This window comes from Zootoca vivipara, chromosome 5 (genome assembly GCF_963506605.1).
Source record: "Zootoca vivipara chromosome 5, rZooViv1.1, whole genome shotgun sequence".
Taxonomy (NCBI): domain Eukaryota; kingdom Metazoa; phylum Chordata; class Lepidosauria; order Squamata; family Lacertidae; genus Zootoca; species Zootoca vivipara.
Window position 1 is genome coordinate 34,215,931 of NC_083280.1, and position 121,896 is coordinate 34,337,826.

Here is a 121,896-nt window from a genome sequence, read left to right on the forward strand (position 1 = left end):
CTTCCAATCGCCAAGCCCAAGCGGCTCAGTGGTTTAGCACTGCTCAGGGTGAAGCAATGAGGGGGGAACTATGTATGCCACCATGAGCTTCTTGGAGAAAAGGTGGGATATAAATGCAGTAATAAATAATCATGCAAATTCAAGAAGATCTATTTTGTTACCACTGGGCCTGACTTTTACCCCAGACTCCTTGAGAAAACTCTGTACATCCATGTGTGGTTGTTCTCTCTCTGTGGGGAGAGAGGCGATCTCTTAAAATCCCAGATGGGTCCATAGGCCCCCAAACATGGGTGTAACATACCAATAGCAGAACTAGTGCAGATGGATCCAAGTTGTGAAAAGTTGGTTTATTCTTTGGTTGCAAATGCCCTACCCGTTTGTTTGTTTGTTTGTTTGTTTGTTTGTTTACTTGCTTGCTTGCTTACCTGTTTACTTGCTTTCTCTTCCTATTTTTTTAAAACCCTGTTTAATAAAAAGCATGGAGTATCTGAAAACAAACAGAAAACTCCTAACTCATCATCTAAGGGAAATAAAAAAAATAAAGCATTGGCCTCTTTACTTCCTTTTATTTGTATTAAATGCAGCATGCATTTGTTTACTTATGTCAATGAGTTTTGTTGACTATGGGTTGTTAAACGGTTTCTCTGTTTCAAGCCAGCAGCGTTTTAGGTTCTGATTCATACAAATAAATGTCCGGTAAGAACTATAGAGGGCAGAGCAAGTTTTGTGGCAGGGCAAGATACCCTTGAATAGTAGAAACTGCCCTGTATTTAATGCTTGCTCAGACTGCATACCCTTCTCTCCCTTAAAAGAATAGTGCATTGCAGACTTTTTAAACAAAAACAACCCTGGAAAGCCTGGCACTAAGATTTAGCAGATCCTAGTCATTTCTAGACAGCCCCCCATCCCCCATCCCTTCAGTCTCTCTCCCCTTCCCCCAACCACCATCTGTCTGTCTCCCATTGTAAATGCTTCGCTTCCTGATAAGACTTTCCAGTTCCCACTCCCCGGCCCTTGCTGCCTCCCCACCCATCAGTTCCTTGCAGCAAATGCTCTTCAGGCAGACACTCAACAGTCTGCTTCTTCCTCCATCTACCCTTCCTGCAGCCTGCCTCCCCGCCCCTCCTACTTTTCTCTCACCAAGAGCCCCCCCCCCCCGCTTACAAAGAGGCTTGCAACTAGTATGGTCTTTTAGGTGTGCTTCACACTTCAGACACACACACACCCGACAAATCCTATTAGGTAAGCCGTGCGTTTTAGTCACGTTGAAGTCAATGGGACAAGCTACTCATGGCCAACTTAATTCCTACTGATTTCAATGGGGCTAATTTAGCTGGACCCAACCCCTTGTCTAACCAGAAAGCTCACCAAAAACGTCTTGCTTTGCTGTGATATTGCAGCCAACATTCGCTGTGACCCCAGCAGCTATGCACTCCCTGTTAAGGGAAGAGATGCCTGAAATCATTGTTCTTACCCCTTTTGCTGTTTAAAATGGGCATCTGCGGTGCAATTTGTGTGCCAGGCAATGATTTTGTTTTGGTTTCAGTCCTGCACAGACATGCCAAGGAAATATTTGTTGCATCTTCTCTCTCTTGGAAGACTTTGGAGCATTGCTACACAACCCATGCTACATCCTTTGCTCCTGTAAGCAGTAGGTTACTAAGCCGTAAGAAGCAATGATGAAAATGAAGCGCTGTCACTTAGACCTACTTTGTCTTGACAGCAGAGGGTGAGCGTCCTGTCTGTTCCCATTAGCTGATAACTAGAATCCGAGGCAAAGTGTGAAATCCAGACCATACCAAGTTTTACACAGTGAAGGGGAAACACAGATTTTTTCTGGGCATCTGCCAGAGTGCAAGAAGAGTGGCCAAAGTTTTCTTGCTCTGGCAAGCATATGAGGTGACAACAAGGCTTTCAAGTTTGCACAGAGGAAGTCAGAGAATAAGGAAGATAATCCAGCTGAGGCTGCTCATTTCTTTGACGGAGTTCTTATACTAGCAGTTTAAAAGACTAATACTGTATGTCTTCACAAAACTGCATACCTAGTGAAAAGCTCACGGTTGCATTCTAACTGGCTAAAGGTATTTTGTTAAATCTCGGAGCGCTACGCAGTATACAAGTTGAATCTATGCAGGGAATAAGCAGTGCTGGGTTCAACGGTGGTCATTCTCAGGAAGCTGGCAGTCATGCCAAGCCGAATAAACTGGGTATTAAACTCTCTGGTTGGGGTGTGTGCCTGTGTTGGTTCTTCTTTATCATTAAACCACACTTGAACCAGATGGAGGATTCCTTCCAACGGAGGCCTTCTGGCAGCCCTGCAAGTAGAGAACTGACCTGGGTAAAGTAGGAGACGTGGCCGTAGGTGTGCATAGGACTGTGTGCTATTAGGTAACTCTGGATTAGTGCAGTTCATGCATGCATGGCAGTGATGGGGAACCTCAAGCCCAGGGACTGAACGTGGCCCTTCAAGCCTCTCTATCTGGCCCTTGAATCCCTCCTCGGGCCACACACACACACCACCGAGCCTGCTTCACACCCAAGTCTTTTTGCTTCCTGGGATGTGTTCTTCCACCCCCTTCTGTCCCTCCTGCTGGAATGTGCTCTAATGACTATTGCTTGTCCACAGCAAGGAGACATGCCCTTTGGCACCTGAGGCAAATCACAGAACTCCTGCCAGATAAGAAAGGGTGAGTGAAGAACACCTTACCCAGTGGTTGAAGTGGGAATCAAAGGTGGTTGTTTGTGGGGGGAGGCTGCTCTGAAACACACCAGGTAGGTGCAGAGCCCATGAGATCCCAGAGGGCAGCCCTTGCCGTTTTCTTCCTATGGATGGGAGGAGACCACCCAGAGGCTGCGTTCGAAAGGGTTGCCGAGTAGGTGGCAGATATGGCCTTCAAGAAGTGCCCTGAGGCTGTTGCTGTTATCATGGCAGCAGGTCATGCATTCTTTGGAGATTGGATCCTGCCACCTGAGGCAGTTGCCTTGCTTTGCCTCATGGGTGGGCCAGCCCCGTAGCCAACTGCACCTAGATAAGTTACAAGTACCAAAGACAAACGTAGTTGGTCTCTAAGGTGCTATTGGAAGGAATTTTTTTATTTTGTTTGTACCAAGGTAAGATCACTATGTGTTGCTCCTCCCACTTTTGCCCCTGGCCCCGCCCACCTATGGCCCTTGGCCTTTATCAGACTGCCCAGAAGGTAACGCAACCCCCGCACTAAATGGATTCCCCACCACTCTTGTATAGCCAACCATCAGGAAGTATTGGATAATGTGCAAGAGAGAATCGCTACTGCCCACTCACCTGCTACACCCATTCTTTAGCAGTTCTATGGTAATAATAAATATGCTCTTGAGAAATCATAGGCGTGGATGGAACTGCACTGGCTTAATTTATTTTCATTTGTTCTGCTTTTATTTTTTATTTGTTTTCATCTTTAGGGTTTTGAATGTTATTTTACAAATACTGTCAATAAACAGAGAAATGTCCTTATCACACAGGTGCCAAAAACAGAGAAAGCGGCCAGGGTGCTCCTCACGCCCAAGGTGCTTATAGGAAAAGGAATATATTTTATTGATTCATTTATTCTACGTATGCCTCTTCATACTAGAAAACAGGCTTCTGAGCGGTCTGCAAAGCATAAAAACCAGTTGCATAAAGATTAAAACATAAACAGCCGTAATTAAAGCACACAAGAAAACTATCTCATGATTAATGCATTTTTTTTAAAAAAAAATCCATAATTAAAATAAAGAATAAAACAATCCCATCAAAGCAAAATTACAACGAAAGCAGGAGAGTTGGGTTGAGAGATCAAGGGAATGCCTATGTAAGCAGGTGCATCTTCAAAAGGCAACAGAATGCCAACGCAGAGGGGGCCTCTCATATTTCAGCAGAGAGTGCATTCCATCACACAGGTTCCACCAGTGAAAAAGCCCAATGATAATCATGCTCTGGCAAAACTTACTGAGTTTCAGTAGTTGATCCTAATGCCCTTACTGGGTAATGACAATGATAGCGCATGAAATTCAGCCTTGCCGCATGCTTCTCAAACTCTGGCCCAAACACCCAAGGTGCTCTATGGTGAATTTTCAGTGTCTCAATGAGACCACAACGAAAACGCTGGAGGGCCCCATATTTCTTGGAAGATTCTGTTATATCTGCTGACTCTGTGTAAAAGATGAGATGGGGCAGCTACACTTGGAAGCACTGGTTCTCTGATTATTGATTAGTTTACTGCCACTGTTGAGCTAGGAAGGCCTGCCAGAGCTGTTTATAAAGCAATCAAAACAAGACACCTGATTTGACTAAATTCTTGAGGAGTTGGTTTTGTAGCCTTGTGGACACCAGAAGCGTTGCCAAATCAGGCCAATGGCCCATCTAGTCCAGCATCCTGTTCTCTCACTGGCCAACCAGAAGACTGGGAAGCCTGGAGACAGGAAGTGAGTGCAAAGAGCACTCTGCCCACCTGAAACTGGTCTTCAGAGGCATACTGCCTCCAACGGTGGAGGTGGAACATAGCTGTTGTGGTTAGTAGCCAATGATAGCTTTATGAATCTATGTAATCTTTCAAAGTCATCCAAGTTGCTGGCCCTCACAGCGTCCTGCAGAAGTGAGTTCCATAGTTTAAATATGAACTGCACGAAGATACATTTTCTTTTATTTGCCCTGAATCTTTCAACATACAGCTTCACTGGATGCCCATGAGTTATGAGAGAGGGGGGGGGGAAACATTCTTTCTCCACTTTCTCCATGTCATGCAATGTTCTATCATATTCTACCTTGCCCTCATTAAATGCCTCCTAGCTTCTGGACCGTAATTTGAGGACTGGCTGATAATAAAAGAGTGTTTCATAATAACTCTTCTAGAATGAAACAGCATGGAGGAAGTTTTTCTAGAACTTCTTAGAAATGTTAACATTGTGGGTTAAACTGAAAGCCCATGCGGGAAAGAAACAACATGAATCAAGGGTCTGGAAACCAAGCCTTATGAGGACTGCTTGAAGGAGCTGGGTACGTTTAGCCTGGAAAAGAGGAGACTGAGGGGAGATATGATAGCCCTCTTCAAATATCTTAAGGGCTGTCACATGGAGGAGGGAACAAGCTTGTTTTCTCCTGCTCTGGAGGGTGGGACTCGAACCAATGGCTTCAAGTTACAAGAAAGGAGATTCCGACTAAACATTCGGCAGTAGAACAGGCTTCCTCTGGAGGTGGCAGGCTCTCCTCCCTTCTTTTTAAGCAGAGGTTGGGTGGCCATCTATCATGGATGCTTTAGCTGATATTACTGCATTGCAGAGGGTTGGACTAGATGACCCTTGGGGTCCCTTCCAACTCTAAGATTCTATGATTCTATGAATATCTCATATCCAATCAAGTCCAAGAAAAAATCTTTTTTAAAAAAAAGTTTATTTATAGTTTACATTTGTAGCAGATAAACAATTCAACAAAGAAATAAAAACAGTTTTCACATATTGAACTTCGACTTCCCTCCCCCTCTTCCAGCCGTTCCATGAATTTACCCCCATTTACCCCTTCTGCTTATCCCAGTTAACTCTCTTTATTCTTTTCCTCCTCTATTTCATACATGTTTTAGAAAGTGCAAGTTTTTACAGTAATCCTGCTAATGCCTTAAATTGTTTACAATTTGTTTGTAAATACTCAATAAACGATTTTCCTTTCCTTGATAAAAAAAAAATCTGTTGTCTTGATTCTTCCAGTAAGTTTCGCCATTTCTGCATAGTCCATTAATTTCTGTAACCATTCTTCTTTCGTCCGGACTTCTTCTTTCCATTTTTGGGTGGATATCATTCTTGTGGCAGTGGTTGCATACATAAATAAATTTCCGTATTGTTTAGGTAACTCTGATCCCATAATTCCCAAGAGAAAAGCTTCTGGGTTGTTGTTGTTGTTAACAAATGTTAACTTGAACATCTTTTTCAATTCAGTATATATCATTTCCCAGTAAACTTTAACCTTATTACAAGACCACCACATATGGAAAAAGGTACCTTCTTTCCTGTCCAAGAAAAATTCCATCCCCCTGCATCCCCCCAAAATACAATAATTTTTTGTAAAAATTTATAAATACTTTAAAAGCAACAACAGTGAGTCCATCACTAAGTAAGGTGTTTTGTTTGTATTTCACGAAGTGAAAATAACCACATTCTGCAGCTAAGTACTCATATTGCTAGCGCTACTTTTCCTTTCAGCGATGTAACTTGGAAAGAAAGCAGTAGCAGCCCTTTGGTCCTGCAGAAATTGTGTCATGACTCCCTCTCCTGGTCCCGAATAGTCAATGTTACTGCTGACGTTGAGGAAAAGCTCTGGGTCTTCTGAACTTCAGCTGCTTTCCAGTTGCTTGCTGGAGAGGCATCCCCATCCTTGCACACCCGCCAGCAATTGTCGGATGAAAACATTGGATGTGGGTGTTGTTTGGTGGAACAGTAGCTCCTTCTACTGTGATGCAGAGCAAGTGATATGATACCATGGGATTTGGTAGATGATGATTGCCCTCCCTTCAAAGATGCTTAGGATAATTTCTAATGCACTTAGGTACCACAAATTGACACAAATCTGGTTCTGTCAGAACATTTTAGCAATGTTGCTCCATCAGGTGTCAGAATATACACACAAAACGACGATCTTGGAGTAACTGAGGGATCTATTTAATGATTTGGAACCTAAATCAATGGCGCCAAGTTACAAGAAAGGAGATTCCGGCTAAACATCAGGAAGAACTTTCTGTCAGTACGCGCCGTTTGACAGTGGGACGGATTCCCTCGGGAAGTGGCGGACTCTCCTTGCTTGGAGGATTTTAAGAAGAGGTTGGATGGTCATCTAGTTGAGATTCCTGCATTGGGGGGGGGTCGGACTAGATGACCCTTGGGGTCCTTTCCAACTCTACAGTTCTATGATTTTGGTAAAACAGCAACAAGCACCCCACACAGTAAAAGCAAAAAAGGCACTATACTGTATCCTATATCCTTACCGGTAGTTTGTGATCAAATACTTCCTGGTCCTATGAACGTCAGGTACTGACATTAACGTGGCTATAATTGTGTTTTGCAAATAGCAACACAGTTGCCATGCCCAGCTGTGTATGGTATTTAGACAGGATGAGAAGGGCGGCAAGTATGACTACCTGTCGTCTACACCAATGAGATCTTATACAGCAAATCTGCATTCACATCACATGGGCTGCCTGCCACCTTCAGCATGTTTACTTGGATGTAAAATCAGTAGGTGGCCAGATGCAAAAGCATCTTGGCCTTCTGTACCTTTAATAGCCGAACTGCACCGAACTGCCGGATTTACGTATAAGCTAAACAAGCTATAGCTTAGGGCCCCACTCTCTTGGGGGCCCCAAAAAAATTTAAAGGGAAGAAAAACTGGGTGTACATTTCCAATTGCATTTCAGTTCAACAATTACTTTGATAAACTACATATGTTGTTATCTGCAAATGTCTTTAGATACCTTTTAGGTCCATAAATTAGCATATAGCATATATTCAACACCAAAAACAAACAGCGACAATTTGTTGTTGACAAAGAACAGCTGACATATAAAGAGCCCCATTACCTTCAGTAGCTTAGGGCCTCATCAAACCTAAATCTGGCCGTGCCTATAACACCTATAACAGTGTGACAAGATACATCTTTGGGGCAGCTATTACAGGTGCAGAGACCATGTCCTCTTTTACACCTAGCTATCCATGAAGCCTAGACAGCATCTTAAAAAGCAGAGACATCACCTTGCCGACAAAGGTCCGTATAGTTAAAGCTATGGTTTTCCCAGTAGTGATGTATGGAAGTGAGAGCTGGACCATAAAGAAGGCTGATCGCCGAAGAATTGATGCTTTTGAATTATGGTGCTGGAGGAGACTCTTGAGAGTCCCATGGACTGCTAGAAGATCAAACCTATCCATTCTTAAGGAAATCAGCCCTGAGTGCTCCCTGGAAGGACAGATCGTGAAGCTGAGGCTCCAATACTTTGGCCACCTCATGAGAAGAGAAGAATCCTTGGAAAAGACCCTGATGTTGGGAAAGATTGAGGGCACTAGGAGAAGGGGACGGCAGAGGACAAGATGGTTGGACAGTGTTCTCGAAGCTACGAACATGAGTTTGACCAAACTACGGGAGGCAGTGGAAGACAGGAGTGCCTGGCGTGCTATGGTCCATGGGGTCACGAAGAGTCGGACACGACTAAACGACTAAACAACAACAACAACATCCATGAAGCCATTGAGCAAGTACATTTGTAACGGGGATTCTGGGCTCCATCATCAGTCAGTAAATTCCGATGAAATATAGATTTCCTTCTACATAATTAACCTGCCCCACTGAAGCCACAGACAAGCATGCATCTGCAGACACATTCCCTGCTAAAGGGTGCCAGATCTCCCAAATGACAGCACCAAACCTATGTGTGTTTATCTGAGAATAAGACAGACTTGACATTTAAATAAACATGCATAGGATCACACTGTGGATTTCTGTGTCAGCATTCATCTCGCGTTATTGGCCAAGGGAGCCGGCGTACAGCTTCCTGGTCATGTGGCCAGCATGACAAAGCTGCTTCTGGCGAACCAGAGCAGCACACGGAAACGCCGTTTACCTTCCCGCTTTAGCGGTACCTATTTATCTACTTGCACTTTGACATGCTTTCGAACTGCTAGGCTGGCAGGAGCTGGGACCGAGCAACGGGAGCTCACCCCATCACAGAGATTCAAACTGCCGACCTTCTGATCGGCAAGCCCTAGGCTCTGTTGTTTAACCCACAGCGCCACCCGCGTCCCTATTCAGAGCTGTACTCACAGCTAAAAATGAACAGAGAACCATGTGCACACCAGCACACATTGAGAGGCGAGGGTCGATCTGGAAATAGTGGGGCTGAATTCAGGTGTCCAGTTGTTGGCATCCATCTGTCTTGAGAGACAATGGCATGCACATTCAGGAATGAAGTCAAACCACTGCATTAGCAGCACCAAAGGGACCTCCTTGGGGCGCAAGTCTGGGCAGTGTGTATGGAGGTCCTGGGCTGCCCAGATGACAAGACCACCATCTAGGGCTCACTGATGTGGTCCAAAGGAAAGCAGAGCAAGACGTCTGGCACCAGCTTGGCTGCAGGACAAGGTGTCAACCAACTCATATAAGAATTAGAGACCCAGGTGCAGGGGAAGTCCCTAACTCACTGAGGGTTTGAGACCCATCGACTACCTTTACCTGGTTTAGCCGGCCAGAGGAAGCCATTCCCAGCATGTCGCCATAGCTAGGATGACTGGATACCAAACAGGACAGGGCCCCTGCACTTTTAATAGTTGTGCAGAAGAGGGGATTTCAGCAGGTGTGCCTAGCTGGTGCAGGCCAGCTAGTAAAGGTACAAGAGCCCTCTCCTGTTTGGTGCCTGGTGACCTGAGCCACAGCATACAGGCAGCCTACTGCTGCTGTCACCTACGGTATTACAGGACAGAGGACAAGATTGTTAGAATCAAGGGGTTGGATGCAAAGCAAATATTCTGTCCATTGAATGAATTGTTGCATAAAGCTCCTACAGCAAAAGCCTGTTGAGACTTAAATAAAAAGCCCAGGTTCTGATATTTTCATATATCTGCAACCTAATTAAAAAGTAGAGAGTGATAATCTCTCCACAGTTCTAATTACAGGTAGGTAGCCGTGTTGGTCTGCCATAGTCGAAACAAAATTTAAAAAATCCTTCCAGTAGCGCCTTAGAGACCAACTAAGTTGTTACAAAATGAAAAACAATTCCTTCCAGTAGCGCCTTAGAGACCAACTAAGTTTGTCAAGGGAGCCGACGTACAGCTTCCAGGTCATGTGGCCAGCTTTCGTGTACATGCAGTGTGGATGCACACGAAAGCTCATACCAATGACTAACTTAGTTGGTCTCTAATGTGCTACTGGAGGGAATTTTTTTATTCAATTTCTCCACATTTATGAATACACATGTTTATACTGCACTAGAAGCGTATTTTCTGTTTAAAACAGTAGGCCTGATTTCTGAGGTTCTGCAGAAGTGACCCAGAGTTTTCAAAGGCTGGACCAATGCAAAAAAAGGACAGTCCTTTTACACCTGTGGGCACAGATGGTGCTGTGGGTTAAACCACTGAGCCTAGGGCTTGCCAATCAGAAGGTCGGCAGTTTGAATCCCTGTGACGGGGTGAGCTCCCGTTGCTCGGTCCCTGCTCCTGCCAACCTAGCAGTTCAAAAGGACATCAAAGGGCAAGTAGATAAATAGGTACCGCTCCAAGCGGGAAGGTAAACGGCGTTTCCGTGTGCTGCTCTGATTCGCCAGAAGCGGCTTTGTCATGCTGGCCACATGACCTGGAAGCTGTACGCCGGCTCCCTCGGCCAATAATGCGAGATGAGTGCCGCAACCCCAGAGTCGGTCATGACTGGACCTAATGGTCAGGGGTCCCTTTACCTTTAACTCTGTAAAAGATGGGATTCCATCCGGCACAACTTGCCCTTCAATTTCAATCAAATGATTGCTCAGTTTCAATTAAATGATTGCTCCTTCAACCAGTCCTTAAGCCCCACTGTAGCTTTGTTTTTATTTTATTTATGTTTTAGCAGAACATCTTGCAAAAACAAACTTCCATCAGCTTGCAGGGATTGTCCACTCTTATGAAGGTGTGACCTGGTTAATCAGTTTTATAACCCACTTCCCTCCTTGTTCTTCTTGCCTCCTTTCATCTTGTGTTTACTTGCATTTGTAAACTAGGGGGCTGTGTTTGTGTGTGTACGCACACAATTTAATTTAAGTACCAAATAAAACATGCATAAAATAATAATGACCTGGTTAGAGTTGTCACCCTTTTTTCTGGAAAAAACTCTTCTACTCAATGAATGAACACTAAACAAGCTAAAGTTTTTGCAGCATGGAAATGCAATGCTATTTTTTAAATAAAAACTTAACAACCTTAACAGAAAAATTCCCTTGCATTCTATGCAGTTATTCCACCTCAAGGTCTGATAATAACATAAAGAGTGCTTGTAATGATGGGAAAGGAAGAAATTCAAGCTGAAGAGGAGTTTTCCCCAACCGAACATTATTCTGGGGAACTGATGGATAAGGTAGTTTAAGTGCTGTTGTTAGAGCATTCTAGGAGACATCCTGGTTTCACCAAAGGCAGCTTTTAATACTGCCATCCTGGTGCTATCATTGCTAATGGCTTTTCAAGAGGAGAGGATAAAAAGAGAAGAGTTACACTAAGAGAGGTGCTAAAATACAAGGTGGTGACATTCACTCTTCCTAACTCTCATCAAACAAATCAGTGTGCATAATTAGCCTCCGGATTCTGACGGGTCATTAATTAGTATGCACAGTGTTTGTTTAAGCGGATCCCTTCCCCTTGCTCTCTACTTTTAAACTGAAAAGAACTTCTAATTGCTTTCAACTTGGAGCACCATAGCAACCAAATGTTGACTATCAAGTTTAGAGGGCTCTCCCACTGCTTGCAGGTAGGCTTCTCGATGAATCTTGCCTTGCGAGCTCTGGATTCGTGTCTCATCTTGGAAGTTCAACAGGGGAAATATCTAAGCAAATTGACACTATTATTTAGCAAAACAGTTCACTTTCTTAATGGTTTAGTGCAAAAGACAGCCTGTGTGGATTTTGTTTTCTTTGGGAAGCTATCTGGCTACCTTTGGGGTGGGAGGAAACAGACATACAGCAGACACCTAATAAAAGTGGAAATTGGTTGTTCCTATTAGATAATCAGCAATAATAAAAACCTTACTCCAAATAAGGGATGGAATTGGGCATAGAATGACATTATTATTATTATTATTATTATTATTATTATTATTATTATTATTATTATTATAATTTTTACTATTACTATTACTACTACAGTCGTACCTTGGAAGTCGAATGGAATCTGTTTGACTTCCAAAACATTCAAAAATCAAATCGCGACTTCTGATTGGCTGCAGGAAGCTCCTACAGCCAATCAGAAGCTGCGGAAGCCCTGTCGGATGTTCAGGTTCCAAAAGAACGTTCGCAAACCAAAACAATCATTTCCGGGTTTGCGGCGTTCGGGAGACAAAACGCCCAAGTCCCAGAGCGTTCGGGATCCAAGTGTATTACCAACATTACAGAATACCAGCTGTTTTCTACTCAGTTTTCACCAATATCTTATCAAGCCCTTATCAAGTCTCTGCCTAGGTCTTGAAGATGCAAGATCCTTCAATGAGAACCATATAGAATCATAGATCTGTAGAGTTGGAAGGGACCACAAGGATCATGTAGCCCAACTCCCTGGAGTGCAGGGATCTTTTGCCCAACGTGGGGTTTGATCCTGATATGAAGAGTCTCATGCGCTACCAACTGAGCTACGTATTCCAGGACTATGCGGGAAAGTTTTGCTAAACAGTACCATCTCAAACCCCAGGTGAGGAATAGCATGTTTGAATGCTCTCTCTTATAAAAAGCCTTCTGCACATATAGAACACTTGCAAGCTAAGGGATGCAACTGCTTCTTTTTTTCTCCTTCAGTTGCAGTGGAGCAATGGAGGCAAGTTTTCCCTACTTTCTGTGTAATCCTGGGAAATGGAAGTAGAAATCCCCCAGTTTTGGAACAGGCAATAGCTCAGTGGTAGACATAGCTGCCAAGTTTTCCCTTTTCTCGCGAGGAAGCCTATTCAGCATAAGGAAATTTCCCTTAAAAAAGGGGATAACTTGGCAGCTATGGTGGTAGAGTGTCTGCTTTGCATGACACTGAAGGTTCTGGGTTCAAACCCTGACACCTCCAGGTAGGACTTGCAGAAATCCTTGCCTGAAAAACTGGAGAGCTACTGCCAATCAGTGTAGAGACAATAAAGAGTCTGATGGATCAATGCTCTGGCTCAATATGCTCCTATTTAACGGTAGCTGCATAAGTAGCTGCATAAATGCAAGACCAGCATCTCGCTGTGATTTCTACTTTTATTAATAAGTTGTTAATTTTTTTTAATAGCATATGAAAAGGAACATAAGTCACATACACTAAACAGCCCAAGGGAAGATTCTATAAAATAATTTAGATGCATTAAATAAATACAATAAAATAGCAGCCTTCTACAATGCAGGCTACGCAGCGGTTTACTTCGGCTTGAAGTACCCTGGTCTTTAGTACACCTACAGGAGCAGACTTGCTCCAAAAAGTGTTTTAAAGAGGCATATCTATAAGATACATATAAAAGAGGGTCTAAGATTAGAAATAAGGTTTCTCCAAGACAGGTTTTACCACGGTCTCCACATGTCTAATGACCCCATGTTAATGCCATTGTGTGCAAAATGAGATTGCAGGATCTGACCGGGAGGAGACGACTCGCGCTGATTACAACGCGAGGGTGTTTGGGGCTGGAGTGGCTTTTTCAACCCGGGCTTGTCTTCGGCGGGGTGGAACTGATCCTGAGATTGGTTGGACCCTGTGCTATTCCCCTTGCTATTCCCAGGGGTGGTAGAACTCAAGTCTGCCTTGCAGGTTTCCTCACTAGATCTGGGCAAGGATTTCAGCAGGTGGTTCAGTAGCCGTGCCCCAAGGGTCTTGTCCATCCATTCGCAGGTCAGGAGGAGATTGTGGACTTCGTGCATACACTGGATATAGCCAGTGCTGTACCTCTGCTGAGCTTCCAACCCCATTTTGGAATCTGCCGAACAAGAACAGAAGACACTTCCTGTTATTAAAGAATCAAGACTCTTCAGCTTAAAACCAAAGCCTGCCCCTGCCCAATATAATGAAAACTCGCCTATTTTCATATAACACACATTCTCTTGCCACTGACAACAATCTAACCTGATAGCCTGCTTCAGTACACCTTACTATTATTTTCAAGTGCAGACATAATTGTTTCATGTGCTCAGTTCACCATGATATATTTGGTTGCTAAGAATGGTCTACAAACCCTCTATGGTTCACAGTATATCACTTTTGCTTACAGGTGTATAATGTGTTAAAAGCCAAGCCGCTAACCAAGAGTACAATCCTAGCCATGTCCACTCAGAAGTAAATCCAATTTAATTCAATATGACTTAATCTCAGGTAAGTGGAGTTAGGATCACTGTCTATGTTAACATCTGGGCAATATCTATTTAGCTACTGCTAAGCTACTTAGCTGAAAATGTGAGCAAAATACCTCCAGGCAAAGTTTTGCTCTGCAGGGACCACCTCTGAAACATGGAAACTCTATACAAGTACCATTACATTCTATGTACCTGATTTGGGTACCCTGGTTGTTTTATCTCCAATGTTTTGGACTTCACACCTGAAAAAATATATATCTGGGGCTGTTTTGTCAAGCCTACACCAAGTGGGAGTCAGAAAGGCTATTATTACCCAGGTGTATGTTCCCAGCCTGAAGAGGAAACTTTATAGGCCTTTCTCTTGAGGTGGTACCAAGAGTTAGTTTGGGTTAGAAGAGCCATCTCAGTAGCTGTGAAACCTTTACTTCCAAGGAGATGTTCCAACCTGTTGTCCCGGCACCAGACTACACAAGGTAACTGTACAAGAAGCCATGAATTCCTAGTTGTAGCCCCAACGTGCCTGTCACCGCAACTTCATAAATGAAACTGTTGTTGCTGCCATATTGAGTCTCTTGCACATGCATTATTCAAGGCAATGACTTCAACTGATACTTTATAGTATGGCTATGAACAGTGCTAACAGCCCTCCATCTTAAGTACTGATATCATGTAAGAAAATGGGCTCTTCCAGCCAGTAATTCGCACGCCCCCCCCCCCAGCTTTGCATTAACACACTAAACTAGAAATGGGATATTGAGAAGTACTTTGTGAAAGCACGTTCTTTAAGAGGCTTACACCATTATAGTGTGGACTTGCTGAGGCATTGGAGATACCAGAAGGTATGAATTGCAATTCAAGGACTGCAGTATGAATGTTTGGGAAATAGGACCCTTCTATGGTTTTGTTTGAAGATGCTGAGTGGTGACAGCCTTTAATAAACAACACAGTAAGCAGATTGTCTGAGAAGGCCCCTTCAGTGCTATAATATCTAGTCAGAAGTGAGTTTAATCGGACTTTTGCCCAGGTAAGTATACATAGGATTGCAGTCTTAGCATTTTCTATTGAGCATGGAGTTCAATAGTCACTGCTTAAACTGTTCCATGTCACTGTTTTACACAATTTACACAGTTTTACCAGTAACATCAGGCTGGAAAAGTACTGTCTTCTGACTTTTCTGTTGTACTTTTTGAACAATAAGATTGGACGGAGCGATGTTCAAAGCAGTGCAGAAGTTACAGAGGTTTGAATAAACATGAAGGGGTAGAAGAGTAAAGCATACAAGTACATAAATCCACTTACCCATAACTTTGCTATTTTGGATATTCTGGATATGCTTTACCGTCATTTCGAGGATATCTGCTTTTTCAAGTTTAGATTGCTGTTTAAAAGAGCAGCAACAAAGTGGGTTATTAGTGACAAAGAATTGTTTTTGAACAATGCTGAAAAAATAAAGCAAAAAGGAAGATGGAGCAGAGGCACGCTAAAAATCGACACTTACATCAAGCTGAAAGGCCCCAACAACAGTCTCCTTGAGCTGGTCCAAGCAGTTGTTGATCCTCTCCCTTCGTTTTCTTTCAATCAAAGGTTTTCTTAACTACAGTGATTAAAGGAAGAATGTTAAGAGTAACTTTTCTACATGGAAAGCTTGGATCCTGCTTTTGGCTACTGGTCTTGTCAGCTCAAATGCACATAGAGCTTCAATGTTTTTGTTCTTAAAAAATAGATGTCATTCCTATATAGCAGCAAATAATTCATGGGTACTACTGTGGCCAGTATTTCACCAGTTCGGTTGTCAAACACTCTCCTGACACACACCCATACACCAGATTTCCACCTAGTTCAATTTTGTATGAAGTCTGACAAGGAAAACTGACAACTCAATCCTATACGTGTTTACTCAGAAGTAAGCCCTACTCCTGGGTAAGAGTGCATAGGATTGCTGATTTTGTTTTGCCTAACAACCCAGTTACCAAGGAAGAAACAGGAAACTGATTTCAATTATGTCCAGAGCATGAGCTTTGTTATAAAACTCTCCATAAAAGCTTTTTACAAGTTTCCCATAATCTAATATATCGTGGTTTTTATTAGAATTTCATTCCACAACCCACCCAGTCAGACAATTCTTTTGACAACCACTTCCAGTTGTATTTTTTTCTGCTGATTGTGATGGAAATCAGGTGAGGTGGAACATCAAATCTCTGCAGTGGTGCCGGCTTTCATTTCTACAACAGCATATACTAAATTCTACACACAAATAATCTACTTTTTTAAAAAAAAATAGTTTGTGATTAAAATTAAGCATATAAAGCAAAATTAAAAGCAGTAAATATAGTTTATATAAACTAGATATATTTTTCTCCCTGGTCATATACAACTCCACATTAAATATGTGTGTGCAAATAACAGTCAGAGCTTGTACACACCCATGTGTTTTGTACTTTACCGTTGATGCCAAACTGCTCTGTGTTCCTTTAACTAGCTCTTAGCTTATCTCTGGATACTGTCTGTGGGTTAGTCCCTTGAGAGCTAAGTTAGGAGTTACCTCCTAGTAAAACACAGAAACAGCAACCACTAGGGTTGCACACAGCGTTAGTCCTACTCAGAGTAGAGCCATTGAAATGAATGGGCACGCCTAACCTCACATCCATTCATTTCGATGGCGAAGTATGTTAGTTGGATACAACCCATCGTGTGTCCTTAAACCCTCAAGACTTCTATCTCGGGGCACTTCTAGAATGCGACATACCTTCCTTTCCTCTTTGGTGTTGGAAAGCTTCTGCACGCAGCTGGCCAGGGTTGTGGCAGTCATTGTAATCCACCTCGCCTGCCCCAAGGCTTAGGGGAGAAAGGGGAGAAAGCCCTTTGGCAGCTGGCTGCTCCCCTTGCCTTTCTGGGGCTTTCTCTTACATGATTGCCCTGCTCTGCTTGCATTTATAGCCTGGTATTAGCATGTGAATGAAGGCATTGCTTGGCTAGCCCTCTTTTCCCACAGGAGGGGTTGAGACCAGAGGCTTGTGGCCATCAATCAAGGCTGACAGGTCACTACTTTTCAATGGGCAAATCGTACACACACACACACACACCCCGCTCCTAAAGAGCGACAGATGTCCAGCCTCTACAAAGCTATGCTTGGCAGGAATCTTTTGTTAGGAAGACGACAGAGAATGAGAGCACTCCATGAAGGCTGTGCGGCCCCCTGCTCAATTGGCACCGATTCCCATGGAAGGGATGGCTACAACAGGGTAGAACCAGTTACACCTGGGCAATTGGGGTGAGTGGTTTTGTTGTCTTTTGTGTACAGGTTCCACGTTATTTGGTCTGCGAATCCTATATCTCACACTCTTGATCTTCCCATCAAAATATTCTGCATTAAAAAGTGCCCAACTGGGGCAGGCTTTGGTAATATTTTGTAATATGGCGCCCTGTGTGAGACCAACATCTGGCTCCCGCAACGGATCTTCTCAATTATGGATCTTCTCAATTTTATGCCCCCTTGTGCTGGGGAACTGCCCGCACAGCCTTATTTCTGGCACCGATGCTAGTCTTCTAAATAGGAACTGTGGAATGTATTCTAATCTTTCAGGAGTTGCCTACATATCTTGCTTTATGCTATAACTGGTAGACTTTTGATCCCTGGGCAAAACTTAAGTTTAGTACCCAGGTTATTTCCTGGAGAGAGGCAGCTGTGTCAGTTCCATTTTATCCGATGACAACAGAGGTGCAAATAACATGAAACTGTCTGTTTCCAGAACTTGTGTGGAGGAAGCCACTGATTTTGCATTGACAAGAACAAAAGATACGAAACGGACCAATCTTATCATTGTTAAGGAATAATCCAAAAGGGCACCGCACCTGGATTTTGGAACTCCCTCCCCAGGGAGACCTGCCTAGTCCCCTCTTTGCTGGTTTTTCATTGGCAAAGCCCTTCTTGTTCAGACAGGCCTTTCAACTCCCAAGGGGAGTTGACTTTTGCTGCTGCTGTTTTTTGTCTTCTTTTCATTGGCTGCTGCTTCTAATCTGTTTACATTGTTTTTAATCTGCTCTGTTTTTTTAATATATAGATATAGATACATAGATATTTTAATTGTGCTCTTTTTTTTTGTTTTATAACGCACATGTATTTCCCCTCTATCCCAAAATGGTATTTCATGTTTTTCTTGCCCACCTTCAGCTCTCAGCTGTCATAGAAAACCCTGTGAGGAACAGAAAGCATGTTGTGCAGAAGAGCTGATCTTCTTAAGCATTTTTAAAAGTTTTAAAACCAGCTGTGTGAGGGAACAGCAGTACTGGGAAAGGAGCTAATTCTTTTCCCTGTATCAACTTCCTGATCTAAATTCTACCCACCAGTTGCTATCATTCCAAATGTGATGTGGTGGGGTGTGTCAGAAGATGGGTAACATTTATAGCTGTTTGTGGAAGTTTTCACTTGTTCTTAAAACTGCCCCACCCAATTTGATTGAAGAATTATGGTGGTGGTGTTTTTTCTTTAACTGCCAAATCTTTTCTACAGAATCTTTTCTAAATTCTTATTTCATTTTGATTTGATGCTGCTGCAAATTTCCCAAGGCGCGAGGTGGCCAGCTCACATGAGATGTCAATAATAAAGAAGTCTCAGTGCATGGCCATTTTATTTATTGAAGGGATTTTTACACTACCCTTCAATAAAAATTCACAGGGCAGTTTGCACAAAAAGAAAATACCAAAGCAATTAATTGCACAAATAAAATACGATAATAAAAACACAAGACCTAAAAGGCTGTAATATCTTCAAAGTTGTAGAAAAACAGATGGCTGCTCCTCCTAATATTAACTGCATGCACGACTCCTTGCATGCACTTTATCACGTAATGATACATTCTTCAAAGGAGAGTAATCGACTACTTACAGTGATGGAGAAGGAGGGGAAAGTTTGTGCAATGCACGAGGGAGGGGGATGACGAAACTTTGTATTCTTTGCTTATGTATGTGCAGAGATTCAAATTAAGAAAGTATTACTGCAGTTTAAACAGAAATACAGTATATCTCACCATAGTGGGGAAGACTGACAAATTGAACTGCTCAGCCTTCAGTCCAGGAGCAGCCTATTAATGGACAATGTCAGCCTTGTTAAGGCTGTTTATCTTTAACCTGTACAGTGGTACCTGGGTTTTTAAACTTAATCCGTTCCGGAAGTCCGTTCCAAAACCAAAGAGTTCCAAAACCAAGGCACGCTTTCCCATTGAAAGTAAGGCAAAATGGATTAATTAATCCATTCTAGACTTTTCAAAACAACCCCTAAAACAGCAATTGAACATGGATTCTACTACCTAACGAGACCATTGATCCATAAAATGAAAGCAATAAACAATGTGCTCCAGTCACACAATCAATCAATCAATCAATCTGTAGCTGAACTGGGTTCCACACAGTCACAAAAATGAAACAAAAAGCCATAAAAACGCAAAAGAAATAGCAAAAACAGACAGACCTCAGCGTAGCACTCAAAACAGAAGTGTGGCCCTTCAAATCGGAAGCATAACACTCAAAACGGAGCACATTAGGCTTCCAAAAAAAGGTCACAAACTGGAACACTTATTTCCAGGTTTGCAGTGTTTGGGTTCCAAGTTGTTCAAGTACCAAGGCGTTTGAGAACCAAGGTACCACTGTACTTTGAAAGGGCAGGCTTTCAAATAGGAGACTGTCCTCTGTAAACCAGGACACCCTAGCTTTGAAGGGAAGGCTTCAAATAAATGCCAGCCTTATGGTGCTCATCCTTCCTTGTCTCACCTTCTTGGTTCATGCTCAGTTCTATAGCAAGGTAGCAGCATTGTGGAGAGCAGCCGTTCCTACTCACTTGCTAGATGGCACGACGTCTACATACAACTCTTTTTTATATATATATGAAAAGCGCAACAAAACAGAACTAGGCAAAATAAAAAACCCAGAATGATAAAAACAATTCCAAAAAATAATCTGCCAACTAGAATGTCTGGACAAATAAGAAGGCCTTCGGTTGGTGCCAAAGAGATTGTCATGAGCGCTTTCTTGGAAAGGACATTCCAGAGTTAAGGTGCCACCACAGAAAATGTGCTTCCCTTTGTAGAAGCAAAGCATACGTCCAGTAGAGAATGTGGAAACAGAGCAGCTATTTCACCTTTCACAAATACCAGTGGCTCAGCAGCTCCAGGGGTTTCTGTGTGGACAGCCTTTTGTAGCTGTTCCCAAGACTGCTTCTCAGGAATTCTCCATTTCTGCTCTTGCATCTAAGCTCATTTCTTATTCTCCCCTCCCTCCTTTTCATATCACAAGGCTGACAAACCAAAGGGCAAGGCAGGGCAGAGGCCAAGAACTCTTGTGCACAATGGGTGGGGAATTCTCATAGATCCCCGCAGAATTGGCCGGGCTTGGCATCAGATCCATGGAAAGATGAAGGATTGCAGCTTGAGGTTTCCTCTCTGGAGAAGATGCCGCTTGGTTTAACGAGCTCCTTGACTCCACTGTAAAATCACCACAGTGATCTTCCATATCAGGCAGTGTGAAGGTATAAGAAGAGAAGAGGTACGCCTTCAGGAGAGCACTTACATGAAAGGAGAGGGCATAGCTGTCAACTTTTCCCTTTTCTCGCGAGGAAGCCTATTCAGCATAAGGGAATTTCCCTTTAAAAAATGGAGGACTTGACAGCTATGGGAGAGGGACATTATTCTTTAATTCTCTTCAGTTTTTCAATTCCCCTCCCTGAAACAAATAAAGCCTTTCAACAAGAATTTGGTCTTTCAAAGTTGCAAAATCCGGAAGTAAGAATTGCTGGAGGAAATGCGGAGTGATGGGAACGTACAGTCATATGTGGTGGGAGTGTCCCTTAGTTAATAAGTTTTGGGAACAGATTGGTATAGAAAAGATTGGTATAGAAATATCGAGAATTTTGGGTAGAAGGGTGGATATATCTAAATTAATGGTTCTTATTAGCCTTGGTAGCACTGGGTTAAAAACAAAAGAGGAATGTAAATGGGTAAAATTGATGGTAATTGCAGCTAGACAGGTTATAGCGAGTAATTGGAAGAATGCAGAAGAGCTAAAGGTGAACAAATGGAGGGAAAAATTGAATAATATTATAATATTATAATTTTAGAATACCTAACTGTGAAGATGCATAAAATGAAAGGGTGGAAGGTCAGTGAGAAAGAGGAGGATTGGTTTGAATTATTTGGGGAGGTTTGAACAATTTGGGGTAATTAAAATGTTAAAAGTTAAATAAACCTTGTGGAGTGTGGAGCTGAATATATATATAGAATTGTACACATGGTTGATTTGAATACCTGTATGTTTTCATTGTTTATGTACATCCAATGTATCGGGCGCCTGGGGGGGTTTCACTGTCTGTGTTTGGTGTTGGTGATTTAAATAAAAAATATTTTTTAAAAAAATATTTAAGTTGCTGTTTCCTTAGGCTTTCAGATGCCCACTCCTTCATTGAGTGGCACCTGAATCTGGACTTTCTGGTGCCCTGTGGCCCAAGCAGCTGGGAGGCAGCTTGACCTCCCACTCTAACTCAGAATAGGGTCCTTCTGCTGCAGGCGAGCTGGGGTCCCAGCCTAAGAGTCCTTCCAGGGAAACCTTTGCAGAAAGTCCTGGTGAGGTCTCTTCCTGGATCTTCCGAATCCGTGCTGGAATTGGGGACTTCTGTCTGTTCCCCAGGGTCTCTTGGCTCTGGGAGGTCTGGGTCTCCAACAGAAGGCAAGCCATTCAGGGTCAAACCAGGACGCAACATGACACTCCCATGCAGCCAGTGATGCTGCTTTAGCCGTTGCTACACTTATCGATATCCTAAACATTCCAATTCCCAGCTCTCCCACCTGTTAATCAGTCACTGACTACTTTGTTGTTTAGTCATTTAGTCGTGTCCGACTCTTCATGACCCCATGGACCAGAGCACGCCAGGCACTCCTGTCTTCCACTGCCTCCCGCAGTTTGGTCAGACTCATGTTGGTAGCTTCGAGAACACTGTCCAACCATCTCGTCCTCTGTCGCCCCCTTCTCCTTGTGCCCTCAATCTTTCCCAACATCAGGGTCTTTTCCAGGGAGTCTTATCTTCTCATGAGATGGCCAAAGTATTGGAGCCTCAGCTTCAGGATCTGTCCTTCCAGGGAGCACTCAGGGCTGATTTCCTTCAGAATGGATAGGTTTGATCTTCTTGCAGTCCATGGGAGTCTCCTCCAGCACCATAATTCAAAAGCACCAACCATAATTCCACTACAGAAAGCTTAATTGCAAGCACCTTCCTTTTAACTACCCTTAAGTAGAGTTTGTCAAAAACTCTAGAGCAACAGAAAAGATTGTTTATGTATACAACAACAGCTGTGCACATGTTATTAGCCCAAAAATGGAGGGATAAAACATTACCGAGTAAAGAAGAATGGCAAGCCAAAATGATGGACTGTGCCGAAATGGCAAAACTAACTGCGAGATTAAGGGACCAAGAAGAAAAGGACTTTAAGAAAGAATGGGAATTTTTTATAACATACCTAAGAGAGCATTGTGAGCAAATGAAAACGTTAGCTGGACTTTAAAAATAACTTTTAAAGCAAAAAAAGCAATGGACAAGTTAGATAAGCAGAAAAAATAAAGAATTTATTCATATGTAGATTGAAGAATATTGGGTATAAGGATCCATGAAAGGGGGGAGTTGCGAGATTCGGATAATCTTAGTAAGTATGTATGTAAATGTATGTAAATGATGCTGAGTTAAATTTGTATTTATAAAAATTAAAAAAAACCCTCTAGAGTAGAACAAAACACCACAGGCACCTATGGCATATAGTAAAATGTTGCCAACGTGAACTGCCCCTCGGTTTCCATTTACATACTAGAGAACTAAGAGAGACCCTCAGTATTTGATGCTGTTTCCTTGTTTATCGTTGACCTTTTCTGTAGACCACTTTGAATTTTTAGGGGTAGAAAAATAATAATAATAATAATAATAATTGTGTAAATAAATACATCATGCCCCTTCATTTTTATTGTCTCAGGATTTTATTGTTTTGAACTTCTTTGGGCAATTGTAGGTGGTTTATAAATGTTTCTATGAAGAGCCAATAATTTGGCTCTTGGCCAAAAAGGGAGCAATCCTAACTCCTGGCTGAGTGCAATCCTAACTCCCAGATGGGAGCAACTGGGCTGAGTGGAGCAGAAGAAGCCCCACTGCATTCAGAGCCCTGCAACTTGCACCATTTAGGGCAAAAGGGGAAGGGCAGTAAACCTGCCAGTTTTTGCTGCGCCACTTGCAGGCTGGCACAACAGAGAGGCCCAGATCAGGCCCATTTGTGGTATCTAGCCTGGCTTCACCCCCTCCCTGCCCCATTTTCAGAGTTTATGCTGGCCACCTCCAGTGGGGATACTGCTTCATTTTCAGTGGGTGCAGTAGGGACCCCCCACAAGCAGAGCCAGGCAAAGGGAAATCTCCACTGCTTCATAACACCCTCCAGCAAGAAAGATCAGGGGTTAGGATTTATTTGCCCCTATGCTACAGGAGCTTCTAGGTACCTGCCCATTTCCCTTTTTTTACTTTTATAATCCAATATGATATTGTCATCTATGAAACGTCTAAGGGTTTTCAGAGGTAGGGCCTATATTCTCCTGTGTGGTCATTCACAAAAGGCTTCATTCATCCGAGAGTGTCAAGAAAAGCATTGGACCAGCATTATCTGGAGACAATTCCTTTCCCCCCAGTTTTCCTTCATGGATACTGTAGAAACTCAGAAGAGTCCAAAATAACTTTTCATTCCGGCAAAGTATGACATCTGTGCTTGTTGACTGAATGGGGAAATATGCACACAAATGCAAATGTGTCATTTGCATAAGTGCATTACTTAAGGAGGCACTTTTGTGATGTGCTTTCTTATTTTTCTTACATTGCTGAGTGCCAGATTTCAGTGAAAAGGTACATTTCCCCGGACAGACAAAGCCATACTTTTCTTTCTGGGTTTCCCCAAAGCAACGGGGTCCATCTTTCTGCTTTTATTAGCCCCCTCCTCTTCTCTAGTATTTGTCTACATTTCACACTATTTAAAAAGAAAACAACTTGAAACATCTGTTCCTGTGCTTTTTTTTAAGAGGGAAAGAAAAGGAGACTTGAAAATAGAAGGGAAAGTACCGTAAGTATGGCAGATGTTAGTGAGTTCCCTCCAAGGCAGATGTCTGGCTCTGGAGGTGGGCAGGGGGCGGGCGAGAGCTCCTTTAAGAATTCATGGCTATGGCTCCTCTCTGACTTAGGACACGCGACTAACCAGCAAGTGAAAGGACGTGGGAAAACTCTATTGCACAAAGAACTTATTCAAACAAACCTAATAGCCGTGAAGAATCTAATAACCAGCAAGAAAATGGACAGCAAGCCCACAAGGGAGGCCTAAAATTTAACCCTTCATGCATTTCCTGTAACGGGTAAGGATAGCAGAGCGAGTTCCCATGTGGCATTATGTTGATGACTATCTTTGCAGACTGACATTATGCTATATTTTAGACCATATGAACAGATTCATTGAGCACTGCCCAGAGTTTAAGGTTTGTTGTTTTGCAGATGTTCCACTTCCTATGTTCCGACTGCCTCCACCCTCAATTGCACAAGGTTCAGGTTTGTATCAAACTGTTTTTGCAAAATAGTAATAATAACATGAGAAGTGTGCCAATCAGAGGCCACCAAGATCACGGAGAAGACTCCAGTCAACTAGGCCCTGATATGAGTTCCTGCAGAATTCTTCCATTCTATTGCTCAGTTGCTTAAGAAGATTATAAACATACATAGTCAAAGAGATATGACTCTGCACTTACAAACTTACCACTTAAGACACTGGTGATGCTGAGGTTCCAGATTCGGTTTCAGAAACCCTTTGGATGAGATCATGGAGTGACCAGGAAGGTGTTCAATGCCACATGAAGCTGGTGGATGACCAGGGTATAATGAAGATATGTGAACTGGGTCTGCACCTAGGAAAGATGGCTGACTGTTGGTTGGACCATGGATGGAAAAATGTTTTCTGTGGTAGAGCATATGTGACCTGAGAAGCACTGACTCCAGCTGAAAAAAAATACCACCTGTGGATGGCAAAGTTTAAAAAGTTAGTCTAAAGCAGGCATCCCCAAACTTTGGCCCTCCAGATGTTTTGGACTACAATTCCCATCTTCCCCGACCACTGGTCCTGTTAGCTAGGGATCATGGGAGTTGTAGGCCAAAACATCTGGAGGGCCGCAGTTTGGGGGTGCCTGGTCTAAAGCAATACATCCTAGCACTCATGAGAACAATGGCAGGTTGTTGCTAGTGTCTCGATCCTTGTATTATTGAAGATGGAAACTGCTAATTGAAAACTGCCATCTATGGCATTATGTTTGTTTGTTTTAAAAAAATTATTTATACATTTCTTTAATTTTACAATCATTTTAACATTTCAAGGTTTGACTTCCTTCCTCCTCTTTCTGTGGTTCCTTAAATTTATCTTTTGCATATCCAAATTCATTTAATTTGTTCATTTAATTACCTACTCTAAATATATACACTTATGAAACTGCAGATTATTACAACAATCTTGCCAATATTTTTATCTCTTTGAAATTTATCTGTAAATATTCAATAAACCATTTCCATTCTAGTTATAAAAAGTTTGTTATCTTCATTTCTTATTCTTCCGGTAAGTTTCGCCATTTCTGCATATTCCATAATTTTTTGTATCCATTCTTCCTTTGCTGAGACTTCTGCTTCTTTACAATTTGGGGCGAGCAACATTCTTGCTGCTATATTCGCATACATAAATATATTTCTATACACTTTAGGTAGTTCTGTCCCTATAATTCTCAAAAAAAAAAGCTTCTGGGTTGTTGTTTTTACAAAGGTTATTTTAAACATCTTTTTCAATTCATTATATATCATTTCCCAGTCAGCTTTAACTTTACTACAAGACCACCACATATGATAAAAAGAGCCATCTTTCTCTTTGCACATTTCCAACACTTGTTTGATTTAGATTTATACATTTTTGCCAGTTTACTTGGTGTTAGATACCAGTGATATATCATTTTCGTATAATTTTCTCTTAAACCACCCATGGCATTATGGATACCTTGATACAAGCAAACTACTTTTCAGAGATGCTTCATTTCTCTATCAAAATGAAATGCGGGAGGGGTCATAGTTTGGTGGTAGAGCATCTGTTCTGCATGCAGAATGTCCCAGGTGTCTGCCAATCAGAGTAGACCTTATTGAGCTAGGTGGACCAATGGCAGCTTTCTATGCTCCAATGCTTCTGAAATAAGAGAAATGTCTCTGGCGAACTAGGGATTCCAAATTACAGAGAGGTGGCTGTATTGGTCTATTGTTGCAAAACCAACAAAGAGTCTTGTCACATCCCCAAGACTAGGTTGTTTATTATGGCATAAACTAGCCTTCCTCCACTTGGGACTCTTGGAACCCAACAGCAGCTGAAGTCCAAAACATATACAGACAACAGGGACAATAGCCTTCTTCATCAGCTGCCCATAAACATAACATCCCTTTCCTCCTTGCACCCTATTTTTCAACAGGCTGTGTAAAATGTTGGAAAGTAAGGAGCCATATGGATGCAATTGTACAAAATAAGCACTTATTTATTATTTATTTTTAACAATAGCCCCAAGCCTAGCATTCTTGAGAGGGGAAGATTATTGTCAGTCGGTAGGATATTTACCGTATGCAATAAACCTGCACAAAATAACTTCAAGATATATGCAATATACATTATATTTTGGAAAAATGAGAAAGGGAGAAAAACCACTTTCTCCACACAATGAATAATTTTATAAAACCATTATAGCACCATCTTTGAATCTGGGGCTTCTTTTGTTCACAGCAGCAGTTTTCAAACTTTTGACCAGGCCCCCCCCCCCCTTGAAATGGCTGACTGTTACCGAGACCCATCAATCACAAAATAGGATGCCAAGGCAAAGCGAATTACAAAATGAAGTTAGATAAAGCCAGGGTTAGGCATGATCAGCTAGGAATTATTGACCTCCATGCCCTACTGATATCTAATCAATTTATGGAAATTTCTATATTCTTTGCCACAGCATTTTCCTTGTGGCAAGGAGTTCCATAGCTCAGCTTTCCTCAACTCATGGAGGCATTGTGACACAGCCTCCCCATTTTAGGCAGAATTTGCTAATACAAGTGGAAGGGTTTTTTTTTCGGTTTTCCCTTTCCTCCCCACATGTCCACCTCTTCTAACATCCACCTCTTCCTCTTGTGACAACTTTCCTCTTTCCCCTTTCCTTCTTATACCCATTTTGAGAAATATGAACCTTTTATCTGACTTTGCAATTTCCTTCAGCACTTTCTTTGGCTCTTTTCTCTCCAAAGAAGGGAACCTTCCTTCTCTCCTCCTGTCTCCTGCCCACCAATTTAGTTGATGGTGTTAGCATCTGTCAAACCAAAAGGCTATGGGCTGGACAGGGAGCAGAGCAGATGGATTGGCTGGCACCAATCCGGCTACGTAGCCCCAAGGCCCACTTAAAACTGACCCAAGGCCCACTGGTGGGTCCCAGCCCTCTGTCTGAGAAACACCAGGTTAGAGAAACGACAATTAGCAGGAGGTTTAAAATTATAAATAGTGTGCAGAAAGTGGTTAGGAAAAAAAGGTTGTCTCTCTCACACTCACGACACTGTGGTGTACTGTTAGTGTCAGACCAGGGTTCAAAAAACACTCAGCCAAGAAGCCCACTGGATGACCTTTGGCCCTCACTGCCTCTCACCCTAACCTACCTCACAGGCGAAACAAAATTAAAAAATTCCTTCCAGTAGCACGTTAGAGACTAACTAAGTTTGTCATTGGTATGCACACGAAAGCTCATACCAATGACAAACTTAGTTGGTCTCTGAGGTGCTACTGGAATGAATTTTTTTTAATTTCGTTTTGACTATGGCAGACCAACACGGCTACCTACCTGTAACTACCTCACAGGGTTGTTGTACAATTTTGTACAGTCGAAATTATACAAAAAGGGAAGAAAGTCATAATCGGAGATGAATGAAAGGGAGAAGTATACAAACTCAGAAAAAGAAAATGCAACAGAAAACTCTGAATAGACTTAGCACTACAGGTATACCATGAGGCTAGTACAACACTGTATTTGTAGTATCTTCATGCATGGCATGGATATACAATAGAGCCATTTATTCAGCCTCGTCAGGTAAATCAAGTTCGCCGCGAGTCTCTTTCTCCAGCTTCCTAGTGGTTCCAGAGTGAGCACCTCTACTAGTTCATACTGCCAGGCTTTTTGTGGCAGGCAACATAGGGTTAAATTACAGAGGCTGGCTAGCTGGCTGGCTGGCTGGCTGGCTGCTGGTCTGGAAGCAGGTGGTAAGCCTGCATCTGCACAGCACAAGGCTCATTCTGTCTGAAGGCATAAAATCTTTTGGAGCAGTAAATACACCCGTAAATCAGGGTTTTAAATAGAGCCAGGCACACAACCCGTCTCGGCGTATCTGCGCGGGTGTTTACACAAAAAGAAAAGGGCCTTCTGCATCGATGAAGAGGTTTAAGGGGAAACAAGGAAGCCTCGTTCTTGGAGGCAGGGAGGTTGCGGCAGAACAGGGCCCGGGATATCTGGCCAAAACCAGAAACAAAACGGAATGAAAAGGGTGCTTTCTAAGCGGGATGTGTTTGGATGGGGGAAAGGGGAGGGTGTTGTTGTTGATGATGAATCCGCGTTGGGCAGCTCTCCCTTGCTTTAGTTGTTTTATATGTACATATGGCACTTGTTGGTGCTGAGCTGCGGCAGTGTTGCAGTTTGCCCGAGGCTCTGTCCTCTGAAGGAGGTGGCTGCCTGGGGCCTCCTCCCCCACCACTTCTAGTGTGACCCCAAAAGAGGACTGCATCACCAAGAAATCTGCATGAACTTTGCCTCTGCCGCAACATACGTACAGATGCAAAATCTGCAAGACATCTCAGGAAACCGTGACCAGGGGATCTGCTCTGTCTGCCCTCCAGGTGCTGGCTGTAGCTGGGCAACTTCAACCCCCACACTCCCCCCCGCTATCCCTTCTTATGGTTATCTTTAAATTAGACTTGGACCGGACAGCCTTTCAAACAGTGGACTCCTTCAAATAGAGGACTGTCCTCTGCAAAGTAGGGTGGATGGCCACCTTACTGGTGGTCTTAGCAGTGGGATAGGCCAGGACTTGAACTCGGGACTTTCTATGCATATAGTGTGTGCTTTGCTAAGGAGCTCTTTCTTGGTGATGTATGGGGTGTTAGGGGAGGACCTCGGGGGGGGGGGACATCGTGCTCCTTCTGGGATAGTTTGTCCACCTTTGGTCCCCACCCTGCACTCAGCTCTCACCTAGAGGCTGCCAGCATGCCACTTTGGCCACATCCCAGGAACAGCTTTGTTTGGCCGGCTAAACCAGGTGAAGGTAGCTCAAAAAATAAAATAAAATTGCAGAACTTCCTTACAGGAGAGGTATTCCATGTTCCTTTTTATATTCTCAATTGCCTGAAAACTCCTTAAAATATCAGCAGCCAGTCATCACTGTGCAAAACAATCTCAGCAGAGAAGACAGTATGAGAGGGTACAAAATCACGCTTTCCCTAAGGCAGAGTTTTGGTCGCAAAGCATAGCTGCCAAGTTTTCCCTTTTCTCACGAGGAAGCCTATTCAGCATAAGGGAATTTCCCTTAAAAAAAGGGATAACTTGGCAGCTATGTCGCAAAGACTCCTTGTTCCAACCTGATCATTCATTCCTCCTTAAAAAGAAAATGTGCAGAGTTTGCCCCCTAGTGGGAAAAGTGGAACATATTTATAGAGAGGCCTCTTCCTTTCAGTGCTTTTTTACTATAGGGCATGGGTAGGCAAACTAAAGCCTCTAGCCCAATCGCCTTCTACCGTAAATCCGGCCCATGGACGGTCCGGGAATCAGCGTGTTTTTACATGAGTAGAATGTGTGCTTTTATTTAAAATGCATCTTTGGGTTATTTGTGGGGCATAGGAATTCGTTTATTTTTTTTATCCAAAATATAGTCCGGCCCCCCACAAGGTCTGAGGGGCAGTGAACTGGCCCCCTGCTGAAAAGGTTTCCAGGCACCGAGGTCGTCTGCAAGGATCAACATGGCAAGGTTGATGTTGCCAGCCTTCATGTCATGTTTTGTCATGAACTGGCAGGACAACGGGGAAGAGAAAGAGGATCCTGGCAAGGGGTGCAGCCGGGACCGCGACCCACCGGGGCAAACCGGAGATGTGAACGAAGAGGTTGGGGTTGCAGAAAATACACGAGGGGATGGAGTAGGCTTGGGACCATAGCTGCCAAGTTATCCCTTTTTTACAGGGATTTTCCCTTATGCTGAATAGGCTTCCTCGCGAGAAAAGCAAAAACTTGGCAGCTATGCTTGGGACAGGTGAGGGTCACATGACTCGTAAAAGGGCAGCAGAGCTGAGGTGCCGGGTCTGCTCAACTGCCCATGTTGCTAGACCTCAGCTTGGATGACCCAGGGCTTCTATAGGACTGTGTTTCAAGTTTGACTCCGGATTGTGTTTCCTGACTGCTGGACTTTGGACGTGGCTTGCTTTGATTGACCCTGGACTGTTTTTTCTTGGACTTTGCTTACATGGGATTGACCCCTGGACTTGGTTTCCTGGCAGCTGAACTTTGGACTTGACATAATGTATATGCCAGTGGGAACTGTCACCAGGTAATAATAATAATAATAATAATAATAATAATAATAATAATAATAATAATAAATTTCTTATTTATACCCCACCCATCTGGCTGGGTTTCCCCAGCCACTCAGGGCGGCTTCCAACAGAAACATTAAAATATACTAATTTCTTAGACATTAAAAGCCTCCCTAAACAGGGCTGCCTTCAGATGTCTTCTAAAAATCTGGTAGCTGTTTTCCTTTTTGACATCTGATGGGAGGGCGTTCCACAGGGCAGGCGCCACCACCGAGAAAGCCCTCTGCCTGGTTCCCTGCAACTTGGCTTCTCGCAATGAGGGAACTGCAAGAAGGCCCTCGGAGCTGGACCTCAGTGTCCGGGCAGAACGATGGGGGTGGAGACGCACCTTTAGGTATACTGGACCGAGGCCGTTTAGGGCTTTAAAGGTCAGCACCAACACTTTGAACTGTGCTCGGAAATGTACTGGGAGCCAATGTAGATCTTTCAAGACCGGTGTTATGTGGTCTCGGCGGCCGCTCCCAGTCACCACTCTAGCTGCCGCATTCTGGATTAGTTGTAGTTTCCGGGTCACCTTCAAAGGTAGCCCCACGTAGAGCGCATTGCAGTAGTCCAAGCGGGAGATAACTAGAGCATGCACCACTCTGGCGAGACAATCTGCAGGCAGGTAGGGTCTCAGCCTGTGTACCAGGTGGAGCTGATAGACAGCTGCCCTGGACACAGAATTGACCTGTGCCTCCATGGACAGCTGTGAGTCCAGAATGACTCCCAGGCTGCGCACCTGGTCATTCGGGGGCACAGTTACCCCATTCAGGACCAGGGAGTCCTCCACACCTGCCCGCCTCCTGTCCCCCACAAACAGTACTTCTGTCTTGTCAGGATTCAACCTCAGGTAGGCTGGGGATTCAGAACATGTTTGCAGACATTTTTGTAATGCAGAGTTGGGCCTGGTGCTGGAAGCCCTGTAGAGCAGGCACCCCCAAACTTGGCCCTCCAGATGTTTTGGGACTACAGCTCCCATCATCCCTGACCACTGGTCCTGTTAGCTAGGGATGATGGGAGTTGTAGTCCCAAAACATCTGGAGGGCCAAGTTTGGGGATGCCTGCTGTAGAGCATGCCCTTGGTAATCCTGTCCTCTTCCATTTTATTGATATGTTTGCTGCCCTAGGATCCTTGAATTGAAATAGTAGTAGTAGTACCGTGTTTCCCCTTTTTTAAGACACCGTCTTATAACTTTTTTTCCTCAAAAAACCACATGGTGTCTTATTTTCAGGGGATGCCTTATTTTTATTATGTTTTTATGGTACCTATGTTCCGGGCAGCGGGGCGGCAGGCCTCCTCGGCATGGCCAGGAAGAGGCCAGGCCGCTAGCTCGGTGCTCCGCCCAGTGATGCCTTTGTCTTGGTTTTTTAAATCTTTCTCCCATCCCCCCCCTGCCAACCACTCCAAGGTTCCTGCTGCTTTATTTGGGGGGGGGGGTGTTTCACGAAATAAACGCATGAGGATGAGCAGGGCTGAGGGATCCCGCCCGGCCTTAGACAGGCCACCCGCGCGCCTTCCACCCACCTGCCTCCGGGGAATGCAGGGCCCGGGCAAGGCAGCACCGAGAGCCCCCACGGCCGCCGGGAGACGTGACGCGGGCGCCACCCGCACAGCCATCACCCTCGTCACCACGTCCCTTTCATGCCTCTTGCTCAAAGCGAGGCGCGGCATTCACTGCGCTTGGAAGGAGCCGCGTGCCCATGGCTCATGCAGCAAGGGCCCTCCCGACTCCTTCCCAGGCGCCCTTTCTCCTCCTCCTTGCCGGTTCTGGGCGGTGGGGTGGCAGGCAGGCAGAGGCCAGGCCGCTGGCTCAGCGCTCCGCAAGGCGCTGCTAGGCGCTCCGAGCTCTCGGCGCGTCAGAGCGCTCTGCTCTGCAGCCGCCGGTTCCGGGCGCTGGGGAGGCAGGCCTCCTCGCCGGGCGCTCCGGCGGCGCAGAAGGGGCCAGCAGCGCTCCCGCCGCCGCCTGTTGCCCCGGTCGCGCGAAAGGGGCCAGCAGCGCTCCCGCCACCGCTCTGCCTTGGGCCATGCAGCCCATGACGCTCCGGCGGCGCGGAAGGGGCCAGCAGCGCTCCCGCCACCGCTCTGCCTTGGGCCATGCAGCCCACGACGCGCCAGCAGCGCTCCCGCCGCCGCCTGTTGTCCCGGCGGCGCGGAAGGGGCCAGCAGCGCTCCCGCTGCCGCCCGTCACTCCAGCCATGCAGAAGCGTCCGCGGGCCTTCCGCCGCTGCTCAGCCTTGGGCCATGCAGCCCCCAGGGGCGAGCAGCAGCAACAGCAGCAACAGGACAGCGCTGCTGCTGGGTCCCGCTGCCTCAAGGCGAGCGGCGCTGCTGCGTGGAGATATGGCTTATTTTCGGGGGGTGTTTAATATTGCACAAATGCTTTGAAAGCCTGCTATGGCTTACTTTCTGACTACGTATTAAAAAAGGGGAAACACGGTAGTAGTAGTAGTAGTAGTAGTAGTAGTAGTAGTAGCAATAGTTGGCAGGCAGCTGCAGCACTCTGAGCACCAGGTGTCTGGGCCTAGAAGCCTCTGCTATATCAACTTCCTGCAATGTGCCCATCATACTGTCATTCAAAAGCATTACTGGAGATTACAATGGCACTTGCAATTGCCATGCATCAGGGTACTAGACAATTTTTTGTGTTTGTTTAGGGGACCTGAGGCTGATGGCTAGCCTTACTTAGGGTTGCCAGACTCAATCGAGGAGCGGACTTCTGTGCCTTTAATTGCCCTGCTCTCTTTTGAGTCTGGAAACCTTAAAGAGAAACCAGCAGACCCTTGTGTTTAATTTCCAAGCCAAGGGTCTGCTGGTTTCTCTTTAAGGTTTCCAGACTCAAAAGAGAGCTGGGCAATTAAAGGCACAGAAGTCCTGTCCTCTATTGAGTCTGGCAACCCTAGCCTTACTAGATCACTGGGGCCCTGGCAGCTGCTTTATACTGTGTTCCAATCCAGTGCCATGGCAGGCCCTGAACCCAGGAAAAGTTGACAAGAGGATACTGCAAATAAGATGCAGAGTATCCTCAGAAGGCAAGCGAGGCCAGCACTCCCGCACCTTTAATATTAGTGTAGAAATGGGAAATTCAGCAGGTGTAACTTGCCATGCACATCTATTGAAGGTGAAAGAACCCTGTCCTCTTTTGCAGCTAAACTCCTAGCACAAGGCACCTAGAAAAGCAGCAGTGATTACTGTGTGGTTCTCCTTTGTTGGGTACAAGCAACCTTGCATGCCTCCAGTCAGTAGAGGGCAGGGTTGAGGCTAACAGATAGTCAGGGAAAATACACTTCGTGGTTTCTCACTAAACAACCTAAGCTTCTCCACTGCCTACTGTTCTCTCTCTCTCTCTCTCTCTCTCTCTCTCTCTCTCTCTCTCTCTCTCTCTCTCTCTCTCTCTCCTGCACCATGCAGCCATGAAAACCTCTTCACAATTTAGATTTAGAATCCAAAGCCATCCTCATGAACACGAAGTAACTATAAGTAAAGGACCATTTTTCTCTAGCAACGCAACTCCTGTGTATTTATTTAGCAATGCTAGTGATGTATGAATGAGACAGACAAGCTCCAGCTTCCAAGCGCTTTTTTACTCTGTTAAATATATATTAAGTTTAAGCCAACCAATTTTAATTCTAAAACCTATCACTCCTGTCCTAACCTGGAGCCAAACCCTGTGGTCAAGGACTCAAGGAGCATAATTCAGTTCTTTGTCACCTCCTTATCCATACAGCTGTTTGTGGCAGATGGGTTTCTAGCAAAGCATCTAATTCAGCGTAGTAGTACCGACAATTGTTTTATATTTCAGTGACTCTGCTGCCCTGTATAATGTCACCGATAAATAAACCCCAGAAAAACCGGTGGTGGGTTGGATACCCTATTAATCTACAACCATAATTGCGATATACTCGTCAATTTTATTCACCAATGGGAACAAACTCTAGGAATAATTCTGAATACTTGTTGCATTTGGAAAATTCCAGTGTTTACATAGATGCTTGTTGCAGGTGCTGTACCCTGGGCAGCATCTAATTTACGAGGTGCAGAGCTGGTCAGGAAATAGAAACCAGGGTGGTGTGGTGGTTTACCCATGCTAATTTCCTGCTTTATTTCTTCATTTTAATTGGTGTTAGGTCAATCAGTTTCTTTGCTGCACAAAGGCAGATTAAATTCAAAATGCTGGGTACTAAGTGTCTATCTATCTACACACAAACGCATTACTAAAAAGCTCAAAGGTTTCGTTGTGTGCGTTCTTTTAGTCTGTTTACTGGTATCATAACCTGTTTCAAGAAGACGACCAATATTTCTTCCTGTTTCGGCTTTCCATGCTGCAAATAAAATCCATCATCAGACCCTCCGAGTGTCTCCATTTTCTAGGGACGTCCCTGATTTAGAGAAGCCGTCCTGGTTTCTGATTTGATCCCACAATGTCCTACTTTTCCTTAGGATGTCCCTATTTTCATTGGAGAAATGTTGGAGGGTATGGAGTTATCTGACCCCTGAGCTATATGAAGGCAATCCTGTATAGGGAAGAAGAAGAAGAAGAAGAAGAAGAAGAAGAAGAAGAAGAAGAAGAAGAAGAAGAAGAAGAAGAAGAAGAAGAAGAAGATCATCTATATTCCACCTTTCCACCAAGGCACCCAAGGTGGTTCACAATTTTAAAGTACTAAGACTAATTATATAACGCACAAAATTGGGTGGGTGGGTGTGGACAGACTGATTGGAACAGACCCTGAGGTTGTCTGCTTCTGCCTCCCTCACACTTGAGGTTAGGAACGTCAGAAGGGAGAGATTTCTGTTCCAACTTTGTTTATCCCAATTCATGCTATTTCTGTTCCGCTGCAGTTCAGCCTCCACAAAATACTACATGATTCCTCTTGCTTTCCTCTATTTCTGTAGCTGACATCACATATACACTCATTTCGATGCAAAGGAAACGTCAAAACATGTTTTTAAAAGTCATCAATGAGGCATCATCTGTGGGACTTGGAAAACCCCAACAAAGGCAATGAGAACGGATACCCATGCTTAACTGATTTCCATTTCTGGTGGCAGATGAATCCACAGACTGCAGCAGTTTCCACTTCCTTTTCGGTTTTCATCAGAATTCTCCGACCTCCCAGTTCCTAAACAAAAGTGGGTGGGGCAACAAATGTAAACATTACCTTTGTACAGGAGGCTATCTTCCATCAAAGCAAACCAGAGGGTCTTTTCAGGGACCCACTCCAGCCAGGCAAACATATTGGTAGAAGATACTCCGTGTGGCTGCTGAGGGAAGTGAGACTGGGGAGAGTCCTTAGGGCCAGATAAAGAGGTGTGGAAGACTGCATTTGGCTCCCAGAGCCTGAGATTTCCTATCTCTGATGTAGGACATAAAAAGCTGCCTTATACTGAAACAAACTACTGTACTGGTCCACCTAGCTTAGTTTTGTCTATGTTATATTTTGAAATGCAGTTGAGAGAAAAAGGAGGAAGTCAACAAGTTTAGATTTAAAGTTAGAATAAGATTATTGTTTTTGTATTGTGTATTTCTTTTTAATGTATTTTTCTATTAGGTTTTTTTGTATCTTGTGTTTTGTATCTTGTATTTTGTCTTGTATTTGTTGTATGTTTGTTTAATGTTCATAAAACCAATAAATATATTGGGGGGGGAATAGTAATAATAATTTTATTATTTATACCCTGCCCATTTGACAGCCACTCTAGGCAGCTTCCCACACATACGGTACAAAATCACAATACAGTAAAACATTAAACATTTAAAAATGTCCCTACGCAGGGCTGCCTTCAGATGTCTTCTAAAGGCTGTGTGGTTGCTTATTTCCATGGCTCAGGGGTTGCATACTCCGTACCCTCCAACACTTCTCTGATTAAAATAGGGACGTCCTGTGCTTTTTTTTTCTTAAAAAATGTTAAGGGCTACTCTCATTTTCCTACTCATATTGAAATACTGCCCCTCAATGAGGCCAACCTTAGATTCACAAAATGTTTAGGGGTATGCGTCCCCCTGTATCCCCCCGGGGGGGGAGCACTGGGCACGTCCTAAGGAAAAGCAGGGCATTCTGGGATCAAATCAGAAACTGGGACAGCTTCTGTAAATCCGGGACGGTTCCTGGGAAAAAGGGAAATAGGTATTAAATAGTGGGTAGACGACACAGCGATTCTTCAAGAAGCTCTTTATTCGGAAGCCAGAACAGAACTGAACTGCATTGCCGAGCTGGCCTGCTTTTATAGAGGCTGGCTCAAACAATGTATCAAACATAATTCAAGGTTCCCTCCTAAAGTTCCCTCCTAAAACAACTGTCAAGGACCTGAGGGAAAATTATATACACTAATACATAACACCCCTCCCCACCGAGAAAAGGCATTAGTTACATTCGTAATGGTTTCAATTAGGTACAAGAGCATAACGTTTTCAAGGTACATAGCTTCTATTTACAATGGAACGTTTCAAATGCAATTACTAACATAGTCCTGTAAGTAGGATGGCCGCTTGGTGACCCTGGTGGAACGCCGAGGGCCAGTACCAGTGTCCAGGGGGTTGGCCGATTCCTGCTGAGCCTGTGGCGCCACCGATGGTGGCGGTGAGTCCAAGTTTCCTGTCTCCGTGACTGCCGAAGGAACTGCCACATGCGGACTCGGAGGATGGTCAGGCACAGCAGTGGCCCTAGCCTAGACTCTGGAGGGCCATGCTGAACCTCTGATGTGGCTTGGCTAGGATCCACGTCCGCAGCTTGTGAGGGAGGTGTAGATTGAGCCTCGCCTTCTGTTAGAGTTTGCTCTGGAGCTGGAGGTGCAGTTGGGGGCACTGTGGCAGTGTCCAAATTCCCAACCCTGCGCCTCAGCTGGTCAATGTGTCGGTGCCATAAGCATCCGTTTTCGAGTGCCACCTGGTATGAGGGAGGTCCAGTGACTCCCACTACCATGGCCGGCACCCAAGGAATGTCCGGCACCCAAGGAATGTCTCCCACAAAGTTCCGGGCAAAAACCCGATCCCCCGGAATGAAAGACCGTTGACACAGCCAGGGGGTTCGGCCACACCAAAGTCCAGGTGTAGTCGATCAAGTGGAGATCAAAGGCGGCGGCCCATCAGCAGTTCGGCCGGACTCCGCCCTGTGGCCGCATGAGGGGTGATGTGCTGCACGAGCAAGTACTCAGTGACCCGCTGGTGCCAATCCCCCTGGTTCCGGCACGCAAGCGCCTCTTTCGCCGATCGCACCATTCTTTCTGCCTGCCCATTGCTGGCGGGGTGAAATGGTGCTGTCAGCGTGTGTCGGATGCCCAGTCCCAGGAGGTACCGTTCAAACATACCTGAGGTGAACTGTGGTCCGTTGTCGGAGACGAGAACATCAGGACACCCATGGGAAGCCTCTATAAAAGCAGGCCAGCTCGGCAATGTAGTTCAGTTCTGTTCTGGCTTCTGAATAAAGAGCTTCTTGAAGAATCGCTGTGTCGTCTACCCACTATTTAATCCTGGCGACGAAGGTGGGATTGATGGACATCAGAGCACAGCCAGATTTGGACGTTCACCGAGCGAAATCACTGAACTGAACTGCATTGCCGAGCTGGCCTGCTTTTATAGAGGCTGGCTCAAACAATGTATCAAACATAATTCAAAGTTCCCTCCTAACGTTCCCTCCTAAAACAACTGTCAAGGACCTGAGGGAAAACTATATACACTAATACATAACAGGAAACTTGGAGGGTCTGCTATGCAGGCCACTCACATACACTCCCCGTGTAGAAATACACGTACCCACTCAGCAGAATGGGAGGGACAGGCAAACAGATCCAGACATTGGAAGCTGACTTAAGACTGAGTCAGACCATTGCCCCATCTAGTTAAGTATTGTCTATGGTGACTTCAGCACTCCAGGGTTTCAGAAGCGGGACATTCCCCTCCTTACCTGGAGATGCCAGGGATTGAACCTGGGACCTTCTGAATAATACAAGCAGATGCTCTGCCACTCAGCTCTGGCCCTTCCCCTATATATGTACTAACATGCAGGCAGGCAGGTATACCCTTATCAGGGAAATATACAGGCAGGGAGAGAGACAGACACACTCAGCAGAGGAGGGCATGCAGACAGACACGCACACACATTCAAGGAGCTTGTCTGATGTCAGCCGCTGCAAAATACTGCTAAATAAACAGCCAGTCACCACCACCACCACAGAATGGGAGCTTCCTTCACCTTCCTCCTTGCACAGTTCCCTCAACAAGATGCAGCTGGTTTGGGTCAGTAGAGGGTAGAGGCAGGTCGCCTTTGCAAAGCCTCACACCGGGAGTGGAGGAGATCTCTGCATCCATAAACCAAGAGAGAAAAATCAAGTGACTGATGCAGCCCCCTAACTCAATGCATTAGGTCAGGGGTCCCCAGACTTACCCGCCTTCGGGCCGGTGCCCGCCGTGCCGATCGCGCGGCGGACCGGAGGGCAGGGAAGTGCGCACGCGGTGGGCCGGAGGGTGGGGGAGTGCGCGCCAGTGCGCATACGCACACCCATTTACTGGCGCGGTGGCACGCTTCCAGGCCGGAAAAATCGCCGAAAATTGTTTGTGCGCATGCGTATGGGCCTCCCCCGACCTGGAAGTGTACCTCCCCCGACCCGGAAGTGCACCGGAAATGACCTCTTCTGGGTCGGGAGAGGCCCATACGCATGTGCAGAAACGATTCTCGGCAATTTTTTCAGATCTGGAAGTGCGCCGCCGCGCAGCGTGCCGCAAGAGCGGGCAGCGGGCGTCGCCGTGGGCCGGATTGGGAGGCCAATTGGGCCACATCCGGCCCGGGGGCCGTAGTCTGGGAACCCCTGCATTAGGTGGTATTCAGCTAAGTTTTACTTACAGCACACCTGTTGCAATGAAGGGATATAACTCAGTTAGGTTCATTAATTGCAGTAGGTCTGCAACGTAAGTGAATAGCACTCATAGATTGACTGTCTGCAGCTTTCCAGGGTTTCTTAGCCCTTCCTAGAGATGTTGAGGATTGAACCTGGAACCTTTTGCATACAAAAAAGGCATGTGCTCCCCACGGAGCCACAATCCTTCCCAAGCAACACATCAACTGAGCAGCCCTTCTATTCCATTCAAAGCCTGGCATAGGCTGTGTAATCTGCATGGTTGGCCTTCTGTTTTGGGCACTGGGGTATCCTGGAAGCAGGGTGGGGAGAGAAGATACCTGCATTTTTGTATAGATACTTCCCATCCTCCCCTCTGAGCACTGACCGAGGAGTGCAAGAAACAGTCCTGGAGACATTCTCATTTCATGTGTAACTGGAACTTCTAAAGGCTGATGCTTTCCTCCAGGTTTCTTAAGTTCCTGGAAAACCGGTTTTGATAACAAAGTATGAACTATCTATTGGCTGAGTAAGATGTTGTGTAAATGCTTCAGTGCCTGAGACAAAATACATCTCTGCTGTGGCCATGGCGCAACTTCCTCCACCTTCTTGGCTTGAGCTCAGTCCAGGAACGCATGTGCCAATACCACATCCTGATCTCTAAAGCTGAGCGACATGCATCACTTAGCATGTTCTCTTCCTTTGTCATGGCTTCTGGTTTTCTTGCTCTGCAAGGAAGGGTGGTACGTTTGCACGAATACCTTGAGCTCTCTCTGTGTTACTCAGCAGCAGCAGCAACAAAAGGATTAACAAAGCAATGTGCTTATGAATGAGCTTATTTTGCACTTGCCCTTTCTCTAGAATGGTTCTAACAATGGTAGATTGATGAAGGAAAATAAACATACTTAACGTTTCTAAGAATTCATCACATTGCTCCATTGATGTGTAACTCAAGTTCAGAGAACCTTTTTGGCCCCACAGGCCAAATCTTTATGTCCCCTGCCCCACAGGCCAACCCAGCTGTCAGTCATCAGGTGTCATGATGATGTCAGCTGATCCAAAGTTGATACATGGGGAAGGTGCCTGCTTCACCAGCACCTCCCCCACAGGGAACACCCTGGTGAAGCAGCACCCAGCAGGATTGAACTCTGCCCTCCTCCAGTACTGAATCAGATGGACCAATGGTCTGACTCAGCTTCCTATGTTCCTTCCCAGGCCACACCCCTCAGGAGCCCTGCTCTACATCCCCTCAGGTGCTTTTGCATGGAGGAAATGTGTCCTTGAACTCTGATAATGGGGCAGGGCAGTTTGAGCATATAACACCAATCCTGGACTGACCAGTCAGTTTCCAGGCCCACTTAAAGTGCTGCTTTTGAGCTATAAAGCCTTAAACGGCTCAGGACTGCAATCCCTCAAGGACCGTATGAACCAGCCCAGACCCTGCAATCATCTTCTGAGGCCCTTCTTTGTGTGCCCCCTGCACAAGAGGTCCGGGAGGTGGCAAGACAATAGCAGGTCTTTTCTGCTGTGGCTCCCCACTTGTGGAATGTTCTCCCCAGAGAGGCTCGCCTGGTGCCTTCATTGCATATCTTTAGGTACTAGGCAAAAACTTTCCTCTTCACCCAGGCCTTTGGTTTATTGCCAACTGATGGTCTTTTAAACTCTCTATGGGGTGGGAGTTATTGTTCTGTTTGTTGTTGTGTTATGCATTTTTGTGTTTTATGCTGTAAACCACCCTGGATGAAGGGCAGTATATTAACTCAACAAATAAATAAAATAATGCCTGTTGCTTGCCTGGATGCATTGTGTATGCGCAGAAACCTCTGGCTTGCACATGGCTGCAATGGAAGCTACCATACAGTGACTTCCCATTCCCCGATGGACTGCTCCGTTCCTTATAACATCTGGATGAAAAGGAAGCAGAGGCTGGAGAAAGATCTATAAGTGGCACCGTGTCCTTTCCCCATCCTTTGGACCCCCCTGTGAAACCAAACCTATTGTACCTGGAACTGGATTTGGAGAGTGCAGCTGACAGCTTAATGGGACACAGCTGTTGGCAGCCTGAGGCAACTCCATCCACCTTCCCATAAAAAAGCAAACATAGAGTAAGAGACTAGGGTGATGTCACCAGCAACAGTTCCTTTGTGAGCCGATTGCAGGTGACCTGCTGAGTTTGAGTCCTGGGTGAGAGCCAGGAAGCTGAGAGGGAGGGTGTGTCCAAAGGTGAAAGAATTGATAATTTGTTTATATTTATTAGTAATTTTGTCTTAATATAACATTTTTATTCTGTACTTTTATGTGGTGAACCACCCTGAGATCTTCAGATGAAGGGTGTTATACAAATATAATATTAGTAATAATAATTAGTAGTAGTACAGTGGTACCTCGGTTTTTGAACGTCTCCGTTGTCAGATGTTTCGGTTTTCAAACGCCATAAACCCGGAAGTAAGTGCCTCGGTTTTCGAACGCGCCTCGGAAGTTGAACCGGAAACGCGGCTTCTGTTTTGAATTTTCCATATTGGGGCTTCTGTTTTGAATTTTCGGTTTTTGGACCTCGAACAGGCTTCTCGAACAGATTACGTTCGAAAACTGAGCTACACTGTAGTAGTTAACTGTGCATTTTTAAAACATTTGTTGCAGACCCTCCAAGTGCCCCTCTTTTCCAGGGACAGTCCTGGATTTACAGAGCTGTTCTGGTTTCTGATTTGATCGTGGAATGTCCTGCTTTTCCTTAGGATGTCCCTATTTTCATCAGAGAAATATTGGAGGGTATGTTGTTGTTTAACTAGTCTGTTGTTGTTTTAGTTTTCTGTACAACACACACACACACACACACACACACACACACACACACACGTATCAGTATAGAAACGGTGTAAATAAATAAGATAAACAATAAATATATACATAACATAATCCTGCCCCATTAATTTTAAGTGTCAGCCGGAATACGGTGGGTGAAAATTCTTCCCTTGCGCGTGGGTGGGATGGGCGGAGGAGCTACTTGCAAGCTCAATCTTCCCCTTGGGATATATGGTGCATCTTGTGCTACCCACCCAGACATCACTCTATTAAAAACAATAGAGCAACATGAGAGATATGGGGAAGCCTGTGGATCCTGGTTACTCCCCCGCCCCCAAGCCCAGAGAAGCAAAAAATAAAAATAAAATAAAATGCAAATCGAGAGCGTGCACAGAGTTTTGATGAGCTGCAACCCTGCAGTCCTGGTTCCAGCCTTTCTCCGCAACAAGTCTTTTGATTTTGTTTCTGTTGCTGTTCGTCTATTTTTATCCCCCTGCCCCTTTAAAATATTGTATGTGCATGGTTGTAAGCTGAAATGAAATATGAGGGTTTGGTGCTATTCCCCCCCCCCCCAAGAAGCATAAAAACCCACTCGGCACAGTTCGACTTTGTGCAAGGTGTCTTCTCATCTTTGCTGTTACTCTTAAAATTTATTTCCCAAGGGCCCCCAACATTCCTGGCTAACTGATTTCTATAAAACCTATAAAAAGAAGAAATCTCACAAAGCCCCCCTTCCTTCCTTCCTTCCTTCCTCAAAACCGCCAAGGAATTAGCATACATTTGCATTGCATTATTTGTTGATGTGCCTTTTTGTGCCTCTCTTTCCCATCTAGAGTGGGGTTCCGATTGTCTTATTCCTCATTTCCCTGGAGTGGTGAGTACAATAGTTCTGCAGTACTTCAGCTGGTTGCTAAGCACAGCTGCAATAAACTCGCCCATAAACAACAGCCAGAACAATGAATCTGAGGTCTGCAGCAAATCATGTAGCTACATACATAGATGAGGTTTAAATGGCACACCAGAAGTGGATATTATCTTGGAACGTTAATGGACATTGCACAGTTTCCTCTTGAGACGGGATGCTTTGGGGGTGTCGCAGTTATCCCATAATATTCTCCACGACTGCAGCATAAACATGGTGGCTGTGTAGTGCAGCTTTATCATAGCTTTCTTAAGAAATACATATGGATCTATTCTACTTATAGCCAAGCACAGCGAGTTCTTCCATTTAACTCATCAGTTCGGCATTCCAGTTGCTGGCATCGGAAAAGCCCTGCTGGAGGAAACAAATTGGTCCATCCTGTTTCCCAAAGTAACCAATCAGATGCCTCTGGGAAGCCCACACAAGGGCAAGAGGACAATAGCCCTCTCCTGCCACTGCTCCCCAGCAGCTTAGTGGCGAATTGTCTCTGAACATAGTTGTTGCAAATATCCACTGGACTAGAGTGAAATTCCATTCGTGGAACTTCTTGGTTATGGGAGCAGGCAAACCATGTTCTTCTGTTACTCTTTCCCCTTTCAGCTTGCAGCAAATCTGCTCCAGGAGATTGGAAAGCCCCTGGAACAGCATAGGAAATGGGACAGGAGGCCAGAGTGGAAAGTGAGAATCAGTGAAAATAACCAGTGGCGAAGCTTCATGCTCCGGCACCGGAGGGGGGGGGCAGAGAGCAGGCGGGGGCATGAATGGCGCGCGTCCCAGGGGCGTGGCACACCGCCCACAGGGGCATGGCACGTGTCCTGCAGGGGCGTGGCACCCAGCGCGGGAGGGAGGGCAGCCACGATGGCACCCCACCGGGATCGTGCTGCCGGGAGCGGTGCACTCCCCCACATTCCTCTTCCTCCGCCACTGAAAATAACACCCTCTCTGCCCTTTTTGTGGGCAGAAGCCTTCACTGGGTCACCAGCCCATCCACAAATGCAAGAAGCCCTTCTGCAAGCAACCTTTCTCTGGATCCAAGCTGCAATGACTAATAACTAGCGATAAACATATCCTTTCAAGCCAACCAAGGCCAAGAAATGTCTCTGCCTGAAGTGAAGGGTAGGCGGGTGTTTCCGTTCCACATACAATGGAATCTTACTAGCAATGGGACAGGGCCCTCCACTGCATGTGAAGGCAACAGGCTAGCTTAGAAGAATCAGGAGAAATAGGGGGTTACTGCCACCCCACTCAATATCTGCTGCCTGAGCCAGTAACCTCACTCTGCTTAACACTTGGGCAGGCCCTTGTCCACTTGGACATCATATAAGTTAGCAACTATCGCTACGTCTTGCTGCGGTGAATTTTGTGAATAAATTACGAGTTGGGTGAAGGAATGTTTTCTTTCATCTGCCTTGAATCTCATGCCCATCAGTTTCCTTGTGTAATGATACTCCAACTGACTACTGCAGAAATTGGAGGTGTATCCTTGAGGTTGTGGGGGGGGGGGAGACATCAAATAGTCGCCCAAGGAATGAGTTACTCTTCTAAAGAACTCTTTCTTCTTTTCCTTTCTCGTAATGTGATCGCTCCTTGAGCATCAAAACATCAGAATGAAATTTGGTATACTCATGCAAGGCAGAATTCTAGATTGCAAATTCAAATGCCAACTTGATCCCTGCGCCTGCTCTCAAATGGAGGAGTGAAATGAATGTAATCTCTCCTTTGGAAAATGTGAGATTGTCAGATTGGGATCATGCAAGTTCAGGACAGCATTGTGCATTCAGAGAACAAGCCAGCACCCATTTCCCACAGGGACTAGAAGCACACAACACACAATGCAATGCAATCGCCTTTGAAGACTGAGACTTAACGATAAAAATTGGTGTGCATGTTCAGAATAATTCAGAATATGAGTCTATGGGGGCCAGACTCCCCAAAATTCCTGGATCCAGTAAAATGTTAGAATTTCATCAAGGACTGACATGATAAACTAGGTGCCAGGCCTTTATATTTTTTTAAAAAATATAAGCCAGGCTAGCTTCCTCATGAGGTAATCCACCAGAGAGGTCAGCCATTAAGAAAGGAAAGGTAATGGCCCATTAAGAAAGCTAAGGAGAGGTACCGGTAGTTGTGTTGCAAGATGGCAAATAACTGATAGAAGACAAAGCCAGAGTTCAAAGCAGAGTTTTAGAGTTGATTGTGGAAGGAAAAAAGGTTGCAGGCAGGTAAAAGCAGCAAGCTGGAGAAGGGCTCAAAGCATGATTGATTTTTGTTTGAATCCGAGGCTGTGGTTATGGGAGAAACAAGGCCCTCTTGGGGTTTTTAATGCTGGTCTCCATGGAGTGTCCTCACACTGGGGAATAAGGAGCACAGCCAATTTAAACCAAAATCTAGCCTTCTCTTTCTTTATAATGGACATTTCTTGGTTTGTAAGCAATTGGCTGTTTATTTTAAATATTTGCTTTGTCATAGTTTAATGAAATTCACTTTCAAATGAATGGAATCTCAGGGTTCTGTGAATGTTCTCTAAAGGTTTATGTACACACTGGTATGATGAATGCTTTTTTGCTTTGCTGCCATATGAGAGATCAGTCACATAGATAGTTCAAGGCAGCAAGTCTAACTTTCCTTCTGCTTTGTAGGGTATATTTACACTAAAAACTAGGAAGCGGAACAAGCTCAACCAGTCAGTCAAATAGCATTTCCAGTCAGAGTACCTATTTACTGAGCATTCAAATTCCATCTGAAAATGATAGCCGAGAAACAGAGTATGCCGTATGCACCACTGAATTTAGTACGGTAGGACTTCTGAGCAGACACAGTTAGGATTCTCAGGGTCACACGTTAATGAAGCTCTGTAGGAGTGCTTTCCTAAAGAGTCGTTTGATATGAACAAGGCAGTCATTTGCATCTTCTTCCCCACCAGTGCTGCACAAACTGGAGTTTTGCTTGCATGTGTTTTCAAATGAAAACAATCTGTTAACGCTTTTTCTCTGGTTATTTCTTTAATGTTTTTTGTGTAAGAAATATTTATGTGTGCATTATTTAAAATAACTGCCTCAGCTATTCTCCTTTTGCTTAAACAGGAAAAAAAAGCTATGCCAAATGGTCATTGCTGTGTGGTAAATCGAGGTGCACTGACATGTATTTTTCAGAGGACTTTTCACTTGCTCTTTCAAGGCAGGCTTCACCTGCTGCTAACCATATTTCAGTGTGACTTTGTTTAGGCTGCAAACCTGATTTTACATGGCACTTCATTCATACCATTTCACAAAGCAACTGCTTCGGCTGAACCAAAAAAAAAAATCACTGTAATTTACACATTGTATTGCTCTGGGGATATTATTTAATTAAAACCAGCATGTGACAGAGGGAGTGTCTCGAAGAACAATTCCCCGGCTGATGCTGTGGGATGGCAAAGCAGCAAAAATGTCATCTTGGCAAGAAAAAAGCACATGAAGGGTGGGGTGGGGTGGGGTGGGGGGAGCCTTCTGATTCAGTGTTTCCAGATATCAGTCATTTCATTCTGGTCCTAGCTGACACCATTTCAACCCCCAAAACCTAGTACGGAGAGCACATAATGATTCCACCCATGCATTAAAGCAGAAGCAGGGAAACATTTTGAGCCCATGGGCCACATTTCCTCATGGGCAACCTTCTGCAGGCAGCATGCCAGGTGTGTATGAAGCCAGATGCAGAAGTAGGTGGAACAACAGGTGTGACTCTTACATATTTGCACAGGCGGCTATATTCCACCTATGCAAACATCAGAGGGTTTTCCACATAGCCACACACCTCTCTCTATGCTGCATCCAGGTCTGGCCTGAGAAGAGTCCCAGAGGCCAGATTGGAAGACCTGGAGGTCCACAGTCACACCCACCACCTGTGCCAGAGGTTTAATGCCCTGGCATTAAAATTGCTTGATCTGTACCGGTAGCAGCAGCAGCAGCAGCAGCAGCAGCAGCAGCAGCAGCAGCAGCAGCAGCAGCAGCAGCAGCAGCAGCACTCCTCCCTTGTGATGTGCATCGGTCTCTCTCAACTTTTGGGATAAATTTAAAAACATCCCCATTTCCCCAGGCATTAAATTATTTATTTAGAGCCTTCATTACCCCGCTCTTCAGCCAAGAAGGCTCCCAGAGTGGCTGGTCGTTCCTCTTAAGCCTTTCTCATTCATTCATTCATTCCACAGTGGCTTATGCACAATCTAAACAGGACAGTCCCTACCCACAGGCTTGCAATCTTAAAAATTGCAACACATAAGGGAAAAGGGACAGGGATGAAACCAAAGCTCAGGCACTGATTTCTAAACGGTTTTTAAGCAGATGTTGGGTGGCCATTTGTCATGTATGATCTAGTTGAGATTCCCACATTGCAGGAGGTTGGATCAGATAACCCTTAGGATCCCTTCTACTGTTCTAACACATTTTTAATTCTTTTTAATAAACATGGGGAGAGGGCGATGACAGCTGAATGTCTGAAAGTTAGACTCTGAAAATGAATCACCCCTGTTTCTCTCTGACTCTAGTACATGCTTCACCCATTAAATTCCAAGTAAATTATCTGTTTAAACTTGAAAGTTCTAACATAATTACAAGCTAGTGTAGTTTTCAATCATGCATCCACACCCTTTGCATCGTTGCCTTTGAAAGCATTTGCCACTCTCACAAATACAGCGAATATAGTGGTAGGTTAAAAACAACAGTCTGAGCCCCACATGGCTTAAACACACCTGGTTAGTAATGTCCTCCTAGAGGCTAAAACATATTTTTCACTTTATTTGGGGGGGGGCATTGAAAGTGAACTCCCTAGTTGCTTCAAGGAAATTGTTTAAAAAAATATGGGTATGATCCAAGCAAAGTGAAGCCATTGCTCATTTTAGACTTCCTGCTGTGCATGAAGACGATCCCAGGTTCAATTCCTGCCATTTCCAGGTAGGGCTGGGAATGTCCCTTGATGAGCCTCTGACAGTCAGCAGTCAGTATGTAGACAATAATGAGCTAGAAGATGGACCAATGGTCTGACTAGGTATACGGCAGCTTTCTGTGTGTCAAGCATTTTAAAGTCTCATTGATTTCAATGGGAAGGTTACAGCAGGTGCTTAGCAATGCAATCCTATGTCTAGTTAGAAGTTCAGCAAGACTTTCCCCCAGGAACTGGGTATAGGATTCTGCAACCCTATACCCACTTAGCTGGGAGTAAGCTCCATTGAACCCTATGGGACTTACTTTCAAGTAGGCATGTATAGCATTTGCACTGTTCACCTTCCTGTTGAAACCAGTGGGATTTAAGAGGCTGGAACATGCCCTCTGGGGTTTGCCCTTGTATTCAGAAGCCAACAGCGGGAATGATAACAACCCACAAATCCAAATTTAGAACAAAGCAGTTTGAGCAGATGCAGGAAATGCAATCTCTTTGAAAACATGTACTGTATCTAGTTTGGCCCTGATGTGCTTTGAGTTCTGCTAGCTCTCAGCAGGGGAACACAGAATTAAACAACAACAACAACAACTCCTTTCATGTGCTTTCATAAGAAGTTCCACAGTAGCCATGTGCTGCCGGGAACAATCTTTCCGTACCAAGACAACTCTAGTTCCTTATAGATATCACAGTCTGCATACACGCCATACAATTTAAGGTACACACACCCAAGAATCCTGGGAACTATCCTTGGTTAAGGGTACTGGGAAGTGAAGTTTATTAACTGCTTTGGGTTTTGTTTTTTACAATCAAGCAGAATTTAACCCTGTGGGGGTTAAACTACAGTTCCCAGGATTCTTTGGGGACATGGCAGATATATTTTAAATGTACATACAGTGTGTGGGCAGTCATAGAATTTGTTGTGGATCATGACTGGTTTGCTTAAAAAACAACCACCCGAAAAAAGTTTATGTTGTCCTTCTCTGCTGCACATTAAATTGCATGCAAATCTGGGTGAGGGGAATAGCTATAGGTGTAGGCTGTTAAAAGAAAATGGAGCGGGGGTCTTCTGGACCAGTAAACACTCGCTTATGTGAGCTTCAGCAGGTTTTTAAAGCCCTGTTCATTTTTCCCAAGCCTCTTTTTGATTGTACCACACCTGTTCTTACATTCTGTGCGCTGGATAGTTTTTCAGAGACTGGAAGGCATTATGTTAGAGCCGTCACTGCCTCAGGCACACAACTTAAAACTTCTGACCGAACAGGTTTCTGCAGCATTACTAAACCTGTAAAAGAGATTTGGATAGAAATACGGGCATACCATTGGTGAACATAGGGCTATCATGCTACTTTAAGTATCTGCAAACTCACCAGCCTCATCCTTTCAGTCTTGGATTGATTGAAGGAAAACCTCTCCCAAGTCACATCTGCTCTTCCCTGCAACTGAATGCACATTTGACCTGGGAGTAAGACACGTTGAACGCAGTAGGGTTTATAGTACCTTCGCATTGGAGCGGACTGCACACAGCTGGGGAAAAGGCTCTTTATATATGGTTAGAGGCCCTGCTATTTATTTCCAAACAAGATGGTTTGAGATGTGTCGCTAACAATTGCTGCTGAATTTCAAGGGTCTGCTGCTGCTTTCTGAATTTTTATTGCAGATGTGATTTAACAGTTACAGCATTGCTAATCACTGATTAGAGACTAAGGTGTTAAGCCCGTACAGAAACTGTTCAAATAAGTAAATAAAACCGTGGCCGTGTTCAGTGAGGAGGAGTTCTTTCGACTAAACGCTAAGAAGTTTGAAATCTGACGAAATCCCACCTAATCCAGCATTCTTTGCAAAGAGAGCCAGCAAGCACCAGGTAGAGCACCGTAAACTGTTCAGCGATTTCACTGTGACCTAGAGCATGTGCAGATTTTAATCTCGCATTGCACATGTATCTTTGGGATTATTATTATTATTATTATTATTATTATTATTATTATTATTATTAGGTCAAGAGCATAGCTGCCAAGTTTTCCCTTTTCTCGCGAGGAAGCCTATTCAGCATAAGGGAAAATCCCTGTAAAAAAGGGATAACTTGGCAGCTATGCAAGAGCCTGGAAAGGTTTTCACATAGCTTAACCACGCCCTACGATGTACGAAGGAAATGCCACCCCTCCCGGCATCTGCCCATGCTCAGAGGCATTCCTTTTCCCCATTGTCCTCGGTCTCCTTCGCGTTCCGAGCGCGGCCGGAAGAGAGAACATTGGCCGGCGTTGAAGGGCGCCTGGCAGGGCCAAGGGCTGCGGCGTCGGCTGCGCGGATCCCGCCAGGCCGCAGGGGGCAGCCGCGAGTCGCCGGCCGAGCTGGGCGCGGGGCTTTCTCCTGCTCCGCCACAGCTGCTCGTCGGGTCAGTAGTATCCGCCGCCGGGCTGGGAAGGGAAGAGGAGAGCGAGAGCTAGCGAGAAGGGAAAGGGAAGGAAGAGCAGGGGCCGCTGCGCAGCCAGGACCGCGGGGCGGGGGAGGGGCCAGCCAGGCCGACACCGAGCGAGCCGAAGGCCGTAGGCGAACCCAGCCGGGGAGAGGAGCGCCGGCCGAGGCCCACACCGAGAGCCGACCGACGGACGCCGCAGCACCACCACCACGACGCCGACGAGGTGGGGGTAGCCGCCGCCGCCTGCCTGCCAGCCAGCCAACCGGCCCGCCGCGGAGCGAAGGTACTGCCGGGGCCTTGAGGGCCGCAGCTCGCCGTGTTGCGGCGCCTGAGGAGGCCTTTCCGAGGGGAGCCTTGGCGCTTCGGCTTCCCGGGGGCGGGAGGCGTTGGCGGCCAGGAGGAGGCGCGGGGGGGTCTTCTGCCTGTGGAGCTCGGGCCCCGGGGGCCTTCAGGCCTCCTCGGCCCCCGCTGGGCGGCTGCGGCCGCTTGACCCTCAGGGTGTGTCCTCAGGATGCCTCGACACGGATTCGGCGGCCCCTGACGTGCCCTGCTGGATGGAGGCGGATTTCTTCCCCTCTCCGCCCCGCCTCCTTCCTCTCTCCTTTATTATACCTTCCGCGCCCGCGGCTGAAGTGCGCGGCTCCAGCCGACCTTTGTGACTGTGGCCGCGGAGCCGGGAGTCGATTAGGGGAAGGAGGTCGGGGGTGGGAAGCGAAGGGGTGCCTGCGAGGCGCCTTGGCGGCTCCTGCTTGGGGCATTGTTGTCCTTGTGGGGCTCCAGGAAAACTTTCCATCGCCTTGGGGATCCTCCGTCGGCGTTGGGAGAGGGAGGAAAGGAGGGACCTCCTCGAATCCGGAACTGCTGCTAGTTCGTTCTCTTTCTTTCTTTTTTTAAAGGCAGCCTTTGGGGCCTTTGAGCGGCCAGAGTCTGTCGTCAGGTTAGTTAAGCCGGTTTCTTGGTGGTGCAGGAATGAAAGCGTATTTGCTTTTCTCTTGCAAAATTGCCCTGTACGCAAAGGGCCCCGGTTTGCGTTAATGCAGCTACTACATAAACCAATTTTGCGCTTCTTGGTTGCTAGGTTGTTGTAATAAATAGCGTAGATGAGTAGGCCTGTGCCTATTTTCTTTTAAGCCGGAATATCGCAGTAGTAAATAGTGAGATTGAGGGTGATTCACAAGGTTCTATGTATACAGCAATTTCCTTCTTCTGGTTAACTGATTTGATCAGTTCTAGTGCATCCCTCTTGAAAACGCGGACAAATGGTGCTAGCTGCTCTGCAAAAAAATATGTACCTATATGTATCCTGTAAATACAGGGTTTTTAAAAAGAAAAACCTTTTGAGTTTTGCACAGAGTCATATTTTTTATCTGTTTTGCAGTTTGTAAACCTGGAGTTTCTGAAAATATACTGCTAAGTAACATTGAGTCTAAAGTCCCATACTGTATAAGATTTGTTTCTGGAGAAAATGCAGCTCCTTTAGACAACATTTCTGTTCCAAATGCTAATACCGTAAGAGAAATGAACCAATATGATGGACAGAAGTAGTATTTTAGGTTGGCATGTTCATAATCTGGTCTACAGCCAGATTGGCTTAAAGTACTTGGGTCATCTGATTCCATTTTATAAAAGAGTGCTCTGGATTGGGTTGTACTATAAAATTTTAAAGATGTAAATGCTCTTGTGGAAAAGTGTGAAACATCAGGTGCCTCCCATTAGGTCACCTGTGGCTTTGGAATATATTTCCTCTTTCGTTTTAAATAGCATGAATCAACTTAAGATAAACATGACTCAAGCTCTCTGTCATCAACCTTTTCAGTTCCAGGGCCCGCTTTTAACCCATACATGCATTTGGGGACCTATTTCTTAATATTTTACCATATATTTGTATGGTGGCAGTGATCCTTTTGTTACCCACATTGGATTAGGTCCCGGTCCACTGATGGGTCCTGACCCACCAGTTGAAGTGCTGTAGACTGCAAAAGTGACTATAAGGCCCAGGAGTTAGGGACATTTTTTTATATTGGCTGAGGGTCCAGTATGGCAAATAATTGCACATGGTAGTAATGAGAAACATAACAAGGGTCTCCAGTGCAAGAAGAAGGTGAATGTGGAGTGGAATTATGTGGTTGCAAGCAATTTAGCTTGTTGAACGTGCATCATAATTACTTGGGGAGTGGACAAAAGAATTTCCAACACTGGGCTCTTATACATTTTTATCAATTATGTGCTGGTTTATATATATAGTAGAATAATGTTTGTTTGTTTTTTATAATCCAGTTAATGGTGGGATTCATGCTCTGGAGAAAATTTACCCAGAACTGTTGAGGAAATCATTGCTTTTGGTTATATATATATATATATATATATATATATATATATATATAAACCCACTAACTAAATTACTTCTTTCTTTAATCTGTGAAATTTTAACAGAAGAGAACAGTTTCTGCACAGATAGATCAGTTGTTATAAACAGGTATATTTGAAACCACCTGTTTTTTAACACAGTCCTATTAAGTTGTCCATAGTAGCTGTTGAGAATAGGAGCCTTAAATTTGACTCTGCTGAAATAATTTTATCAGGAACATCTTTTATACTTGGTTGAGGTTCATGTTGTCAGTCTTTGGGAAGAACACAATGTAATATTGTAGCTTTGGAATATAGGCTCCTAATGTTACATTTATGGGTTCCATTTCTGCAGAGAGTTAGGTGCTTAAATTGCTTTGACTTCAGCAAGATTCAGGCGAATCCGTAGGATAGTAATTTTGGGAATTATAGCAGAACCACATCTGCCACACAACAGTTGCTTGTTATTATTGAAGATGAATTTTGTCATTGATTTTTTTAGTGTTTGTCTGGCAGAACAAGTACCGTAGGTGTTTCTCCTATGGCACAAAGTGATTATATTATAAATTGGTCAATTGACATAGTATTTTGCATCTCTAATTGTAATGTTTCCAAATAGTGATAACAACAACAACAACAATAATGTAATTGTGGTATTTGAGTACAGATCCTGAAATGTTAAAGTGGTGTCTGTCTGACATGTTCAGCAAGTTCTCAAATTTGCTAAGTGGAAATGAAAAACATCCAACATTACCTATGTTCCTTTAACATTGGCTGGGATCTGTAGATCCCTATGTGTACACCCTTCTGGTGCCTCATGGAAAGCTGTTCTGGATAATCTGATGACCTTTTGGGGCAACTTTTCAGGGGGTATGAATGGCTGCCACTAGAAGGGGATAGTCTTTGAATCTCAACCATTATTTGATCTATTTCTGTACATGTCTGTTTTCCAGTATACACAAACTACAGTGAGCAACAGTTAAATGATGTGCTTTTTTCAAAAGAAGTTTAACCTATATGTTCATTGGTTATTCCTGTGTTACATGAAAATATGGTTTCTTAAGAGTGTTGCTATCACTTTCAAACCCAGGGCTACACCTTCTGTGAAGTTATGTCAAGAATGCCCCACCTCTGAAATGTCTAGATTCCTAATGTGTTTCATTGAAAGTGGAAATGCAGTTATTTTTCACATTATAAAATGGCTTGCATTTTTATGTTGGGTCCCTATTAAATTGTGCTAATAAAACTATTGCTTTACCTTTAAACCGACTGTAATAATTTCTGTTTTAGTTCTTCAAGAATCCTAGTAGCATCCTCACAAGCTTATTCATGATTCAAACATTACAACTGATTAAAAGGAGTAGTAAGGTTTGATTTTGTATGGCTTAATCTTATAAACCTGCTCAAGGGCTCTGGAAGATTCAAGTCCTGTGACAAATCAATTCTAATTTCAAGACACATTGAAACTAGATCTCATTGATGTTGAGAGTACATGCTACTGCTGCAGATATTAGTAATGATGGTTCATTACTTTAGGTTTTGTGGCATTGTAGGGAAACACAAATCACATTTTTCAACACCAAGGTCTCGTAGAGAGATACCAGTTTGATTAAGATTGTATGATCAATTTTCCTTCAACCAAAGCAGTGTTATAAACTCAGGTATATAAGCCAGGCACTAAATGGCTCCTTAAATAAAGTTAGTTACAGGTAGGTAGCCTTGTTGGTCTGACGTAGTCAAAACAAAAAATAAAATAAAAATCCTTCCAGTAGCACCTTAGAGACCAACTAAGTTTGTCATTGGTATGAGCTTTCGTGTGCATGCACACTTCTTCAGATACCTTCTTCAGATACCTTCAGGTATATGAAGAAGTGTGCATGCACACGAAAGCTCATACGAATGACAAACTTAGTTGGCCTCTAAGGTGCTACTGGAAGGAATTTTTATTATTTTTCCTTAAATAAAGGTTACATTTGCCAAAATGGAATGTCTAGTTGCCATTTGGGAGGCAAGGCAGCTCTAAAGTCGTATTTTTCAATATGACTTTTTGGTTCCTGAAATTCATTCTGATTGTGCAATTAAAAAATATAACTGATAGAATTCTATAGGCTGTGGTATTAGTGTGTGAAAACAGTCAAGGTCCAATGATCCCCAGGTATGCACATCCAGATGGTGATGTCAGGCGCCATACTGGCGCTCAGGCATCTTCATTTGGTCACAAGTGGTCAATAAGCCAGGCTCAAAATTATCCTGGTTCATTTCTAGCACTGATGCAGAGAACATCACCACTGAGAATTGTGGCACTTTAGAGACTAATAGTAACATCCTATGTTAGCTGTCTGCAACCAAAATGGACTTCTGCTGGTGCATGACTTCCTCACTTCCCTGCAGTCCCCCTCCCAAAAAAATGCACTCTTAGGGGACTCACTGGAGCAGATACGGGGAGGGTCTCGGAAGCAAAGAGGGAATTTTGTAGCATGAGCACTAGTTTGCTTATGAGTGTTGTCTGTCACTCTAAAACAGGATTGAAGAACTTGGTGCCTTACAGATGTTTTGAACTGCAACTTTTAGTAGCTCCATCCGGTATGGTTCTGCTGGCTAAGACTTATGGGAGTTGTAGTTCAGAACATATGCAAGACACCTGGATGGCCATGTCCTATCCCATGCATAGACAAACTCGCCCCTCCAAGTGTTTTGGGACTACAACTCCCCTAACAGGACCAGTGGTCAGGGATGATGGGAATTGTAGTCTCAAAACTTCTGGAGGGCCGAGTTTGCCTATGCCTGTCCTACCCTAACAGATTCATTGTGGCATCAGATCAGATGGCATATGATGCAGTGTCACAAGACTGTTTTTGCTTCCGTAGCTGAACACTGATGCCTCTCAGGAATTTTTCCAGAAAATAGCTGTCCTGAGTTGTATGTGTGTGTGTTTTCTTCTTTGCTTATGTTCCCACTTGTTAGTGTTGTAACAAGATTAATAATTGTAGAAGAGCCAGAAACAACCTGCTGCTGTGCAATAATTCTTTGATCTGTCTTTTAAAGGGGGGGGGGAGCTTTAAAAAGAAAAATCAAAGATAGCAACATTTAGAACTTACTTTAAAAACAGCACACATCTTTTGTTCAGGAAATAATTGCAGAACAAATAAAGCTGTCTTAAGTAGTTAGTAATGAATTCACTCATTGCTATTTTTCACAACTACTTAGGATACTTAAGCTGCTCCTTCTTAGAATCGGGCAACATTTGCTGCTTCTATAAATAAGCGTGTTGAATACAATATGGCAAGTACAGCTCTAGCACTAGGCCACAGAGTATGAAGTTACAGGCAGACACACCAGTGCAAATGTTTAGGATATAGTTGCCAGTTTCCCTAACCAACCTTAAATAATTTTAAGACAGTCTTACTATGAATAGCACCACTCACTCCTTTTAGTAATTTCGTTTAAAACATACATTGTGACCCTCAATCTCCTAGAAGGAGATTTTAAGCTTGGCAGTAGAATATTTTACTTGATTGCATAGAGCTGGCTGATGCAAGGTGTGCCATACTATTGTTGCTCTCTAGTTTATAACTGTAAAACGCAGATGTGCATGCAAAGTTTAAAATTGCCTCTGAATTCCTTGGGGCATGTCCTCAAACAGAACAGTTTTGAAAAGTTCCTCTCTAATTAGATTTCAAACTCAGTGTTTGACCTTGTATAATCTTGTTGTTGCACCAGAATGGATGAGGGTGTGGGTAGATTAATGTGCTGCACGTGCAGCATGCTTAAATTTATTAATAAAAAATAAATTTCCCTTGAGTGGGAAAGAGGCTGGCATTTATACCACAACAAAAGTGGAATGTGAAAAAGAATATAGGAAGTTGAGTTGGAAATGGCAAGTTATTTAATTTTTTAAAATTCATAGGTTGGAGCCTAAGAATTGCTCCCCTACATCTCCTGGAAAGCCACTCCGTAAGAGCCAAGGGATGGTATTAAATATATGGAGGGGGTATATCTGGAAGTTTGAAACCACCATTCATTAAATGCTGACAAAATTGTTGCTCTTTTATGCAATCAACCCTTAGGATATTACTGAATTTTGGCATTTCAGTCCTGGATGTGCTTATTGAAATTTTTGAGTACGGTAAGCACATTTAGGGCTGTTTTACAATCTGAACCTCAGAGTCACTGCAGTAATGGAAGTTTGGGACTAATAGTGCTATGTTGTAGTAGCTAACAGATGTGCCCTGTGTAAGAAGAGCAAAAGGATGGGACTCTGCCACAGCTCCAGCAATATCTGACAATACCGTAAGCTATTGTCAGATATAGCTTACGGTAATTAGTTACCACATGTTTGTAACTTTCCATAAAAACTAATGTGGGTGCTGTCGGTTAAGACTGGAAACAGCCACCTATGTGAGTCCAGCCCTTTGTGAACTATTAAAATGGGCAAAGCAGGATAGATTCCCATTTGCATAGGATGCTATTATAAATATATCAGGAGTAAGCTATGTTAGTGCTGTCACAGAGGCACATAACTTACATTCTGTGGGTGACAAAGGCTGGCTCGGGTGCTCTGAATTTCAGTACATTGCCATTCAGTAATTAATAATGTGTTACAGTGGACACGTGAATTGAATCACATTGTACAATACAAATATACATATTTACTTTCTCTTTTAAATCCTTATATTTAATTTTTTGTTCCATGACTTGTATTCCATGACTTGTTCCATGACATTATTTTAAAGCTAGTGTTATGCAATGTGATATGAATATAATTTTAGTACAGGCAACTCCTGCTTTTCACGCATTCAAAGAATGGGTGACTGTGCATGTGCGCATTGCCATGTTGCCTGTATATCGGGCAAAGAAAAGACTATTCTCTTCATTTAAGTGTTGTCAGAAGAATCTCTCAACTACCCAGTGTCATGTCTAGACTAAAATTATGCAGCCCCATAAATCTTGGGTTTTTTAAATTGGATTGGCTGTTATTGACAGTTATTGGGAATAGGTTTCCTGCTTGGCAGGGGGTTGGACTGGATGGCCCTTGTGGTTTCTCCCAACTCTATGATTCTATGATTCTAGGTTTCCTCTTTTACCCTCACTTGCTGGCTGATACTTCTCTGGATTAGGATAATACTTCTCTGCGTTAGATTAATACTGACTAGATCTGAAACCAAAGATTGAAGCTGGTAAGCAAATCCTGATCATTTAAGAGGGAATCTGGTTAGAATTAACCAAAGTTAATGCTGCTGTAAGGGCATAGAAATGGTTTTTTGTCCTTTTCTGGAGGAGGAACTGGGGAAAGGAGCATGTGATCTAGTAGCCCATTCTAGATCACTTAACTATGGGGCCATGCAGAGGCACACACCCCAATACAGTACATAATATTCTAGGGCAGGCACCCCCAAACTTCAGCCCTCCAGATGTTTTGGACTATAATTCTCATCCTCCCTGACCAATGGTCCTGTTAGCTATGGATCGTGGGAGTTGTAGGCCAAAACATCTGGAGGGCTGCAGTTTGGGGATGCCTGTTCTAGGGGTTTGGTGCTATGCATCAGTTATTAAAAAGCTAAAATGCACAATAAATGAAATATTTCACAAATGTGTATATAGTTGATGTGCCCTCCTAGTTAGCAAATATGAACAAAATATAGTGCAGAGGTCCTATTTAACTTGTAAATCAATGTTCTTTATTATCATTACTGAAGTATAAATAGAAAGCTGGACCAACATCAACATTTTAAGCTGAGGTTTTCCACTTGGTGATTTAAATCTTGATTTATATTGCTAGCTTAAATCAGTCCCCCAATGTTGAATAAATGAACAGATTCAGAATTAAGCCCAAAGGGGAGCAGCCAACTAGTTCATACAGAAATAACTACAGCAGTTTCTCAAACATATGTGATCTATTTTGGAGTTACCAAGATGTAACTTTCTCTCATTCCAGTCATACCCTACTTCAGCTTTAAAATCTGAGGAAGCAGATTAAGCTTTGTAACCTACTGCATAATTTTAACAAAAACATGTAATATTAAAAGTACTTGGGTTTTATATAAGCTAGCTAAGACTGCAATACTATGCATAGTTTCTAAGGAGTAAACTCCACTGCAATTTACTTCTGAGCTAATATGCACAGGAATTCTTCTTCTTTGGCAATCACTCGTAGCCGAGTAAGATTGTCTTCCATAAATACGAGTTTAACAATGGGTCCGTAAGTGACTGTGGAGGCCAATTCTGGATCCACACATCCTTCCACAGTGGGGACATTGGTTTCCAGGCGGGAGTTGATCACGGTGTGGATTTGCCAAGCATGCCTTCCTCTTGGCACATTTCTCCCAGGAATACTCTGCATAAAAAGGACCTTGTCACTCTTCAGGCACCTCTAAAAAGTTGTAATAGGAAAGTATATATTGCACCAGGAAAAGCAAAATATGTGGTAATTTAACTTACTCTTTCCAGGAGGTAAAGTAATTGATGTTGAAAACAAATGTATAGATTTGGGCTGTGCCCCAATTAAAGAAATTTAATGACTTAATCCTATGGGGTTCAGCCTATTCATTGATTAGACTTTCACAAGAGTAAAACATATCTGAAGTCAGAAATAATGGAGTCGTAGGAGGCATCATCTGATATTCAGCCTTGTTAATCAGAAGTACTTTTTTAGTCTATTGAAAGATGTTTCAATAATCTTACAGATAAATCTATTAAGCATTGCATCACTAATGCAGGTATGTTTTAGAACTACTGGGAGAGGAGTATAGAGGATTCCTTTCCCCAAGAGTTCTAAACTGATTATTAAGGCTGCTACACTTTTTTTAAAAAAAAGACTTAAGAAGCACTCTGCACATGTGCAGAACCTTCCATTCTGAACTGCAAAAAATTTCTTAGCAAAACAACATTCAATTTATCTTGCACCTGAACCTGGGAAAATTCATAATTTGAACCTAGTACTGTAATTACATGGTTGGTACTGTCTCTAGTCACAAGTGACTTTTTCTCTGTAGATTATTAGACTGTGGAACAGCAGCAGCACAACATAGCCAAGCCCAAGGGCCCTCCTTATCTCTGAGTGTTGCAAACTTGGTCTTGCCTGTGCTACTTGTCCTGCAGGTTGGTCATCCATTCTTTGTGTCATATGACATAAATCCCCATGATTTTGCTGCTGTTACAGCACTGTATCATACTATAATAAAGAATCTCTCTTGTGTGTATTTGATGCTGTACAGGTGTTTTAAGAAATGGGGTAGATTATCTGTAGTTTCAGTAGTGAAGAGAGAGACGGGGGCAAGTGAAGAGATTCAGGCTGCAATCCTACCCCAATAATAAGTTCAGTAGAACTTACTTTCTGGGTTGACAGGGATTGTGCTGTGAAATACATAAATCTTAACAGAAATGGGGAACCTCTGGACCCATCATTTCCAGCCATTGGCCATGCTACCTGGAGCTGATGGGAGCTGTAGTCTGGAGGGCCACATATTTTGCTTCAGAATGTAATAATATTAAAGAACACACCCCAGTGGATCTTGTGTTTTGATTCATCTTTACATTTTGCACTAGTATTTCTGTATATAGTGCCACTGAAAGCCCGTATGGCCAGTGTAGTGGAATGCCAGTTTGCCCAGTCAGAATACTCATTTGGAAACTGCCCTGTGGTGGGTTACATGTCTGAGTGATCCTGAATTGTACCATATGATTCTGTTATGAGCCATTTGAGCAACTTCTCTAATGTGTTGGTTGGCCTGGATATTGATAATATAGTAGTTCTGAATACTGAAAGCTAATGACTGTAGCTTGGCAACAGACTTGGAGCTATTGTCCACCAATTGCTCTGCTCACCTGTATCTATTATTCTGCTGTTACATTCAAGACAGACAACAACAACAATGTTGTTACCTACTCCCCTCCTGAGGGGGTGTTCAAGGTGCCTGTCAAGCATGGGGTGGCAGTGGAGCCACAGTGGGGATGTCAGCACTTCTGTAACACACATGGCAATGGCTTAATTCATGGTGTCAGTAATTGTGATATCAGTGTAGATACACCTGTAGCCTAGAGTCAATTGTTTGCCATAGGTAGTGAGAAAAATGCTGGACTATAAGGCAGTATGACATAACTACAGCAGTGATGTGTTGTTGGCATGGCAGTGTGTATTTCCTTGCTTTGAAATGAGCAGTGTTTGCAGTTTAGACATCTGGCTCCAGGATGTCTAAGGAAGCTGAGAAATTCTGCCTCATGCCCAAAACTTGAAAGATGCACTGTGTAATTCAACAACAGGGGGTACTTTTGAAGCAACCTGTCTAATTCTGGCACATAGACTTTTAAAAATAACAAATACTTGAAACAATGTGGAATTTGTGGCATCTTCTTTGGCACCAAAGACTCCCAAGTTGTTCTTTTGCTCCCTGAACACAGAGAAAGATCAATTTGCATTTACCTATTTAGTTGGACTCTGACCTCAGCAGTTACAAGGAAATTTTTCTTCTTGCATCCCTTCCCAACCCTGACATGTAGCTCCATTAGATCTTCATGGCACATCCATAACCTGAAAGAAAACAAACCAAAAAATAACTCACTTTTCTTGTTTGTTTTAAGTTCTGTTTCCTTAGCCATTACACAATAACCACTTGGGAGAATTCAAATTATTATGAAACTACATCTTGTACTTCCTTTCCACAGTATTTCTGATATCAGACATGTCAGTGGGAAACTGTTCTCTGTAGTTAATAGGGCTGGAAGAATGTCTTATGGAGCTTGCAAAGTATTTCAATTTCTAGATAACATTCCATTTTTTTCTGCCCCAGGAGAGTTCAATTTCTAATTTTATTGAGGCAGTTTTACTGATATATTCTAAAAGGGATTTTGGTAATTGAAGACAATAGGGGACGGCAGAGGATGAGATGGTTGGACAGTGTTCTCAAAGCTACGAGTGGAAGACAGGAGTGCCTGGCGTGCTACGGTCCATGGTGTCACGAAGAGTCGGACACGACTAAACGACTAAACAACAACAGGTGTTAGACCATTACCAGTAATTCTACTATTTGAGGACTCTTGAATTCTTTTTCGGGTGAATGGGATAACTTGAGTAGTCAGATTATGGAAGAATCCTATTTCAAAGTCAGAATGATTTTTTAAATGTTCACTTTCTACAATTGATTTGTAACGTGAATGTTTAACCTTCATTGGCCAAGTGCATCTTTGCTTTTTCTTCCAAGTGAACAACTGTCAGATGTTAATTTGTGTTAGCCCAGGCATCTTCATTATGCAGCTTCTGGCGAATGCTGAAGATGCACCTTTTTGCCCTGGCTTTTGACATTTAAAGTGTATGTTTTTAGGATCCTCTGTAATTATAAGTTGTTTTAAACTGTTTTTAATGTTGTGCTTTAATGTTTTACCTGCCCTTGGACCTTAGTGTAAACAGTGGGCAATAAATCAAATAATAATAGTAGTAGTCTCTCACCCTAGGGTTCAGCCTCATCATGATGGTTATAAATTGAGAGGGGTTGGCACCCCTGGCCCCAATACTCCTCCAAGGGATGACTCTTTGGAGGTGGTGACCCATGGCAGGACTTACTTTTATGGGCTGACACCTGAAGAAGCTTCCTTAGACTGCCCACTGCCATGTCTCGTTCAGCAGTCAAACCAGCTTCATTTCAAACACCCAGTTCCAGGCTATATTAGCCTTCAATTGTTTCCCAAGAGGATGAATGTCTGAAAGGGCTCCCTCAGCACACAGTTCTTTCTGCGGCCTCCGCACACCTCTTCGAGCTGCGTAATGGGTGCTGGTTACCCAAATTGCAAGTTTGTAGGATGGCAGAGATAAATATTTATATTTATAAGAATGTGCCTCACGATGATTCATAAAAAGGCTGTAGAATTTTTCATTCAGAAATTCCCACACACCACATAACACACCTAGAGTTCACCTGACTGGATCTTCGAGATCCCCCTTGCTTCTGATCTTACTGAATGAGACCTATGCTATGCAGCATTTGAAAGATCAGAGCTAGTTCCTTGAATAGTGCTGGGAACCAAATTGGCACATGTAATTTCCGTAAGTTGAATGCTGTACTGCAAATGTCGTTATCCCACAGAACTTCCTTGTCTGCCAATATATGCTTGTGCTGCTTGTCTGTATCGTATCAGTGATGGGGTGGGGAGGGGAGGGGGAGAGAAACTAATTTACAAAAGCTTCCTGAGTTGCCTAGAGTTGATTCTTGCGTGCCACAGACAAAGAAAGTGAATTACAGTGCTTTTACAGGCTGGAGCGGAATGTGTTGATTTGTCCTTACCTTGGGCATGTTGAAGCTTCTGAACAGGATGACAGCCCCACATAGAATACACTCAGCTTCTAAGGTTACACATGTATGGGTGGTGGCTGGTAAACTGGCCACATCCCTTCTTATCAGATGAAACTGATAGAATAAGTCGTGACCGTAGCTGCCACTTGAGCATTAATTGGCTGCGCCAGGTCTAATCCCTTTCCCAGACTGTAAATCTGATAATCAAACAAAATGAAAGTAGTCTGTTACTGGTTCAGGATCCAAATTGTTGCTTGTTGTTTGCTAAGGACTCTGTAAAGTACAGTAGTCTCATTTACGTACTTGTCTTATGGATACATTTTTTTTCTAGATCAAAAAATAACCTTCCAAAGCTGGTATTCTGTGCTTGTACCTTATAATACTTTGCTTAGCACACCACCTGCTACTCCAAAAACAGCTGGAGATTTTGAAGGATAGGTGAGTTGAAAAGCATAGAGGAGATTGCTTTACAGTGGTAATGCGCAACCTGAAGCGTCTGTAACCCAAGGTATGACTGTACCTCGGTTTACGAACTTAATCTGTTCCAGAAGTCTGTTCTTAAACTGAAACCTTTCAGTCGCTCTTCCCCTAATGAGGCCTCCCGCTGCCGGTGCCCTTCCACCATTCCGTTTCTGTTCTTAGACCGAGGTAAAGTTTGTAGACCGAGGTAAACCTCTGGTTTTGCGGAAGTTCGTAACCCGAATCGTTCGTAAACAAGGTCGTTCTTAAACCGAGGTACCACTGTATTTGGATTCCAAATGCCAAGGCTTCTCCAAGAGTAGTAGCGGGGAAAACAAAGCGGCAACACACTATACAATATTAGTAAATGCAGTTATTTATTTTGTTAGAAAGCAGCCTTTTTTTAAAGACACACACAGGGCCACATTTTGCTGCTGATGTTTGCTGGATGAGAATGCAAATATAAATTGTTATAGGCAACATAAGTTTTTTATCGCATCATGTCACTAGTTCTGCTTTTAAGAATAATTCTGCTATTTTGGTATGTTTTTGTTGTTTTGATATAAATAAATCAAGATACGCGAGCTTAGGTGCACGTGGCAGGAGCATTCTTTTCTCAGCTTCCACTTTATGCAGAAGTGGTATAGTCCCTTTTGCCCTTGGGAAAAGATAAAAAAGAACTCTATGCCTTAAGTTACAGTTCACCTTCTGGCGCATTCCAGTTCTGTGATCTTGCAGTTCTATATTTCTGAGTTCCTTTGGACTAGTGTCTCATGCTTTCTGTTCCTGATGCTTGACTGTATCATCCAAAATAGAACTTTTGCATCACTCCCTGTTGTGAGATATACAGGTTTCCCACGTGAGGACAGCTTACATGTCACGTGGGAACAGAGGCGGGGCAGGAAGAGAGATGTAAAAAATTATTTTAGGTGATAAGGGAAGTGGGAACAAAAAGCATAAAAATAAGGCTGTGAAGTGATCCTAACAGTTCTAAGCTTTGTTCTGTGTTTGAGTACGGTACCCATTTCCCCCTGAATTTCAGATTCTCCCTTTTTATATATATAATCTGCCTCTCAAAGTATTTTTTACTCTGTAGTGGTTGAAGTACTAAACGCAACCTAATGAAATACACATATATAATTAAGAAGTTTAACTCCCCCATTTGCACTAGATTAGAATGTGATAAAATTCATGATGAGATCCAAAAAAATATAGGTAGGAATATCCCAAAAAGACCAGAGATTTTTCTACTAAGTATTACCTTTCAAAAAGATATTCCCATACAGGCAAAAGAACTCCTTCTATATTCATTAGCAGCGGCTCGTATTGTTATTGCCAAAGGATGGAAAGAAAAAGAAGCTCCAAAAATTATAGATTGGCAAAATAAACTTCAAGAGTTTGCCGAAATGGCACAGTTAACAAACAGTTTGAGAGGAAAGGTTAAAGAAGAATTTCTAAAAAAATGGGACAGGTCCAAGAAATATGTTAGAAAATATACTGAGAACAAAATTTCTATGATAGCGTTTGAGTAAAAAAGGGGAAAAATCTGTTTGGATTTGCAGAAATCAGTTTCCTTAAGAAATAGGAGTGTCAAACGATATGTAAAAACAAGAGATAGCATGGATTGAATATACACTCTGCGACAAAAAGAGGAGAGTATGCTGATGGAGATAACAGGAAGTCCAAAGATAAAATTTACTTTCTTTTCTTTTCTTCTTCTCCTTTCCCTTTTTTCCTCTGGGAAAGGAGGATTAGAAATATGATACGAAAAATTGTAACAAACAAACATATATGTATATGTATATGTATATGTATATGTATATGTATATGTATACAAGCATGAAGAACAATGTTCAGGTTTGGTGATGGGAAAAATGAATAAATATCATTCAAAAAAAAAAAAGAATGTGATCATCTAGTTCACTGCAGGATTAAGTCATATGGAACTTAATGGGGCTTACCTCTGAGTAGACTTGCACTGTGAATTAGTGTTTAAACCTGAGAAATTATTTTTACTTGCGTTTAGAACCCAAGGAGAGATTGACATGGTATAGTTCCTTAGGGAAAGAATTCCAGAGAACCACCACCCTCTTATGGACAGCCTCTTAATGTACCTCTGCAAGATCTTGGTACTTCAGGCAAGGCATTAAAAGTTAATAATACATATCTGTGATTTGTTCATAGTTTTCAACTTCACATTTTGAAGTAGGTCTACAGCTCTCAAGCTACCATCTAGTAATGCTTTTTGAAGAGTTTTTTTGGTATACCAAGGCCAATATAATCAGTATACTATGTATTTCAATTTAGCTGTCTTTTAAGTATTAGTTATTGGATTACTTGAAAATATTGTTTTCTAAAGTTTCATTCAGTGACATTAAAATACAATAAGTAGTTAGCAGTCTGCTTTTAATTAGTTGTGTGAAGAATTTGATAAGATCATATGAATGTGTATACCATTTTGTGAAGATTGAAAAACATATGGGAGAAGTAGTGATAAGATATTGAGTCATAATACAGTAGTACAATAGACCTGTCAAACTTTGGGTCAGATTATGCACATAATTTTTATACAGCTGATGACTTAACATATATGTCATAAAATGTTCTTATTGTACTAAAATCCCATTAAATCTAAATGGTGCTTCCACCATTATACCCATGATATTACATTTATGTCATGTATTTGTTATATCCTTAGTTCATACATGTTTTTTCTGTTCCGAAATGTCGTATTCACTGGTCAAGTAAAAGTAGACTAGAAGCTGCTCTAACTTCAAATGTTATAAAGCCAAAGCAGATTCAATGCAAAAGATGGTAATTCACAAATGGCAGATTTTATTACATAACTATGTCCTAAACAATATGATCTTTGATATATGGTTATCTTTCCACTGTCCAAATGGCCAATTTTGTTCTGTGCCCAGCACATAAATTGTTGTTGTTGTTGTTTAGTCGTTTAGTCGTGTCCGACTCTTCGTGACCCCATGGACCATAGCACGCCAGGCACTCCTGTCTTGCACTGCCTCCCGCAGTTTTGTCAAACTCATGTTCGTAGCTTCGAGAACACTGTCCAACCATCTTGTCCTCTGACGTCCCCTTCTCCTAGTGCCCTCAATCTTTCCCAACATCAGGGTCTTTTCCAAGGATTCTTCTCTTCTCATGAGGTGGCCAAAGTATTGGAGCCTCAGCTTCACGATCTGTCCTTCCAGGGAGCACTCAGGGCTGATTTCCTTAAGAATGGATAGGTTTGATCTTCTTGCAGTCCATGGGACTCTCAAGAGTCTCCTCCAGCACCATAATTCAAAAGCATCAATTCTTCGGCGATCAGCCTTCTTTATGGTCCAACTCTCACTTCCATACATCACTACTGGGAAAACCATAGCTTTAACTATACGGACCTTTGTCGGCAAGGTGATGTCTCTGCTTTTTAAGATGCTGTCTAGGTTTGTCATTGCTTTTCTCCCAAGAAGCAGGCGTCTTTTAATTTCGTGACTGCTGTCACCATCTGCAGTGATCAAGGAGCCCAAGAAAGTAAAATCTCTCACTGCCTCCATTTCTTCCCCTTCTATTTGCCAGGAGGTGATGGGACCAGTGGCCATGATCTTGGTTTTTTTGATGTTGAGCTTCAGACCATATTTTGCGCTCTCCTCTTTCACCCTCATTAAAAGGTTCTTTAATTCCTCCTCGCTTTCTGCCATCAAGGTTGTGTCATCTGCATATCTGAGGTTGTTGATATTTCTTCCGGCAATCTTAATTCCGGCTTGGGATTCATCTAGTCCAGCCTTTCGCATGATGAATTCTGCATATAAGTTAAATAAGCAGGGAGACAATATACAACCTTGTCGTACTCCTTTCCCAATTTTGAACCAATCAGTTGTTCCATATCCAGTTCTAACTAGATGCCATCAAATGAGGGTTAGGGTATCACTTGATGTAGAAAATTATGGCTCTGTAACTTCTAGCAAGGTCAAAGTGATCTTGTCATAGTCTAGATTAGTTGGCTCAATGCAGCTATGGTTGTTAGTCACCAGTCTCTGCATTATTTGCATTCCTGCATGACAGGTGCCACATCAGTTCACACTTCCTGATGAGAATATCAGGTAGGTATGCTTTGTGACAACCACAGACTATTGTACATGTGGGAGGTAAACCCAGAGCTACCTAATTTGAGAACAGAACCTCTTGGGAGCATCTGGTTTATGTGTTGGCAGGATGAGTGTTAACTTGCATGTCCACTAGCCTGGTTGCACAGTCACCACAGATTACAGCTGCACTTGAAGACGAACCCTGAATATGTGCTGTGCAGTGATCAGAAGTTGTGGTAGGTAGGGTTCTCATGTCAAACATGGATATTTCTTGTTTACTGTTGGAGGCAGCACACTTCTGGACACCAGTTGTTGAAAACCACAGAGGGGAGAGTTCTTTTGCACTCAGGTCCTGCTTGTAGGCTTTCAATAGGCATTGCATTGGCCACTGTGAGAACAGGACGCTGGACTAAATGGGCCACTAGGCCTGATCCAGCAGACTCTTCTTATGTTCAAACTTCACATATTAGAAGTCGCTTGTTAGGCAGTTTCTGAATTCATTCAAGCACTCTTCACTGTGCACTCCATAGAGCAGAGACAGGGAGCCTGTGGTCTTCTGGGTGTTTCTGTATTTCAGCTCCCTTCATCCCTGATCCCTGACCCTTGGCCATGCTGACTGGGACTGATGGGAGCTGAAGTCCACCAACATCTGGTGGTTCATAGGTTTCCACCTTCTTTGCACAGATGAAACATAAAAGACTCCTGCAGCTGCTGTGACATTTTATATGGCATGGGGGTGGGGGTGATCAGTGAGTGAAGAAATTTTATCACATAGCTTTGAGTCTTCTATAATTCAGATGCCTTCTTAGCCTATTTGAACATTCCTGATGTTATATCACACTCAGTGAGTGGGAACACTTTCTCCCCATTCCTATTTTTTGTGATTAAAAGCTACATATGGCAGTCTGGCATTTTGTTTCTTTCAGGCTTCAATAGGAAAGTTCCTTGTTTTGGACCTGCATGTGTTAACTGCATGCAAAACAATGCAAGTGGGTCTGTAGCCTCGCCAACAATGGCCACATGATAACCATGACCAGCAATCTCAAAGGCACTGAATACCATCATTGTGTCAGCATCACCATCTGCCAGCTTAACATTTGAAGCTGTATGAGTAGCTGCTGTACTTGTTCAGTGGTGTTGTGCGTGCATTTTTCTTCAGCAGTGCTACTTTGTTTTAACTTTGATCACCACTTTGGTGATCAATCATTATGTGTTGGCAACAGTGCGAGTGCTGCCAATCCACATTTCCTCACCTGGTCACTTACTGTAAATACGTACAAAGGTCCACAAATTTTGTGTGGCTCCCAAGGGGAATGATGGTTCTCAGTTGTGAGTTTGGGGGATGTCTGAAGTGCCTCTGCAGCTCAGTGCTGCTTTCTGCCCCAGTCCTAAGCTGAAAGGTGGAAAACCAGCAAGTTCTCAAATTCATTATGAAGTTAGTGTGAGGTCTTTGCTGTTTTCCAGGCTGGATAAGGGTGAGATGAAACTCACCAGAAGTAAAACTGTTTCACCAGTGGCAAGCCCATTTGTAGTCCCCTGAATATATATACTGTACTATTGACTATATGAAGGAATAGCATATCACAGCTGCAGTCTAACACTTTTGTGGCATTATTTGGTAATATAACTGCTGCTCTCTTTATACCACTTATTGGTAAGGGATTTGATACTTAAAATGAAAAATCTCACGATGCTTCTCAAGTGTGGTGATCGTATTATTGACATAGTTTTCTTGCAGTTCATTTTTCACCCATCATTCTATTGAAGATGGTATGTTGTCATCTGCAATAAATTGGTTCATTTTGGCAACGAAGTTGATCTTATTTGGCACCTGTAATTGCATCCTGTAATATCATACAGCAAGGGGAAAGCATCTGATTTGTCAGGATCTTGCAGATGACCAGATGGGGGCTGGTACTCTGTTGTTTATATTGAATCTGTTTCGAGAGACAGTAGAGAGGGCCACCAGGGTGAAGTCAAACCACTGTGTTAGCAGCACCAAAGTGACCTCCTTGGGGCACTAGCCAGGGCAGTGTGTATGGATGACAAAAACCCCCTCTTGGCCTCACTGATGTGCAGGGCCGGTGGCCTCACTGATGTATAGTCCCGGTGGCGCAGGGCTGGCAGGCGGGGCGCTGCGAGGGCGGGGGCGCCTCAGTGCCAGGGCGCCCGACCTGCTTGAGACTGCCCTGCTGATGTGGTCCAAAGGAAAGCAGAGCAATAGTTTGGCACCAGATTGGCTGCAGGAGTTCCAGAAGGAGGTGTACAAGGCACCATCCAACTGTCTTAGGGACTCCACTTAGATTTGTAGGGGTTGCTCCTTAGCTTTTTCTTCTCCTGAAGATATCATGCAAGGCAGCGGAGGTTTAGGATCAGAGTTTTTCTTCTCCTAGATCAGGCACCCCCAAACTTTGGCCCTCCAGATGTTTTGGACTACAATTCCCATCATCCCTGACCACTGGTCCTGTTAGCTAGGGATCATGGGAGTTGTAGGCCAAAACATCTGGAGGGCCGCAGTTTGGGGATGCCTGTCCTAGATGGACTACCTTTCCAGGTTGACAAGCCCCATCTGCCCCTCATTTCCCTCTACAGCACATGCTGTAACTGCATCCTTGACCACTGTACCCACTATATCTTCGCATTCAGGGGAAGTTCCTAACTCACCAAGGGTTTGAGATGGGTCTGCAACCTTCACCTAGGTTTAACCAGTGTATGGGGTATTAGGGGACACATTGTGCTCCTTCTGGAATAGCTTTTCACCTTTGGTCCCCATCCCTCACTCAGCTCTCGCCTGTGGCTCCTAGAGGCTGTCAGCATGTGACAGAGGCCACAATCCTGTGTACATACTATTACAAGAATAATGCTACAGAAAACAGAAGCTCTCAAGTGGAAGTAATTGTTATGTTAAAGTTTCCCATGGATTTAGTTAACTTTTTAGTACAGTGTTGTTGGTACTTTATTTGTATGCTGTGTTTCCATTTTACAATGATTACAGTACTTGGATCTTCTTTTAACCATTCTACTGGGCTTGAAGAAAGGATTCTAGGTTTAGATTTACTGTAACTATTTTATTTTGTTTAGATGGAATGTAATATGGAGTTGCTTCCCACCATGTCATCCTTAGAACAAAAAATAAAGCAGTTGGAGACAATTATTTAAAATTTAGCCCAGCATTAAGAATTACTCACACTCAGTGTACTTACACTTCAGGTGTAAAAATGTTTAGAAATGAAAAATGTTAGAACTAGCATTGCTGAATGGGAGTTAGTTTTCTGTTTCATTGTTACCTTGAATATGGGTTGCAAAGTAGGGTTTATGCCAGGCATCCCCAAACTGCGGCCCTCCAGATGTTTTGGCCTACAACTCCCATGATCCCTAGCTAACAGGACCAGTGGTCAGGGAAGATGGGAATTGTAGTCCAAAACATCTGGAGGGCCGAAGTTTGGGGATGGCTGGTGTGACGACCCGTGTCCCACTCTACCTTACTATCACTGCGACACAGGAATCCAGAGGGGAAAACACCCACCCTCTTCTCCTGCCGCCTCAAAAATAAACCCCTTTTCCTAATGGGTTTCTAAGTAAGGAGAGCCTTCCAGCCTACGTGGCCTGGTACCTTAAGAAACTCTAGGCTGTCCCCCAGGAATAACCTCTTGCCTCCAGTAAAGGGTCTCCCTCAGTTGGATTCCCCCACTGTAGAAGTTTGCCCTATGCACTCTGGCAACTCCTTGGCACCTCAGGTTACCCTTCTAAGCCTCCTCCGTGTAACTTCAGGACACAAACCACCACCTCCCTGACTGAGGTGAGTTTTGCCCTCTCTTGAGTCACCACGGCTGTGAGTCCTGGTACCTCGCTGGAAAAATACAGACGGACCTCTTGTTGGCAAAACAGAGATGAAGTTTTATTGTGTTAAAAACATAAGTGATTCTTTAACGTGTCATTTATTAATTAGCTTTGTTCCAGTTGTACAAAATAAACTCAGTCAAACATTTAACTTTAAGTTTTCCTAGCCTCTTAACTGTCTTCATACAAGCCACCACATAACATCACCTCACACCTTCCTCCCTCTCCCTCCTAACTTCCCAAACCGACTCTCCCTCCTTTTTTTAAAACCGGGCACAGTCCCGCCCCCATCAGAGTTCTATGTCAGTCAGGCTAAAGGTGGGTTAACTCTTTGCCAGCCGGACAGAAATAAACATTTCAAAAGTGCTTCAATTTGTCACATATCTCCCCCACCACAAAGACATTGCGTCGGCTTGCTCTTAACTAACTAGAGCAATGCCAAAGCAATGGGCTTGGGGTTATAAATCCTTCAATGCATTCTATAACACTCATATTACAAAGTCAACTAAATTAACATCTCATAAACTTGTACACAAATAAACCATGTTTGACATGTGTTAGATTATAACGCCTAAGCACAAATGTTTTGCTAGGGTTACCACCGTTTCATATAATACTTTGCACCATTCTATACCTCTCAAAAATATACCTAGACAAAGCGTCCGCTATGATGTTTTCCTTCCCACTTATGTGCTTACCCTGTGTCTATTTTATGAGTTGCTAGGCTGGTCCTCCCTGGGATGTTTGAGAAGATCTGAGCAAACTGAGCAAGGACTAATTTTAACTGCTCCTTTTGCTCTGGGGTCAAACTTTCATCGAATGACACCTCTGCTAGAGTTGTGCCCTTACTCAGCTCTCCCCACCCAGTTAAATGAATTCCTTGTGTCATCTTCCCCTTTACTTGTAACACCAACTTATTTCTGTCAAAATAAGGCTTAAGTAAGTTTACATGAAACTTTTTACATCGGTCCCCTTCCCCATCTAACTCTACTAAATAGTTCACCGCTGATATCCTCTCGACCACTTTGAAGGGACCGTCCCACGACATCTCCAACTTCTTTCGACGTCTTGTTCTTAACACGAGCACACTGTCACCAGGCTGGAAAGTTCTGTCTCTTGCGTGTGCATCATACCACTGCTTCTGTCGACGCTGTGCCTGCTGCAAGTTGTGAGCAGCTTGCTCCCGTAGCTCTTGAAGGTCGCTCTGCAGCTCCTGTAGATACGTCACAACATCAGGGCTGTCGATCTGCTCCTCCCCTGACCACGCTGCTTTCATCAAGTCTAGGGGTCCTCGTGGCTGTCGACCAAATAGGAGTTCAAAAGGACTGAACCCTGTGCTCTCCTGCGGCACTTCGCGATAACCAAATAGGAAGTGTTGCAGCCTCTCATCCCAGTCGTTAGGATGATTGATGGAATAGGTTTTTAGCATCCGGCTCAGGGTCGAATTAAATTTCTCCGTCAAGCCATTCGACTGTGGATGATAAGCCGTAGTTTTAACATGCTTAATTCCACAAAGAGTTAAAAGCTCTTCCATGGTCTTGGACGTGAAGGATGTCCCTAAATCTGTTATAATTTCCTTGGGGAATCCCAGCCTTAAGAACACCGACATGAGGGCTTTTGCTACAGTCTTTGAGTCAATGTCCTTTAGAGGTATTGCTTCTGGATAGCGCGTAGCATAATCCACTAGGCATAAAATAACCTTATTCCCCCTTTTAGTAACTCTGGAGATAGGCCCGAGGATGTCCACTCCTACTCTGGAAAAGGGCTCAGTAATTACAGGAATAGACTGTAACAAGCCTCGCGTTTTGTCCGCTCTTTTGCCTGCTTTTTGGCAGATCACACAGGACTTGCAATACTCTTTGATGTCCTTGCCCATCCCAGGCCAGTAAAATCTTGCTTGGATTCTATCACTAGTCTTTCTAATGCCTAGATGCGCTGCTGAGGGTGCGTCGTGTGCCATTTGTAGCACTTGCAACCGGTAAGCTCTTGGCAACACTAACTGTTTCTTCCTTTCCCAAACAGCAGCAGTTTTCCTCCTCCTAGAAATTCTATACAATCTTCCCTCAATGGTGGTAAATAAGCAGGGGTTCTCCACAGTTACTTCTGCAGTAGGACTTTGTGCTTTACCCCACAGCTCTTTTATAGTTTCATCCTCTTTTTGATCACTCAAGAATTGGGCACCGTGCTCCTGGACCACTGGCACGCTAATCAGCCCTTCATCCTCACCAGGCTCTATGGGTGACTCTATAACTGCAGGAGGATTACTCTCAGTGACTTGAGACTGTGACCTAGTTATCACTTGAATACGGTGCTTCTGACTAGCTAGGTCATTCCCTATTAAAAAGGGTACCTCCAATTCATTTAGGATTCCTACTCTCCATTTGCCACAAAAATCCTTTGTAGGTAATATCAACTTCAGCTAATGGTACTTCAAAATGTGGCCCCCATATGCCTTTTAAACTATAGGACTGACCCTTGAGGTACTGCTCCTTTGGAACAAATTGTGATTTGACAAGTGAGACTTCTGCTCCTGTGTCCCTCAAACCTAAACAAGACTGACCATTTAATTCAATTGGCTCCATGTAATCTTGGTTGCACTCCTGCTCAGCCCTCCAGACCTGTAAGACCTTAGAAGTAGTCTCAGCTGGACTGTCCGCTTTCTCTGAGCCTTCTGTCTGAGGCGAGCTATTTTCCTGTGACTGCATTACCAGTTTTACTTGTTTAGCTGCAGTAGGTGTAGTTTGCGACTTAACCAGCAGGGGGCACCTGGCACGTACATGGCCCTCACGATTACAGAAAAAACAAGTGATTTTCTTAGAACCTGTCTTGTCAGAAACTGATTCCCTGACAGGAAAATTTTCTTGCCTGTCTTTATTTTCTCTGTTTCTCCATGGATTACCCTTCTGAGAGTGTTTTGGGAATGCTATTTCATTGAAATCTCCTTGTAGTTCGTCTAAAACCTCGGCAACCCCTGCCACAGTTTTCAGTTTTTTATCCCTCAAGAACCAACGTAAATTGCTAGGGATTTGCTTAAAAAATTGTTCTAAACAAATTAATTGTTTTAACTCATCAAAGTCCTTCACTCCACTCCCTTGAATCCATCTGTCAAGTAATTTATCTAAGCGGCTAGCTAGTTGGGCATAAGTCTCTTTATGTTCCTTTTTTGCCTCACGAAAAGCCTTTCTGCTTTGTTCAGCCGTGAGCCCACATCGAACCCTGACCCTTTGCTTAAATACTTGGTAACTTGACAGCTCTTCTTCCCTCAGGTCAGCATAAATTTCACTTAGTATCCCACAAATTTGAGGTCTTAAATAAAGCATCCAGTTCTCCTCAGGTATTTGAAATTCCACACAAACGCGTTCGAAGGTAAATAGAAACGATTCGACATTATCGTCTTTTCCAAATTTGGGGAACCTTTTTAAATTAATTGCGATACTATCATTATTAACTGGACTCTGAGTTAATTCTGATCGCAAACGTATCTCTTCAAGCTTCATTCTGTCCTGTTCTAATTGTGCCCTTATCCTCTCTGACTGCATTCTCTCCTCAGCTTCAATTCTAGCTTTTTCCCTCTCACTTTCAGATGCTAACTTTTCCCTCTCAGCTTCAATTCTGGCTTTTTCTCTCTCACTTTCAATTCTGGCTTTTTCCCTCTCACTTTCAGCTTCAATCCTAGCTCTCTCTCTCTCACTTTCAATTCTGGCTTTTTCCCTCTCACTTTCAGCTGCTATCTTTTCCCTCTCAGCTTCAATTCGGGCCATCTCAATTCGTAGTTTCATCAGTTCTACCTCAGAACCGGGGCTTCCCTCAGCCCCTTCCGTTCTTTCATCTCCTTTTGCCTCTCTGGGTTTTCTTATGTGAGTCATTTTCCTCACAGGAAAATCCTGACAGACTCAAACCAAACTAGGCGCGTGAGCTTTGAATTTCGATCACGACGCTGCCACCAAAAATGTGACGACCCGTGTCCCACTCTACCTTACTATCACTGCGACACAGGAATCCAGAGGGGAAAACACCCACCCTCTTCTCCTGCCGCCTCAAAAATAAACCCCTTTTCCTAATGTGTTTCTAAGTAAGGAGAGCCTTCCAGCCTACGTGGCCTGGTACCTTAAGAAACTCTAGGCTGTCCCCCAGGAATAACCTCTTGCCTCCAGTAAAGGGTCTCCCTCAGTTGGATTCCCCCACTGTAGAAGTTTGCCCTATGCACTCTGGCAACTCCTTGGCACCTCAGGTTACCCTTCTAAGCCTCCTCCGTGTAACTTCAGGACACAAACCACCACCTCCCTGACTGAGGTGAGTTTTGCCCTCTCTTGAGTCACCACGGCTGTGAGTCCTGGTACCTCGCTGGAAAAATACAGACGGACCTCTTGTTGGCAAAACAGAGATGAAGTTTTATTGTGTTAAAAACATAAGTGATTCTTTAACGTGTCATTTATTAATTAGCTTTGTTCCAGTTGTACAAAATAAACTCAGTCAAACATTTAACTTTAAGTTTTCCTAGCCTCTTAACTGTCTTCATACAAGCCACCTCATAACACCACACCACACCTTCCTCCCTCTCCCTCCTAACTTCCCAAACCGACTCTCCCTCCTTTTTTTAAAACCGGGCACAGTCCCGCCCCCATCAGAGTTCTATGTCAGTCAGGCTAAAGGTGGGTTAACTCTTTGCCAGCCGGACAGAAATAAACATTTCAAAAGTGCTTCAATTTGTCACAGCTGGTTTATGCAGTCAAATGCCATAGTCTTGTGAATACAATCACCAACAATTCCTGAAATTAACAGTACCTTTTTCCAGTATGCCACTGTCCATTGCATTAAAAAAAAATTACTCTGAGCTAATACAGTGGTACCTCAGGTTACAGACTCTGCTAACCCAGAAATAGTACCTAAGGTTAAGAACTTTGCTTCAGGATGAGAACAGAAATCTTGTTACGGCAGCACGGCAACAGCAGGAGGCCCCATTAGCTAAAGTGGTACCTCAGGTTAAGAACAGTTTCAGGTTAAGAACAGACCTCCAGAACGAATTAATTTCTTAACCCGAGGTACCACTGTATTTTATTAGGGGCTAATTTAAATAGTGTTGTATGGGAGTAAAAGGCATTACTTGTCAACAGGTTTTAGTATCACCGAGTTGCTTTATCATGTACTGCAGTAAAGCCATGATCCTGCAAAGGCTTAAATCACATGCTTCACTGTGATCACACTAGCTCCTCGGGCTTCAATTAATGGGTGAGTCATTCCTGAAAAAAGTACTGAATCCCACCAAGGCTGTTGCTGGCAATCTTGAATATATTGCTGTCGTGTTAACGTGTTTAAGCAGGGGTGGAGAGCCTGTGGTCCTCCAGATATTGTTATGACTCCAGTATGCATCGTCCCCAGCCAGCACAGCTAATGGTCAGGGACGGTGGGAGTTGTAGTTTGCAACACTTGGAGGACCAATGTCCCCATCCCTATTTTTTAAAGGGTGAAAGGGGCCCTCTTAGTGGCAGAACTTTAAAAATCATAACCAGCATTCAAAGACATGCACAACTAGTTATGCATAGTCAAATATTCTTTGGATTTCTATTTCTCAGGTAGCAGTCCTCATGTTACATGACAGGCTGTTTTAAAATGGAGAGTTTGAAAAGCAATCTTGGACTGGGTAGGAGACATAAATCTATCACCTTCACACAATTAAGAAGCAAGATCACACCTGCCACTGTACCACACATTGAGGTAATGTTTGTACATAGAGCCTGCTCTGCAAATGTGGGTTCACCCTGTGATATGGCTTCCCTCTGCCATTGTCACTTCCACACAGGGAGGGTATAATGCAGGCTTCCTCAAACGCAAACCTCAGGGAGTTTGGCCTACAACTCCCATGATCCCTAGCTAGCAGGACAAGTGCTCAGGGATTATGGGAATTGTAGTCTCAAAACATCTGGAGGGCTGAGGTTGAGGAAGCCTGGTATAATGCATGAAGGTGACTATAGGGTCTCCTGTTCCAAGAGGACAAGTAGCAGTTCCACTGTGGAAGCCCTTGGGTACAACTATAACAATTCTTTAAAGTCCAGGATCTTATCAAGAAATTTTTGTGTGCTCTTTGATAGCTATCCACAAATTTTTGAAGGGCCTTTTTAGACAGGCAAAATATTTGGTAGTTAGGACCCTGCATGTCTCACAATAAGGTAGGGGAGTGCTTGCTGATGTCACACTGAGTTGCGTAAGAAAAGTCAGCATGAGCTCAGGAATTATCCCCTTCCCCAACAGGATGACACTTAAAGGGCAGTTGCAGCAATGAGCCATGAATCTGTGAGCCCCTGCTCATTTGAGAACTTACCTGTTGGGAGTTGATCAGTCATGAATTCAGGGTTTGGATAGTATTGTCCTTCAAAACTTTGAAATGTGAATGAGGGTGTCTGATTCAAGTACTGTATTGGCTTGATCATGAACTCTCTGTGGCTTTATGCAGATTTATAGCTTTATGTGGCTTTATGACTGACTGCTATAAGGGACCCAGGTGGCGCTGTGGGCTAAACCACTGAGCCTAGGGCTTGCTGATCAGAAGGTCGGCGGTTCAAATCCCTGTGACGGGGTGAGCTCCCGTTGCTTGGTCCCAGCTCCTGCCAACCTAGCAGTTCGAAAGCACATCAAAATGCAAGTAGATAAATAGGAACCGCTATAGCGGGAAGGTAAACGGCGTTTCCATGTGCTGCTCTGGTTTGCCAGAAGCGGCTTTGTCATGCTGGCCACATGACCTGGAAGCTATACGCTGGCTCCCTCGGCCAATAATGCGAAATGAGCGCACAACCCCAGAGTCGGTCACGACTGGACCTAATGGTCAGGGGTCACCTTTACCTTTACCTATGACTGACTGCTAGCTTTACCCTCTTCTAACAAAACCAGGCGGGCAATGGAGGGATGGGAAACTTAGTTGAGTTTCTGCTCTTAAGTACAAAATACTGTTTGGAACCGTGGCTGAAGCTTTTTGGTGCTCAACATTTCAAGGTCTCTGGGCCAGGATTGTTGACATTTTTTAGTTGCTCTTTTTACTGTTGCTCTTTCCTAACTTAACATCTGGATGCAAGTAGGGAAAAGTACATTGTTTTCATGCTTGATGAGACCAGTTTTGAAACCCATTTAGGAGGGCACTTCCAACTTTCAATGTTCTTATGTTCTGCTGTGAGCTAAGACAAACCTTTCTGTGTGTTTAATTTTGGAAATCTTTGGAGAAGAACAGGCGAACACTTTTCCAACACTTGTCCCTTGCCACAGTGATCTAATAGGTGATGGTCCCAGGAGAAGTTTTAGTTTTGATATTTTACCCATGAGATTGCCATCAAGTTTGTAAAACTCACTACAGTACCACCTTACAGATGGGTATGTCATTTCATTTCTGTGCAACTGCCTTTGTGTACCTATGGTCTGCCACATAAACAAACTACAACCACTGTAGGACAATCATGTCTGACATGGTTGATGAAAATGGGTCAGTGGATAAAAATATACCAGTGTGTAAAATTCCAGCAGCACAAGAGAAACAGCTGCATAAGCCCTGTGTCTGGCTAATCTATGTTCAGCATTAAAGTTAGCTGTTGAACATTTTTAGTTTTCAGTGTCTCAGCACTTGTTTACCTTCTCATTTGTATCTGCTGACATTGTGAAAAAGTTACTACTTAAATGGGGAATAAAAGAGAGAGCCCCATTAGGGATAGGATAGCTTTGAGAGCTTGTGCAGTCAGTCACACTGACTCGTATTTTAGCTATATCAGTGCTACCACTTTTTCCCCCTGACTGAATGTGCTAATTATTCATCTGAGGATTGAATATCAGTTCTTTTCTTTTCTTTTTACTTTGGGTTTGCAGGTCAACTATAAGTTTACCGTATGTACAAGAATCTTAAGATATTGGGTAAATCACTATTTCAGAGGTTAAAAAAAATTTAAAATATTTTTGATTGGTTTACAGGTCACCTTGTAATGGAGTTTTCAGAGTGCTTTGCAACAAGGAGATAGACAATAGACATAGTGTTCTTGCATTGGCAACCAATTTACTTTTTGTAATTTGATTTACGTCAACAATAGGGCCAATAAGATGTAATGATACAATATGTGTGTTGAACTAGTTTGTCATAAGAATGCCAAAATACAAACAGTGCTTTGGAAAACCAATTTACTGTTTAAATGTAATGGAATTTTACAATTTTACCTTTGAGTTGCATTAATTGTCTATCTACACCAGATAATCTTAAAAAGGCATATCAAAGTTTTTAAAACAAACAAATCAGGTGGAGACCAGTGTTATGATAAACATGGACCAAAGATTTGGTCACATGAAACAGTGACTTGGCTTTTTATGGGTTAGTAAAAAATATTTACAAAGTCAAATGTTTAATTGAACTTTGTTATCATTAGTGTATCAAGCATTGTGAATCCCAAGGCTTCTGTCTGCTATGACTGTTTTTATAAGATGTGAATTTTATGTAACATTCTTTCTCTCAACCCATTTCATTTTTATTCATGGAGTTGTTAGAAAAGATAGTGTAATACGGCAGGTAGGTTGGCATTTCACATAAGTACTACAGCACTTTTAAATACTGGCTTGGATCCAAAGATAAGTTAACCTAGATCAGGGGTGCCCAAACTTTTTTCAAAGAGGGCCAGATTTGATGAAGTGAACATGTGTGAGGGCTGACCAAACTTGTTGAGCTTTCTTTAGGATTGAAGTTGCTGAGCTTCCCCAGAACATACCGTACTGCCACGGGGGCTGGACTAAATCGACCCTCGGGCTGGATTAGGCCCCCGAAACGGGCTTGACATGCTTGACCTAGATAATAATGCCATATTATTCAAAGGAGCCCAGAGCCCTGTCCAGTGTTTGAAACTCCCATTGTTAAATCTAGGAGCATTTTGCAATAGGGAATTTCATTAGCGCGAGCAGTTTCTGAGCTATGGGCGCAGTACTGCACCTAAGATTTCAGAATAAAACTGAAGAATGGAAGGAAAGGAGGAACTTTTTCTGCCTTCCCACTTCCACCTGCTCTGAAAACTGGAGAAGAGGCCCTCTTAAGAATATTAGGGGGTTGGGCAGGGGAAGGATTAGACCATGTGAAAAATGAATATAATATTTTAGTTGCAGCTCATTCATTTTCAGCTTTGTATTCCTGTTATTAAAAAAACATTCCTAGACATTCCGTTGTTTCGCCCATAACCTAGGTTTAAGGTGCCATTTACCAGTAGCTCCTAGCTTTAATATATCTCAGTTTCTAACACTGTCCCTGTCCTTACAGAGAGGCTTACTGAGAGGTGGCTTGCAGGTGAGAAAAGGGAGTGGGAAGCTCTCTGACTGAACTTTCTTACATTAATGTGCAGTCCACATCATTGTGTCAAATGCTTTTCTAGAGTTTGTTGAGTGTTCCATCTGTTACAAATCATTGGCAGTTATAAACTAAGGTAAAGGTAAAGGGACCCCTGACCATTAGGTCCAGTCGTGACCGACTCTGGGGTTGCGCGCTCATCTCGCATTATTGGCCGAGGGAGCCGGCGTATAGCTTCCAGGTCATGTGGACAGCATGACAAAGCCGCTTCTGGCAAACCAGAGCAGCACATGGAAACGCCGTTTACCTTCCCGCTGTAGCGGTTCCTATTTATCTACTTGCATTTTGACGTGCTTTCGAACTGCTAGGTTGGCAGGAGCTGGGACCAAGCAACGGGAGCTCACCCCATCACAGGGATTCGAACCGCCGACCTTCTGATCAGCAAGCCCTAGGCTCAGTGGTTTAACCACAGCGCCACCTGGGTCTACTGCTTATTAAAATTGCTTAGTGAAAATGTTGATGGTGATAGGAAAAAGTGAATTTCTTGGCAATGAAGTTATATGTGTATCTTTGTTTTCAGTAAATCTGTAAGCAACACCTTGCCTAAGTCAAGCAGATCTAGGTATAGTTAGTGAACAGATTAGAGATCACCTGGAGACCCCATATGTTGAGTGGTGAAAGAAAGGCATGATATAAATGTACTAAATGATGAATGGTAAAGCCACTTCAAATACAAGGGGTTAATACTTTTTTATTAAAAACCCCCACAACCTCTCTTAGTTTTCAAGATGATGAGTTACTTCTGACTTGCATTCCATATAATCACACCCCAAACATTGTTCTGTACAAACAGTTTACTATTTGTTAAAGAAAAAATGCTAGAACATGGACGAAGGACAGACCTGTTTTCCAGTTGTTGTTTTTAGGGGAATTTAGTACATGGTCGAATATTTGATGTTCATGTAATATGATTTTAATCCTCTTTTAGTGGGTTCATGACCTGTATGCTAAATTGTTCCAGAAGTATGCACTTTTCCTGGATAAGAGCCTTGGTTTTATGTGAACAGGCCCTGGGGCAGAAGTAAGATAATGTGAAAGGGAATATTGACACAAGAAAAGAGACAGGAAGTGGTTGAAGGTTGGTTTACTAAACCAGGGATTAAGAGGATAAACAAGAGCCTTGTTCCAGGCAGTATTCCATTCCCCTGTGGTGCAGCTGAGGAATTTTCATCTTGATATGATTGGATGAAAAATTGAAGTTTCATTCTGTATAATTTTTTAACAAAAGGAATGGTAGGGAATGTTCCTTCCCTCCATTTTTTTAAATTGCAAGATGATTTTGGATCAGGGAGGGCATCTGTCAGGCACCATCTTAGCAGGAGTTTACCCAAAGATAGTTACAATAGACTAACCACCATTAAGACTAAACGTCCTGATGAAAACTATGCACTGTCTGATTATTTTGTAAAATTCTAAGCTCTACTGACAAGGACCCTTCTATGTAAGCCCAGTTCTAGAATTATTAAGCAGTAAGGAGATTTGGATTTACTGTACTTTTTCAAAGCTCATAGGATTACTAACCTTAGCAGAACCCTATCATTAGAATATAAAGGGTAGCTTAACCATGTAGTTCAGCACCTGTGGAAGATATTTGATGGGGACCGAAGCATTTTGATAGGCTAGCACATTCCTAAAAATAGTCGTGTTGCCTCTCCACACACACACACACACACACACACACACACACACACACACACACAGAGTCCTTCCAGTGTTTAGTCTTAGTGACCTGAGTGAACAGTTTCCTGTCTCTAATAAGACATCACTTGTTGTGGGTTGCTTGTCATTATCTCTTCGTAGATCATGATTTGGCATTTTCCACCTGCAGCAAAGCTAGTAGCAATCTGCTAAATAGGTATTTCCCCCTATTCCTCCACACACCTTGTCATTCACAATGCCAGCTACAGAGAACTAAGCAGACTTTTGAAGTTGAAAGCTTTTCAACCGCTTCATCAGATGAAAAATGCTTGCAAACATCCCAGTTTAGTGCATGTGGAGTTACCTAGTATGCATATCTGAGAAATTCATAATAACTAATGGCAGCTGGCTTGGAATAGAGGTATTTCTCCAGCTCTAGAAAAATTGCATTTTAATCAGAACACTAAACAGCTTACTATTCTGAGAGGAGGACAGGGACAGCCCTTAACCTTATTTTTATATATTTTCTTCCTGCTGCTATACTTATTTGTACTATAAACTAGTTTCTTTAGGTGGCCTAAATTGCCTTAATGACAGAGGGTGGAAGCCAACATTGTGCAAGCAGACCAGCTCATGCATTGAGACACGTCCCTCTTCTTCCCTGCAGCCATCTGTAGGCTATGCACCTAAAATGTGCTTTACAGGGTCCATCAACTCTACAGAAATGTTCTTGTAGAATTGTGGGTGACAGAAAGAGAGGAAGGTGATGCCCTGTTGCACGAGTAGAAGTCTGTTCCACTTGTGCATGGACAGTTTTGGATACAACCGAAATATTTACTAGTTTTACTGTGCATTGTAGGCAGATAAGTACTGTAGTACATGAGAATAGTGGATCTATACTTTTATTTTATTTTATTCTACTATTCTGTATGTAACAAACAGATTAATACAGTCCAGTTGATGGCTGAAGCATATTGATTATCTCAGTGTTCATAGAATTATAGAGTTGGAAGGGTCATGTAGTCCAACCTCCTGCAATGCAGGAATCTCAACTAAAGCATCCATGACAGATGGGCATCCAAACTCTGCTTAAAAACCTCCAAGGAAGGCGAGACCACCACCTCCTGAGGGAGTCTGTTCCATTGTCTTAACAGCTCTTACTGTCAAAAAGTTCTTCCTGATGTTTAGTCGGAATCTCCTTTATTGTAAATTGAATCCATTATTGTAAAACTGAATCCTTAAGGGTTCCTTCTGGAGCAGGAGAAAACAAACTTACTTCAGCTTCCATGTGACAGCCCTTAAGATACTTGAAAATGTCTGTCGATTTCCTCTCAGACTCCTCTTTTCCAAGCTAAACATTCTCAACTCCCTCAACCCTTAGTTTCCATACCCTTTATCATTATGTAAATTGTGTTGGTTTTTTACTCAGTTTTGTTGTGATGTTGGTGTGTGTGTGCATTCATGGAGGCGCAGGCTGCAGCAACAGTCAAGGCAATATTTTTCCATCTTCACCGTATCAAGCAGTTGGTCCCCGACCTTTCCCGCCCCAACCTAGCCACAGTGATCCATGCGACGGTCACCTCCAGGCTTGACTACTGTAACTTGCTCTACGCGGGGCTGCCCTTGAAACTGTCCCAGAAACTCCAGCGGGTGCAGAATGCTGCAGCGAGGCTCCTCACGGGGTCCTTGCCATGGGAGCATATTCACCCAGTGCTCTACCAGCTGCACTGGCTCCCGGTGGAGTATTGGGTCAGGTTTAAGGTGCTGGTTTTGACCTTTAAAGCCTTATGCGGCCTAGGACCCTCGTACTTACGGGACCGTCTCTCCTGGTATGCCCAGCAGAGGACCCTAAGGTCCATGAATAAAAATAGCTTAAGGGTCCTGGGGCCTAAAGAAGCCAGATTATCCTCCACCAGGGCCAGGGCTTTTTCAGTAATGACTCCGACCTGGTGGAATGCTCTGTCCCATGAGACTAGGGCCCTGCAGGACTTGATTGCCTTCCGCAGGGCATGTAAGACAGAGCTATTCCGCCTGGCCTTCAATTTTAATTAGCCTGATCCTCCATTCCCTTTTCCCTTTCCTTTTTCTATGAAGAAACCCTTCTGGGACCCCACATTTAAACTATTTCTCTGGTCTCTTTGCTGGCCCTAGCAGGACCAATGATTACTTGACGTTTACTGAACTGGGTCCCCCCCCCCCAAAAAAAACCCTGAATTATTTGAATTTCATTGACATGGATGCTATATTTATGTTGTATTTTATGCTGCTTTTAAGCTGTTTTTAAAGTTGCTATTAATTAATGTTTCATATTTGCTGTTAGCCGCCCTGAGCCCGGTTTTCAAATCGGGAAGGGTGGGGTATAAATAACAATTTATTATTATTAATAATAAAATGTCAAAAGCGCCATCACTAACACCTTGAGCCACCAGATGTAGAAATAATGAACTCATGCAGCTCTAAGTAGAGAATTAGCCATTCTAACATCTTCTCTAGGATTCTGAGCATAAATATATCCTTCAGGTTTTTCATGTATCAGATTGATAGGTCTAGTGGTGATATTATTGTGAATTGCAACCCAAAACCTGTGGATTGTATCTAACATAAGTCATTCTTGGAGTAGGCCCTTTGAAATTAATGAACATGACTAACATGATTCCATTAATTTCAAGGGGTGTTATCTTGATATGACTAATATTGGCTGCAACCCTATGTTTATTTGTAGGCTATGGCCCAGATCCAAAGATAACATTGTTCCTTGAGCCCAAACCAAGAGTGACTTGCACTTGCTTTTCTTGAACAGCAGCCCTCTGCCATTGTAAACTGCTTTTGTATTGCTGGGGTTTTTTAATTCATGATATGGCATAGTAGTCTGCTGCTCCAAGTAAAAGGGGGGGGAAATGAGCTGGGTGCAGGTCCCCTCCATTAGTCTATGTAGTTTTTAGAATCCTGGCCAGAGTTTCAGGAGTAAATAAAAACTTTTTAAAAAACCTGCAGCAAGAATAGAGGCACAAGTAAGCCTTGCCTCCTTTGCACACTGTGCTGTAATGTCTAAAGCAGGGGTCACCAACGTAAGGCCCATGGGCCGGAAGCAGCCCCACGGAGGTCGTTTGACCGGCACACGAGCCGCCGCTGAACTGAGTTGTCCACTCACGCACTGCGCTAAACCGGTGCAGTGCGGCGTGGGGACTCGATTCCACAGCGCCGGAAATCGTGGACGTGCACGCACAATCCGGCCCACTGAGTGATCTCCACAGGACAGGCCAGATAAACCTTGCCGACCCCTGACTTCTCTTGGAGAACTTGTGTGCAGTGGGAATGAGAGGTCAAAAAAGGACATTCTTATTTGAAAAAAATGAAAGTATAGTTTGTAGCAATTCTCAGGCCTTTTTTTTTTACCTGTAGCGTCTACTGTCTCACTGGTGTCCAGTTATATATTTGCATTATTTGCAGATTAAATCCACTGCTGGCTCTAATTTGCAGATAATGGCGTTAGAACAGCTGAAATCTATGAATGGCCTGACTGATGGAAATATTCAGGCTTGAAATTGTGAGCCCATAGAATTGTGCCAAGTTTCACTGTCCATCCCCACATTGTTCCAATGAAGGTTTTTATTTACGTTTGTTGTAAACTGAGCAGTAGCGATTTGCTTCCTGACCCAGACTGTGGGCTATTTCCATTTGTGTCAGGTGGGGACAGGCATTCTTTGTCATGACATTGTGACCTCTGCTCTGTCAGCTTCAACTGTCCTTTTGTTTGCTGCAGGAGTAACCAACCCATCAGCATTTTTTAAGCACAGGCTTTTCTGTTGTATCCTATCGAGAACTCTGGAAGTCCAGTCATGAAGTGATTTAAGGAAACATTTATTAATTAGCACATACATATTTGATGGCTAGGCTGCTAAAGCATTTATTGTTACCCGTTTTGTACTCGAATAAGCAAACTGTAAATATTGCTTGAAAGGGTTTACTGAGTTACAGAATGCTACTCATATTTGAAATACCTTCAGGTCTGTACTTCAAGCACTTTACCTACAGGTGGCTTGTGTTACTTGTATCAGAGGTTGTTGACCAAACTACTAATGAGAGTTGGATCCTCTTTAAAACCATAGAGTATTCATCATAGAACTACTGGAAAAATACAATGTAAAAAAAAAACGGATCCTAATCTCTATGGAGTTCAGTTGTGCACTGAAATCCCCCATGAGTACTGTTAACTTCAGTATGGGGGCCAAAAGATAAGAGAATGTTTCCTTTGCATGGTTAGATCTCTCTTTATCATTTGTGCACACGACATGCACACAACAGTTTAGTTTTACCAGGACAAGCTTCAACAAGGCTACATTCTGCCTCTCTCCTGTGGCACAATGGCAATGAAAAGTTTCAAAGTGGCTCCATTTTTTATTAGCTGCAGACGAAAAACTCACTAATTTTCACTATTGTTAGCAAAAATGAGCCATTTTCATAAACTATGGTATGAACTTGGCTTGCTTCCACTAATTACAGTTTGTCTGGGTTTATACATCACAGCAACCTGCACTTTGTCTAAAATGGAAGCAAATACTTCTGACCTCACAGCAGTGTCAGAGGCAGATGTGAGGGGCTCAGGAACAGGATTTTTACTTTGAATACAAGTTGCAAAGTTTCTTGCTAAAAAAAGTGAGACGATAGTAGGAAGTAGGATAGTAGAAAGCACTGTAAAGTCTTGTTCAATTGTGGTGCCTGCTTGCTTAGGCTAAGCAGTCCTAAGCTTTGTTTTATTGCTCCTAACTACAGACTCTCTCTTTTAACTTTTTTACAGGTGAAAGAATTGTAGAAGAAGAGGCGTGTTTAGGTTGCAACCATGCCATTTCCCTTTGGCAAATCACACAAGTCTCCTGCAGACATAGTGAAGAATCTGAAGGAGAGTATGGCAGTGCTAGAAAAGCAAGATATTTCTGACAAGAAAGTAGAAAAGGTATGTTTTTGCATTTGCTTCTTTGGGGATCTGTTTTAATCCAAATACGTGCTCTTCATGCGGGAGAATAATGTACTGGCTATGTATGAGTTTTGTAGAGAGCTTGTGTCTTCTCTCCTTTTTCTAAAGTAATGCTTCTGTGAACCCATTACCGTTCCTCTTTGTTGATTCTGGCACCCAAATGCTTCAAATCTTTGTAAGCAGCCTATGTGGACATGGACAACTCCCCAGTGCTGATGCTGTTTCCAACCTACACTAATTTATTTTCTGTCACTACTACCATTATGCCAACCTACTCTTTCCTGAGCCTTGCCTGTATTCTCATCTGATTCTTTACTATCTTACCCACTACTCCACACATTCTGTTGTGCAAACCAGAGCCACATTCCCCTGTAGATTTGAAAGTATAGAACACCACAACAAGGTGTAGAAAAGTGGCATTTTAGGCTTATGAACTGTACTGGTTGACTAATCTGCGCATGGACATTGCTGTGTAAATATTTTCCTACAACATCCCAGAAAACAGCTATTTAACCAACTGGGCACATTTAAAAGCCTTCTAAAGCAAACAAATTAAAATATAACTAACAGTTCAGCCCATAATTATGTGACAGGACTGCAGATTGGGCTGTGATTGCTAAAAGGCTGGTCTCTGATGTGCCTTCTTAATTCTGCATTTTAAAAATAGCTTTTCCAACCCATTCTCAACAATTGACCACAAATTATTTAAAGTTTGCTTTGATTTACTATCACCCTTCCCCAACATGGCGCCCTCCAGATGTTTTGGACTACAATTCCCATCACCCTTACCACTAGTATGCCAGCTGGGACTAATGGAGTTGGGAGTTTAACATCTGGTTGTTGTTGTTTAGTCGTTTAGTCGTGTCCGACTCTTCGTGACCCCATGGACCATAGCACGCCAGGCACTCCTGTCTTGCACTGCCTCCCGCAGTTTGGTCAAACTCATGTTCGTAGCTTCGAGAACACTGTCCAACCATCTTGTCCTCTGTCGTCCCCTTCTCCTAGTGCCCTCAATCTTTCCCAACATCAGGGTCTTTTCCAAGGATTCTTCTCTTCTCATGAGGTGGCCAAAGTATTGGAGCCTCAGCTTCACGATCTGTCCTTCCAGGGAGCACTCAGGGCTGATTTCCTTAAGAATGGATAGGTTTGATCTTCTTGCAGTCCATGGGACTCTCAAGAGTCTCCTCCAGCACCATAATTCAAAAGCATCAATTCTTCGGCGATCAGCCTTCTTTATGGTCCAACTCTCACTTCCATACATCACTACTGGGAAAACCATAGCTTTAACTATACGGACCTTTGTCGGCAAGGTGATGTCTCTGCTTTTTAAGATGCTGTCTAGGTTTGTCATTGCTTTTCTCCCAAGAAGCAGGCGTCTTTTAATTTCGTGACTGCTGTCACCATCTGCAGTGATCAAGGTGCCCAAGAAAGTAAAATCTCTCACTGCCTCCATTTCTTCCCCTTCTATTTGCCAGGAGGTGATGGGACCAGTGGCCATGATCTTGGTTTTTTTGATGTTGAGCTTCAGACCATATTTTGCGCTCTCCTCTTTCACCCTCATTAAAAGGTTCTTTAATTCCTCCTCGCTTTCTGCCATCAAGGTTGTGTCATCTGCATATCTGAGGTTGTTGATATTTCTTCCAGCAATCTTAATTCCGGCTTGGGATTCATCTAGTCCAGCCTTTCGCATGATGAATTCTGCATATAAGTTAAATAAGCAGGGAGACAATATACAACCTTGTCGTACTCCTTTCCCAATTTTGAACCAATCAGTTGTTCCATATCCAGTTCTAACTGTAGCTTCTTGTCCCACATAGAGATTTCTCAGGAGACAGATGAGGTTTACCTGGCACCTTCATTATACACCTGTAGGTGCAAGGCAAAAATGTTCCTCTTTATCCAGACCTTTGGTTTATTGTCATCCAGTGCCCTTTTAAAATGCGTGGGGTTTTTTGGGGCGGGTGTTATTTGGTGGTTTCTGTTTTTATTTTGATTATATATTTTGTGTCTTTATATTGTGATTTTATTCTGTGAACCACCCCGAGACCTGCAGGTGTAGGATGGAATAATAATAGTAATAATAATAATAAGAAGAAGAAGAATGGAAAATGCTTTTTATAACTTGGGTGTCACAAGAAAAATGTCACTGGAAAGTAACATGTAGTAGAGATTGTGGCTTCAAATTTTAAAAAAGTTCTCCCTTTCCTATATGGTTTATACACACAGCTTTCAGTTTTTTTACCCAAGGGGTACAATAATTACTCAAAATAACAAATGAGCAGCTGTTTCTGGTGTTACCCCATTCTTCTTCTCACCAGAGTCCACAGTAGCAAATCGTTGCCTCCCCACTGACCTCAGTGAATGTGTATTTATTGCAGAAGTTTGTAGAATTGAAACTCACATGAATTGCTTAGTTTAGGATTCTCTATATATGTGCATATCTTCGGTGCAATGTGCAGGCCTGCACATTGATGTGCACATATGCAATGGAACTACTTCAGATTTGCAGTGATCTCAAAACTACTACTTACCTGGCAAGAGGTTGAACAACCTTTCTGTAAGCTAAGCATTTTTGATTGAATAGAGACCAAATGCTTTCCACCCTGCAGTGCTCACAAAATTCCCATCTATAACCCCTGTGCATTAAACAGCCCTGGTCTCAATTGGCAAAAATGTGCAGCCTGTAGAACTGATTGCTATTTGTAACAGGGCAGGCAAGAGGGATTTGATGGTTTCTTAAATACCCGTTTTTCCTGTTCAATATAGTGCTGCTTATGGTCTTTAACAGCTGTTTTTCATGTTATGTCAAAGAACCTGTTGAAACAATAGGAAATGCCAGGTCATTAATCCTACATCCTCTTAACCAATTTGATGCTGACAGCATATGTAAGTGTGCACTAAATCTTTTCAAACTTGAGTTGCAATTTCCTACTCATTGGCAGCCTCCCTGCTGTATCAGAAATCCTGTTGGCCAGATCAACTACTGTTTTGAGTTTCTGGAAAGGCTGATGATCTCATGGCTTTAAAATACTGTGGGTATTAGAATTTTGGGACAGTTCAGTATTGAACTCTCCCTATTTTTGAGCTCAGAATGACATTTCTCCCACAACTTTCCCCTTCCAAAGCAAACAAGCCTTGTGTTTTTGTTTGTTTGTTTGTTTGTTTGTTTTTGTTTTTTTAGAGTAGAGAGAATGATTAATCAGCATGAAGGAAATGATTCTCCTAAATATCCTCAGGAATATCACTTCCTCCTAGGGAGCATGGAATGAATAGTTTTCTCTTGTAGTCGTTTAGTCGTTTAGTCGTGTCTGACTCTTCGTGACCCCATGGACCATAGCACGCCAGGCACTCCTGTCTTGCACTGCCTCCCGCAGTTTGGTCAAACTCATGTTCGTAGCTTCGAGAACACTGTCCAACCATCTTGTCCTCTGACGTCCCCTTCTCCTAGTGCCCTCAATCTTTCCCAACATCAGGGTCTTTTCCAAGGATTCTTCTCTTCTCATGAGGTGGCCAAAGTATTGGAGCCTCAGTTTTCTCTACTAGAGCTATTATTCTAGAAAAAGAGGTGCCAGAACTCACCATGAACATCTCCCCTTTTCTCTTATGATGGCAATGGCACCGACCTGAGAGGTGCCGGAACTGAGTTCTGGCAAGTTCCAGCTGAAAAAAGTCGTGCTTCCTGATTGAGTTTTAGGAACAGAGAACACCTCAAATTCCATGTTTCTCAATGAAATGATGCCATTACAAATAGTGAGAGGTTGGAAAGCCCTTTCTCTCACTTGCAAGCTGTCCCTACTGGCAAATCTCCCCTCTCCTCGAAACAGATGGCCTTGGGAGGTGGCATGCTTCACCTATTCGTTTAGAGTGGCATTTTCTTGTGATATTGTTGCAGGTAAATTTGGCAGTGGTGCTTTCTTGGGTGAGGTTGGAAAAACAATCAACATTCTTAGGTTTTAGATGTCTCCCCTGCAATGGTGTGGATTTTACTTGGGATAATGTAGGAGTGAGGAAATAATATTAGGGTTTTTTGTTCTTCAGCATGTCACTTTGTGTTCGGCTACCTCTGGACTTTTCTGTGTATGTTGATCTATTTCCAGCTTCTTGGTTTACCTTAGCTTTATTTTTAAACTGCCACTGTGCTGGTTTGTGGCATATACCGTGTTTCCCCTTTTTTAAGACACCGTCTTATAACTTTTTTTCCTCAAAAAAACACAAGGTGTCTTATTTTCAGGGGATGTCTTAATTTTTTATTACCATTTTTATTATGGACCCACCCTGGGGAGCAACTTCCTTTAAAAAGAGACAAGGAAAAAAGAGCAAAGGCAGCGGTGAGGGAGACACTTTGTGCATGCTCAGAGACCACCCCATCCCCAGCTATAAACCCACCCCGGTTTTCCAAGACGCCTTTTCCCCGGCACTGGACTGGCGGGGGGATGTGAAGGGGGTGTCTCTCTGTGCATGCTCAGAGGCAGCCTCGTCCCGGGCGCCGCTATGGGAGTGGAGGGCACTCACCTAACCATGACCCAGATCCCGGCCACGACGAGGCGCCGTGTGCCGGCAGCGGACTGAGCCGGAGCCCCTGGTGCAGGCCAGCGTTGAGCTCACTACCGGCCCCGCCGAGCACAGCCACGGGCCCATCGCCCAGCCCGCCCGCCTGCCTGCCTCCCGCTTCCCTGCCCACAAAATTCCGGCGGCGGGCCATGCAGCCCATGCCGCTCCAGCAGAGCGGAAGGGGCCAGCAGCGCTTCCGCCGCCGTCCGCACCCCGGCGCCACAGAAGGACCCGCGAGCCTCCCGCCACCGCTCTGCCTTGGGCCATGCGGCCCACAACATTCCGGCGGCGCGGATGGGGCCAGCAGGGCTCCCGCCGCCGCCCGTCACCCTGGCAGGGCCAGCGGGGCTCCTGCCGCCGCTCTGCCTTGGGCCATGCGGCCCACAACGTTCTGGCGGCGCGGATGGGGCCAGCAGGGCTCCCGCCGCCGCCCGTCACTCTGGCAGGGCTAGCGGGGCTCCCGCCGCCGCTCTGCCTCGGGCCATGCGGCCCACAACGTTCCGGTGGTGCAGAAGGTCCAACGGGCCTCCGGCCGCCGCTCTGCCTCGCCGCTCTGGCTGGGCACTCCGCCCGGTGCTGCTGGACGTTCCGAGCGCTCGGCGCTGCGGAGCGCTCCACTCTGCAGCCGCCTGTTCCGGCGGCGGGGCGGCAGGCCTCCTCGGCCGGGCCAGGAAGAGGCCAGGCCGCTGGCTGGGCGCTCCACCCGGCGCTGCTGGGCGCTCTGAGCGCTCGGCGCTGCAGAGCGCTCCACTCTGCAGCCGCCTGTTTCGGCAGGTGGCTCGCCGCTGCAGCAGCTGGTTCCAGGCCCCGCTGGCTGGCTGGGGCGCTTGGCGGTCTCGCTGTATATGGTATGAGAGGTATGTCTTATTTTCGGGGGGTGTCTTAGATATAGCAACTCCTAAAAAATGCTGCCATGGCTTACTTTATGGCTACGTATTAAAAAAGGGGAAACACGGTATATAATTGCTCTTGGTGCAGTAAATATTTACTTAGTCATAGAACAGACCTTTGCTAGCATTCTGACACACACACACCCCTTTCTCTCTCTAACCTTTCCTCAGTGTGTAACATCCTCTGGCTTTCAGCTAAAGTATGGCATTTTTGGTCCTTCTGTGGAATATGTTCAGATGACAGCTAGCTCCCCCCACCCCAACTGTTGTTGTTGTTGTTTAGTCGTTTAGTCGTGTCCGACTCTTCGTGACCCCATGGACCATAGCACGCCAGGCACTCCTGTATTCCACTGCCTCCCGCAGTTTGGTCAAACTCATGTTCATAGCTTTGAGAACACTGTCCAACCATCTCGTCCTCTGTCGTCCCCTTCTCCTAGTGCCCTCCATCTTTCCCAACATCAAGGTCTTTTCCAAGGATTCTTCTCTTCTCATGAGGTGGCCAAAGTATTGGAGCCTCAGCTTCACGATCTGTCCCACCCCAACTAAATCATCCCAATTTCCCCCCATTGTAGTGTGTCATGGGATTACCAGTTATTCTGTAGCTTAGTCACTATCCCCTGGTTGTGGGAATGTGGCACACTGAACTCTCATCACCATGCCAGGATTTTGTGATCTGGCTTAACTACACCAGTGAAATTGTATTTAAAAAATGTATTGCACTTTAGCCATCTGAAGCTCTCTGTGTTTTCAGCACATAACAAACACCACTTAACCAATTAGAAATAATTTTATTCTTTCAGTGTATAACCAGGAGGTAGGTATGCATAGGTGGGCAGATGTTGGGGCTATAATTTTATTAGTGAAATATAAGAGTTGTTGTCTGCATTGTTCATTCTGATATCTGTTGCATGTTTTTGTGCTCAAGCACATACTAATGAGTAGCTTGGTTTTGGCTTTTGAAAGAATTACAGCTTTCATGTTTTTCCTTGCTCAGGCTACTGAAGAAGTTTCCAAAAATCTAGTTGCCATGAAAGAAATCTTGTACGGCACAAATGAAAAGGAGCCTCAGACAGAAGCTGTGGCCCAGCTTGCTCAGGAGCTCTACAACAGTGGTCTTCTTAGCACCCTAGTAGCTGACCTACAACTCATTGATTTTGAGGTAAGAAGATGTTACACAGACTCATTGCAGCTTCAGTTTCAAATTCATGTTGCTTTAGAAAACAATGTTCCCCAAAGAGATCTTCCTAATCTGTATTTTGGGAAGTGATGGAAAATATATGCTCACACATAAAATTTCTGGATTTATTAATTATTAAGGAACTTATAGAACTTAGATAGTTGTTTGACTGTAACATTAAAAGAACTATATTATCATAGCACATTTTATACCCAACCTATTACTGCAGTTTGATCCTAGTCCTGGAAAGCTAAAGCACACAGGATCCCTCAGGTTCGAAGGGAAATAAAACCGCTCGAAGCACCCTGGGTCATGTCTCTCCTCTACCACAGTTTTGTGGATCCACTCCTACTAATTTTTGCTGCTGCCCTAGACCACGGATAGGAAAATATGCTATGTGATTGGTAGGATTCAGAAGAACATCAGAAGAGCCTTACTTATCTAGTTCAGGATACTGTTTTCATAGCGTGCAACCAGATGTCTATGCAAAGCCTGAAATTCATGATTCTAAATGAGACAAACTTTGTAGAGGGAGGGGGACACCCAGCTCATCACATGCCTGCAGATTTTTGTAGAGAGGCAATATTGAGCCTGGTGATCTGGGGAGAGTGAAATTTCAGCAGTAATTTCTGTGAAAGGAGAAGCTGTATATGCATTGTAATGTTTTACTTGAGCAAAATGGCTCCTTTTTTAATGGCATTACAACAAAAATCCTGCAGGTGGTGTATCTGCATGTGTGCATTTGGAACCTTTGTGGCTGCAAAGGATTGCTAGATTTTGGTCAAGGCACGTTAGCTATGCTTATTGGTACTTAATGTTAATCATAATTTTTCCATTATGAGGTGACAACTCTGTTGTCATTTTGATTATCTGAATAGTGCATGAATGTAAGCTGGATAAAGGCTTCTGGTATTCCAAGAAGTAACATATTTTCCTTTTAATTCTCTGTGAAACAGAGTTGTTTGCCCTTTAAATGGATCCTGGTATGATGAATTTACTTTGGAATGTCAACTCTCTCTGGTCTCTTCTGCTTATTGTCATACCTGACACTGTTATGAATGATATTTTTCCCTTGGAGGTGCATTCCAGAATAGATTAATCAGGAAGTCCACAAAGCCACTGTGATGTCTTATAAAACTAGATCCTTGTGATCTATTAAGGGAAATTTTAAAGTCAAAATTACATTGTATAAAGTTCTAGAAAACACTCATGCTAAAAAATCTTATTTCTCTTTAAACAAATGACTTTCTTAAACTACATTCATTCTGTTAACCAGTTATTTCTGTACTGTCCTTTGAGGTTGCCTTTTCCATATATGCTTACTGAGAAACCCTGGTCTAGCATAGCAAGAGTTTTTTGTTTGTTTGTTGTTTCATTTTAATTTTTTAAGTCTCCCTTGAGTCCAGGTTTTGAGGAAAAGGAGGGGTATAAATTGTTTTTGTTTATTAAATTTATATTCCAAAGGGCTTTTTACAATACAAAAATACAAAATAAAAACACAAAATTCAAAGCATAATAGCAAAATAATGATGATGCTCACAAGGTCAGGGTCTGTTCATATGGGGAGATGTGGTCTTGAAGTATTGCAGTCCTGAGCTGTTTAAGGCTTTATAGGTCAAAACCATCACTTAAAATTGGGCCTTGAAACCAATTGGCGGCCAATGCTGTCAGGCCCAAAATTGGCATTATGTGCTCAGACCATCTTGCTGCTGAATTCTGTGCCCTCTGAAGTTTCTGAACTGTCTTCACAGGCAGCGCCACATATAACGCATTGTAGTAATTTAACCTAGAGATTAGCAGAGCATAGACAACAGAAGTTAGGCTACCCCTGTCCAGATAGGTGTGCAGCTGGGCCACCAGCCAAACTGTTGGAAAGCACTTTGCACCTCCTGTGATAGGAATGGATCCAGAAGTACCCCTAAGCTGCATACCTGCTCCTTCAGAGGCAGTGTAACCCCACCAAGAGCAGGCCACCTCCCATCCATCCCCTAACAGTGCCTCAATCTTACCTACAATAAGCTTCAGCTTGTTGGCTCTCATCCAGTCCACTAATCATAAACATAATTACTTTCCAGAGGTATTGTTTGCTTATGGAAGGGATATTAGGTGTTCTAGGTTTGAGGTGTGCCTTTGCTCTTCTTCAGTGGATGCCCAGTGGTTTGTGGGCAGACAGATCTTCAGGGTGTCATGTATGGACCACAAAATACCTTTCATATCTATTAAAACAAATGCCCACAGGGAGTTAATTCAACTACTGGAGTGATTTTTTTTCTTGGTTTCTTTTGAAAACCGTTTGTTAAATGCCTTCTTCTGCTTGGGTCAGTACTAGTAGCTTTTAGTCTTCACCTCTGCCCGTGAAGGACGTGTGTTTATCATCATAGTGACAAAGTTACATCATTGGAAGTGGTAAATAGTTCAAACAATGATGTAATTGTGCATTATTGTGAACCATCACCAAGTTCATTATGCGGCTAACAAGGAAATACTGTTACTAATGGCAAGTCCGGAAAGAATAATGAGACCCTAGGCAAAATTGGCTGAGCTGGTGAATGACGCTTGACTGTTGTGATATGTGGGGTTTGGGTGAGGCCACTTCCAGAAACACTGTCCTACTCATTGCCGGAACAAAGAGCTCTGGTGCTGCTTTGGGCCAGCTTACAATGGAATTGGAATTTAGAAAATCATTTGTCTTGTAAATACTTAACATTTATATTCAGCAGTTCAACATCCAACAATTCGTGCAGGTGGGTGGGCAGAAAGCTTCAAGCACTCTCCCCACCCCCACCCCCTTTGCAGCTTCCATTTGGTGTGGATAATGTCTACAGACAGCTACTGGTGGCATGGCTCTCTTTCCATGATAACAGCACTTCTTCCTTGGCTGGATGCCATTTCTCCAGTTTGAGTCCATGTGATTGTTCTCACCCATATTGTTTGAGACTCTTAGCTGTTGCCCCAGCTGCATGGGAGCTGCTCATAGTAAAATGGCTCCCATATACTCAGAGTAACATTGAAAGCGAAGGTAACCAACACACTGCCTCCAAGTGTTGTTGAACTACAGCTTCCATCATCCCTTACCATTGGCCATGTTGGCTGGTGCTAATGGGAATTGTAGTTCAACAATATGTTGGTTACCCTGGTTTAAACCACCTTGAATTAACAAAGAAAGCAACATCTGTCAACAACATGATCTTCCTAGATAAATATTTTAAGGCATTGCTTGTGGCCTTTTCCCTGCTACTTACAGTAATATCTACTAACTACAAGCAAATGAATTAGCTGTTCTAAGGAAATTGATATAAAGAAAGGAGTAGTCATGGACACAAGTGTAACTCATGTTGAGGTTCATGAAACAAGATACCGTCCCATTTTCTAATGCCTAATAGTCAATTCAGAACATGAAGTTTATCTGCTAAGAGTACGTCACAGATTAAGTCAAACTTCACATGGGATGAAAATTTCAGGTATGGTAGTTTGGTTTCATTCTTAAAGTACACAAATCATGACTGGATAAGGGGGATTCCTAGCAGCAACCAGTGATATATATAACTCTGTGATAAATTTTAGTCTAGGACTAAATAAAACCATAACTCCTAAACTTGTGTCATTGGTTAAACTGTGCTTTGTATATTAAAATTGGCGTCATAATGCTTTGGGAATTCTTGGGCATTAGTAAGTGCAAGTCTTGGGCAATTCAGTTTGCAGCTTTAAAGGCATGAAGTTATGGTCTCTTCATGTTATCCCTTTTTATATTCACCACTGATTCTATATGCTGTATGGCTTGTGTTTTTGGCAGGGCAAAAAGGATGTGGCTCAGATATTCAACAACATTCTGAGGAGGCAAATTGGTACAAGAACCCCCACAGTTGAATACATCTGCACTCAGCAAAATATACTGTTCATGCTGTTAAAAGGGTGCGTATAGTATGTTGTATAAACAAACGTAAACTGCTGTACTTCCCGCTTAAGAGTAGGTCACACCTCCTCTTTCTCCTGCTCTCTTCAGTCACGTACACTATCAGTGATTGGAAGTCGAACTGAGCTGTGAAAAGCAGATTGCTGAAGTTGCTTGCATGGTCATAGGTCTTTGCTAGAAAAATTCAGCCAAAATTATGAAAGTGACCGCTGACTGTATGTGGAAGAGACCTTAAAGGGCATTGGAGACACTGTGTTTGAAGCTCACACATTCAGAAATGATGCGAATTACATGTTTGGTTTCTCTTTGAATGAATTGAATCATTACTCTTCCAAGGGAGTACCGTAACTAATATTTAAAACACATTGGACAGCAAATCACCTGTGTTCCTTTGAGGTCATCTCCCCTTTTCTTCTTGCATTTGGTGCCTACCCTTCTTTCCTAAGTTGTATTTGACCTGGTTCACACTTAATGCTAAGCCATACCATGGCTTAGCACAAATGTGTGGGCTACTGGAAAGGAGATTGCAGCAATTTTTCTACTCTTCTGGTCCCCACTGCTGTGACTTAAGGCATGGTTTGGCTTAGCATAGAAGTGACTAACCTTTTTAAAAGGACATACTTTGACATCACAACAAGGAACCTACAGGAGTGTTCAGTCATTATATTTTTAAACAGTAGCAAGACCACAGGGGGAATGATGCAGTCACAATCTCCCTATCATGCCTTCATACCGTGTTTCCCCTTTTTTAATATGTAGTCAGAAAGTAAGCCATGGCAGCATTTTTTAGCATTAGTGAAATATAAGACACACCCCGAAAAGAAGGCATACCTCCATGCCGTGTAGAGTGAGACCGCCAAGCGCCCCAGCCAGCCAGAGGGGCCTGGAACCGGCTGCTGCTGCAGCAGTGAGCACGCAGAGCGCCCGAGGCAGCAGCCTGGCCTCTCTCTTTTTTTGCCAGCCCGAGGAGGCCTGCCGCCCCGCCACTGGAACCGGCAGCTGCAGAGCGGAGCGCTCCGCAGCGCCGATCACTCGGAGCGCCCTGCAGCGCTGGGCGGAGTGCAGTGGCCTGGCCTCCTCCTCTTCTTTTTTTTTTTGCCCGGCCGAGGAGCGCCGAGCCAGCGGCTTGGTGCCTGGAACCGGCGGCTGCTACCGCGCCGCGCAGAGCGCCCAGTCGCACCCCAAGCCAGCGGCCTGGCCCCTCCGAGGAGGCCTTAAGGTACAAGACATCCCCTGAAAATAAGACACTGTGTGTTTTTTTTGAGTAAAAAAAAGGTATTAGACGGTGTCTTAAAAAAGGGGAAACACGGTACTAAGCCATAGTTTGCCTTAGTGCTATGCGATAACTGAGCCTTTTTGTTTAGAAATGTTCACCTTAAAGTTTCCCTATAGGATCGCAGTTTGGCAGCAGTTTTGCACATAGAATTATCTGACTCTGCAAACTGGGTCAAGACACTTGGCCATGTACCTTTTGTTCACAGAGCAGAACTTCAAACTGAAGTCATGCTCCACAATTCATCCTGTGGTTTGTGATACACAATCCATATCCTTGTAGTTATGATACACCGTTTGCTCAGGCTTGCCCAGACAAAGGCTGATTCATTATGTGCACTCCCTGCCATATTGCTGTTTCCTCTTCTTATATTAATTGCATTGTTTCATTGAAGCACCATGCTTGTTTTTTTTAACGTTCTAACAATGAAACAAATGTGTCACTTTACACCAAATTAATGCATAATGTTAGTGTTGGTGCTGTTTGAAACAGAGGGATATTTGAGATTGTTTTCTTCCGTACTTAAGGAAATGACATCTCTTCCTTTAAAAAAAAAACAACCTATGAAGACAGTTAATTGAGAGCTTGCCAACCTTAAAACACTTTGGAAGCCTTTCACATAACAGAACCCAGTTATTTTTCTTTGCTATTTTTTATCCTGATGATGATGATCTCAGTTGCATTTGGCCAAATGTTTAGGGTAGCTTCTGTTTTCCTTTCTTACACAAGCTAGTTCTTGGGGGAAAGCAGTATAGCATATTTTTGAGGTGCTTAGTTTTGCATGCATTAATAGCTTGATGTTCTCAGAACGAGATGCTGTGTTCCTTAACTAGGAAGATAGATACGGTAATCTTAAAATATTAGGGAGGCCACATTCATGCCACATTTCCAGACCAATCTACTCTGTACATCACCGAATGCAGCAGGAAATCCCAAACACGCAATATGTTCTGAACACATTAAGCTATACTTCCTTATTCAAATCTTGCCCATCCAAGTGTAGGTAACAGTGCATTAATTGCCACTAAATGTTAAGATCACTTTAATAGCTAAGGTGCAGTCTACGTAAGTTTAAGTTCAAGCTATTATTGAGAGCTTTTCCTGTCAAACCAACACAAATATGGTAAGAAGCCTTTGCAGATACTGGAGTACCAGTGTAAATGCTCTTGACATTCCATCTCCATGAGGAAGCTTTGAAACCACTTTCTGCTTTATTTGGAGCTTCCAAACAATTAAATTCAGCTTTGTGTTCAGTACATTTTAAAGGCATGAATGAGGGTCATTAGGTCTGAAAGACTAAAGGGACACAGCTTTCTAATCATATGAAGTTTGTAATAAGTATTCCTGACCTCTGTTGCAACCTAAGCCTTTGTAGATTAGCAGCATTAGAGGTTATGAACCTGACTATCATAGAGAGGGGAAAGTAGTTGTACCAGAGCCAAATTATCTGAAGAATCACCTTCTCTCATACCAAAGGGCATATATGTTATGGTTGTCTGCAGAGGCCTTGCTCCAAATGCCTCTAGCATCAGAAGGTAAACAAGGCATGACAAACGCCTTCTCTGGAATGCAGACCTACCCTTTGGAACTACCTCCCAGGCTAGATGCACGCAGCATCCTTTCTTGGCTATTTCATTATTTGCTGTTGCTGCTGCCACCACCACAACGTAGTATCTTTAAAAAATATTTGCCAATATAATCTACAAACATAGATGGTGAGGAGGTTCAATATTTGTATTGGTGAATGTTGCTGCATCAATCTCTTCAAAGGTATTAGAGTGTAAACCATTGAAAGAGCAAAATACTAATCTAGAATTTCCATAGGCCAAGATCTAACTCTCATCACTGTGTGCAAGTGGAAAGCCAATCTGCATGCAAAAGGAGGAAGGATATTGGCAGTGTTCAATTGCTGCTGTATCTCTTCACATTGTTCCAGGGGATCTCCACACCTTTTGGATGTATCCTGGCAACAGTATATTAAATGGCAATTCTGCTATTTGTGGTAGATCTTCCTGATGGCCAGGCAATTTGAAAAAATTGAACTGGTGCACAATATTGAATATAAAATTAATAGGAAATTGACCAGTGTAGTTTTAGATAGGTGAACTATTAAAGTGTTTTGAAAATGCAGATATCTATTCCTAGGTTACTTATCAAGATTAGAAAGCATCAATGCCACCCTAGTGAGAGTGTTGCTATTGAAGAGTGGCACAGAAAATGTTAAAATAGTTTCACTGAAATTGTAGAATTTATTTTACTAATAAATATTATATACAGTAGTTGCTGAAACTTCTTAAGGAGGTAAAAAGTTTGCTGTGATCATATTTCTCTTTCTGAGTTAATTACGTTGATGTCTCACTTTGCAGTTACGAATCCCCAGAAATTGCTCTGAATTGTGGAATCATGTTAAGAGAGTGCATCAGACATGAACCACTGGCAAAAATAATCTTGTGGTCAGAACAGTTTTACGACTTCTTCAGATATGTGGAAATGTCAACATTTGACATCGCTTCAGATGCTTTTGCAACTTTCAAGGTAACACATTCTGAATTTTGACATCTATCAATCATCTATCTATCTTTCTATCTATCTCACACCTTCCCCATGAAATTTCAGAAAAACATACAACAGATAACAAATATATAAAATCTCATTACAACAATCTAATATCAGCAGCTAGCAGCCATAGAACAGCATTAACTAAATCATAACAATATCAGCAGTAAAAAATACCCTTTAATTTTTTTAAATGGCTGCAGGAACAGACGAGCCTTGCATAACTTCCTGAAGGCAAATATAAACTGTTGCATAATTCACATTAATTGTGTGACTTCAAAATATCTACAGAGGTGGTAGGTTGTATCCAACTGCTACTTAGAGTAGACCCATCAAAATTACTGTATATTCCTGCGTATAAGACTACTTTTTAACCCAGGAAAATATTCTCAAAAGTCGGGGGTCGTCTTATACGCTGGGTTGTATTTCTTATACGGCGAGTATATCCCAAACTCTACATTTAAACTGGTAAAGTTGGGGGTCGTCTTATACACCGGAATATACGGTAATGGACCTTAGTCATGTCAAACCTAACTGGCTATGTAGCATACAGACAAAATTCCTTCCATTATATGATATATAATTGGCTGTAGTAACCCATATAAATAACTGAGGAAGACTACATAGTATGGTTATGATAAAGTAATCAGCACTAAACAGAACAGAAAAGGTGAATATTTTCAATACTGCAGGATTTTTAAGGAAAGCATTTTCCCAGAGCCAAAAAACACTACTTCTGACCTGAAACAAAATGGCAGAACATTGAGTACTGCTCAAAAGCAAGCCAAAGTGAATTAATTGTTCCACATTGAATTAAAGTGTGAGGGCCTCTGTCATTGAAAGATAGAGAATTGTAATCAGTGTTAGGTAAAGGTAAAGTTATCCCTGATGACTCTGGGGTTGCGGCGCTCATCTCGCTCTATAGCTGGCGTTTGTCCGCAGACAGCTTCCAGGTCATGTTGCCAGCATGACTAAGCCGCTTCTGGCAAACCAAGCAGCGCACGGAAACGCCGCTTACCTCCTGCCAGAGCGGTACCTATTTATCTACTTTCACTTTGACGTGCTTTCGAATTGCTAGGTGGGCAGGAGCTGGGACCGAACAACAGGAGCTCATCGTCGTGGGGATTCAAACTGCTGACCTTCCGATCGGCAAGCCCTAGGCTCTGTGGTTCAAAATAGATCCATTTAAATTGACATGACTAAGGTCCATCTTGGCTGCCATTTGAGGAGGAATTGTGCGAAAAGAGTGAAATATTGTCATTTCTAAAAGTGTGGCTTAAGAAAACCAGAGAAGCATATGAAAAAGGCTGCATATAACAACCAGGGGGAAAGGGGGATACAGTGAAGAACTGTTGCACCCTGAACTATAAGGTAGGAATGAAAATGCCATTTAAATAACCGTGTAATCTCTTGTTTTCAGGACTTACTAACAAGGCACAAGTTGCTCAGTGCAGAGTTCTTGGAACAGCATTATGATAGGGTATGTACTTTCATTTCATTTTTATTTTTAATTATGTTGTTATTTAATAATGATAATTATATCCTAACAGAAGTTTCAAGCTGTCCCTTCACAATGTTGCCCAACTGCTATCTGTTCAGTTTTTATTCTTATTTCCATATCAATACAAGGTCAATGTTTGACAGCAAACTGTTGCAACTGCACAGTTCTAAAAACGCTGGGAATGAAATTGTATATTAAGAAACCTGTTTCCTTGGTGTGCCATAATAATCACAAGGGCATGTGTGACAACCGTGCTCCATCTGCTGGTCACATCTGATAATGAAATGTAAATCTGCTAACTGTGTTCCCTGTCCTGTTGTTGCCTAAAAGAATTGCCTGAAAATTTCCTTCAGCCTTTCCACTTGGGTCATACAAAAATTGTAGCAAAACACTTGAGATGTTTAAATCCTTACATTATTTCTGTGTTTTATATTTGTGCTTCCAGTTCATTGAAATCATTTGGAATCAGAGTGCTTGTGATAGTTAGATTTTTATTTCTTTCTCCATTCAGTTCTTCAGTGAATACGAGAAGTTACTCCATTCAGAAAACTACGTGACAAAACGACAGTCGCTTAAGGTAGAGAGATCTTACTGACTTTAATTAGTTTGACATTAGAAAATATCATGAAGAACAATTTCAGCAGGTAGGACCAAGCTAGCTATTCATTCTATGTTGTCTCCTGATCAGTTGAGAAAGTTTTGAAGCATGAGGTGTTATATTTTAGGAAACCAATATTCTAACATTTAATGGTTAGTACAGGTTCTATAACTGCAAGACTTCACACATATTTTTGCAAATGTTGAGTAAAAACCTGGAACATTTCTTTCCCTAAGGTGCCTCATCAATATATCAATATATTAATATACACATGGACACATACACAACCTTTTCCCCAAACCTTGATTCATATCAACAGTTTCACTATAAAAACGAACCATGATCTAATATTCTGCACTCATGAAGTTCAAAGTGCAGAAATTTCTAGGTATACTGGATGACCCCAAGGATCAAGTCTTTATGCACCCCCTAGAGCTCATGCTTTGCCATAATAACCAATGCTGAACTTGACTAGCACATTGAGGTCCTCAAAGTCTTACAGATGGCCATAGTGTGTTTTCTCCTTGTGCTGTAAGTCAGAAGACTTGTCAGGATTTTGTTGGCCACACTCCCCATAGAGTATCATTTAAACTCTGGTTTAATTTGGCACAAGATTGCTTGCAGATATTCTCCTGTGTTACCTGCAACATACAACAAATAACAATGGAATGCATCCAGTTTTTCCTGAAGTCGTCCAAATTATGCAGACTCAATAATAGTTTAGGTAGCACTAGGATAGAGTTGTAATAGAATATAATACCAGAAATTCTAGCTCATTGTGGCTAAAGAACAAAAAGGTTGATTTAGTTTTATAGCCCTTATGGAAAACTTCACCAGTTCCCTTCCTCCCCCCTTGTTTTTTAGCTGCTTGGTGAACTACTGTTGGATAGGCACAACTTCACAATTATGACAAAATACATCAGTAAACCTGAAAATCTCAAACTTATGATGAACCTTCTACGAGACAAGAGTCGCAACATTCAGTTTGAAGCCTTTCATGTCTTTAAGGTAGAAACAGCTTTTAAATGTTGTTTGATAATGGTATTCAAGACTTCATGTAAACAGAAGGTATCTAATCTTACACTGATCTAATGCTACACCAGAATGTCTCGACATAACTGAATGAGAAGTATTGGATAACAGGAAAGGGTGGCTGGGGTATGTTGTACAAAGCAAATTCTGTTTCAAAGTCAAATTTATTTTATTTATTGAATCCATCTTTGAGACTGGCTTAACATTTTCCCCTAAAACATTCAAATAAATATATCAGATGCAGCTATTTTTAAAGCAACCAGATCCCCTACATTTTTTTCTGAAACGAAGCCATTTAATACTGCTTGTAATATTTGTTTTTAATATTCTGTGACAGACAAAAGTTTCTGCATGAATTATTTCATTAATTGCACTGAGTATTTTTCAACACAACCCTTTCTAAGCAGTTTTGCTTGGTGCTACTCAGGTTGCGAATATGCATATTCAAATGCACTAAATCATTTTGAAAATAGTATCTAGGAACATTTGTTCCATTAATAGGTTAAACTAATGAATTCCAGGAGGGTATGGGTCTTTTAGCACCTTGTAGACTTGGCTCATATTTAATACTTTACATAAATGTAATTTTCCTCTGAGAGTTAATATTTTCTGATATATTAACTGAACTTTTCCCATACTAACCATCTTCTTTCATTGCAGGTGTTCGTAGCCAACCCTAACAAGACGCAGCCTATATTAGATATCCTCCTAAAGAACCAGACCAAACTTATTGAGTTCCTCAGCAAGTTTCAGAACGACAGGACCGAGGATGAACAATTTAACGATGAGAAGACCTATTTAGTTAAACAGATCAGGGATTTGAAAAGACCAGCACAGCAAGAAGCTTAATCTCCTATAAACCCCTAAAATATTAAATCCAAATTCAGCATTTGCTGTTAGATATTCAGCATCAGGCACTCTTATCAATTCATGAGGAACATTACTGCTAATCTGCTGTTCAGTGAACAGTGTTTGTTTTTCTCTCTTTTTTTTAGTCCAAGTTGACAAACCTAGCTGCTGCTTTCTTGCACAATGTGGACTTTCTTGGTATTTGTGTCTGAATTCAAGCACACTGCTTGTTTTTAGAAGTTAGGGGGCGGGGGGAGATTGTTGGTTCATGAAAGCAAACATATAGAAGATAGTTTGGGATAGGAAAAGAAGGTATTAGAGTAGTTTAAGTGACGGGGTGCATGCTTGCAAATCTGATTCAATCCGTACGTTTGCACTTAACCTTGTATGAGATGCGAGCACAATGTTATCTGTGCATACTTGGCACCATAGTATAAGATTGTATGCCTTGATTTTTAAAAAAAATGTGCAGTGCTTTATGTGTAATCAAAGGGGAAATGTGAGCTTACTGGGATGAACAGTTGTCTTGCAAATAAAACTGATACTGAAACATAGCATCTTCTAAATAGTGAAATCTCAGAGTTCATAAGGAAAATGTATATATGCCTTTCACTGCTTTGTAGGTTTTTTGTTTTTTGTTTGGAGAGAGTGTGTGTGTGTGTGATTTTCTTGAAAATTGAGTTGTAGACTTGGAAATACATTCTAAGGGTTTTTGTTAATTTTACTTTGAAGGTATTTCAGACAGTAGAGCTTAGCAGTGACACTTTGCATTTCATTTCAACAATGCTTGTTGGTTTCTTTTGTATATAACTCCTAGGCTGCTCATTTCTTTAAAAAGGATTTAATTTGTACAGCAGAGGAATGTTAATGTATTAGTCTGTATCTTTTACCTGATACTGAGTTTTGCAAAATGAAAGCTCATCTGTAATGAATACTTAGGATCACATGGAAATGCTAATTTCACATTTCTTAAATACGGCAGCATTAAAAAGAAGAAAATCCAATTTTTCTGTATTCAGTGGTTTAATGGGGTGCCATCAGTTAGGGTAGACTAAAATATAGTTCTGGAACCCACTAACCTATATTCTTCAATGTCGGCCTTATCCATTTATATTAGTGCTGTGTTCAGCCAATTGCAAAATTATAAAGATTATGCTAAATTAATATCAATTTGTTTTTCCTTGTGGGTGCATAGAGAATCTCTATTCCTTTCATATAGTTAACATTCGGTATGGTAGTTGTGATGGTAAATAACTTAATAATTCCCCTTTACTTCAAAAACCATAATTTCATAACTGTCCTAGTGTCAATATCTTGTTTGTTAATGCTGCAAACTATCAGTATTTATTTTTTAAAAAAGACTGATGTTGCACCACTTTTTGTTACTGTGATCATAACGAAAAAAATCTGCTAAATATATCTCAACTATGTTATCAAAATGCTATCTATTCATCTTAATAGTAGTACTGAGATCACAACCAGCCAGCCAACTTTATGGATTAGGAGTATGGAAGTTCAAATTCTGCATGATTGAACCTGAATGAGAATGCTCTAAAATTATTTATTGCTTTCTAGCTTCTTTCTGGTTAAATTATTTCACAAATGATTAAACTAATCTCCTGATTGACATCTTAGCTAATTTTTACAGCTTTCATGAAGGAAGTAGGAAAGGAAATCCAGCAAATAGGATTCTAGTAATATTGGACATCTCAGCATTGTCATGCTTCCTTTAGTGGTTATAACCTGTCCTTTGCAAAGTGATTCATAATGTCTACTGAAAGAAGAAAAAGTAATAATTAAGCCTTTATTAAATCATTTATATAGACAGGCAAAACTGGCCACAAGATGATATTATAGTTCAGTACTCTGTCCTTTTTTATATTTTGGTTAATCGTAGTTAAGAAGAGGAAAATATTACTTGGCAAGTTATTCTCCATTATGCATAAGGCTTCCACTTTAGGGGGGAAATGTAGAAATGCTAAAAAGTTATGTATGTGTATATATAAAGAAGTTCAAAGATGGATTTGGATATTGGTTTTGCTTCTCTACTATTAGGCATGGGAGAAAGTGGCTCTAACTTTTTCAAACATTAATCCTTGGAGTGTTGGCATTCAAAAAAAGTTGTATTTAAGACCATTTGATGTGCTATTCATATTAAAAAAACTATTGTACTGGAAGTGGTTTCTTATCTGTGTGAAGGCTTAAAGATATTACTAAAAGTTATTTAATGTGAGAAGTGTTTTTAAACAAAAAAGATGTATACAATTGTAATTCTACTTCCACAAAAGCATTTCATTTCTTCAGATGAATGCATTTCTTAGAAGATCTGGCTGGCCCCATAATTTAAATAGAAATAAAATTTTGAAGAAACACAATTGTGTGTTTTATAATATTTACTAGTATCATGAAGCCCGTTAAATTAACGGGTGCTAGAACAGACCTGTTGCTCTAGCAACCTCGGGGACATGCGCAGAGCTGACATTGCTTGCCCGCCACCACTTGTAACGGCCGCTGCCGCTTAGAAGTAAGTCCATGCGAGAATTAAACGGCCTCGCAAGTGTGCCTGCATGGAGACAGAACTCGCTCGCTCGCACGGGGCTATCTCATGCGTACTCTGGATTCTCTCGCGAGAGCTGCTCCAAATGCCGCGAGGCTGAGCTCCCTTACGCGGCGGCCAACGCGCTCCGTCTCTGTGCTCCAAGTCCCAATGGCTGTCCATGGGGCACAGGGCGCAGAAGCGCAATCCCACGGACACAGGGACTGGACGCAGAGACACTTGCACTTTATTATATAGGATAGAGGGGGGAAGAACCCACCTGAATTGGATTATTTCTTTTAAGAGGTATATATTCTGCACTTCTTCTGAATGCAGTTGAAAGCTTAATGCAATATATATACAGTATATATAAATAGCCATCTACACTTGCAACAACATATAATACTTCTCCAACCTTTGCATGTTAGGTTTATTTCTATCTTATGCAGAATTTAAATTTTGCTAATAGCTATATGTGGGGAAAACAGAGTTTCTAACATCTCCTGGACTGATCTAAATCACAAACTTAACTACCCTGTCTTTCTTCAAAGTTCCCTGGAAATTTATTGTTTGGTGAACATTTATATTTGGGTGAAGATGCTGAGAATTCAGTTAAGGCACTCAAGCCCTCCTCATACAACTGCAGCTCCACGAGAGAGGGAATGACTGAAGCCCATTTTAATATGGATTTGTTCCCCACTTCCCACAAGCCACTTGGAGAGGTGGATGAGTTTGCCCACCTATATCAATCACTGTGACATCTGATGCGGGCAAAGGAAGTGGCACAGAGTATTATGAATAAGATGCTATATTGCATCCTAGGTCGCCTTGGCTATTTCTAATCTAAGGCAGCTTCACACACCTACCTTTGGGGTCCCTCCCCATTAATCAGAGGTTCATTTACAACCTTAAAAAATAGCAGTAAAGAGGAGTTTTTCCCCCCAGTCTCTTTAGTATATAATATTAAAACTAGCCATAGTCTTCCTCTTCATTGTTATACACTTAAATTGTGTATCTTGAAGCCTGATTCAAAGGTTGGAATGTAAAATTTAATGCACCTTTAATTAACATCATGTTTGTTAAAATACAGTTCTCATAATTTCTGCAAGATTCTTGACATCCTCTTGTATCTTTCACCGCTGCTCCCACCAGAATCAAGCAGACTCCCAAAATAGCAGGGTATCCTTTGGGCTTAGCTGCAAAGCAAGATAAGTCAGGTGTTAAGTTGATCTTCACCTCTGTACAAAGGTGCAAATTATATTTAAATCTTCTTAGTGGTAAACCAAATTGGGCTACTCTAGGAGGGAACATTTAAATTGCTTTAAAGTAGGATCTTTCTGAGTGTTCTTAACTTCTTAACCTAGGGGTGGGTAGGGGGTGTCATTAGAAGTCATATATAGATATCTGGTTTCCCCAGCTTTATTACTAATCCTAACCTAAAATACCCTGTGATTCAGCAGGTGCCTTCATTTAGTGAATTATTTTAACACCTTGCCACTCCATTTTGGTAGGAATAGATCCTACTTGGGGTACTAAGTCGTCATCTCTCAGTTCCCAATCTCTGCTTATAAAACTCCTTTCCCTGCTTCTCACCATTTTATATCCCGCCTTTCTTCCAGTACAGAACCCAAGGGCTTTGTGGGCAATCTTAGAGGGGTGCGGCCATCACAACATGGCAGTGGTGGCCCAAGTGGGCAGGACAATGGTGGGCAGCCCTTAGCTTTATTTGTGTGGTAGAACACGTTCCACCCACACAAAGTGAAGTTTTTACACACAAGACACACCGCTACACCTTTTCCCATCTCGTATCTAGGCAAGCACGAGCCATTATCGCGGTTCAATGACACAAATCCAGTCAAGCCAAACCACTCAAGGGTGCAAAGAAGAACTGGTGAGAAAGTCCTGAGGTTCCTCAATGCAACATACTCGGGTGTTGCTCTCTGGCTGAGAAGAGGCAATAATAAGCTGAGATGCAATAGTTCAGAATCAACCCACATTAGAGTGGGTAGGCCAGAGCTCCCCCTCTCGGCAATCATGAGTGTTTCCCAACAACACCCCAAAAAAATAAGGCAAGAAAAAATGCAGGGACCTAACTGCTTGACCACCACTACTTGGTCTCCGCAGGTGCCATCAGGTGTGTTTGTGGGTGTTAGGCACTGCACTGCTGACTTCCCCAATAGCACTTTGGTCCTGTTTCACACTAGTCATTTTCAATTACAAATAGACTCACAATCTTTGGAGTTGTGCCTGCTTGGATAACAACTGAATAATCTTGGGGTACAGTTTGGCAGCAGTTCCCTTGATCATGGTGACATTTTACCCAGTATCTTTGAACATGAGAATTGTTTCTTGTTTCGTCCATGATTGCCTAGTTCATACCTGGCAATCTACACAGAAACAAATTCCTGTGTCAAGTGTTCATTGAAGGATGTATAAAAATTCCCTCCTTTTTAGCCACTCATCTTCTTTGCGACATAAATTCATTACTAGTCTGCCCATCTCCTGAATCTTTGGGGTCTTCCAGTGTTATTTTTTTCCAAAAAGCTCAATTATCTGGCAGGTGCTCTCAGCCATGTTTGAGTCTTATCCAACGGCCGCCTCAGATGTGTTTTGTTAAAACATCCAGACGTGTGTTTTTTTTTAATAATAATATAATTTTTATTGGCTTTTGCACATATTTTCCAACATAACTCCAAAACATCCAGACATGTTGTATTCTGCAACATGTGCTTGACGCTGTCATAGTGCACTAGTGATGGAGTTAATTGTTTTGCAGTATTCTGAAATGCTCCCCCAATGCTAACAGATCATTTCCATGCATCACTCCCAAACTTTTGGAGGCACAGTTGGTGTTGAAAGCAGGATCACACACGACCAATAGCATCACGAGCGCAAATAATCATGGATGAACAATAAAAAGGAGATCTGGAGGAGACCCAAAGCTGGCTCCTTGTCTTCCTTCAAGACCTTGCGAATTGATGCCCAATTACTGGCCCAGAGAAGAAAATGTATGTCTGACCAAAATCAGGGGAAATGGGCAACTGTATAAAACACAGTCTATGGCAGGCTTCCTCGACCTTGACCCTGCAGGTGTTTTTTGGCCTACAACTCCCATGATCCCTAGCTAGCAGGACCAGTGGTTAGGGATGATGGGAATTGTAGTCTCAAAACATCTGGAGGGCCGAGGTTGAAGAAGCCTGGTCTATGGTGTTACCTGGCCTAGCTGCTGCTGCTCTACAACTAAACTGCAAATCTAGATGCCTACCTAGCAGAGGCAATAATTTCAGTTGCTAACCTCCGATCCAAGGATCCGTATCTCTTACGATCCTACTGTACACACGCTGGAGGTATTCGCAGTTGCTGGGTGCCTGCTATGCAGAGTCCCTGATTAGCATCTTCAGTTCTGAGCAGCTGAGATGTGTTTCCCTCTATGTTCACAGCTCTAACCTTCAAATGTTTATTCTTTGCACTTTGCTGCCAAGAAATGCTAGGAAATGAGGCAGCAATTTTATACTTCTGTGGCCTTAGAATAAGCATGACCCTTGAGAGTTTGTTTTGGTTTCTAACCCAGTGTCTCCCGAAGTACCCCCCTGCTTTTTCTCTTTTTTTAACACTGGTGGAATTAATTCAGCATATGAATGTACATCCACTATGGTATCTACATTTAAAAATAAAATAGGGTGGGAGGTGGACAACAAAATGCTAAGCAGTATGGGTAGATGCAGAACACTTAACAGACTATGAAGGAGGACTGATACTTTGAATGCAGCGATGTAGTGGCAAACTTTGAAGCGCAGGAGCTCATCTTAACAGTCCCCATATCCACGCCTCCCCCCCCCCTCGAGAGTTCAAAACTGCAAGCCACAGTATCGATCAGCTTATTATACACACAAACCACACACCAAAGAGCAACAGTATATAGCATAACACCGAATTTATTAGGATCAACGGGACTGCACTCTTATGCGTAATCTCCCAAGCAGGGCCGGCCCACCCCTGAGGCAAAGTGAGGTGGCCACCTCAGAAGGCAGATCCCACAGGGCCAGCAGATTCAGCCTGTGATGCAATGATGATAATCATAAATAGCATAAGAAAATACAAAGGGACTTAACTGGTCACGGTCTCCTTGTGCTGATCTCACCACAACAGAGCGGCTGCATTCTTCACCACTTGCTTCTTTCCCAAATACCAATGAACAACTATCAGGAAGGGATTGTGGCCCCATTTGCAATGGTTCAAACTGTGCTGCATCTGCAATCCTCCCTTCATAGGCGAGTACTTTGGTGCAGGATCATGTCTCCCGTATCTGGGACCCAACTCTTGAGGGCATGGTGCAGCTCTCAAATGACAATACAATTTTACTGCCTGGCAAAACCTTCTGTGGTTGACTGGAATGCGGTGTGGCAAGTGTCACAGGGCACGTATTGGTTAGCACTTGTGAAATCAGTGGTGACCAGTGGTAGTCTTCCTGTGTCATTTTGTGAGCACATTTTAATATGCCTTAAGGTGATTTTTGAGAGCTTTCAGCTGAACCATTCCAGCAGAAGCAGGATGTAGCATTTAAAAGAGATTGGAAATGGGGTGAGAGAGAAAAACGGGTTAGCATCATTGCTCTTTATTTCTTTACAGTGGTACCTTGGTTTACAAACACAATTGGTTCTGGAAGTCCGTACTTAACCTGAAGCGTACTTAACCCGAGGTATGAGTGTAATTGGTTCCGGAAGTCCGTACTTAACCTGAAGCGTACTTAACCTGAAGCAAACTTTCCCACTGAATGTAATGGAAAGTGGATTAATCTGTTCTAGACAGTCCATGGAGTACTTAAATTGAAGCGTACTTAACCTGAAGCGAACTTTCACATTGAAAGTAATGGAAAGTGGATTAATTTGTCCCAGATGGGTCCGCGGAGTACTCAATCTGAAGCGTACTTAACCCGAGGTATGAGTGTAATTGGTTCCGGAAGTCCGTACTTAACCTGAAGCGTACTTAACCTGAAGCAAACTTTCCCATTGAAAGTAATGGAAAGTGGATTAATCCGTTCCAGACAGGTCCGCGGAGTACTTAAACTGAAAATACTCAAACCGAGGCATACTTAAACTGAGGTATGACTGTATTATGCTTACTAAGTCACTTATTAGTGTATTTGAAATAGTGTAATATTTGTTTACATCCATCCATCCTCTCAAAGAGCTCAAGGCAGTCTATAGCTTTCTCTGCTTTGCTCACCAGGTTATCCTTACAACAAACCTGTGAGGTACACTAGGCTGGGATAGCCAACCTGCGGATGCTGTTGAACTACAACTCCCATCAGCCCCAACCAGATGGGCAGCAGCGGTCTGGGATAATGGAAATTGTAGTTCAACAAAATCCAGAGGTGACCAGTGATTGGCCCCAGGTCACCAAGCAAGCTTCATGGCTGGGTAAAAGGTAAGGTAAAGGACCCCTGGACAGTTAAGTCCAGTCAAAGATGACTATGGGGTGCTCATCTTGCTTTCAGGCCGAAGTAGCTGGCATTTGTCCGCAGACAGCTTCCCGGGTCATGCGGCCAACATGACTAAACTACTTCTGGTGCAGCAGAGCACCGTGACGGAAACCAGAGCACACAGAAATGCCGTTCACCTTCCCGCCGCAGTGGTACCTATTTATCTACTTTCACTGGTATGCTTTTGAACTGCTAGGTTGGCAGGACAGAGCAACGGGAGCTCACGCCATTGCGGAGATTCGAACCGCCAACCTTCTGATCGGCAAGCCCAAGAGGCTCAGTGATTTAGACCACAGCGCCACCCACATCATGGCTGGGAGGAGGGATCTGAACCCTGCTCTCCCAGATCACACTCCAGCTCTCCAACCACTGCATCACATTGTGGCATTATGAGTCTACCATTTCCTCTTCTGAATTCTTTTCAAATGTGGGTGGGGAATTGGGCCCAGCAGGCACCCCCCTGCTGCAACAGAACTATTTCTCCCTAGAGACACGCTATTCCTTTCTCCATTGAGTTGTGGGTAGGGCCAGTAATTATCAGTGTTACTGTAATGCTAATAGTAATATGGGGTCAGGAAGCTTATTAGCATAGCTGCCAAGTTCTCCCTTTTTTAAAGGAGAATTCTCTTATGCTGAATAGGCTTCCTCGTGAGAAAAGGGAAAACTTGGCAGCTATGCTTATTAGTGACAACATATCTGATGCAAATTACACCACATTTTATAATGGATTCTGGCTGCGGTACAAGAGGTCTTGAGGAGGCCAACGCAGGTCGACAGTAAACAATTTTTGAGGACAAAATGGCCACAAAAAACTGCAAATTTCTCTCAAGGTCAGGAAGGAGCAAGCTCTATTAAATGTGTAAATGATGGTTGTGAAGTGAAAATGTTGGGTGGCACCTTCAACAGGGGGCCAAAACAATGTGTCTGCATGTTTCATGAAAGAGCCAAGCATCTTCTTTTGATGTTCTTGGATCAAGGACAGTCAGTGTTGCCCGATGCTTCCCTTATTGACCGCTTCATCTAACAAAGTGACAGATTTTAATTGCATTTGCTGTTTAAAATTCAGTTATATTCATTAAAGGAAGTCTGAAGTGGAGGGGAACACGCTAACCTTGACTATGAAAATCCCCTGGCTTAAGAAGCCCATCGGGAATATGACTTACCGTTGCATCACATAGTTGGAAGGGTCCAAACTAGAAAGTCGAATGTCTCTAGCTCCTCTTGGTGTAGGTTATCCGATAAATTTGAATTAATCATTTGCTTTTTAAAAAACAAAAAACAGGGCAGGTTCAAATAGAGACTCACATGCAGCAATACAAATAATTAGCAAGGCATTTATGGTAAAAACATGTTTACAATTTCACACAATGTCTACTTTTCATTTAAAAATAAATAAATAAAAAATCAAGTACTTGGGAGCTATGGGGCTTACTGTTGACTGAAAATATCTCAGCCTGTGGCTCAGTCAGTGCATCTGTCTGTTAACCAGAAGGCTGGTAGTTCGAGGATTCCTGCTGCATTGCAGGAGTTGAAATAGATGACCCTCAGGGTCCTTTCCAACTCTACAGTTCTATGATTCTTCTCTTGCCTCTTTCCAAAATATTGCTACCCACATTATTCACTTATTACACACTTCCTTCAATCTCCACACTGCTTCCAGGACCCAAGGATGGGGAAGTGGGAGGGAAAGTCTGGAGAGCCAGGAAGACCCAGTGCAAGCTGCAACCCTATTATCACAAGTAAAAAAAAAATCATTTATTTCTTAAAAATTACACCCCTGTATTGTAGAACACAGCAGGGAGGAAGATGGCGATGAAATGAGAATGAATTGGCTCTGCCCATCATTGGCTCTGGCCCCACCTACTGTTGGTCTTCCTGTCTTCTGCCCCTACCAGTTTCAAAGGGCACCAGCCCCCCACTGTTCCTCATCCTTGCCTTCAAAGCCCCCTGTGGCTCGGCTATCCTACTACATTCCTGCCCATAGCTCTGCCACATCACCATCTGCTGTCCAAAGATAGGATAGGATAGGATAGGATAGGATAGGATAGGATAGGATAACCACCCACCTCTCCCTACTTTTAGGGCTTTTGTGCTTGCCCTTGCCATGCCATCGTGTATCGCCTGTCGTTGGGACAGGGGCACGGCAGGAATTTTCCCCACTTGGCTGATTGGCTGGTGCCACTTGGGTTTCGCCTGCCGCGTAGCAAACCGTCACAACTTGTAAGGTTGCGGATAGGCTCTGGTTCAGGTGATAGGGATGGGGGAACGCTCTCGCCATCCCTATGTAAAGGGTATTCCGTTAAAGGAATCCAAGGACTCAACCCCTGTGATGGGGTTGTGCCCACGCCTGAGTCCAGGGGGACATCTGGGTGGAGGACATAGCCTGTTCCCGGCTTTCCGCCTATCCAGGTGTTCACCCTTGGCTGACCTATGCTGGTGCCCTGGGTCAGCGCTACCTGCAAGGGGGCAGGGAGCTAGTCGAACCAGAGCCTATGCAACCACTTACTTGCTTGTAATCAATAAAGTTGTGGCCTACATTCTGCCAAAAACCAAACCTAAAATTTGAGTCTGGTCTGAATTTATTTCGGGGGGTGGTTAAAAGGTCTCCACACGCAACTTCTCCCCCCTTAAATTACTCCGCCCTTCTCCCTTGCTGCCCCTTATGCCTGGAAGCATCTACCAGAATGTGATGCAACCTTTCTTGCTTCAAATTCCTCTTTAAAACCCACCTATTTTGTGAAGCCTCTGTTCTCCGTGCCTTACTGTACATGAAATAAATACAGATTCTTCTCCTTGTTTAACTCTGCCTCCATCTCTCTCCCTTTCTCTGCTAGGACTAGCACCGCATCTACATTGAACGCTAGATTGTTGAGGCTGCATACAAACCAGACATTTAAAGCACATTTGCCTCCCAAAGAATCTTGGGTGGCAAAAGAAAGTTTCCGGGATTTCTTCTTTAAGTGCATGGTTGGCGGCACGTAGCCAATGTCCTTGAGCCATGGACTTGTGATGGCCCTGTAAAGAGAATAACAACATTCGACATATTGAAGATGAGTTTTCTGGGTGAACAGATGTTATTTGAGAATGAAGCACTGATGGTTCTATTGCCCACAGCAGATAGTGGTTATGTCACCTTTGACAACTGTCTCCACAGCATAATTTGTTGCTGGATTCCAAGAGACCTGGAACATTCCTTCTCCTCAGAAGATCTTTGGAATAGGCATCATTAAAAGGCATCATCAGTCACTTGGTGAGATTCTCTCCCCCTCAAAATGATATGAATTTCCTCATGACCACATCCGTTTGTCTTTAGCGTTAGCAATAACCCTGCAGAGCTCTCTGATAAAAAAACAAAGAAACCTCATTCATTTCTGGTTCAGAATTTTTAAGAGGCTTTATTGGGTGTGTGGAACAGATGGCTGACTCTGCATTTTGTACTCAGGTTAGGGTTGTTGCTTTTTTGCAAGAGACACTATTGCTCAAATTACTGCTTTGTATCACCGTAGCTCTAAACTATCAGGCACTTTAGGTAACTTGAGAAGAAGAGGTCATGGTACCATAAGCAAAGCAGAAGGACTTCTCACTTCTTTTAATGCACTGTAGGCACCATCCCTGCAGGGATCTCAGTGCTGCACATCTGACAAAAAAGAAGTGGGGTAGCATTTATTCATCATTTGATTCCTGCTACATTTGAGTGGATGAAGTACCATTGCCTTATATTCTGCCTGTATCTCTGACACACAATTCAGCTGGATGGAATGGATGTATTGCTTTTGGGGTGGAGTGAGAATGGGTGGCATATAAAATCTGTAGGACGAATCTACAGATCTATGTAGAATTAGGCCACAAACAGCCTCTCTCTTTTTGGGTACAAACTCCACCTGCCTAGTCACGAATTTTGACTAGCTCTGTATGCTCAGCCATTCCTCAGTATGGTTAGGTTGTCCTTTCTATTAAAGGACCTCATTGCTGTTTTCATGCAAGTGTGTTTGCTCATCAGTTAAAACACTTTAGTGTACAGTGGTACCTTGGTTTAAGTACACAATTGGTTCCGGAAGTCTGTACTTCACCTGAAGCGTACTTAACCTGAAGCGAACTTTCCCATTGAAAGTAATGGAAAGTGGATTCATCCGTTCCAGATGGGTCCGCGGAGTACTTAAACTGAAAGTACTCAAACCGAAGCGTACTTAAACCGAGGTATGACTGTATAACTGTCACTTTTTCACTGTATGTGGGGCTATTTTGCATACAATTACTTGCATTTTGAGATCATTATGAGATCAGGCAGCAACTCCAAATTCATTTCCCCTAAGCCACAAAACCTTGAAGTTGCCCAATCCCTGAAAACAGGAGCAAAACTGAAATTATTGGCCATGTTGGATCCAGTAAGGTAGCTGCGTACAGGGCAGGATTTAGGTTGGATGAGGCCCTAAGCTACTGAAGGTAATGGGGCCCTTTATATGTCCAGCTGTCCTTTGTCAACAACAAATTGTTGATGTTTTTTGTGTGTTGAATATATGCTATATGGTAATTTATGGACCTAATAGGTATCTAAAGCAATTTGCACATAAGAAAATATGTATTTTATCAAAGTAAATGTTGAACTGAAATACAATTAAGAAGAAGTATATTAATAGATTGAGGGCACAAGGAGAAGGGCACGACAGAGGATGAGATGGCTGGACAGTGTTCTCGAAGCTACCAACATGAGTCTGACCAAACTGCAGGAGGCAGTGGAAGACAGGAGTGCCTGGCGTGCTATGGTCCATGGGGTCACGAAGAGTCAGATACGACTAAACAAATATTTTATCTGATGAAGTGTGCATGCACACGAAAGCTCATACCAAAATAGAAACTTAGTTGGTCTTTAAGGTGCTACTGAAGGATTTTTTATTTATTTTGTGTAAACAAATATTAATAGTGAAATACAATTTAAAAGAAGTATATTTGTGGGGGAGCAAGAGAGTGGGGCCCTAAGCTATAGCTTGTTTAGCTTATATGTAAATCCAGCGCTGGCCATTAAACATACAGCCAATTTGGGTTTTTTTAAAAAAAGAGTTTGGACTCAGCACATCCAATACAAAACCACTTCTGTTAAAAAGGTTTCAAGAGTTAAGCATCCAGCCTCCAACCCGATTCTTGTGGGCAGGAGAAACATAATGGTTGTCGATAGAGGCAAGGCAATAATGAAAAGACTTCTTCATCATTATTTCTTGCTATTTATAGCACCATCAATATGCTTGGTGCTTTGCAGTTGGACAACAAAAAATGAGACTAGACTAACAAAGGAAGAATATCTGTTCAGTTGCATGTAAAGATGGGGGAGAAGTTTGGTTTGAATGTGAATGAGAACTGAACTAATCCATACTTTCCAAAACAATACATGATCCCTCAAAATTTGCACCTCTCAGAATTTTCTGATGCAGTTTTTCAACCAAATAATTTGCAGGAGAATGTGTATGTTACGGGTGTCAGGAGTATGGGCAGGAGTCAGGCTCTGGGGCCTGTAGTGCTTTGCAGGACTGGGGCCTGCCTCAGCTTGTGCTGGAGAAGCAAGGAGTGGCCACTCAGGTGAGACCTCAGCTTGTGCTGGAGAGGCAAGGAGTGGTCACTCAGGTGAGGCCACTTGATACCTCACTGCACCTGGTGGCAGGAGCTGGGAGGGATAAAAGCTCAGCATTTCCCTTCAGCTCTTTGCCACAGCAACGCTATCCCTGCCTGATAGCCTCTGGTCTCTTGCTCCTTGTTCCTTGGACCCTTGCCTTGCCGACGCCTTGCTCCTCGACCCTTGCCTTGCTGATGCCTTGTTCCTTGGACCCTTGCCTTGCCGACGCCTTGCTCCTTGGACCCTCGCCTTGCCGACGCCTTGATCCTCGACCCTTGGACCTTCGCCTTGCCGATGCCTTGCTCCTTGACTCCCAGACCTTTGCCTCCGCCTTGCTCCTTGACCCTGCAACTGCCTGCTGCTGGACCCTCAGCCCTGCAACTGTTCCTGCTTCTACACCACCATCTTGCCTCTGGTCCTGATGTCCTCAGCCAGGGCTTCAACTGCCCGCTGACCGGACCGTGACAACGGGAAAGTGTGCTTTAAAAAGCATGTATTAGGGAGCACAACATATAAAATACATTATATTGGGGAAAATTGTTTGCAAAAAGGCATATATTAGGAGAAATTAGGACTAAATGCTGGCAAATTTTCATAAGGATTATTTCTTTAAAATAAAATAAAATTGAACTGATCTTGAGAGGGGAAAAATGAGAAACTGAAATTCACCCCTCTCTAGTTACACCAGGGGATGGTGATTAGAAGACCTTCCCTCACACATTAAGAGCACATGAAGGAGCACCCAGATGTTGTAAAGGTGTGGATCTGTCCAGGAACAATTCCATTGAAGAAGCTAAGAGTGGTTACCCAGACCTCACTGCTGGTTGTGAAGGGGCCCCCCATGGCAGTTCAAGCTTCAGGGGCCCCCAAATGTAGGTCTGCCAACTACTGATCTCAACTTCTCTGGACTGAGCATACAGAAATTTGGTAAATTCCCCTTTGGTGTGGAAGATTTTAATACGGCTGCCAGAATGTTCAAATTAGGATTCGGATGTGCTGGAACCCTATTTTCCCCATTATCCCACTTTCTTTAGGGAACTGGTGCTGCCTGGGCACATTACTGATTCCTTTAGTTATGCAAAGAGACCCAAGGCTGTAAGCCTTATAATATATGTTGCGTAAGCCGCCCAGAGTGGCTGGGAAAACCTAGCCAGATGGGCAGAGTATAAATAATAAAATTATTATTATTATTAATCTGAGGACATCTGAGGTTGAGTGATTACATCTGCAGAGTGCAAAGGCAAAAGCAGACCTGTCAAGTTTGGAAGCAAACATTATCTTTTCTTAAGAAATTTCAAATGGCCTATACTGTATTCATAGTTTCAAGGTTTGTGGTTCAGTCTTGACACAAATGCTCCATCACCTAGGCAATGAAACTGGCTGCCATAGAAACCTCAAGGCTGGATTACTCATCATCTGCTTTTTCAGAAAGCAGATGGCTGCCGTTTCGCAGGAGGTATTTAAAATAGCTGCTATCTTAAGGCAGGATTGAATCAACTTCATATGGGTTAAGTCTGTTCATTTAGATTTCTGGTCCATCCTTTCCTGTGGTTTCAGGATAGGTGACACAATTATGGGTGCACAAATTATGGGTCCACTCTATGCCAAAATTTTTCCTGAATTCAGTGCTGCACTCTCAAATATAATTAGTTTGCAAATTTATTAACTAGAGCTTTACCTGTAGATTACTATTTGCTTCTGGATTAATTGGTGTAGATGAGTTTTTAAGTACAATAGTACCATAAAGACCTAACTGTGGCACACACTGACAAGGTTCGAGGGCACCTTGAACCTTGTATTGTGAAAAATCCAAGTGTAAAAGATCATAGAATCATAGAATCAGAGTTAGAAGAGACCACAAGGGCCATCCAGTCCAACCCCCTGCCAAGCAGGAAACACCACCAAAGCATTCTTGACATATGCCTGCCAAGCCTCTGCTTAAAAACCTCCAAAGAAGGAGACTCCATCACACTTCTTGGCAGCAAATTCCACTGTCGAACAGCTTTTACTGTCAGGAAGTTCTTCCTAATGTTTAGGTGGAATCTTCTTTCTTGTAGTTTGAATCCATTGCTCCGTGTCCACTTCTCTGGAGCAGCAGAAAACAACCTTTCTCCCTCCTCTATATGACATCCTTTTATATATTTGAACATGGCTATCATATCACCCCTTAACCTTCTCTTCTCCAGGCTAAACATACCCAGCTCCCTAAGCTGTTCCTCATAAGGCATCATTTCCAGGCCTTTGACCATTTTGGTTGCCCTCTTCTGGACACGTTCCAGCTTGTCAGTATCCTTCTTGAACTGTGGTGCCCAGAACTGGACACAGTACTCCAGGT

At 43.1% G+C, this 121,896-nt stretch overlaps 2 protein-coding genes across 3 annotated transcripts; one reads left to right on the plus strand and one right to left on the minus strand.

Moving 5' to 3' along the window:
* Positions 1-13,238: 13,238 nt before the first annotated feature.
* LOC118093439 (transcription cofactor HES-6-like) lies at positions 13,239-16,830 on the minus strand. The gene is made up of 4 exons (XM_035132534.1): positions 16,768-16,830; positions 15,520-15,615; positions 15,321-15,399; positions 13,239-13,648 (listed from the first exon to the last, which is right to left on the minus strand). Exons 1-4 carry the CDS (start codon positions 16,828-16,830, stop codon positions 13,239-13,241), a joined length of 648 nt encoding a protein of 215 aa, XP_034988425.1.
* A 33,806-nt stretch (positions 16,831-50,636) lies between these two features.
* Positions 50,637-108,313, plus strand: CAB39 (calcium binding protein 39). Of its 2 annotated transcripts, none has more exons than XM_035132872.2 (9): positions 50,637-50,900; positions 87,422-87,577; positions 94,034-94,198; positions 98,010-98,128; positions 101,769-101,937; positions 103,379-103,438; positions 103,971-104,036; positions 104,922-105,065; positions 105,750-108,313. In XM_035132872.2, the coding sequence occupies exons 2-9, from the start codon at positions 87,464-87,466 to the stop codon at positions 105,936-105,938; spliced, it is 1,026 nt and encodes a 341-aa protein (XP_034988763.1). In that variant the 5' UTR covers positions 50,637-50,900; positions 87,422-87,463; the 3' UTR covers positions 105,939-108,313. The 2 variants fall into 2 exon arrangements, with proteins under 2 accessions (XP_034988763.1, XP_034988764.1); XM_035132873.2 differs by lacking the exon at positions 50,637-50,900 and adding an exon at positions 51,066-51,554.
* The last annotated feature ends 13,583 nt before the right edge of the window (positions 108,314-121,896 follow it).

Coding starts and splice junctions, on each gene's coding strand:
- LOC118093439 (XM_035132534.1), bottom strand. CDS start 16,830: ATGACTGCCACAACCCTGGCCAGCTGCGTGCAGAAGCTTTCCAACACC. Junction 15,400..15,519: donor TTGGGGCCTTTCAGCTTGAT/GTAAGTGTCGAT, acceptor TCTTTTAAACAG/CAATCTAAACTTGAAAAAGC. Junction 13,649..15,320: donor CCAAAATAGCAAAGTTATGG/GTAAGTGGATTT, acceptor CTTGTTCGGCAG/ATTCCAAAATGGGGTTGGAA.
- CAB39 (XM_035132872.2), top strand. CDS start 87,464: ATGCCATTTCCCTTTGGCAAATCACACAAGTCTCCTGCAGACATAGTG. Junction 98,129..101,768: donor CTGTTCATGCTGTTAAAAGG/GTGCGTATAGTA, acceptor CTCACTTTGCAG/TTACGAATCCCCAGAAATTG. Junction 104,037..104,921: donor CAAAACGACAGTCGCTTAAG/GTAGAGAGATCT, acceptor CTTGTTTTTTAG/CTGCTTGGTGAACTACTGTT.